This window comes from Brassica rapa, chromosome A09, assembly GCF_000309985.2.
Source record: "Brassica rapa cultivar Chiifu-401-42 chromosome A09, CAAS_Brap_v3.01, whole genome shotgun sequence".
NCBI classification, from domain to species: domain Eukaryota; kingdom Viridiplantae; phylum Streptophyta; class Magnoliopsida; order Brassicales; family Brassicaceae; genus Brassica; species Brassica rapa.
In genome coordinates, this window is record NC_024803.2 from 34,281,126 (window position 1) to 34,403,429 (window position 122,304).

Here is a 122,304-nt window from a genome sequence, read left to right on the forward strand (position 1 = left end):
GTTTACCACTTTCATGGTACCAATTTTCATTTTTACCACCACTAATGAGACATTTTCAAAAATATCTTCTTCATTAAGTGGCAAGAGACTCTTATGCCCTTGTTATTTATATATATAATAAATCATTATTTAAATAAAAATAAAAATAAAATAATTTTTTTGTTTTAATGTTTTCGAATTATACTTTTTCAAATTCGAACTTTTTTATAAATTTTTTTTTCGAATTTGTTTTTTTTTCAAATTTCTTTTTGAAAAACGAAAATTAAATTTGAAAAACAAAAATTATGTTTGAAACTATTTTTTAAAATTTTTTATATATTTTTTAAGTATTTATATATTTATTAGAATCATAAATTTCACATTCCAAAAACCCTACCCCACCCCTCAACTCTAAAACCTAAGTCTAGATTAGTTAACCCTAAGGGTATAATTGTATTTTACCCTTCATTAAAAGTGAAGGTAAAAGTGGTTAGTGTAAACATGAAAAGTGGTACTATGAATGTGGTATTTTTGGTAATTTCCCCTTGTAATATTGTTGTTGTATGAATCTGGTTTATTTTTTCTTTAAATCTTATTTTAATGTTTATTTAATTTTATGTGCAAAATTTAAATTTATGAAAACAAATTTGAAATATTTATATGATCTAAAATTTTAAGGATTAAAATGATAAACATTAAAAATAATATGTAACTGCAAGTATCAAGATACATATACAAATATAAAATTTCAAATTTGAAGTTCTGAAGTTGCTTCAAATTTGAAATTTTACAGTTTTTTTTCGGAGAGTAAAAAACTTTCATATTTGAAGTTATAGAATGTGTTTTGGATATGTTCCGAAGGGCTGCACGAATCTTTGTTGAGCAATTAAGAGTATTATTAGAATTACTAGTATTCTACTATATATCTACTACAATTAATGTATTAAAAACAAAACTCTATATGCATGAAACACTAATCTCATTTCTTTTTGGATCATATCAATCTGGTATTAGCAGCATACATACATTCCTTTACTTTTCTCAACGTTAACTTATCCCCAAAACCAGTGTTTTAGAACATTACTAGTGTTTAGTCCCGTACTGCGTACGGGTAATTTTATATGAAATTAACATTAAATTTTAACATGTATTGCAACTACATTTTGAGTTAAACCCATATAGATTGTTACCTTCTATCCTTGAGTGTCGAGAGATGCTGAGAGTGTTCATTTATGTATGCATAAAGTCATAAATTGTGAATAATATATCAAGAAAATCATAACAATTTACAAATTAAGCTAAATACCCCTATTTACAATATTACCTTAATTTTGTCGACACAGCACCACTGATATGCCATCACATACTCGATAGCAAAGATGAGCAGTCTCTCTTTTGTGCTGTATCCATTATAAACCAAAAAATTATCAAAAAATACTCAATAACATTGAAACTTTCCACGGTTAAATGAAAGAATATTTACATTAGTATTTCATTATCAGATTTTTAAATCTATCTGTGCAGCGTCGTTGTCCCTTTTTCTTCCTATGAATGTTCCATCAATACAAAATCTGAAAAAAAAGAATAAGAGACACTATTACTTGAAGAAGAAAAACGAATATGAATAGAAGGTAGCCATAAGCTATATGATTTTTGTCGCTACAATCAAAACCCACAAAATTATGAAGAAATAAACGACTGAGAATAAGGGAGAGGGAGAAGAAATAAGTTACAGATGAAACGGTTTGATGAAATAAGCTATTAGAGAAAATTTAGGGATTTAATATCTTACGGTTTAAGGAAATTAGAGATCGTGGATTATTTTCGATCGGAGATAGTTTTTTTACGATTATTTAATTTAGCTATAGACTCAGATTTTTAATTTTATGTTAATAATTAATCTATCTTATTAAAACTCAAGTACAAAATTGGAGTGTTTGGAGACTTGAATAGTACTTTTAAAAATTTGGAGTGTTTGGAAACATGGATTGCAGTCTTTTAAAAAAAAAATTTTTTGTTTGAAAACAAGGATATTAGTATTAAGAAAAAAAGTAATGGGCTTATGTTTTTTTTAAAAATTGAAAGTTATCTCGGCCACTTTTAAAATATACCAAAATGGGTCAATCTAATTCCCTAAAAATTTTTTTTCTAAACTAACCATAAAACAAAATTTAAACTTTATATACATATTTCAAATCAAAATAATAATTCAAATTTGATTTATATCAAAAATTGATTCAAAAATATACATATATTCAAAAATGGATTTTTACTAAACTATTTTTCAATAACCATTATAAAAAAATATTGTCAGTATTTATATGATGGTATGTATAAAATACTATTAATTATATGATTACTTATATGATGGTACATATAAAATACGATTAATTATATGATGATAAAATACGATATATAATAATGACTAGGGATGGGCTTTTGGATACCCATACGGGTTTAGTTCTGATCGGTTTGTATTTTGGGTTTTCGGGGTCAAAGATTTCAGCCTTATTAGAATGTTTCTAAATTTTGGTTTGAGTTCGATTTGGATCTTTGCGGGTTTGGTTTGGGTTTGGATAACTAATTTAAATTATTTTTAAAGTCTTAAATCATTATATATTTTAAATTTCTCAAAATGTATAAATAAAATAATATATTACGTATAAATTTGAATAACATATGTCATAATACTTAAGCTTAACATATCAATTGGCTTGATTTAAAATTTTGGATACGAAATCAATAATTATTTTAAGTATTTTTGGTGATTTGAGTATACTTTAACTATTTCAGATATTTACTTTTGACTATCTATATATATTTTCAAGTATTTAAACCAATTTAAAAGTATCATTTTTGATGTTTTATATACGTTAAATCTAAAAATAATTAATATATATAAGTATATAAATCTATTTTTAGATAAATTCGGATACCCAAATACTTCGGTTCGGATCAGATTCGGTTCTCTAAATAACAAAATTTTGAATAATTAGAATATTTAATCAATTTATGTTTGGGTTTGGTACTATATCTTTGGATCGGTATCGGTTATGTTCCTCGGATTCATTTTTCCAAATCCTAATAATTACATGAAAAAAAAATATCAACATATTTTTCAAAATATACACCCGCGCGCCTGCGCGGATCAAAATCTAGTTAGCTTTTATTTGTAAAACATTGTACATGTGTCATAATTTTATTGGACAAGGGACTTGTGCTTTAGTATATAAAGGATGTGATTTTCTAGCTTATGTAATTCGGTTAAAGTTCAATTGAAAATTTGACTCCTACTTTAATCAAAGATATATTATTTTAGTATTAACGTTTATACTTACTAACTCTAACCAAAGTCATATCTATCTAATCTAGAAGTCTTCCTCTAACAGATTAGGTTAGGCAGAGTTGAAATATATTCAACTATATGGTCCTTTATCTTCTTAAGTGTATGCTCACAAAAAAAATTTAATGCGTAATTAACGATGACAAGTACTCCATTCGTTTTATTAAGATATACTTTTTAGAAAAAAGTTTGTTTAACAAATAATTATTTTTTGTGTTTTTTATGAAAAAAATTGTAATTCAAAAAAATCAATTGACTTTATTAAATTATTATTGATTAAAAGTTATTAAAGTTGAAAATTACAGAAAATGATACATTTACTATGATAATTTAATGTGTTTTCTTAATATGTGTGAAAATATTAAAAATCTATCTTTATGAAACGGAAAGAGTAATACTTTTCTAAATACTAGTAAGGGATTAGTTCTTGAGCTCACCAAATATGACTAGCTATAAAACGACAGAAATGCTTACATCCTTGATCCTTCGCTTTCAAAGGTAATTAATCCGACACATTTCTCAAAATAGTTTTAATGACAAAAAGAAAATTCTCCTGAAACAAACTGCTAAGCGTTAACTTATTTTGTATTGTTTAAAAATGATACATGTTTTAGCTTTTTCACATAGATTAATAAAACATACCCCTTCAGTTTTTTTATTGTAAGTAATTTTAGATGAATGCACAAATATTAAGAAAATTATTAATTTTTCTAAAAGTAGCATTTGATATATAAATTACGTGTAGTTAAACCAATCATAAATAAATATATATTATTTGATTGGTAACACTATACCCAATAAAAGTAAAAGTTATTTAAAATTATGAAAGCTACTTATATTTTAAAACAATCAAATTTTGCTTAACTATTTGCAATAAAAAGCAGAGAAAATATTAAATTCAATATTAAACGCATAATTTTCTGTGATTATCTAATTCCTATAATTTTAAACCAATAAAAACCCAGTACAAAAAAAGAACCACAGCCCAATAGTGGATAAGGGTAATCTAGAATATATTTCTTTTCGAAACGGAGAGATTATTAAATGCACGATTAGATTATGGATTAAACTATTGTATTGGTGTTTCATCTTATGATTTAACTGAATTTTTTTTTGTTAACTATTCATTCCATATTCAAATTAGTTGTCGTTATTAAAATACTAGTTATATGTTCAAATTTATCATTGTTTGATTATTATAATTGCATAAAATTTATTTTTATATTAATTTAATTAAGAAAAAGATAAATTAATAGAAAAGGTTGCATTTCGTAAAAATTACACTTATTTTGTACCAATTTTTTACGTAACGTTCTATGATTTTCACATGAATTAGGACACTTAATGCAATATCTTTTCTACCCTTCTCCATCAATTAATTGTCATATTTCGTAAGACACATTCCACTTTGAAAGAATAATAGTTTCATTTCTTTTTGGAAACGCCAACTATATTGTAGCAAAATAAATATTCTAAAACATCGCTTAAGAGAAAATAGAGGGAGTATAATACAATGACACTTAATTTAAAACGAAATGGGAAATATTCACTATGCATGCATTAATTTACTATCCTTTGATTCCCTGCTTCCGGAGCTTACTGTGGCCATCTAAGACTTGGGGAGTTTTGCTCTGAGAGTGATGGCGTGTGGTCGTCGGTAAGGCTTCAACTCTGTCAGATCTACGGGCCATGTGGCTATGGTGCCGTCCACGGATCTAGCTCTTGTTGGAAGTCTTGGGGTTGGGCTCTGCTTTTTGCAGGAAGTGGTCAAGCCTTTCTCAACATGAGCGATGTTGGGTCTGCTGTTGATGCGGCGGCGCGTTGGGTTCAGTAGGCGCATGTCTGAACTCGGTGGCGGCGCGTGTAGCTCTGCTTCTTTATGACTTTTCCTGTCTAACCTTGTCGGTTTACCTGGAATTTGCTCAGAAGGGTTGCAGACTCGACCCTCTCGTTCATGGTTCGGTGATGTGGCAAGCTCTGTTGTCTCTCTCTTTTCCAAATAAAAGCGGTTTTACAGCTTGAGGAGCTCTGTTGTCTGGTCTCTTCGGTAAGCAGTAGCCTTTATTTCGTGCCTATGTGGGCAGCGTCTCTCTCAATCGTGGGTGTCTCCGGTGAATGAATGGACTCCTCGTGCGGTAGTGCGGAGTAGCTATCCGTGCGGCAAAGGTCGTGGCTAGATCGGAGCAGTTGAGGCATACGGCTGCGCCTTTATCCAAGATCTCCGGTTTATACCGGGACGAGTTATCCATTCCGAATGCATTCACTGGTGCCTTATCGGGAGTTAGTGGTCGTTTGTGCTATTTTGCAGGTTAGCAAACTCAGAACATTAAGGAAGCTGTAGGAGCAGAGTGGGTTTTGAGGATGGGCCAAATCTCTGTAGCTCGTGGCAACTTTGATTGACTCGACAATGCGACTCTTGTGTGATGGTTCATCGCAATCTGAAGCCGAAGATAGACTTGCTCCGATCGAATGGATTCTAGCGGTGTAGTTTCTGATTGTTGCTATCGTGTTTTTTTTTTTTTTTCGGTGTTGTGGTAGTCGCATTTCATTTTCTGCTACTTGTTTCTGTGTAATTTCTGTCTCAAACAAAAATGGTATAAAATTTAACATTTTACCAAAAAAAAAAAAAAAATTTACTATCCTTTCTGTTTTTTTTTTAAAATAGTTTTTTTTACAAAGAGTTCCAATTTATTTTCTAATGCAAGTTTTTTTTACAAAAAAAAAACGGTTTTAACCGTATTCTTTTTATGTTTAATTAGAAAATAAATTTATTTAGTGTGTAAATAAAGAATAAAATATTATTTTTAAATGATTTTCCAGTATGTGTGAAAATTATCAAATGACATTTTTTTGTTAAATATGAGAGTATTAAAAAACAGGCATTGTCAATATCTTGTGTTGAGAAAATATAAACTTGTATGCACTTATATATGGAAATATTATTAAAATTCAGACGGAAAAGAACAAAGTTAAAAGCAAATGTATCTTTAACCTTTTCTTTTTGTCATTCAGACCTGGATGTCTGGCTACGTATTGATGTTCAGATCGGGTATTTCAGATTTTGGTTCTATTTTGTATCACATCGTAGGTCCCATTTTAGTAAATTTGTAAGTACAAATTAGGTTCGGATATAAAATATTGGTTTTGGTTCTAGTTTGATCACATCTTAAAATTCATAAAGTAATCATATATCGTTTGGATTTGGGTTATATCAGTTTCTTTTGGATATACCTGAAGTAAAATCTAAAATTTCAAAGCAAAACATAAAGAATAAATATTTTGTTTTATATAATTGAGCATTTAAAGTACTTATTTAAATTTTAAATACTTAAATTTAGATATATATATATATATATATATATATCAAAATAAATATGGAATTGAATATTTGAAGTACACAATTATGTTTCAAATATTTATATTGCATATTAATTTGGACATTTAGATCGGTTTCTTTGGATATTTGTTTGGATTTTTCGAGTTATCCGTTCGAATTCAATTAATAAAATTTTGAGTTTAGATTTCTTTTGTAATTTTTACATTTCTGACCAGATACATACCGAGTTTTACGGTTCGGATTCGCTTTGGATTTTGGATTATAGATTTTATGTCCATGCCTAATTTCTCTTACGGGGTTTGCTACCCACAAAATCACTTATTGGTTATTTTTCTACAATGGATGAAAAGATTAAAATTTACGTTTTTCGGAATTTGACAATTAGTAAAAACATTCATTTTCTTGAAAATTGTAGGACAAACTTTTTGCTGTTCTATAACGTGACACAGAACAGCATTAAATTTGGAATGTTTCCAAAGCTACAAGAAAAAAGGATGCCATCTCTAAGTTATTTGGTATTCCCTCCGTTTTTTAATATAAGTCGTTTTAGAATTGTATACTTAGATTAAAAAATCAGTAACTTTTTTATATTTTCTAAACAAATATATCATTAATTATTTACCTAACCACAAATCAGCCAATAATAAAATAGAAGGTATATTATCATTGATCATATAACATTAAGTGTTAATAAATTTTACATAGAAAACTAAAAACACATATAATTTGGAACATAAATGTTTTTCTAAAACGACTTATATTAAAAAACGGAAAGAATATTATTATTTTTCTAACGAAAACAAAAGGTATTCTTCATGAAAAATACCATCTCTAAGTTATATAAGGTCGCAAAAATATTTGTAAGAATATGAAGTTTAGGATCCAATATAATATTAATCTACTTCGATAAGCAGCTTGCATTTTATTGAATATAATGAATGGACTGTTAGAAAAACGTCAACAATTTTTTTTAAAGAATAACTTCAAAACTGCGGTTTGAGTGGTGCCGGACAAGCGGTTTAACTGCAGTGTTCTGACAGTTATAAAAACGTATAGATATAAAGTATATATAGAGATTTTTGTTACTGTTAACTGCGGGGCGGAGCGGTTCGTAACATTCGAAGCCTAATGTTTTAGAGTATAAGTAGTACAGCTCAGCTGCATGGAGAAGCTAAGTGTCCGAATAGAGGAGCGGGACAAGTGCAGTTCTCCTACACATGCAGTTCTCTCGCACTGCATTCAACATTTTATGTTTGCAAAAGCAGTTCAAGCGGGAGATCTGCATGCATTTCAATATTTTTTGTCTTTTTGTACAAAAAACAAGAGATCTGCATGCAGATCTCACCCGCCAACATTTGGTGGTGTTGATCTGCTTTTTTTTTTATTTGGTCAATAAATAACTTTGTTACAACACATCGTTTTAAAAATATATTTATCTAAACTTATGAATACAATATTTTTATTTTATTTTATTTTATTTTATTTACAACTTTAACAATACAAAATTGTCATACTTAATTTTTTTTTATTTTTTATAAATAAGAAAATAAAAGAAGTATAAGTATCTTATAAAATATTTACAGGCATTTCGGCCGATCTTATAACATCTAAGATATTTATTTAGATATCTAAGTGTCATTTTTATTGTTTTAATATATGATCTATAGTTTTGAACTGATTTTGTCATTCGTAAGTTATAATAAATTTTTTGATCTGGTTCTCTTCTGCATGATCCGCTTGATCTCCACTTGTCCTATTTGATCTAGATGATCTGCTTGATCGGTTCCGCTTGAACTGATTTTACCATAAGATTCTTGTTCGTAACTAGTACTCACAAGTCAACAAAGTATCAATAAATAATCATTTTAAACATGTCAGTTGTAATATTTAATTATGATTTATGAAAAAAAATCAGGCGTAGAAAATACAGAAGACAAACAAACAAGAAAGTAAAACGGATTCCTTGACTTATGTGCTATATATAGAAGTAAAACAGATTCCCTGACCTATGTGCTATATAGTCATCTTATAACATCTTAGAACGGCCATGAGTTCAATCATGATTAATACTTCCTATGTTTCACAATGTGAGTAGTTTAGTCTAAAACCACCAATATTAAAAAAAAATGCTACATTTCTAAAAGTAATATTGAATCAACAAATTCAACCAATTATAAAAAAATCTAACATCCAATAAGTAAAAATTGCACTGAAAATTGAAAACTAACTTATATTTTGACAAAAAATTGTCTAAAACTACATATAATATGAAAGAGAGGGGATATGATCTTGTAACTAAACTATACTAACTGAAAAACAAATAATACAAAGAAATAAAAGAATTAATTATCTAAAAAAATGAAAACAAAATAAAATGAGATTATTAAGGAAGTTGCGTTTTGTTGAGAATCAGATAAAATTTCTAGTATTTTCCAGTCACGTTTACTGTATATATAGTATTTTTACTTCTGTCTTGTCCATGCATGTTCACAAATTTGTCTTTGCTTATTAATGTCAAACGTCATTCTCCATGATAAAAACAAAATCTGTTCTTTTCAAAGAAAGTCTTGTTAGATATTGTTGTGTGTAATATTTTGCAATAATCTTCACACATATCAAGTTCCAGGCATGGGACTACACTAGCAAAATATGTGAAACTGTGATATATTTATTCACTATAGAAAATAATGCTAATTATCCACTTTAAAACTGTGATTCCTAATCGCTTTATTCGTAAACCCTAACGGCAATTTGGGTTTTTGCTGATGGATTTCTCCAACGGTTCTAGCGATGGAATACTAGAAGATTAATGCGTCTACAATTATTATATGGGATGCATGTATACTGTTGGATCAAGTTCTCGGATAATTCATTATGCTAGATTGTCTACGGCTAAGTCGTATTTTTGTATTATGTTATACTCCATCCGTTCCACATAGATAGATTTTTTAGTATTTTCACACTTATTAATAAAATACATTAAATTATCATAATAAATATATATAATTTTCAATTTTCAATAACTTTTAATCAATAGATTCAATAAAGTCAATTTTTTTTTTAAGTTTACAATTTTTCAAAATAAGAAAAAAACACATATTTCTGAAATATTTTTTTCTTATAAAAAAGCTATCTTAATGAAACGGAGGGAGTATAATATAATTTTGAGTGATGATGTGTGATAACTGACAGAAAAAGTCAGCATGGTTTATTATTGATGTTGTTATGATAATAATTTAAGGATTCAGATGAATTGAATCTCCATAATTAACACAAAAAAAGTATAAACATGTGTCGGTTTACTAAACCTCAAGCTATTAAATTAGTTTTGAGAGTGGAAGTGAACCAAACATTTGTGAAAAGGTGAAGAAAGAGAGGACAAGAAGAAGAAGACAATGTGAGGACTAATTACTTTTTCTGCTTGAACACCCCACACAGTCTTCCTAGAATATTCAGTTTTTTCAGTATTTAATCAAAATACTATATTGTTAGCAAAACATATTTTTTTGTTAAAAAGCATCTTCGATTGTCCATTACTCCATTATATAATCTTCACCAAGTCTCAATATTTTCTCCTTACTCTTAGGATATACTCCATATGTTCCCAAAAGTGTTCACGCTATTAAAAATTCAATAAATGTTTATAATTTAATTTTTATTTTACTTTATTATACATTTTCCAATAACTGTTCACCAATAAAATTTAATCAATTCAAATATTTTTATTTAATGTTTCTTAAAAGTATAAAAAAATACCTTAAACATATATAAAATTTATTTTTGTAGAACAAGTAAAAAGTCTAAAACATCTTACTTTTAGAAAAGGAGGGAGTATAAGAGTTTTTTATATAGCAACCAGAATAAATATTTTCATTTAAGGCGTCTACAATTGCTAACTCGAAAGGCAATCGTGACATCGACCCATAAAAAGATCCTCTACCATTCCAGCTCAACATCCAACCACTTGGACTTGGTGTAGAAGAGGAATCAGATTCTACACGACACAAGGAAGAGTTTAGGTCAAATTAATACACATTTATCACCTATGTTCAGATATTACGCATTTTGTTTGCCTTCTAGGTGACAACGACTATATTGACCCAAACTTTCGAGAAAAAATAGTTAAGACTCTAGACGTATAAAGTTTAAATAGTACCAAATGTGACATACTTATCTATCTATATAACCCATGATCAGCTGCCTGCTTTATTCATAAAAGTACAAAGACATTTTAAGTATGAGACATTAACTACGTATGAATAATTTATTTGATAGATAATTAAATACAGTACATTAATATGTGCGTTAAAGTAGAATTGTAGAAAGTAAATAATTAATTATCTGTATCTTTTAGTATATATTAGGTACATCATTCAACAAGAATTTGAGCATGAAAGGAATTTTTCTATATCCTAATTAACTGGATAAACTTCAAAATAAATAAATAGTGCTACAAACCCTGAATCTTATTTTTCATATATCTTCTCGGTTTTCCACAAGGTAGTACAATAATGCGAATATCAAGTGTTAGGTGTGTTAATTGATAAAGTTGGAGTACAATGATAGAGATTGATCCTATTTGTATCAGACGGACACGTAAGCTGTGTTTTCAAGAAACTGAGAATCAGAACCAAAGTATGTGTTAGATTACATACATGTAAGGATATTGCAATCCGTTCTAAGGGCCTGACTGGTTTAACCGCAGCGGTTGCGGTTGCGGTTGCGGGAGTTTGCGGATGCGGGTGGTTGCGGTTTCTAGCGGTTTTAAGAGATTTGTACGACTGGTTATGCGGTTAGAAATTTGTGCGTTTGCGGGATACTTATGACTGGTTAACTACCAAATGCAGCAGCAGTTAAATAATAAATTAACAATATTTACATTTTATACAATTATAAAAATATCAAAAATAATAATATTATAATAAATATAAAATTTATATTTAGAAAGTTATAGTTTAAATTTTTTAAAAATATAGAAAATATTTTTATTTTAAAGTTTTATAATATTAATTAAAATTTAATTGATATATTTTAGCATTTTTATAATTTCAGTTTAATTTTTTTATTGAATTTTTTATTTTTGTATTTATATTGTTTTGGAAAAAAAATAATTTTTTTTATCCTCCCGCAAACGCCCGCAACCGCAAACGCTAGCTGGAACCAGCTTTTGAATTTATGAGGTTCAGAGCGATTTGGAGCGATTTGGAGCGGTTTAGAGTGGTTTGAGCGATTGTTGCAAAACGCCAGCAACCGCTACCAACCGCAAAAGCTGCGTTTGCGGGTGGTAGCGGGAAAACCAGTCATACCCTAAATCTACTGCGGTTGGGATACATGTTTTTTTTTTTGAATTAACACTCATACATGTTTTAAAAACGAAATAATATATATTACGTACTGCAATTGTAAAATGAAACAATATTATATTCTACTTCTTTTTATGTAGACTAACACATCATAAGAACAATAAAATAAGATTCGAAGAAGTTATTGAACATGGGTGATTGAACATAGCATTTATAACTTCAACTACAAGAGAAGAAGTAGATCATTGTTTGTGATTTGTCAAAATTAAAGTGTGGTCCAGTTTTGACAACTTATATAGATGATGAGATCTTTATCATACATATTACTAATAACAACCTGGATATATATCCTGATTATCCACCATTAATATATGCAAAACCATTGTTCTTTGTGCATTTAGTTTACTTGGATAAGCATGGATTCTAGTTTCAGTTTGTTATTGTAAGAGTATTGATTCTAGAACATTGTAGATTATGCTTTTATCGATAATGTGCAAGAAGCCATAAAATTGACATTAATCGTGTACGATGTGACTGGAAAAACACTTCTGGATCAAGAAGGCTATGATCAAACAGATACATGCATGAAACCTGAAATAAGCAAAGGAAAAATTGTCAAGAATAAAAATATATAAGAGTGCATTAACAGAGTAATGACTTGATCAAGAGAATTTATAATCCAACTCACTCTAATATCGCAACTTGACCTTTACAAGAAATATTGGAACTATAATATATACCTTTGTTGCCGGATAATGTGGGGCATGCACACTAGCTAGACTCGTTCTCATAGACGTTATTCCAAATAAAGACTGTATCTTTCTTTTTAGTAATACTTCTTGGTTGATTGTATCCATGGATCTTCCCCATTTGCATATACTGTCAGTGGTAAATAACCAAAAATAATAAGGCAAGAAGAATCTTATCTCACGCATTACTCAAATTTGGAGATCAAAACCTTGTTGAGGCTGATTAATACCGTACTATTTCTAAGAACATTTCAAGCAAAAACTTATCATCAGCAAAGTATTCAACTTACCTTGAGATAAAAGAATCAGTTTCGTCAAGGTTTACAAAAGAACCAGTTTCGACAACACTGCCTACAATGATCTGAAACCTAGAATGGCTCTACAAGATTGCATATCAAAGGAGTAACATGAAACCCTAGTGGTCACTGACAGTCCATAACCGCTGAGACTTTCTAGTACGAATGACCAAATGAGCCTAACACGATGGACCTAGCCATAAGTGAAGTTATAGAGGAGAGAGACACCTCTTGGTGATAGATATATAACCCTATTTGTTTTTGGTCTCTGAGATCACCTTTTCTTATTATTAGTGTCACTAAGAAGATATTTCCACGGTTCCACATAAATAAAAAATTTGAGCTTCGTTTTACAATAATGCAAGTTTTATGTTTGTAATGTAATTTTTGTAACCTGTTTACTTTTTTTATTCATGTTGATTAAGACAATTACTATTAAAGTAAATTAAAAAATTCGAAACTGAATTAGGATTAAAGAGTGTTATTTTTAGTATTGTAAATTTATTCTAAAAATGTGTGTAAAGTTCAAAAAATTTATATTTGTGGAACAGAGAGAGAGAGAGTAAACAGAAAGTATAAAATTAAATAACTAAAAGCAAATACTTTTAATATAATTATTCATTAATTAAGAAAATAAAACATTAAATTAATTAAAATCAAATACTTTTAATATAATTATTCATTAATTAAAATCGAACACACGTGCGTGTGTGTATATTTAAATCAAAACCCTCAAGCCAAGGATACCCTAAAGCGTTGTTAGTGTAGAAATTTGAGTGGAAAAATATGTTCGAACCGCTTTCATTATTTGTCGGCTCAATTCATGTTGGAGAAGTGATTTTGATACTGCTAGAACAAGGGATTCCGGAACAAGTATCCCGAAGGTTCCCAAAGAAAATAACCAAAAGAATTGAAGTACTAGAAGACAAGATCAGTGCTCTGCCTGACGATTTGCTCGTGCAAATTAGCTATAGAACTCGGTCCAAGATGCCCTGTTGATGTAAATGTTGACGTTGGAAAGTGGATTGAAAAAGCAGTTAATGATAGCATTTGAGAACTAGATAGAGTTGTGTTTTATTGAAACATAAACTAAGATAGCTCAATGAGCTTTATTGAAATATAAAGAACATAAAGGAAAGACTTTGGGTTGTCTGCAAGAGATTCAAGAGTTGTATTGATGATTCATAAAGATGAGAAGAGAGGCTGCTAGAAAGCGCAGCCAAAGTTAACATACAAAACTATTTATATCAAATCTACTTGTTAGAAACCCTACACTCATTCTTGGGCTTATGACTTGTTCTTATGGGCTTGTTGAGCTGGGCTTTAATACTCCCCCGCAAACTTGGCATCGGTGGAAGAAAGGTGACAAGTTTGAAGATGCAAAAGAAGGTGACTTGTAGGCGTGAAGATATAGGCAGCTTTCTCATTTGTCTTGAAGATGAAACATTCGACTTAAGAACCAAATAAGACCTTTGATCTTATACTTGGAGATCTATCATTGCTCCCTCAGAGGTATCTTTGTACTTGGAGAGCTTTAATGTAGTCCCTCAGAGATATATTTTGACCATTACATCTCACTAAATTCCTGATTCTCATGTACCATCAGGTAGCAAACAAGCATCTGCCTAATGATGATTTCTACAACTCTCTACTGTCCATCCATTGACTACCCTATCATTCAGCTCTCAGATTCCAAGCATATATATCTGAACCATCACTAACAGATTCGTGGTTCTTCCCAACACAACAATTAAAGCCCAGACCAAGTACTATCTTCTCGGCTCCAATCATGTAAATGAAACAACTAACCAACCAAACAATTCTTCACACTCTAACCCATCAATCTCCTTTTCTTCAGTTGAGAAACGTTTACCTGTGAACTGCGAAGCTTGGATATTTCAGAAACATTAAGCGTTTGTTGACGTGGGATGGATTCTTCTGTTGTAGCCTCTTAACATCTTGTTCAGAGTTACTGGGCTTGTACTGGGCCTTTCTCATGTGATTTTGCTGGCCCAATAAAAGTATCCATGACTTGAGCCCACTGTCACTTCTTAAAGTGCTTCTAGCTTGCTCTGTCGTCGTTGTCAAACGTATCAACTCGGCGGTTCAGAAACTTGATGGAAAGCACAAAGCTTGGTGGGTTTGTGGCCTAGACTGAGACAAAATCAACCCTTGTAGAAAGAGACGAGTGATGGGGGAGAGAGAGAGATAGAGCTTCTGAGAAGTTAAGAACTAAAATAAAAATAGAGAGTCCCAGATCTAATCCATGGTGCTCTGATACCATGATAGCATTTGAGAACTAGGTAGAGTTGTGTTTTATTGAAACATAAACTAAGATAGCTCAATGAGCTTTATTGAAATATAAAGAACATAAAGGGAAAGACTTTGGGTTGTCTGCAAGAGATTCAAGAGTTGTATTGATGATTCATAAAGATGAGAAGAGAGGCTGCTAGAAAGCGCAGCCAAAGTTACATCAACCGTTAACATACAAAACTATTTATATCAAATCTACTTGTTAGAAACCCTACACTCATTCTTGGGCTTATGACTTGTTCTTATGGGCTTGTTGAGCTGGGCTTTAATAGTTAACAGAAAGGTGCGTGAGATAGAGTTCATACTCAGGTGGTCTGTCGAGCATACTAGGGGGCATCATCTCCTATACCCACCCTCCTTATCGGTCAATCTTTGAAGGACATGAAACAAAAAGGAAAAAATATAAAATGGCAAATTGCTGGAATTTACAGTTAACCCTAAGGAAGGTAAACTATTTACGGGTTTTACCAAGTTTAACCGGAGGGAAAACCGAATCGAATTGAAATACGAACCAAAGATCATAAATTAGACTTAACCGTCCCCAATCCAACTTAAACCCTCCGATCCAATCTCGATTTTAACCATCTCGAACCCGAATCCAAATAACCACTCAATTTCGATTTAAACCAAGTCGAGTCTCTCCAATTTCCCCTTTATTTCCATTTCCCCTCTCTCTCAACGGTTTCCCCCAAATTCGAAAACGTAACCCTAGAACATCCCACTCCCCTTCGATTTCCCTTCGATTATTCACCGAAAACGTGTGAATCATGGTTGAAACTAGGCTGGGTAAGAGAAAGGATAGGCCTCCTCCAACGGATCCTCCTCCGCAAAAGAGCGGGACCTCGAAGAAGAACAAACCGAAGAAGAGTTCCAAGAAGAGAAAAACGACGGATGAGGAATCACCGGTGGTTGATTTTGTTGGAACCGTGGGAGTTGCGGAGGAGAATGAAGTAGAAGAACCGGCTAAGGATGTAGAAGATCGGGAGAAAGTGAAGAAGAAAATGGAGACGAAGATGAAGAGGAAGAAGGAAATAGCGATGAATCTCAAGAAGAGAAAGACGAAAATGGAGACAAAGATGAAGAGGAAGAAGGAAATAGCGATGAAGAAGTAGAGAACAAAGATGAAGAAAAAATACAAGAGGAGGAAGACACCGGAGAAGAAGAGAACGGGACTCCCGAAGAGAACAGAGGTCAAAATGAAAATGAAAATCAAGAACAAGGAGAACCCCCATTGGAAGCGGAATTAGGAAATGTTGATGGTGATGGTGAAGGGATTCTCGGGCAAGGAGAAGAGGTAATAAGTGTGGAACTTGAATAGGGTTTAACTAGATATACTAGGAAAGGCTCTGATAACTTAGGAGAACTATGTTTTAGTACTTGCATAACTGATGTAGAACACAATGTTACTTGCAGGAATTAGAGGCAACCGAGGCAATCAAACCGTTGAGGATGTACTTCTATGAGTCGGAGTACAAGAAACAAATAAAGCTAGCGACCAAATGTTTCGTCAAAGACGTTATGGTTACATTTGACAATCTGGAACCGCCGATGAGTGATACTGAGAGGAAGTGGTTTGAGGAGCATCCACAATTCTGTCACGTGTTCCACCTGGAGAAGGACTCAAACCACATGGTCCAAGGAATGTGGATGTTGCTATTGCGGACAGTGGATAGCTCGAAGAGGAAGGAAGTGTGGTTCATTGTGAATGGTGTTCCCATCCGCTATGGCCTGAGAGAACACGCTTTGATCTCAGGTCTTAGTTGCCGCAACTATCCACTTGGGTATAAGGAGTTTGGTGATAGAAAGTTCGTGAAGCGCCATTTCAAGAAGGGAGAATCAATAAGGCTTGAGGATGTCAAAGCGAAGCTGTTGGCTATGGGAGAACACAGAGACCGGCTGAAGATGATGGTTTTGTTCTTTTTAGGAAGTGTTATCTGTGCGCAAACGAAAGTAGGAAAAGGCGCCAGAGATGTTTTGGAATTCTTCCAATCTGTGGACGATCTCGAGTTCTGCGAAAACTCTCCATGGGGGAGGTACTCGTTTGATTACATGGTTAAGGAGATATCGCACACCATAGATCATTTTGGAGGTCGGGTTAGAGAGAAGACTTTATGGCCACTTTCAGGTTTCTGTCTGCCACTGGAGGTAAGCAATTGAAGATAATCACCTTATCATTTGTTAATATTATTGTGTTAAGTGTTTGTACATGATTGGTATGTAGTTGCTTGCTTTTGAGGCAATTCCCAAGTTGGGATTGAAGTTCAGACAAGAGGTTGAAGACGTCGATGTAGACTGTCCTAGGATGTGCAGATCAGTCTTTAAATCAGCAGGGATGAAAGGGTTTTCACTTTCAAAATTGAATCGGGAACTGGACAAACTGGACAAAATAACGGTATGTTTCTTCCCCTACAAACTTTGAAAATGTTGTAGCATTATACTAACATGTGATTATTTTTTGGTTTTAATTTTTTGGTATCAGTCACGGGATATCCACAGCATCCTTCCTACCAAGACAGAAGAAGAAGTAGCTCTTTTGGAAGAGCTGACTGAAGAGGAGGACGACGTTGATGTCGATGATATTTCTGTTGACAGTTGGGTAAAGCGTCTTGCAGAAGGACATTCAGTCTTTTTTGAAGAGATGTATGATGTAGACGTTGCTGCGCGTGATCCAAATGCACAAGAGGCTGTCGACGAAGATCAGGATGACGAAGAAGGTGGAGAGGAAGGAGGCGCAAGCCAGAAGAAGATGATGGAGGAGTTGATCAAACAAGTGAAAATGTTTGGCACTCAGCTAAAGAGAGTTAAGAAGACAATGGACAAGTTTGAGGAAAGGATGGTGGTTCCGTTTGAGGCGTTTATGAAGAAAGCTATGGATGAAGGGCAAGGAAGCAGGGAGTGAAGAACTCGGTTATGTATTTTGTAAGCTCGGTTATGTATTTTGTGGGAAGTTGGACCCATTATTTTGTTGTTGTGTGGATGTTGGAAACCTCTTGACTTATTAGGTATGTTGGATGGAACTTGTTCTTGTTATCATGGATGTTGCAATCTTGTTATCATGGAAGTTCTTATGATTATATTTTGAATGTGCCTCTTAAGGAAAACTAGGAAAAGTAGGATAACTTAATGAAAACTAGGACAACTAGGAGAACTAGGAGAACTTAATGAAAACTAGGACAACTAGGAGAACTTAATGAAAACTAGGAAAACTAGGAAAACTAGAAATACTAGGAAAACTAGTAAAACTAGAAATACTAGGAAAACTAATTCTTCAACACCACACTTAAATTAAGCATATAATTCTTCAAACTTCCTAACAATGTCATCTTCTTCATTTTCGTCATTCCCGCCCCCGCCCTTCCCTGTCTTCTTCTTCTCCAAGTGACTTTTCATTTCAGAAATGGTCTTCTGTAATTGCTCAATCACTTTATCCTTCTCCTGGATTTCATCACGGGCTTGAAGCAATGCTCTCCTTTGCCATTCTGTACCACCCTCTTCATCGAACCAAGAGAAGTAATTGCATTCATTTCCAAGCTGCAATAAGGTCAAAATTCAAACCCAATTCAAATTCAGATTCCATTATATCCAGATTCCATCATATATTCATACCTTAAAACGCGGACAGCCATAAAAGTGTCGACCAGGATTTTTCTCAGTCTAAGCTTGCCTTATTTTCGCCGGCAAGCCACAGTGACACAACCTCAGACAAGAAAATCGGCGGCGGCTCCTTTGCGATAAAGACGAACCCGAACCCGAACCCACTTCCATCTTCACTTTTTCCATCTCACTTGCTCGGCGAGGGGGGAAGAGAATTCGATTCTCAAAATAGAGAAGAGAGACGAGAGACACGAGAGAGGGGAGGGAGAGGAAATGGGAGAAATAGAGAGAGAGAGAGGGAGGGAGAGATGAAAAAGGGATAAAAAGTCAAACTGAAAGTACTTGAAAGGCTTTGGGAGGGGAGTAAATTTGTGTGGTTGAGATAATTTAGACGATTTTAATATTAAAATGAGATAATTGCGCAAAAAAAATTTGTTCATAGTTATACCCAAGATACTAGTATTCCCAACTTTGGTCTTAGTTATATTTTTGTCGGTTTCTAATTTATTTAGTGTTACTAATCTATTTAAATTGGTTATCTAGTTTTACCTTCAATATTACTAGTTTAAATTGTTATATATATAGTTCCGTGCAATTATATTTAGCGAATAGATATAACTCGAAAGTTTCGTTTGTAAGATGTCTTTGGCCAACAAAGTGTTATTGGAATTGCAAGGTCTCGTAAGGGATACATGAGAGTTTTTTTCCTAAATTTCAGAAATTGATAACCGAGTTTTATTATAAATATATGTTAGAGTTGCGAAAACAAATATAAAACTATGATATTCGGGTTTTGATAGAGAAAAAACTATGAGATTCGAGTTTTGATATAGATAATACTAATGTCATTACAAAACAAAGTAGATTTCAAGTTTTACGCAGTTTTCCAAGTCATACAACACGATACAACACGAAATGAAACAAAGTTCCAGAGCTTACAACACAAAATCAAGTACCCAAATGCATTATTCGAAATATGCATTACTCCAAATTCATCCAAATTTAAACTCTTTTCCTTCCTTGCCGCGTGATGCGATATGGAGGTATGATCTTCACCTCCTTGATCTGATCTGGTGCATTCCAAGAAGCCATGTCGGGCACAACATTAAGTGTTCTGGAATACGCCAAATGCCACATTTCCGTCCAGTAGTATTTTGAGCACAACTCATGGATATCAAGGCGCCTGCCATCAACATTCCTAGCGAAATAGATATAAGCTGCCAGTCCATACAGACAAGGGAACTTTTCATAGTCCCACACCTTGCAAGTACAAGTTTTTCCAACCAAGGTCGCCCAAAACACCTTTCCTGCAGTGTCAGTGATCTCGTACTTAAGCTCGTAACTATCAAGTTCCCGCACAGGTAACTTATGTGCAACAGCCCATAGATCGTGCAAGTAGTTCTCAACCCGAGGCACCAGTCTTGTATTCATTGATCTAGAAACAACATCCTTCCGTTGAGTGAACCAATCAGAGAATTTCCTAATGATACAATCCAGCATTGGTATTAATGCCCACCTTGTTGCCTCTTTAAACACGTTCTTCATTGATCCCAGAGTGTTGCTTGTATCCAAGTTGTACCTATCACGTGGGAAAAAAACCCTTGCCCATTTGTCCTTTTCAATACCACATTCCTCCACATACTTGTACGCAGCTGGACATCTTATCTTAAATGAGTCGTAAGCAGAATTGAAGTCATCAACCGTGTAATATCTGCCTAACTCCATAAGTTTTTGCCCGACTATATTCTTGTTGACGTTACAAGCATGCAATTTCACCTTTTCCTTCAAATGCCATAAACAATGACCATGGTGAGCCTGTGGAAACACGTTTCCTATGGCGAAGATCAAGCTCTGATGAAGAGTACTAATGAAAACCAGTTCAGAAGAGTCTGGTATAACACTTTTAAGCATTTCGAAAAACCAAGTCCAACTAGCAAGATTCTCACCATCTACTACTGGAAACGCAAGTGGATAACTCTGACCATTAGGATCCTGAGCTTTCGCGAAAACTAAAACACCACCGTTCTTCAGACGTATCCCCTCCACAGCTATCACCTTCCTCATAACTGCAAACCCTTCAATGCAAGCTCCCAAAGCTATGAAAAGGTACTCAAATTTACTTCTATCATCCAATTTCAAACAGGTTTTTGTCTCCGGATTCACTTGCTCTAACATGTACAAATAGCTATACAACATCTTGTAGCTCTCTTTCGGACTACCAGGTATATCTCCGACGTGATTGCTCATTGTGTCCTGCCAAAAGGAACAAACAAAAGAAATTCACTACAATTTCCCCTACTATTATCCTGCTACAGTTTTACCAGTTATTCGAATTTTTCCTGTTTTCCTAATTCTACCAGTTGTACCCAGTTATTCAGTTTTACTACAATTTATCAAGAACAATTGAATAATCTAGGGTTTATCCCTATCCCTCAACTCCAATTCACCAACCGAAATTCATTATACCGAAATTCACCCCGAAACTAAACAAAACTTGTCACAATTACAAATCTATTAAAACCCCCAAAACCTACTTCCGAAATAATGCTCGAACAGAGCATAACTTACCGGCTGCAACTTTATCGGCCCCGACGGCAACAGACGGCAGCGTTCGAGAAGCTGAGAGAGAGAGAGGAGTGGAGGAGGAGCTGCAGGAGGAGCTGCTGCGGGAGGAGCTGTAGGTTTGGTCTGGGGGGGAGCTCGGGATGGGGGATTCACTTTTTTCTTTTTTTTTAGACCAAACCAACAAACATAAGAACCACTTTTAATTTTTTTTACAGACCAATCCAATTCAGATCCGACCAAACCCGAGTTATGTTGGATGCCGATTTTGGTTTGGGACATTCTTGGTTCCAATTAAAATATGTCCTTTTGGTCTTTTCACATATTCATTAATGCTTGATGGGTATAGTATATTTTATGGTGCATAGGAGATTGATTGAGGAGGAGATTGGGCATTGGAGGTGATGTCCCGCATACTAGCTTGCTTGCCTAAGAGACTTTACACATGCGATACACTCGTGTTTTTAAGTCTTTCCGAGAAGATTCTCGTGGATGTTCCTTCTCTGGCTTGCCTCCCATCCCTGAAAGATCTTGAACTTCACTCTGTGGTTTACAAAGATGAAGATTCTCTTGCTCGGCTTTTATCAAGTTGTCCTAATCTCAATTATTTGAGTGTAGAACGACGTGATCTCCAAGACAACGTGAAACTTTTCAATATAAAAGCTCCATTATTAGAAAGCTTATCCTATGTGTATCTGGAGTTAACATCACACAACGAAGGTGGGCGGACTTTGGTTATAGATTGTCCCGCTTTAAAGGAAATCTCCATCGCTGATTACTCGGGGGACTCTTGCTTCTTTGAGAACAAACCTCACCTTGACAAGGCATTTATCAGCGGTTTTTGTAACCCTGATGACAAGTTTGTGGCATGTCTTTCCTCAGTCATAGATCTCGAGTTAGTTTTGAACTTTGCAACGGTACGCATGCAATGCTCTTTTTTTCATTTTCATCAGCATGATTACATTTCTTGTGTTTATTTTACTTATGTGTTGTTGTGTTGTTCATTGCAGTTTGCGTGGTTTAACACTATTAGCTTCTCACAGCTTCTGGAATGTAAGATAACACTTGTAGACAATCTAGACTGGTTAGAACCACAAATGTTTTTGCTTCAAAACTCTCCTAATCTAAAACTTCTTTCCATCGACAAGGTTTGTACTTTCCCTTCATGCAGTTTTGATAGATTCACTATATTATCCCTTTGGTTGTTTTACAGAAATTCGTTCGATTTCCGGAGGAGTTGCCACTTTCATGGAATCAACCGAGTTCTGTTCCCAAATGTCTGTCCACCCATCTAGAGATCTTTGAATGGAATGAATATGGAGGAAGAAACAAAGAGAAAGAATTGGTAAGATACATCTTTGCCAACTCCAACTGTTTAAAGAGAGCTGGATTCTCGTTGAAATCAACCGGCAAAAAGAAGAGGATGATGGAAGAGTTAGCATCTATGTCTAGGATTTCATCATCATCCCAGCTTATCTTCTCCACCCAATTAGAATATCCATGCGTTTTATATGAAAAGAAGTAACTAGTCTCATGTGTGTACAACTAATGAACAAGATGTACTTTGAGAGTAGATTATGATTCAAAATCAAATCATACAGACAATCCCACCAATTCAACTCTTTGAACCTGATCGTCTCTCCATTGCAGAGAAAAGCTCTCCTGCAAACAGATTACTTACCAAGAAATCCTCTATGTAATTATAATTCTCGGGCACAAGTTTCTTAAACTTGAGATACTGCTCCTCCGCCTTGTCTTCCTTGTTCAGCAAAGTGTAGATAGCTCCTTGACAAAAATAAGGCCAGAAATCTCCTGGCTCTTCTTCCGCAAGCTCTTCGTAAAGCTTCAGCGCTTCACCATGTTTCCCTCTAACCACACGAATCTGAGCCATAAGAAGCTTAAACCCACGATACTCCTTGTGCCTATTCTCCTTTCTGCAACTCAGCATTGCTTCCTCGATTATACTCTCTACTTTTTTCCAATCAAGACCTTCATCGGAAGAAGCCATACACAAGCCGTGATGAGCTTCAGGGCGAAGAGGGTCTTTCGCTAGAATCTCTTGGTATACGCTTTTAGCTGATTCTTTATCTCCGCTGTATAAAAAGCATTTGGCTTTCTGAACCGGCCACTTGGGTTCGTCCGGTTCAAGTTTTATCAGACGGTCGGTTAGTTTTATAGCGTCTGTGAACTCTCCAGATCTGAATTTTGCCTCCATTAAAGAACGGAGAGTGTCGACGTCATGAGGGTGAGCTGCTAATTGCTCTTCGAGGGCTTTTTCTTTTTCTTCCATGGTGGTCGGAGGCCTGACGGGGGCTGCGATGGCCGGGGGTTTGAGGGAGAGGAGAGCAGCGGCGGTTGTTAGAGTGATGCATGTGGACTTGAGGAAGCGGAAAGGAGCGGACTTTTGGAGAGGGATGAGGATGAAGTTTTGAGGTTTGGAAGAAGAAGAAGCTTGGAGAGAAGGGTATTTGAAAGAGGGGTTTGGTCGGATTGAGAGTGAGGATTGTTTCGGGAAGGATGAAGAGGTGTGAGTGAAGGGAAGGTGGGCTGGCTGGTGATGAAGCTGTAATCTTCCCAGGGAGTACATGATTGTGATTGTGGTGAGTGATGAACCTTCAAACCCTTTGTTCAGTAAAGAGAGATCCTGTTTGTAATGATTTTCATTTTAGACTTGTGGGCTTTAAAAAATATAGCTGTTACTTTAAAAAATTTAAAAGCTCAACAAAAACAATTTAGAAGTTTTTGACTGTTATAAATCGGTATCATTAAAACTGAATTTCTAATAGGATTTTTTATGAAATCTCATCTATCAAAATAGAATTCATAATTTATTTTATATGTGATTTTTTATTTGAACCATCATTAATTTTTTTTTAATATAGTTTATTAAAACTAATAATATATCGAATATATGAACTATTTTAATCATAATATCTTTTGATATTTTTCATTTTAAATATAAATATTTTTATTAAAAAAATTCATACAGATCTATTTTAAAAGATTTTCACAAGATCTTCATTTTCAAAAATTTTATTAAATATTTTTGATAGGATATAATTATTATTGTATTTGAAAATAGTAGTATAGACATTAAAGTATATTATTAACGTTAAAAATATATACCACTAATAATGTAAAAAATATCTATGCATATAAAAATGAAAACAAATACCCGCGGTGTTGCCCAAGTCAAGATCTAGTATTACATTACAATACCAGTTACCACTGACATTTAATTTTAATATAAATATTATTTATTTAAATTATACAACATAATATTCCTAATATTTTTGGCAACTAATAGTATCCTTATTTTGTAAATAATATTAATTCTAATTAATACAAATTATACTTTCTATTTAAATTGAATATCATTTTTCGAATGTTAAATAATAATATACACGGAAAATGATATTCACTTCAAATAGAAAATATTATTTGCATAAAAATTATAATTATAAAAATATTATTTATTCTGTCATTTTGTACATAATATTGATATGCTAATTTCGAATGTTCATATTTTTTTAAAAAATTATCATAAAATTAAATTTTAGCACTAAAACAAATAGAAATACAAATTTATCATAAGTTACTAATAATTTAAAAAAACTAATATTGCTATATCAATAAATTTTGTTTTCTTATTACCAATATTTTTTTCAAATGACATAATAAAACTTTTCATCAAAAGTCTAAGAAATTATAAGTTTCTTTCGATTTTTTATAATATAAAACTGTCAGTTATTATTATATTTAGGTTTTTTGCCGATCATCTGATATCAAATCGTGGGCTAATAGTAGGGTTTTAGATTTTTTTGCAGGTTTTTATTAGATAAATTAAATTATTTTATTAAAGTCGAATCGGTCGATGAATCTATCGGTTCAACCACTCTCTCGATTGGATATGAAAACATTTTTTGAAAATTAAACACTCTGATATAACAAAACAAATTGAAACACTAATAGAACAACTTTTAAATATTTGTTTTCTAATAAAAATTATAAGTTCAATCAAGTTTTATCAAAATGGTAAAAATATATCTTCGTGATATCGCTCAAATTACCCTAGAGCAATCTTTTCTCTCAAATAAGAGATCAAATTGTAGTATTCAGAGACTAAATTCACATGGAGCATGGACACACAATAAATTCTAGAAATCAAAGATTAAGCTAAGTAATAATTATTAAAGCTGAAAATAAAATAGTAAACAACTGAATTATTGTTATAAGATATATGAGATGAAAGCTAAACTTAGGTTTTCAGTCAATCAGAAATATCAGTTATATATGTTGAGGGTTTGTGATAAACTATCCTAAAACTTGAATGCAATTGTATGATAAATATTCAGCTCTCGCTGCGAGTCTAATCAAATAATAAGTCCTATGTTCTATTTCCCGCGCATTTCCTTAGACAAACGTTAACGTCCTAATCAATATGTTCACTAAATGATTAGACCAGCTCTTGCATGCGCCTAAAAACCTAGTTCATCACAATTATTATTATGTAAAGAACCTACTTTCATATTTGTTTATAATCCTAAATTCAGGATTCTAGTTAACTACTTAGAACACAAGCAATAAGATCAATTCTGTTGAATGATCCTAATTAAATCACCCTACCAATTCTATGTTATCAATAATTCACCAAAACCCTAAGTCTAACGAAATGAGTACTTAGACATAGTTAAGTAAAGTATAATCAATGACTAAATAAATTGCATAAATAAATAAGGTAAAAGTGTTGGAGTTCCAATACAAAATAGTTATCTCCAAAAGCTACTAAATAAAAATCCTAAGTAATATGGCGTTAAATAAATGTGCAAGATGGTGTTTTGCCTAAATAATGGCAAACACTATAAATACTAAGTATAAAGTCAATCAGTGGCATTTTGGTAATATGTAGATTTTCTGGGTTTGAATCGGCTTGAATCAAGTCGAGCCCGTCTAATCGCTCGGGTGTCGAGCTACACCAAAGAAGAATGTCGATCGACACTTCTTCTGAATCTCAGCTCTAACTTCTGATTTCTTGATAAGCTACGAATTTTCTGTCCATAAACTCTAAAATGCTACATAATCTTTGCATTGTTTTAAAACATGTCTGGATCTGAAAATTTTTTTAATAAGCTCCGAACATAATATAATAACTCTAAAAATGACTTATACTACGGCTATAAACTGGGAAATTTCATAGTATATCACATAGCTTTAAGAAAACGGGTTAAAAACCAGTATAGATTTATGATTCAAGATCCCACCAACGCCCTCTTGCTATGTAATAGAGGCTCTATTATAGAGCTGCCTCAAGATTCAAGATTGATCTGTTCGAGAAAGCTATAGAAGATAGCACACTGGCTCTCAATCTTCAGCCCGGAATCGAGCTAGAACTGATTATTAAGAACCGGTATAAACCGGCCGAGCTAGAACTGATTTTTAAAAATTGGTGTGCTTGTAAATTTGTAATCAATTGTTTATTTGGTTTCAAAATTGGTGTGGTCAGAAATCAGACGCGCTCTCCGAATATTCTCTATCTGTTTGCTTCATACAAATACGATAGCGTTTCTGTCTTTGATGGGCTTCAAGTCTCACGCTCCAGCAACTCGATTAAGATAAAATATCATGAAGCACACTTTGCAAGATGACACACATTTGTAACATTGACTTTGAGTGTAAATAACTGTAATAACACTTTCAAACCGCTACGGAACAACCTTGGTGGTGGGAGACCGAACCCAAGAAAACAAAAATAACAGACACACGAAATTAAGGTACACAGGCCTTTCCCTCTTTTCTTTTCATTTCTATACATGAAATTATGTATAACATGACTACAACAAACCCCAAGAAAAGTGAAGAAACCAGAAGCTGCAGATTTTTTTATCCAAACATCCATCTGCTGTTTCTTCTTTTACTAGTTCTTGTGGTTATATAAAAATGGACCAGGGTTTGGGTTAAAGGGAATACTCTGTTCTCGGCTTCGTGTGAAGAAGGGATGGTTCAGTGCTTCTCTTGCCTTGAGCCTTGCCGCTGGATCATATCTAAGCAGCCCTTGTAACAGATCTATCAGATCACCCGCCGAGTGATCCACATGCTGCATGATCAAGTTCTGCACAAGTTTAAATTAAAAACATGGAGTCCAGCACAGATGAGTTTATGTCAATTCCAAAGTTATTTAATTTTGATACTTAAAAGAGATTAATTACCGGTAACCGGGGAAGTTTCCACACTGCTTTCAAGCTGTCTCTCGACGTCGCACCTTCAGGCCAATGTAACTTTGCACCTCGCCTGAAGTATCTCTCCGAGCGCCGGCTGCAGGAGAACCGTTTTGATTTTTGATATAAGAAATTAAAAAAATTCACTTTCATATCCTCTGCTGTTAATAGGATAGGACTTATAGTTCTTACTCGGCTCTGAGCACCATATGAGGTGGCAATGGTCCTAGGACCCTTTCCATCATGGCCAAATGTTCCAAGTTTTCATGCGTTTGGAAAAGCGCCTCTCCCTGCAAAATTTATTCAGAAAACATATATTTATATTATCTACACAGATGTAACATAAAAAAACATGAAAAGAGAAAGTTACTCACCGAACAAAGTTCAACAAGTATGCAACCAATACTCCACAGGTCACATGGATAGTTCCATCCAACCCCTGCAACAACGTTCCATACTATTAAATACTACAAATAAATATTATGTACACAGAGGTGTCAAAAAGTCATAAGAGTTAAGTTTACCTAGGATAACTTCTGGTGCGCGGTAATGCCTTGTGGATACGATATAGTTATGGTCTTGATGTTCAAAGGTTGTACTTCCAAAATCAATGAGCTTTATGGCACTTGACTTTGGCAGATTCTTGAAGTATGATCCATCTTTCGTGGGCCGTGATAGAAACTAGATTTTCATCACCACAAAGGAAAAAAAAACTTGAGTTATACTAGTTCCTTCATTGATACATATCACACAAGCCATAAACCTAAATGTGTCCAGCTTAAAGATGATTTGATTACTCACCTTATAATCAGGTATTTTGATATATTCAGACGACACCAGAAGAATGTTCTCCGGCTTCAAATCTGTGTGAATCAGCCGTAAATCGTGCATATCTGTCAGAATAGAATGAGAAAAGTCTCAGTACACTTAGTAAACAAAAGTCTCCAGAAATACTGTCGAAGCAATTTGGATTCCATGGAAACTGCAGTATCAAAAGAGAAACATTAAGAAATAATCACTAATGCCTAAGTCTTGTATCAGAAATTAAAATGACTTGATTGCACTAATGGACAACTAACTATAAAGAAGAATGGGTCAAGGAGAATAGTCCACACACATGCTACAGACTCCAAAAGTTGTCTGCCAAGCTCCCGAACAAGGTCAATAGGAAATGAACGGTAGCTGTTTTTGCGGAGAAAATCATATAAGCTTGGCCCAAGCTTCTCAAACACCTGTTGAAAACCATTTAAAACCCATCCGCAACTTCTTTTTAACTCACACAGTACTCAGGGCGTGATTTCCCCTCAAACTTATCAAGGATAAACAGAACTTACAATACAAATATGATTACGATAGTCAAACCAATTCCGTATTTGCACACAACTGCAAGGAATGGAAGAGCTTATCCCAAAATGCAAAAAAAAAAAACTGAACACTAACCAAAGAATTAGTAAAAGAGAAAAGAAAGATTCTCACCGAGAACCACCAACGTCATGCCTTGTAAGCCTCTGCAGCACGTCAATTTCAATCATAGCAGCTTCACGATACTTGTTTACAGACCGTATAACTTTGATGGCCACAGCTTCTTTGTTTTTGTTATCAAAACATTCCAATACTTGTCCAAATGTACCTGTAACAATACAATCCATTGGATGATGAAATTACAAATCTTCTCCATAAGCAAAGAAGTATACTAACCTTCACCCATTTTGCTGAGAATTTGATCTGCACACACAACAGAACAGGGCATGTCAGTGTAACGTAGTTAACCCCCATGATAAAGTCAGTGAAACAGAGTACATAAGACTCACATCGTGGGGTCAACGTATCTCCAACGACAAAGACAAAGTGACCATCTTTATCATCAGGTCTCCAGGGAGGAGAGCCCTGACGAGGAAAGCCATTATAAAACATGTTCGGGTACACAAAACTGGGAGCTACTCCACTCGCAAACTCTTGACCATAGTACAACGGCGGATGAAATACCTGAAGCAATACAACAATCACACACCCAGTTGTAAAAATACTTTAAAAATCAAAACTTTAAAACAATTCTAAGAATTGTCCAAGACAAGAAACGAAGACAATTGAATCGAATTGCAAAAAAAAAGAATCAAGGGATAGCTTTTTTGGTAAGTATGCAGACGATTCGTTACCGTTGGTGGAGGAGGAGGGGGTGCAGCATCCCAAGCCAAACGGGGCCGTTTCCTCGGACGCTTATCGACGATCCGTTGAGTTTCCAAGATCATTGCGATCGAGCTAGGTTTCTCACGATGCACACTGCTTTGCATTAAAGGGTTATTATAAACGCAAATCCTGAGCTGAAATCAAAAGCCCATGTACGATGAACATTGAGGATTGATTCGAATCGAATTAAGGAGATAAGATTCTGAAATTCGAAAACCCTTAAAAAAATCTTCAATTGTGAGATCTATCTATCTCAATAGGTAACTAAAAAAGGTGGGAAAAGTAACAGAAAAAATATATATATATATATAAAAAAAAAAGAATAAAGTTAATGTAGCTTAGAAACTAACCGTCGCTCTCGCAGATTGAATTTAAATGAGAATCAGATCGGAAAATACGAAATGCTATCTTCACTAAATTGTAATTCGAGCAACAGGAAAAAAAAATCTCAGGGGAAAGATTTGACAGCGAAAGAGACTGAAAAGAAATAATAAGAGAGAGAAAACAGAAGGAAGAAAGCGAGCGAACCAGGGAAGGAGACGGCTAAGGAGAGAGAGGCTTTACGAAGATTTTAATGGGCTTTTATTAAAGCCCATTTCATTAAATATCTGTCAGCTAAAGAACGACATGAAGTTTAATCATGCCTAGATACAAACAACGCGGAGTTTAGTTATCAGAACACCGAATCAACACGATTGTGGATAGCGAGCGAACCAGAGGCTTTCCGTAGTCTTTAATGGGCTTTCTATTAAAGGCCTCTGTTGACTAAGAACGACATGAAGTTTATCATGCCGGGGAAAAACAACCAGGAATGTAGTTATTAAACAGCACGATGTTTATATCAGAGTCTCCTGATACGTAGGCGAGAGTTTGAACGAAAGAAAAAAAAAATCTGAAGTAGCCATGGAGATAGCCGCCGCTAGCACTGTCTCCGTGGCGCCGCAACCGCCTCGACTGACGAATGCCTTTTCCAGGAAGCTTAGTTCCGTCTCTTCGCTTTCTTTCGGTTCCGTCGAGAGAAAATACTGCCTTGGAAACGCTAAGCTTCGCGTGTCTGCGTCCTCCTCCGTTGACGTCGTCACCGCCGAGAAAATATCTCCGGCGAGTTTTCTCGACAAGAGAGAAACCGGAGGAGTTCTTCATTTCGTGAAGTATCATGGCCTCGGCAACGACTTCATCTTGGTAAATGCATCTGATTCCAATACAAGTTTTTTAAAAATCAAACCTTTTGTTTTGGGCATTTAAAAAATCAAAACTTTTGCTTTGGGCATTTCAAAAAAATCAAGACTTTGTTTTTGGGTTCTTCTCGTTAGGTTGATAACAGAGACTCATCGGAACCTAAGATAACTCAAGAGCAGGCGGCGAAGCTGTGCGATAGAAACTTCGGTGTTGGTGCCGATGGAGTGATTTTCGCAATGCCGGGAGTCAATGGTACTGATTACACCATGAGGATATTCAACTCAGATGGAAGCGAACCAGAGGTGGGGCCTTTTCAGTTATGATATGTTTTGTGTGAGTTCTTGTTGCTCTTGAAGTTCAACAGGTCTTCTTCTTTTTTTTTTGTCTTGTAGATGTGTGGTAATGGAGTTCGATGCTTTGCAAGGTTCATTGCTGAGATTGAGAACTTGCAAGGGAAAAACAGGTACTCTTTGTCTGTATTGAGAGATGTTTAGTCATGATTGCTATATTTAAACCACTGTTCTAAAAATCGGTTTAGGCGTGCAAATCGAACCTAAACGAAACAATTTTTCTTTCAAGATTTAAAAGAAAATTGGTCTAGGAGTTTAGAAAATCAGTCTAGGCACCCGTCGAATCAGTAATTCTCTGTAAAGCGCTTAATTACCGCCTAACATTGATATAAACTCTAATTGTCTTTCTATTTTGTTTTGGGTAGTTTTACAATACATACTGGAGCTGGCCTGATTGTTCCTGAAATTCAAGATGATGGACAGGTAAACCATCTCATATTAGGTTTAGTCAATGTATGAGTGAGGCAAAGCTTGGGTACTGATTGATATGGGTACTACAGGTTAAGGTTGATATGGGCATACCTGTTCTTAAAGCACAAGATGTGCCCACGAAGTTACCTGGAAACAAAGGTGAAGCTGTTATTCAAGCAGAACTAGTTGTTGATGGAGTAAGCTGGAATGTGACGTGTGTTAGTATGGGCAATCCTCACTGTGTCACTTTTGGTACTAAGGGTGGACCGGTTGGTAATTTTTTGCACTTGCTAGACTTATCATTCTGTATTTATTTTTTATCAATACACGGAGTTTTTTTTCTCATTGTTTTGTAATTTTCCTTGTGTCAGAACCAGAAACTGAAAGTTGACGATTTGAACTTGCCAGAGATTGGTCCAAAGTTCGAGCATCATGAAATGTTTCCAGCTAGAACCAACACAGGTTAGTGGAGATTCATTTAGAAGATCTATCCAAATATCTCTGTCATATCATGGATTGAGTTTTATCTGCAGAATTTGTGGAAGTCTTATCACGTTCTCATTTAAAAATGCGTGTCTGGGAGCGTGGAGCAGGTCAGCTAATCGTTCAAATCATAATTTCTCAGTAGATTATCACCTCTCTCTATGTTTCCTTACAAGCTTAAGCATAATTAAAAAAAAAAAAATTGACAGGAGCGACTTTGGCATGTGGAACTGGAGCTTGCGCTCTGGTTGTTGCAGCAGTCCTTGAAGGTCGAGCCAACAGGGTAAGCTTGGAATTTGAGAATTAAAGAACTGGATACCAGTTTTGCCAAGTTGTATCATTATTAGTTTATATATTCAATAGGGTGGAGCTAGCTCCTAGTCTTACTTCCATATATATTATTTACATGAATCATGCATATGATAGTTTAGGGAAATATATGTTGTACTCTAGATAAACTCAAAGTTTGGATTAGCGTCTTAATTTTCATTTCTTTTGTATACTAATCTGATGGTCATGGTGGAACAGAAATGCACGGTGGATCTACCGGGCGGACCATTGGAGATAGAGTGGAAGCAAGAAGACAACCATATCTACATGACGGGTCCTGCAGAAGCTGTCTTCTACGGATCAGCTCTGGTCTAAGGGGTCCTTCACGGTCAATGACTTGTCGTCCCTCATCGTTGTTGTTCTTTTGGGATCTATGTGTTGTAGTCTAAAGCGCTCTAAGCTCTTACATTCCCCACCTAGATTGTTCTTCACGGAACTGATTCATGAATATTGTTTTATGTAACTTTTACCATGTCAAGACAAATATGAACTTTTATTGCAACCCTCCTTAGTCATGGTTCTTGAAATAATATAAGTTAGCTTAGTTACTCGACAACCAACGTGAATGTAACATAAGCATATCACAAAGTCCTTTTTGAAAAAAAATAACTCATACCTCTGATGAAGACATCAAAGGAGTTACTGTAAAGAGGATTATCAGCACAAGGCATGGTGTAGAAAGGCCTAACCGCTGTCGGAAACCGATGCAGTATATAAAACACAGTCTTGTACCTATCACGAAAAAAAAAACAACTTTTGTAACATTGAGATACAACAAAACTAAAGTCATTTTCAAAGCATACAAGTGATGGATTTTACTTTTCCAATACAAGTTGGCCAAGTTTTCTCTCAGATTCAGTGTTTAGATCGCCAAGAGGATCAACCTCCACACCAGCTTCCTGTCAACACATCAACATAACAATTATTATTATTTGATAGACCAGTTGAAAAAACTCAGGTAAAAATGAAAAAAAAAATATACCTTGAGCATCTGAATCCCTTCTTCAAAGGTTAACCTCAATGTTTTTTCAAGAAACTGCATTTTTAGCTTAAATCGTAAGAATCCAATAAGATACAAAAAAAAACTCAGTTTTTTATACTAGCATATGAGTTATTACCTTCAAAGGTTCAAATGGGTATTGTTTTCCAACAGCTTCAAGTTCCTTTTTGCACTTCTCATTCAACTCAGTGAATATAAACACAAACAACTCGTCCACTAGGTCCATTATCTGGCATTACATTACATTGGTAGTTGAAAGGGATCTTAAGCAATATATAAGATAGATGAGCTAATCCATTTATCACCGATTGGTTTTAGGGTGGAAGCCCATCTAGCTTAACAGAAGAAACCTTCTGGGTAGTTGCCTTGACAGGGTACTTAGGGACAAGACAAAGGATTCGTAACTCAGCTGCTTTAGGTATTTGATCATGTTGACGCCAACGTTCGATTGCTTGGCTACGCACTGAACAGTGCATCCACTTTGCCTCAAGATCACAAACACTTTGCTAGATTGCATGTGGCCGAGACGTGTAAACTCTGCCTCTAGCTTCCACCAAATCGCTCACTTCCGTCCACTTCTTTCCTTCAACAGCCTCTCTCCACTTTCCGGCTTTCGGATCGGCGGTTTGTTGCAACTCGTTAAGTGTTACGTCGCCGTAGTTACTGGAAAACTCGTCATGTTCTTCTTCTTCACGAGACATTGAAGCTCTCTTGGCGGCTTTCTTGCTCAGCTCCGGCGATATGATGACTCTCACTCAAGCTTGTTCGATAATTAAACGAAACCCTACGCTTACCCCCTTTTATGTAGGCTTAGATAGCGTGTTCGTGAAGTTAAAGATGTATATCTTCAGGTTTAGATTCAAACTAAAAATTAGTTTATACAATTCTTGTGACTTGTGAGCTAAAAGTAATTAGAGAATTATGTCTCTGAAAACCAGAGTTTGAGTTAAAAACCAGTTTGAGTGCGAAGTTGTCAAAAGCGTCTCTAGTCCAACGGTTAGGATAATTGCCTTCCAAGCAATAGACCCGGGTTTGACTCCCGGCAGACGCATCAATTTACCTTTTGTCAAAGGCTTCATATTTTTGTTGGCTACAACAGACTCGACTCTAAACTCCATATTTAACACAACTCTCATTATTAGTCATGGGTTCTTGCACTACCATCAGTTAGCCTATCTCACAAGTCACAACAAAGGTATGTCAACGCGGTTTGACAGATTCGAAAAAGCCACTGTCCAAGTTACTTCCAGAAAAAGATGAAGGCACAGGAGACGATGATGACGACGACAATGTTTTGGTGTAGAGTAACGTCGTTGTTTCTGAGAACATATCGGTCTCCTTCACAGATTGGCAAATGCTTTCGAGATCCTTCACCACTTTCGACATCGATGGTCTCATCTCTGGTCTATCCTCACAACACCGTAACGCCAATTCCGCCAGCTTCATCACTTTATCTGGCGCACTTTGTCCCATCCGATTATCCGCCATTGACTGAACTGTTCCACATTCATGTGCCATCCTCACCTGTATCACATTGTGAAGAAAAAAAAAGTCTTAAGGACCCAAGAGATCTTGGCTACCTCCTTTATCATGTTTGATAGGGATGATCAGTACCTCACGGATAATATGTGTACCCTCAAAGAATGGGTGCATTCCAGTCAAGAGCTCAAGCAACACCACTCCGAAACTGTACACGTCGCTCTTTACCGTTAGTTGCCGAGTCATGAAGTACTCTGGATCCAGATACCCCTGTGCATATATACAACAGCATTTATTATTTTCTCAAAACCCACTTGTTTATGTAAGGATCAAATTAATACCAACTAGTGTGCCACTCACCGGTGTTCCTCTCACTACGGTTGATACATGGGCCGGCTCACAATCTCCCTCCCCAAAATTTGGAGCCAACCGTGACAATCCAAAATCAGCAACTTTAGCATGAAGCTGAGAGTCCAAGAGTATGTTGCTGGTTTTGATATCGCGGTGAATAACAGGTGGATTTGCTTCAGCGTGAAGGTAGAGGATCCCTTTAGCTGAACCTAAAGCCACTTGTGCCCTCATGTTAAAGCTCAATGTTTCCGTAGCATTGGCTGCATGGCAATGTGAAAAAAGAAAACTGAAACATTGATGCGGAAGCATATAGGCAAACGTTTGAGGACTTATAACAAACATGAAGCTAGTTTCAAGTCTTAAAATAATGTTCGAGAAATAGCTAGGCTCATTATAGGGAAATTGTTAATTAAATGTCGATTTTTTTGAAGGCGTAGACGAAAAATGGTTTAGTTTATGTCCAATTTGTCATCTAGGCGCCACCTAAACCGATTTTTTAGAACACTGCTTGAAAGTATGGACTTGGAGTAATATTTACTTACCTGAAAGCCAATCACGCACATTGCCATTAGGCATATACTCATATACCAGCATCTGTACATGAACCAAACCGCACAAGTATATGGATTAGTCCAAAAACATAGAAATAACGCTTAAGTAACTAAGTTCATATGAAAAAGGACGTGTACTTGTTCCCCAGTGTCACTACTGTAGCCAACCAGTGACACAAGATTCCGGTGATGTAACCTCGAAAGCAGATCAATCTCATTCAGAAACTCTTTCTCGCTCTGCAGAGAAGTTTCTTCTCCTCGTTTGATGGCAACTACGGTTTTATTTGGCAAAATGCCTTTGTAGACCTTTCCATAGCTACCTCTGCCGATCACTGCAGAGCTATCAAAACCATTAGTTGCATCCGACAGTTCCGTAAAACTGAACTTCTTCACCCCTTCGATTTCCCGAGATATTGATCTGGCTGAAAAGACATAAAGACACAGTCCTTAGTTTCATGGTTAAGAGATGAAATGCATACATAAAAGCCACTGCGGAGTTGCTTACAAACACGTTTTCTGGTGAGTCCATGCAGATTCCCATGACGTTTCTTAACATATAGAAGTGTTGCGCTCACTGAAATAACAGTTGCAGCAACGATAGAGGCTGCCACTATCAACCCCCATCCAACGTTGCTGATTCCACTCTCTCCAGCTACCAAATCAGCTGCATCCAAAGATTTAAATATAATATATCACTGAAACAGTTATGTCATTTTTTTTTTGGTTAAGATTAGGTGTGAACACTGTACCATATGGTCCTTCAAGAGGGAAGTCTAGTAGCTCATAAGGTCCGAAAAAGTCATTACGAGGAAAAGTCCATGAAGTAAACCTTCCCCTGATACGTATGACTTCGCTAACGTTAAATATTGTTTTGCCTTTGGGAATTAGCTTGATGTTCATCCGTAGACGCAACTTGTTCTCATCAACAACTCTATCAATCGCTAGTTGATGAGTATCTAACTGGAGGGAGGTGGTTATATACTCCATGAATTGGTGTTCAATATATGGAGTGAAGAAGAAGAAGCTACGGCTCTTTAGCCTATAATCGATCAAAAGAGGCGCTGCACAAAAGCAGATCCCTGGGGAAACTGGCACCTTCTCATAGGGACATGACGCATTGTTGCATGGTGTGAGTTCTGATTTCGTTGATGTTTGCTTTTTCTCGCCGCAGATATATTCGAAGAGTTGTTTAACGATGGGAATGCTTGTACTTTTGCATATTGGGTTGCCACGAAGACTTTTGACACAAGGAAAAACAAAAAAAAAGTAACTTTAGTAGATTAACTTGCTTCGACATAGGAACAAACAAAACTCACTATAGGGTAACATTGTCTGGTGTTCTCAGGTTTCCTGTGGTATCAGAGAGGTTATTGTTCCTGAGATCACTGCGCATGAATCCAAAAGAGGTTTCAGACTCTAAGAATGAAGTATGAAGACTAGAAAACTATTGAGCATTACATAAAAAGGAAAATCAAAGAGGTGAGATCATACACTTGCAGTTTGTTATTCTCGAAAGACTTGTTCTCCCATATTGCTGTTGGTACGGAACCAGATAAACTGTTGTTCTCAAGTGAACTGTTATAGATGACACAAAAAAAAATCTTACATAGTACTCATAAGATGATTGGAAAATGCAGAAAATATGTTTTGACTCAAAAAAACTATTTTAATGGTTAATGAATGTTTTACATACAGTAATTGAAGAGAATACAGTTCCGAGAAACTTTGTGGTATAGATCCAGTGAGGTTGTTATAAGATAGTTCACTGCAGCAAAACTCAACGGTTAAGTATTTGTATAGTGTTACTAGGAGTAGGATTTCGAAATGTGCCTACATTGTTGTCATATTATCAGAAAGCTTAGATTCTGGTATAGTGCCTGTGAGATTGTTCCAGCTCAGATCTCTGTAAAGAGGTGGACATTAAATAGAAGTGCATTAGTATTATTAAGTCTCAAGAGCTCAAAGAGAAGCATACAGTTTTTACTCAAATACCAAACATAGACACTTACAAATAGCTAAGATTTTTTATACTGCTTAGATCAGGAATTGATCCTTGTAGTCCACAGTTCCTTAAACTTCTGCCAAGTTGAAAACATGAGAACGCAAACAATAATTCAGCACACTGTTGAAATTAGTAAAGAAACCCGAACCCATTTGAAATTTATTGCAGAAAGTCTTACAATCTTACTAATCTAGAAAAACTTCCGTAAGCTTCTGGAATCACAGAACCGTGGAAGTTGTTGTTATCCATCTGACTGCATAAGCAGAATAATAACTTAGAAACTCTGCATGTAAAGGACAACGAGAAGACCCAGTCGGTACATACAGTATGGTCAAGGATGGCAGTCGAGCTAACTCTTGCGGCAAAGACCCAGTCAAGTTATTATTGTCCAGTATCCTACGAGATTTGTTCCATCAATATAAACACTTAACATACAGTATCCAAAAGTGAAATCAAGAAAACAAAAAAACAAAAAAAAAACTCTCACAGGTGAGCAAGGTTGTTCAGTTTGGATAGCTCCACTGGAATTTCTCCGGTTAACGTGTTGTTATTTAAGTGGCTGAAGATCCAATAGCCACTTGTGAGTAAAGGATGAACCACAAATGACTGCTAACTTTGCTATGAAGAAGATAATACTTTACAACAAACTTACAGATGTTTTATGCTTGTCATGTTTCCAAATGCAGGTGGAACTGAACCTGTTATGTTGTTCTCATCTACTTGAAGCCTGTTTAAATTTCGAAGGTTGCCAAGTTCAGGGGGTAAACTACCCGTGAGTTTGTTCCCATTCAGCAGTCTGTCCAAATAATATAGCAACAAACGAGTCAATTGAAGTGGACTTGTGGCTCCACCACATAAATAGAGAAACCAAAGCCTTCTTTAAAACTATCCCAGAAATGAAACTAAACAAAGACAAATGAGAACGGACATCGTGTGATCTTTTACTTACAGAAGTTTCAAAGAAGAAATTTTTCCTATCTCCGAAGGAATACGCCCAGTTATATTGTTCCACATCACATTACTTCAACAAGGTAATCCAAGAGAAAATTTGTCAGTATGCAATCAAGACAACCGGAAGACAATCACAAGAACTGAATGAAACAGTTCATTAGACTTCGCATCTTACAGGATTTCGAGATAAGATAACTGGCCAACTTCAGGAGCCAGCTCTCCAGATAAATTCAGCCTCATCAATTGGCTGCATCACAATATGCAAGGTGTAAGTATGGCAATGCATAATATTGGCAGTATAATCCTTGCAAGAATGACGCCAGGGCATTGCTTTAGTGATGCATAAACTAACTACCTTTGCAGAAGACGAAGACCTCCATTCAATTAATAAAGACAAGAAAAAAATATATTACAAAAGAAGAAGAAAATGTGACAAATGTTAATACAAAAGAGACATTACAGCTCCCTGACGTGAAAGTGACCATCCTCATGTGATCTCTCAAAGCATGTTATGCCAGTCCAGTTTGAATTACATGGGTCACCTTTTTCCCAGTTGCTTAAATTTCTCATAGGATCAATTAGACTCCTTTTGATCACCCTTAAAGCAGTTACTGCAAAATGGATAAAAAAAAGTATTAGCAAAGCTCTGGAAAGCAGTCTCCACGTTGTAGAATGACATATAAGATTTGGGAGCCCGAAGAATGACCAATCAAGATATGACTATCAAACATTGAGAGAAAGACCAGCGACCATATTTATGCAAATTGACATTATTGTTAATAGTTTATACGCCAAATTTGGTAAGTTTATGAAACTCATAGGTACCTTAATTTAAGAGAATTATATAACGTGAGGTTTTTGTGAAAAAAAAAACAATCACCTTCTGAAAGATCAGTTCTTGAATCAGCTGACTGAAGGAGAAGACAACAAAATGCCACCAGGAATACCGAACCGCATGTTTTTGAATTCATCAGGATACCTAGAAAAGGAAGACAGAGGTAAATTTATTCTGCTGTAGCACAATGATCAAGTCATATCTCACAAGAGAAAAAGTTTGGTCAAGGAAACTGTTACAAGTTATGATCAAGTCACCAGACGAATAAACAAAAAAACACGTTTGACAGAAGGAAGAAATCATAAAAGAATCCCCGGAAACTTGTTCAACACCAAGGAAAAGTAGAACCGTTTTGGTTCGTTCAGACATCGTTGTGTCCATAAAAAAATGCTGATGGGAGCAGAAACTTCATGAGGACAGTGATCTAACGAGTAAACAAAACATACCAGAAAGAGACTACACAAAGAAATTGTCAACAATGTTTTATAATTAGAAAATGAGTTTGAAACTTTCTTATTACTTTTGATCAAATAGTGCAGAGATTACACACACACATTAATAAATAATACATATATATATCTTCTTTTACAGATAGATTCAACAATCTTCCAAGTTGTCAATTTTTTAATCATTCAATTTCAGTTGAGACTGGTTGTCCACTTAGGCTGACCTGGTAATTTCAGCTGCAAGGTTATTACCCTCTCTTTTAAGTTTGATAGAAATCAAGAACAAACCAAATAACATAATCAAAACTAGCCCTGGAGATGAGCTCAAGAGCATCCCTACTCTTCCATGGCCAATCTAAACCTAAGACACTACCTTATACTCCATCAATACAATCCAACAACTCCAAAAAAAAAGAGGAGTGCAGTGTAGCTACCGTGAAGCTATTTTTTTAAAGCTGGAACTAATTTAAACACTTGTATGGAAAGCAGTTGGAAGAAGATCGAGGAGAGGTCACTAACATTCTGAAATCAACAGCGTCAGCGGTGGAGAATATAGGCGTATTGTTAACTTGAGACATGATAGGGATTAAAGAGCATATTAACTACACCAGAAAGAAGATGTGGTTTGTTCCGTTCAATCCTCGTTTGCTTCGTATCGACTCAGACTCGACGAGACTGATCCAATGCGAATCAAGGGAGAACTGAACATCATGTTTACATATTTTATTTTTGTAACTGACAGTGGTTTACATCTTTCTTAACATTCTTTTCATTCGTTCTGTCATGTATGTAAACAAACATTCGTTAAATGTATTTCAATGCCTGCAACAATGAGTAATCAAATATTTATAGCAGCTTTTTTAAGAGAGTAACATTGAAGATGTTTAAAAGAATACGTAGAAAACAACACCATCCCGTATGGAAAAGCATTGAAGATTTTTCACTCTTTTTAAGGCGAAAAAATATCATGTTTGTATCTTCGACCGGATTCTCTACGAACCGCAACATGCTGATTTCTGAGTAGCTTGCGACGTCCCTGCACCTTGGTCGGATTGGTTGATTCTGATTGTTTGTGGCTACAAAACAATGATAAGAAACCCAGACAGCGTTTTAAAGGTTTGATACTCTAATTGCAATGCATGGATGAGAATGAAAATAGTTCTCAAGTATAAACGAACCTCAGCCCTTGCATCGGTATCTGCGAGTCTTTGCTTAATGTCTTTACCTATTGAAAAGAAAACTTCCTCAACGTTTAAGTTCGTCTTGGCACTCTGCAAGACCAAACTCATCTAACGTTAGCCAATAATAAGAATGACATTTTCCTATACGCATAACAAAACCTAGAACTACAACGTACAGTCTCGAAGAACTTGATTCCGTATTCATCTGCAAGAGCTTGTCCCTTAGCTTTTGGCACAGCCTGGAAATACAAAACACACAACAAATCAGTGTGTTGGATAAACAAATCACGTAATAAATAAGCAGAAAGATATATGGGAACGGTAAGAGAGAGAGAGAGAGAGACTCTTTTGCTTTCATCCATATCTGCCTTGTTCCCCACGAGAATCTTGTTGACATTATCAGAAGCGTGCTGCTCAATGTTACGGATCCAGTTCCTGATGTCTGGAATTGAAGAAAACAAATGACAAGAAAAATAACATATAAGTTTATTAGAAAATACTAACAATGCTTACGGATGGAATAATATATACTTTCTTGCGAAGGATTGTTAGTTGCAATGAGGCCTAGAAGCTAGAATTTAAACAACGTTAAACTGTAGTAAGAAGTAAAGAGAAAACTTACTGTTGAAAGATGATTCATCGGTGACATCATACACAAGCAAAATGCCCATGGCTCCACGGTAGTACGCTGCAATAAGAAGAAACCACTTAGTTGAGTAGTATTCCACGTTCCCACTATAGTGAAGAAGGAAAGGATGCGTATGAATAACAGTAAGAGAAAAAGAAAAGCAAAAATCGAAGAGATACCAGTTGTGATAGTCCGGAACCGCTCCTGTCCTGCAGTATCCCAGATTTGCAGCTTAATTCTCTTCCCATCCAGCTCAATAGTCCGTATCTTGAAATCAATTCTGTCACAACAAAATTTTATATTGAGTGAGAAGGGAACAAGACAATGATATGCCCTGGAGGGAAAGCCGACTGATGACAATAGAATTCAAATCAAGTGAAGACTCTGTTGTGTTCGGAGTGTTTCTATTGTCTCTATAGTATAAATACTTCACAAATGTAATAGGGAGAGTTATCAATTGGTTTGATCAACTTGGGAGGATAGCTATTAGCTCGTGAGAGATTGTTGGTGGTGATTTACAGTAATACGTGGATCTTAACAGACAAGTACACAAAGCACTTGAGAGAAAAGCATCATGTAATAAAGAGATCATGCTTACCCAATTGTTGTAATGAAACTGGTGGTAAAGGAGCCATCTGAAAAACGCAAGAGGAGGCAACTCTTACCCACACCTGGTGTACATGAAAGAAGATAGAGGAAGAAGTTAGATCAAGCAAAAGACCTTTGAATGTGGTTACACACGTACAAAGTTTAATACTATCATAAACCATTTGTCACCCAAAACATCCACCCCGAAAGTTCATTTACATCACTATTGTCATTCGTCTTGACATTCTCCAGCATATAATACGAAACTAAGAAGAGGCCGTATGATGAACATCAAATGCTCCTCACAACTCTAAAATCAACCAACATACTACGCTGATGAAATTCAAATCTGAGTAACTGAGACAGGACCTCGTGTGCTTAATGGAATATCGAAAAACTCAAATAACTAATGCATCCACCCTTCATACAAAGCTTATATGAAACTAAGAGGAGTCGTATGATGAACATCAAATGGCTCCTCACAGGAGGTTCTCTAAAGTCAACACACTACGCTGATGAAACTCAGATATAAAATCACAGCATGCCTAATTGAAGATCGAAAACCTCAAATGACTAATGCGTCCATCGATCCTTCACACAAATTCACGAGACTCGCGGAACGAACGCAGTATTACGACGATCTGGAATTGAGGAAACCTACCGCTGTCTCCGATCAAGAGTAGTTTAATGAGGTAATCGTAATCAGCGCGAGCTCTAGCAGGAGGAGCAGCCATTGCGTGGATCACAATATCAAGTAATAGCGTCTAGAAACGAATCACTGGTAATGCAAAAACAATCGATGTTACAAACAAACTAAAATACTGAGAGGAAGAGAGTGAGAGATTCAGGAGAAGTACCGGATCTGCTCCGGGGAGATGAATCTTCAGGACGGAGGTAGAGAGAGTAACCGGCCGGCCGTTGAGTTGTTTTTTTCCTCCCGATCGGATTTTCGAAGATTCAGAATGTTATTTTTGTGCTCTTTTGAGAGAAGAGTCAGAAGGAGAGGGAATGGATCTGGACCGTTGGATCTTGATCGTGATGGAAGATCTGAGTTGGGCGGGCGCGTGGTTTTCGGTTTTTGGTTAAATTGTGATGATACCCCCCCCCCCCCCCCCCAAATTATTAATACGCCGCCGTTTGGTAGCTTTCGAATAGCAGGCCTTGGGCCGGTCATTTAACTTCACGGATCCAACCCAACATAATTGACGGAAATGTTTTTTATATGTAACTAACTTATGTGTTACGAATCAACTTGTGTGTTGCGAGCTTGATATCTACTGACGTAACTTTTGTATCAAAGCATAAAAAAACTAGAGATAATTTTAACTTAGCATTTTGATCAGTTTGTCAAATGTTCATAGTTTATACCGTTCAGCAACACTTGCGTTTCAACTTTTAAACTTAGCCCCATATCTATGATCACTGCATGACCCGTTTGGTGCCAAATTTTCATCGCCTGTCACTTTGATGATCAGGATCTACTTAGTAATTAACAAGCCAAATAATGACACTTTAATACCACCAAACACAAGTATATAAATCAAACATAAAAGCATGTGGACATAATATATATATTGTTATTGATCTCACAAAATCACATGAATATCACACCACACCAGTATCATTACATCATCTGTATTGGAATAATGAAATAATATAAACTAATCCTGGGAGACAAGACAGGGTATCGGTTTGTGGCTCTTGTGACCAGTGCCGTGCGAAGGTTTTTGGAGACCCGAGGCGAGTTAAATTTTTTTTTACATGATATCTTTTTTGAAAATAGTTCTATTTAAATTTGAATTATATAATTTTTTTTTTTTGAAAAAAACATATAAACATAACACTAAAAAAATTTGATTTATTACCTAAACATTTTCTAAATTTTCTGCACCAGACTTTTATAAACTAAAAAATAAAATAATGATCAAAAGTAGGAATTTGTAATATAAAAACAAAAATACAAATTTGGAATTGAAATGTTGATCGCTGTTAAAAAGCTAAATCTTAGCGTTTAAATTAAATACAATAAACTGTATATTCAAAATATTATAATTTGTGAATCAAATTCTATAAATATTTTAAATAAATCTAACTCATAACATATACAAAGATAAAATATGTACAGTTAATTATAAGTAGAATCTTTATAGTTTTACATAAAAGTAAAATTGATCATAAATTAGTTTTTTTTTAAAACAGAAGTCGAATTTAAAATCAAATAGAAATAAAAATCTAACTAAAAGAATACATTAACTACCATGTAATTTTTTTTTTTGTAATTAAGGGCTCTTAAAATTTTACAAAATTTGGGGGCCATAGGCAAATGTCTTTTTCATTAAACTGTAAGCACGGCTCTGCTTGTGACTTTTGGTTACTTCTACTTCTGCGCACGTAGAAGGTGGCGATTAAGATCTTCAAAGTTCGATTCGATCCCTTCACTAGTATATTGGAATAAAAAGTAAATTGAAAAAGGAGAATCCTCCAAGCAACTCCAAGTTGACGCAAAGGTGAAAAGTGTGGCGACTGACAAACTGGTAAGATATCATATATTGGACTTTATTTTGTCTTCGGTGTTAAGGAAATAATAATAATCAACCAAGGAATAAAAGCGTAGACAAGAATATTCCTACAATGATCCAACGTAGCATCTGCATGGAGCATTCGTCACTCAACCCCATCCACCAATCATCCCCTGTGGACAGGTCCACAACTACACTTTCTCACATCCACTAAGAGTTTTGTCTTCTCGAAATACATGATCAACTTTCCTTTTTTAAATGGATACGAAGAGTGTCTCAATTGACATTAAAGGAAAGTTAATAATCAACATCTCTTTTTAGTTTTTAGAGTTAACAAAAAGAAAGTTTAATCAATCATATAATCCCAGATTTGTTTTGAATGTAGATTGCATTGCAATTATTACGCGTTATGTTATGTGACTGTTTCATTAAACTATACCTTACCCGCTCTGTAGCAAAAAATAATAATAGGATTATCCAGCTTTTTACTAAAAAAAAAGGCAAATCCATATTACATCCCACACGACAGACACCGACAAGCATTAGTAAATAAAAATGGAATTTATTTGGACCGCATATGTATATTAGTGGGAGTACTTTGATTTTAAAAAGTGATCACAAATCATAGTACCATTTCAGTGTTGATCCAGTAATCCTAAATGTTTATATGGTTATGAATATTAGATGACAAAGAGACAAATGTATATATAATAATATCTCAAATTTGTCTATACAGAGTCTAATTGATGAGGGTGAGTGATTTTCTTATCCTAATAAGTTACAAAACTACATGCGATCAATAGCAACATCTTTTTGGATAATGTTTTATCAAGAAAAGGAAAACGAATATTCACTTGAAAGATTATATATCCTTTTTTCATTTAATTACCGTACGTAATCCACCGACAAATGAATTGCCCTGTCATAAACACAAACTCGAAGTTTCGGTGCACTCGCTAACACCGGATCTCGCTCCCTCTCCTCCAGCATATTCTCCAATCAACTGTAGGTAACGGAGACTTAACGTGGACTCTTCGCAATACGAATTTGGGATCACGTTAAACGTGTAGCAGACCTTACCCTGACCCCACGGCCGTTAGGAACTCCGTCTATATCTCTCTCTCAGTTAATCCAATAATATGTTAACACGTATACACTTTCGGGTTATAGAGATATTCGTCTCGATTTAATTTCCAAAATTAAAGAGATCTTTTTAAATATAATAAAGCTTTTTTAATTAATTTTACTCGTTTCTTTAAGGAGTCTTCAAATAGCAGCGGGAACGCGTATAGTTACAGCTACATTCTCCTTTAGCTTTCCTTCTCTCCATCGGTGCTTCTTGAGTTTGTTCTTCTCGAGATCTGTGCCTCCGTGTTTCTTCTTCGTCCGAAACTTTTGTTCCGGAGGTTTTATCGATTCGCTCAGGTACGGATTCACCGAGCGACTAACGTTTGTCAATTACTGTATATTTATTCAACCTTGTAGATCTGAGTTGAGTTTCGAACTTTCGATTGATTCACTTTGATATACTGAAACTCTATAATGGTAAAACGTTGGCTCGTTTCTCACTAAGTCCATTGCCGAGTTTGTGAACATGATTCAAGAGAGAGAGAGAGAGTGCCCTGTTTTTTACTTTTTAATATAAAAATCGAGAACGGTTTCGTCGGTAGATACATTTAAGGAACCATGAACCACTCCAAAACAAAGTATAAGCGTTTCTTTGGACGTTTCTGTAACTTTTTCTTTATAATATCTTGGTATCTAGGTGTGTCTCTGTGTCAAGGCATTGCGTTTTGTATTCAGTTGTAGATATCTATATTATTAAAACTGAAGTACACTTTAGTAATGTTTGGAAACATGAATAGTACTATAACTGAAAATTGTTTGGAAACGAAGATAGCAGTACTACATTAATTGTATTTCCATATTTCACTCATATTAATTATATTGTCTTAACAATATTTCACATCATTAATTATATTACCATAATAATAATAGTGTAGATTTTATTTAGTAGTTAATCAATATTAGTTTTGTGTCAATTATAAAATCAAAAAAGTAAAATAACTGAGTTTTGTATAAGGTTAAGCGTTTGTTTTAATTTGTTTTACTATAACATTTTTTTTTTCAATCAGTGAAAAATTACGTAGCCAAAAACATAATTCAAAAACATGTTTAGTGAATAAAATCATAACTTAAATCAAAATAATAAAAATGAATTACATTCATTGTCACTTAATTTTTCACTCAATATAATTGCTTACTAAATAAAAAAAACTCTTTCAGTTTCACTTAATTTAGCAAAACACATAAAAAATATCATTTATATTAGTTTATAAAATCAGTTAGGCATGAACACTAAATATCCACTTAGGTACGAGTCGTTCCTTTCGGGTATCGTTTTATTTTGTTTTAAAATTACTCACTCCTTGAATATTATAAATTTATGTGTAGGTTTTGAGTTGAATCCTTTTGAGTCTGGATGAGTTTGGTTCTGATGTATATGACCCTAAAATATCTAAATAACCAATGTATTTGAAACGGGTTTGGATATTTGTACCAAAAATAACCATATTATCTGATTCGATCCGGATCTTTTGAATACAATTAGTTATATTACGACATATCTAAAATATAAAACACTAATTATGAAAAACAAATATTAATGTATAAAAATATAAGTATAGTTTTATTTTAGTAATTTCATTAATTATATTACTTTAACAATATATCACATCATTAATTATATTTACCGTAAAAGTAATAATGTAGATTTTTATTTATTAGTTAATCAATATTAACTTTGTGCAATTATAAAAAAAAAATAAAAATGTAAGATAACCGAGTTTTGCATATGGTTAATAGTTTGGTTTAATATGTTTTACTAAAACTTTCTTTTGTCTTAGTTCCAATTGGTGAAAAATTACATAGCAAAACACATAATTCAAAGGCATAGTTTATATGAACAAGATAATAATTTAAATCAAAATAATTAAAAAGTATTACATTTATTATCACTTAATGTTTCACTTCATATAACTATTTTATTAAATAAAAAATTCTTTCTATTTTTCTTATTTTTGCCAAATATATAGAAAGAGTTTCCTTTTTAATCTATTTGCAAAATCAGTTAAGTATGGACATTCGGATACTCATTGAGGTACAAGTTGTTTCTTTCGGGATTAATTTTTTTGGATTTTTAAATTAGGCGCCACTTGGATATTATAAATTTATGTATGATGCTTGAGTTGGATCCTCTCGGGTCTGAATGATTTTGATTTTGATGTGTAGAAATATAAAAATATTTAATTAACCAATGTATCTGAAAAGAGTGTATATTTGTACCAAAAATAATCTTATTACCCGATTCAATCCAAATATTTTGAATACAATTAGTTATACGACGACACATCTTAAATATATAACACTAATGATAAAATAACAAATAATTTATAAAAGTGTCTATATTATTAAAACTGAAGTACACTTTAGTAATGTTTGGAAACATGAATAGTACTATAACTGAAAATTGTTTGGAAACGAAGATAGCAGTACTACATTAATTGTATTTCCATATTTCACTCATATTAATTATATTGTCTTAACAATATTTCACATCATTAATTATATTACCATAATAATAATAGTGTAGATTTTATTTAGTAGTTAATCAATATTAGTTTTGTGTCAATTATAAAATCAAAAAAGTAAAATAACTGAGTTTTGTATAAGGTTAAGCGTTTGTTTTAATTTGTTTTACTATAACATTTTTTTTTTCAATCAGTGAAAAATTACGTAGCCAAAAACATAATTCAAAAACATGTTTAGTGAATAAAATCATAACTTAAATCAAAATAATAAAAATGAATTACATTCATTGTCACTTAATTTTTCACTCAATATAATTGCTTACTAAATAAAAAAAACTCTTTCAGTTTCACTTAATTTAGCAAAACACATAAAAAATATCATTTATATTAGTTTATAAAATCAGTTAGGCATGAACACTAAATATCCACTTAGGTACGAGTCGTTCCTTTCGGGTATCGTTTTATTTTGTTTTAAAATTACTCACTCCTTGAATATTATAAATTTATGTGTAGGTTTTGAGTTGAATCCTTTTGAGTCTGGATGAGTTTGGTTCTGATGTATATGACCCTAAAATATCTAAATAACCAATGTATTTGAAACGGGTTTGGATATTTGTACCAAAAATAACCATATTATCTGATTCGATCCGGATCTTTTGAATACAATTAGTTATATTACGACATATCTAAAATATAAAACACTAATTATGAAAAACAAATATTAATGTATAAAAATATAAGTATAGTTTTATTTTAGTAATTTCATTAATTATATTACTTTAACAATATATCACATCATTAATTATATTTACCGTAAAAGTAATAATGTAGATTTTTATTTATTAGTTAATCAATATTAACTTTGTGCAATTATAAAAAAAAAATAAAAATGTAAGATAACCGAGTTTTGCATATGGTTAATAGTTTGGTTTAATATGTTTTACTAAAACTTTCTTTTGTCTTAGTTCCAATTGGTGAAAAATTACATAGCAAAACACATAATTCAAAGGCATAGTTTATATGAACAAGATAATAATTTAAATCAAAATAATTAAAAAGTATTACATTTATTATCACTTAATGTTTCACTTCATATAACTATTTTATTAAATAAAAAATTCTTTCTATTTTTCTTATTTTTGCCAAATATATAGAAAGAGTTTCCTTTTTAATCTATTTGCAAAATCAGTTAAGTATGGACATTCGGATACTCATTGAGGTACAAGTTGTTTCTTTCGGGATTAATTTTTTTGGATTTTTAAATTAGGCGCCACTTGGATATTATAAATTTATGTATGATGCTTGAGTTGGATCCTCTCGGGTCTGAATGATTTTGATTTTGATGTGTAGAAATATAAAAATATTTAATTAACCAATGTATCTGAAAAGAGTGTATATTTGTACCAAAAATAATCTTATTACCCGATTCAATCCAAATATTTTGAATACAATTAGTTATACGACGACACATCTTAAATATATAACACTAATGATAAAATAACAAATAATTTATAAAAGTGTAAAAATTAACACCCGCACGGACGTGCGGGTCAATCTCTAGTCTATCTTATTAAAACTGAAGTACAAAATGAGATTGTTTGGAAACATGTATATGAGTTTAAAAAATAAGAGTGTTTAGTAATATGGATTGTAGTCTTTTAAAAAAATATTACTTTTGTTTGGAAATAAAAATAGTAGTATTTAGCAAAAAAGTAATGGGCTTATGTTATTAAGAAAAATTGAAAGTCCTTCATATTATAAGAAATTATCTATTTGGGTCAGTTTTAAAATGAGTCAAATCATTTAAACTTTTTTTCAAAACTAACCATAAAACAAAATTTAAACTTTATATACATATTTCAAATCAAAATAATAATTCAAAATTGATTTACATCATAAATTAATTGAAAAATATACATATATTCAAAAATGAATTTTTACTAAACTCTTTTTCAATGACCATTACTTTTGTTTGAAAACAAGGATAGTATTATTAAGCAAAAATGTAATGGGCTTATGTTATTAAGAAAAATTGAAAGTCCATCATATTATAAGAAACTATCTATTTGAGCCAGTTTTAAAATGAGTCAATCTAATTGCCTAAAACTTTTTTTTCTAAACTAACCATAAAACAAAATTTAAACTTTATATACATATTTCAAATCAAAATAATAATTCAAAATTGATTTATATCATAAATTGATTGAAAAATATACATATATTCAAAAATGAATTTTTACTAAACTATTTTTCAATAACCATTATAAAAAATGTTGTCAACATATATATAAGAAAAATACAATACGAAGCCCAATTTGAAATACCAATTCAAATTATGGTTTTTATATTTCATATTAAGTTTTAAAAATATAATATATGTAATTATTTATATGATGGTACATATAAAATACGATTAATTATATGATGACAATATACGATACATAATAATGACTAGGGATGGACTTTCGGTTACCCATACGAGTTTGGTTCTGATCGATTTGCATTTCAGATTTCCGGGGTCAAAGATTTCAGCCCTATTAGGATGTTTCTAAATTTTGGTTTGAGTGTGATTCAGACCTTTGCGGGTTTGGTTCGAGTTTGGATCCATTTAAATTATTTTTAAAATTTTAAATCATTATATATTTTAAATTTCTCAAAATCTATAAATAAAATAATATATTTCCTATAAATTTAAATAACATATGTCAGAATACCTAAGCTTAACATATCAATTGGCATTTAAAATTTTTGGATACAAAATCAATAAATATTTTAAGTATTTTTGGTGATTTGAGTATACCTTAACTATTTCAGATATTTACTTTTGACTATCTATATATATTTTCAAGTATTTAAACCAATTTAAAAGTATAATTCTTGATGTTTTATATACGTTAAATCTAAATATAATTAAATATATAAGTATCCGAATACTTCGGTTCGGATCAGATTTGGATCTCTAAATAATAAAACTTTGAATAATTTGAATATTTAATCAATTTATGTTCGGGTTTGGTACTATATTTTCGGATCGGTATCGAGTCTGTTCTTCGGATTCATTTTGCCAAACCCTAATAATTACATGAAAAACAAATATCAACATATTTTCAAAATATACATCCGTGCAGGCGCGCAGATTAAATATTAACATATTTTTTAAAATATTTTGCTATCAATTTTGGTTCGGGTTTGGTATTACACTTTCAGATCAAGATCGGTTTCGTTCTTCAGATTTTGATTTTTTTCAAGCACTAATATTAACATAAAAAATAAGTAGCAAAATATTTTTGAAAAATACACCCGCGCGGGTGCGCGGGTTAAAATCTAGTTTGGTATTATAGTTCATGAACATATATGCTATTGTGTCGCGTGACCAGATGCATATATTGATGGTTTTTCTGTTTTGGTATGTGTATTGTTTGCAGATATGGCGCCACCCATTGAGATTGCTGCTACCAAGAGCTATGCTGAGAAACAGGTTTCACTTCCTCTGCTTAATGAGAGGATTCTTTCGTCCATGACCCATAGATCGGTTGCTGCACACCCGTGGCATGATCTTGAGATAGGTATGCAGCTATTTAACGTAACGGTTCATTCTTTTGTACAGGTTCTTTGCTTCTAATACTAACAACTGTTTACTTTTTATTTTGCTTTGTTTTATAGGACCTGAAGCGCCAATAATCTTCAACTGTGTAAGTATATTTTGGCAACGTTCTTGATATTTTAGGTTGCAAAAAGCATAAGGATTGATAAGTTTTTTATTATCACAAAAAATAACTGGCATTTTGGGTATATGGGAGACGTTGCGCTTGTTCACTGATTCTATAGGAATGATCCTGAGATCAGGGTTTAGGCTGTTGAATGATATTAACTGATATCTATTGCCTGATTAGGAAACCTGTTTATGAGTTTAATCGTTGAGATGTTTCTTTGAGAATCATTAACAAAGCATGGTGAGGTATTATTTATTGCAGGTGGTTGAGATAGGAAAAGGGAGCAAGGTGAAGTATGAACTCGACAAAACTACGGGTCTCATCAAGGTATTAGCTTCATTGCAACAACTTTTGTTCACTGTCCTTTTCACTACTAGAGCCTGGCCATGGTTTAAAACATTACATATTGTTTTCAGGTTGACCGTATTCTTTACTCGTCTGTCGTGTACCCACACAACTATGGGTTCATTCCGCGTACCCTTTGTGAGGACAATGACCCTATTGATGTTCTTGTCATTATGCAGGTAATCTCTTCTTTTTTATCCCATGAAACGTTGAGAACTTGTATAATTTATCAAATAATGTTTTTATTGTTTCATATGTGCCTCTGTTAAGCTTCGAGGAGGCTCAGTAGCTCAGCGTTTAGCTATAGGCTCTCCTGTATGTAGCCTAGGACTTAATGTAATGTAGCAGAGTAGAGATGATGTTGCATCGGTTATAAACCATTTAGTGAGAGCTAGGCTTACATAGGTGTCTACTAATCAGTTTGGTCTGGTCAAACTGAGCTAGAAAAGCTGTTTGACAGCTTATATATGTAACAGTACACAGCTTCTTTTAGTCTGTCTTTTTTGACCATTAGAAAATACGTGAATCATGTTGTATTTGGTCTACAGGAACCAGTGATCCCTGGATGCTTTCTCCGGGCCAAAGCTATTGGTCTTATGCCAATGATTGATCAGGTTAAAAAAATAAACATCCTTCAATGTATGTGTGTCATCTTTTGTAAAACCATAATCTATTGAACGTAGATGCTGTTTTATGCTTTAAAAAGGGTGAGAAAGACGACAAGATCATTGCTGTGTGCGCTGACGATCCAGAGTATCGCCATTACAATGACATCAAAGAGCTTCCTCCTCATCGTCTGGCTGAGATCCGCCGTTTCTTTGAAGACTGTGAGTGTTCTTTCTTCATCTTCTTTCAACCTTTGGTTCTCTAGGGGATGGTATAAGATTAGGGGTGAATCAAAACTAAACCTGCCCATGACACATCCGTATATGAGACTCATACATACTCTTGGATTCCTGTCACAGATAAGAAAAACGAGAACAAAGAAGTAGCAGTTAACGACTTCCTTCCAGCAACCGCAGCCTACGAAGCAGTTCAGCATTCCATGTAAGCATTTTTATAAAGCTCACTGTTATATAGATCTCATATACAACGCAAAACATTGTTTCATAGAATAGCTAAATAATAACTCCTTTTGTGACATGTAGGGATCTCTATGCGGATTACGTCATGGAAACCTTGAGACGGTGATCTCTTTCACCACCACCCAAGCAAGCAATAAAGAAAGAACGTTTGCAAGTGCATTTTCACATTGTGTTTTGCTTGGCAAATGTGAAGTGTATACAAGAGTATAAATACTTACATATAATATGTTAGGATTCTCATTGGATATGTCCTTTTGTTGAATCCAGTAGATGATGCCGAAAAAACAAATTCAAAGAAACTAAGAACGTTGGTATTCTTTTACGGTTTTACCCATTTTGTTTGTTCTTTTTCACTTGTGTATCTTTTTACCCACGGTAAAATGTTTTCTTATTCTTCGTCGTTATTACCATTATACCCTTATCCTGTACGAAATTACCTATTTACCCCTTGTTTACATCTAAAACCCTTATCGACCCCTAAAACCACTCGACGAACAAGGAGGGAGGAGGAGGAAGAAGATCGATTCGCGATTCCGCAACCATGAGCTCCTTCAATGGAAGCAGCAATATGGACAACCTTCTACTCCAAACCCTACTTGGACGCCTCCAGATTCGTCCTCCTCTTCTCTCTCAATCCCTAGAGGACCTCCTCTTCAAACCCGACGACAGCGACGTCGACGACGACGGAGATGATCGGAGCAGTCTCGATCGGGAAGAAGCTAGGCTGGAGAAGGAGCTAATCCGCGTCATCGTCTCGGGTCGAGTCGATTCTCTGAAGCCGAACTCAGGGCAGGCGGTGACGGTTAACGAGCACCACATCTGCGTTGGGTTTCATGAGGATGAGGAATCGGATTATCGTGTGTGGGAGTGGCACGGGCATATCATGCTTTTTGATGAAGAGAATGGGTATACGCCGGAGTATATCTATGGGAATTACTTCGAGAGGTTGCCGGTGAAGCTGCCGAAGAAGAAGGAAGCGAAAGAGGAGGAGGATGAGGTTGAGAATTTGGGTCTGAGAGAGCTGATTGATGGTGGAGATGCTGCTGCTCGTGGTAGGGTTGTTCACAGGAACATCAACATCGGTTCCTCAAGGTTGGTTTCTCATGATTTTTACTGTTAGCTTGGTAATAAGACGGATACAAGTGTGGTTAGCTACCTACCTTTAATGTTATTTAAAAGTCTGATTCACTCTAGCTTCTTCAATAATTTTTTTTTGAAATTTTAAGACAGTAATTTCTGATAGAAGGACAAAAAAAATGGAAACTGGTAGTGTTTAGTCAGTTCCTAGAGCACATGTTTTGGTTACAGGAAAGTTCAATGTTTGGTTGTGGCCGTTGCATTTGGAATATGGTCATTTCACATATGATCAGTTAGTTCTTCTCATTTCATATAGAATGTTTGCAACTTTTCTTCACATTGCCTAGTTTATATCTGTGTATGGTTGCTTCCCAACTACGATCAAAACCCATGTTTCATATTCAAAGTCTGGCTTTGTTATTATTGCCTCCATGTCATTGCAAAGGTTGCGTTTTATTAATTGCTCTACTGCTGCTCCGCTTTGCTGACACACAATTTAGTGTTCACGGTATGAATAGTAAGACTTGGTATCCAAATCTTTTGCGTTCGCATACAGTTCACTATAGTTTCCAATGGTTTTTTCTTTTGCCAAGAAAACTCATTGACGATCTTGAGTACCATGTGGAAAATTATTAATTTCAATACTATATGATGTCCGTAGACGCCCAGATAGATATGCTTTGCCAAATTAAGTTCTAAGGCAATACACATTAGATTTTTGGTGTGATAATCTACTCTTAGAGTATTTGTAATGCTATGTTTATGTTATATGCACTTCATAATCACTTTCTTCCAAGTATCTGTTAGATTAAATTTTTGTCTTGTTTCACTTTAAATTCCAACTACACCTTGGTTAATTTTGAGTTTGGATATCAGAAAAAGATTGAATCAATAACTGCATTTTACATGATTCATGTGAATTGGCAGGGCCTAAGTGTTACTTTGATCGGCTTGGCTGTAGAGGTTACATTGCTCATGAAGATTTCAGATGTGTGGAGTGTGGACAACTGGGAACAACAAAACATAACGCTGTGGTGGGTTTACGGCCTCTGTTCTGTTCTATTTAAACCAGTTAACCCATGGGTGAATCAGTTCCTTTAAAAACAACCACCTGAAGGTGTTTCTGATCCAAATTTACAATACATGTTGATGAACAGAGCCAACAAAAATTACATGATAATGGTCATTAAACTTTTCCCTTGTTTTGTTTATTGTATGTTCTTGGCCTGATCAATCACTCATTTCCCAGTATTGATGCATCTGTTTTTTAACTTCAGCTCCGTTACAACTATGAAAATATGAATATGAATGTAGTGTGAAAAAAATGTATACTACTTCGTTTACCAAATCTAATAACGACAACAAATAAGGGCCCGGCCAGGTAATGGGTCCTAATAAAAAAAGTCCATCAGAATAGTTAAAAAGATAGAGCCCATAAGCTTAAGAAAAAGAAAGTTCAGAACTAAAAATTTGCCAGCCGTTGATTTAAACACTTCCGATTTTCGCCACGTCATCGATCCGCGTCAAGCAGAGAAAACCAATAAGAGTCAGCACAGGCTTCTATATAACAAATCTTCCCCTCCTTTACTTTTCAATCACAGACTCGCAGAACATTCGATCCTCTTTCAATCTCTACAAATTCTCATCTCTAAAAAAAAGTCATCGATAATGGCTCCCAAGGCGGCAGAGAAGAAACCGGCGGAGAAGAAGCCAGCAGAGAAGGCCCCGGCGGAGAAGCGACCAAAGGCGGAGAAGAAGATCTCGAAGGAAGGCGGAAGCGACAAGAAGAAGAAGAAGGCGAAGAAGAGCGTGGAGACGTACAAGATCTACATCTTCAAGGTCCTGAAGCAGGTTCATCCCGACATCGGAATCTCAGGGAAAGCGATGGGGATCATGAACAGTTTCATCAACGACATATTCGAGAAACTCGCCCAGGAATCGTCGAAGCTCGCGAGGTACAACAAGAAGCCGACGATTACGTCACGGGAGATCCAGACGGCGGTTAGGCTTGTGTTGCCAGGAGAGCTCGCGAAGCACGCCGTTTCTGAAGGGACGAAGGCGGTTACCAAATTCACAAGCACTTAGGGTTTCTTTTTTTTTTATCTTGAATCTGATTCGCATGTTTAGATATAAATGGGATTCTCTGTCTTGATCTTTGGTTCTGGATTGTATTCAATTAGTGATATGGTTGAATGAACAGTTTCTCGTGTTAATGAATTTGATGCGGTTTCTCTTTTGCTTGAAGTTATTGGATTTAATAAGCCTCAATTATTCAAAAATTCTTAGAATCATGGGTTAATTCTTCCAGTACGATCAGTTTCTTCTTCTTCATTTGTTTGCTTCCCTGGATCATGGAAGGGAATGCTAAACCTACTTTGATTAATTGCAAAATGTGTAACAAATTGATTTCGATATTGAGTACTAATACTGGATATGCGACAGTTAAGAATAATCATATCCCAAATTCCTTGCAAGTTGCAACAAAACAGAAACAGCCCTAGTCTTATGCGGAACGTATACATCACATAAAATGCATAGTAGAGCAATTGTGAAAGGACATCACATGTGTTAGTGTAGAATTCACCAGGCAATTCAGATCCGTGAAATCTCATATATTTTTTTTTAATGAAAACTAGTCTCAATGGCTGGAAGACTGGAAGTTGGTACGAATCAATGTAATGTTCTGCCTCTGATGTAAACAGTAGTGAAATGCTTGTATCTCTGCTTTTATACAGATGCAGTGTGGTTAACTAGTCTGTTTTCAGCCATTGTAAGCCGTCCGAGAGAAACATGGCAAATCTGTCGAGAAGCTGAGCGCGTCATCCTTCACCCTCGATTAGGAAAGTGAAAGAGATGCAAGAGCACACACAACTTGAAGAAGATAAAAAGAGTTGGCAAGAGGGAATCAGCACTTTTGGATTTGTATCATCTTTTGAATTGGTTGAATTGAAACGTTTCTATCAAACGAATATCAGGCAAGACCCCGTGATTTTCAGTCACGTATGTTTAAAGGTTATCGGATAAAGATGTGTAAACAAACAAACACAAAATCATGTCATACTACTGGGCTTTTAAGGCCCACGCATTAGTGTACACGTGTACATTTCTGATTCGTTTTCAATAAAATGGCCACGTCTTTCGCCTTAGATGTTGTTGTTTGACTTTTCTTCCGCTATAAAATGATGTTCGATCCACCGTTCTTCTTCTCAAATTAGCTTCTTTTTTTCTAATCTGTCGTCCTGGGTTTTTGGGAATCTCATTTTGGATACGGTCAAGATCCGATCGTGGTTTCGATGATCCGACTTTAATGTTTTCATGCTATAGGAAAAGAAGATACTAAGAGAGCCACGTCATCTCAGCCACGTCAGCAAGAGGAAGCAATTATATAGCTTGAGAAAACAGAAGTTAGGATCATCGAAAAAATATCAAGAAAGTTTGTTATCTTCTTCGCATCTTCTCTGGTTTGTTTCTCTGTGATTTTCCTAGAAAATCACCATGGATTCCTCATCCTTGCTTTTGAGTTGTTTCTACATGTAAACTCTTGGCAGGAGAGAGAGCGATTCTTTGTGTAATACATTGGATCGAATCATACGAGTTACTGTTCTTCTTCTACTTTCCCTGTTACGTTTTACTGTATCAAAGGTATCAGAGCCAGTCGAACCTCGGAATCAATGGCAGGCGTTGAGTTCCAAGTCTTCGAAGGTGTTTCCTGCGATTTGCGTCCTTGGATTTCAAAGTTGGAAGATCAATTTGCTTGTGATGACTACTCGGATATGAACAAATTAGCGTTAGCTGTGTATCTTCTTGGAGGTAAAGCAGAATCTTTTGTTCATCAACGAGAAGAAATCAAGTATTTTGAAACTTGGGACGAACTAAAGAGTAGCTTGATACGTATGTTTGGTGAACGAGATGATCCGGAACGGATCAGATTGCAGACGGAGAGGGACGTATCAACGCATAATTGGTTAGTGGCACTTAAGGTCAGGAAGGCCGATGTGATTCAAGAGATGACGATGCCTAATCCTGCTGTTTCAGAGTCGCAAGTTCAGTCCTTATCAGTTTCAGCGATTCACATACGAGATGAAAGTGATTTAACTACCAAGATGGAGTCGACTGGTTTGACTCTTGATGTAGATGTGAATTCAGAGGATCCAGAGCAGATTGAATCGCTAGTAAACGAGGTACCAATTTCTCTTTTGGAACCATGCCATAGGATAGGAAGATTGGAATATGTGTTTCTTGAGAACAAAAGCTTGCAATTACATGGAGATTTTGACAAACTGAGAGTTGATGAGTGGAAATCTCCAAGGGTAGAACACACATACGTTTTGGATGTTGACATGGGGGAAGAATTGATTCAAAAATCAGCAGATGCTGAGGCTGAGCTAGTTGCACACCACTTGTTTGATCTTTTGCTTCAAAGGGTTGGTTGTAAAAGGAAGCAACCGAGGTGTCACAAGAACTGGAAATTTAAGTATAAAATGGAGGACCTAGGGAGATTCCTGCCACAAAATGATCATTATACATCTATGAGAGTAAAGCACCAAACCTCCAACAGTCTATGTGCTAGTGATCATGTGGGATCATTGGAGAAAATGAGCACTTGTGGTCGTTGGAGAAGTCAACAACAGTCATGGTTCTTCAGTTCTGAAGCTCACGTTGAGAAAAAGATAGTACCCTTCTCAGACTTGGGGAAGAATCTCGTTCAGTACCAGTCTGATCCTACATGTCCCTATCCACCTATCCTCATTGATACGGTGATGGTTAAAGTGGCAGAGAGTTTAGCTCACTGGAGTAAACAGAAGTGCTCATGGTTGTTGTTCAAACTGAGATTGATGTTTCCTTTACAATGTGAAAAACTCAAGGCTGCTTGGGAAGAGGAATCAGGTACTAAGCAGAGCTACAGGGGAAATGAGAGTGAGCTTCTTCTCTTCGGAAACTCAATAATACCGGTGAGATGGTTTTGTCAAAAAGGAGATTATCGGATGGTTGGAGACCATATCTACAATGAAGAAGTTGTTGTTAGTGTTGTGACTGTAATGACAGAAACTTCAGTTCCAATGATCGTGATCATGGCAAGGGATGACAACACGTTTGATGCAGAACAGCCAATACTCAACAAGACAGTGGTGTTACGAACTGACCACACACACTTATATCTGGAGCAAATAATTCTGGATTGTCGAAGCAAGTGCCTCAGGTTACATGATGGTAACTGGGAGAGACGGTTCTGCAAGAACTGGATGTTTAAGTTCAAAGTTATTGCAACATTACGAAACAACAACACGAGACCTGTTACGCAACCTGTTTGCACACGAGGCTGATACACTGGAGATACAGGAGAAGAACTTTCATGTTGCTGGCCTTACTATCACTGGCCAGTAGAGCACTTAAAGAACTAGACAACAGACGTACCAATGGCCAGAGTAGTGTCAAATCTTCATTTCTGCTGCAATTGTGGACACGAGTTGTTGGTTCTTCAAAACCTTGTGGTCAAGGTTTTCTCAAAGAGGGAGGATTTGCTATAGGAAAAGAAGATACTAAGAGAGCCACGTCATCTCAGCCACGTCAGCAAGAGGAAGCAATTATATAGCTTGAGAAAACAGAAGTTAGGATCATCGAAAAAATATCAAGAAAGTTTGTTATCTTCTTCGCATCTTCTCTGGTTTGTTTCTCTGTGATTTTCCTAGAAAATCACCATGGATTCCTCATCCTTGCTTTTGAGTTGTTTCTACATGTAAACTCTTGGCAGGAGAGAGAGCGATTCTTTGTGTAATACATTGGATCGAATCATACGAGTTACTGTTCTTCTTCTACTTTCCCTGTTACGTTTTACTGTATCATTTCAACCTCATTAATTTGATTGATTTTCCCAAGCGTCTGATTACTAGAGATCTCTGTTGGATTGGATCTGGTAGCTCTTCGATTATAGATAGGGTTTGGAAGGAAGAGCATAGAGATATATAATGCGGCTGAGCTCCGAGCTACTCATCTCTTTGGTTCCTTCGTTGACTTTTTCTTATTCTGGTTTATCTTCTAATCGTTTGAAACCTCTTCAAAAAAGTGATTGGCGTGGTAATCTTAGTTGAAGTTTCGTTCCTCTCTTAGATCTTTTTGTCTTTTGCTCCATCGCTCACGGTTTTTCTTAGCTCGTTTTAAAAACAAAACTAATCAAAGAAGAAGAAGAAGAAGCTTGTTTCACCAGTGATCTCTCACGGTATTTGAATCTTTCTTGGATAAAAATCTAGATTAGATTAATCAGTGTGCCTTTTTTGTTTCTGGTGTATGTTCTCAAGATTTTGATTTTGTTTGTGGCAGTTACGGTTTGCTACAATTGGATATGAGCTCTGTTTGTGGTGGGTTGGATTACAAAGATGCAGAGTCCCACATCTCTGCTTCGAGCCCCAATAAATGTTCTAATAATGGCTCCAATCATGTCTCTGTTACCGGATCTGAAGATGCTCAAGAGTCTGATGGGGATGATAGTGGTAATATACACCAATATCTGAATGAAGAATCCAAAGACATCACCACAGAGCCTTTATTACCTCTCAAGTCTTCCGATGATGAAGTAGAAGACAAGAACCTTGCCAAGGACATGTTGTCTGAGAGTGTAAGTTGCCACCCTACTATAACCAAACTCTTTTTATTCTTTAGTAGTAGATGCACAAGAACGCGGATGTGTTATTAGACTATAAAATAGCATGGACATAACCATATGATTGCAGAATTTACAACAAATAATCCCATTTTTTTCAGATATAGTACCATTCTCGTATTGGTTACTGCTCTGTGATTTATCTCTAGGCTTTGTGATTAGCACTTTCTCCATATGTTGGTAGATTTTTATAGATTTTAGAAACAAAACAAACTAGTCTTAGTCGTAGATGCATGAAACATGGGTGAATATGATTGAAGAATTCGTTCAATCCGACACTTAACTGTCTGAATAACATTATTACATTAGACATGAGAAAGTGTGTCATTCACTCATTCATTGGACTTTTTTGGCTGTATGATGCATCTCAGTGGTTGTTGGAACTTATCGATAGAATGTTAGTTTAAAAGTATTATGATATATTGTAATGCTTTGTCTGGGTTTCCCTGTTTATGTTATATCTGCTTCTACTGACTGGTGTTTTTCTTCTGGTAATCTGGCCACAGGTGAGTGCGGCTATTGTCATCCCAGCCATTAAAGGCAGCCGAGAGAAGCATGGCAAGTCCGTCGAGAAGCTGAGCGTGTCATGGGCTGAAGATGTGTATGATCCTCCACCGTCCATCGTCTCTCACACGAGGAGCAAGAAACAGCAGCAACATCAGAAATCAAAGAGCAGTTTGAAAAAGAGTGGAAAGAAAGGACACAAGGGAAGCAGTAGTTCATCATCATCCCGTGGCAGCAAAGACAAGAAGTCCTCTTCTTCTTCTTCTTCTCGCAGCAAACACAGTCGTGATAAGTTTGGATGGGCAACACAAATGCCTATTGCAGCCGCATCTTCTTGAATCGTCTATGGCATATGACCATCTCTACTTTGCTATGTCTCCTCTCTCTCTCTCACTCGCTTTCTCTCTTGTTTATTTTTATATATATAAATAAAAGCTATTGTATGAAAACTTTTCTCGAGTTTCAGAACGATTTTTGTTTTTTATTGTACGGAATCGAGTTTGTTGTTATAAGGAATTACCACTTGTTTTGTGTTAGATTGTGTATGGGGGTTAAAGACGCTTTGTTTACTTGATATTATGAATAAATAGGTGTGGTATATATATAGTGTTCGAAACAAACGAACGATGATATCCTCATCTTTCCGCTGGTGTTTGTCTTAGTTGCCCACCTGAGTATATTATCCCATCAAGCTTTTCTCTAATAACCATTAAAACCATTATAAGAACACAAAATATAGCAAAAAAAAAGAGAAATATTCCAAACCCATATCACACAAAAGGAAACAAGCTTACCAGAGGTGAGTTCGAAATGTACTTCACTTTATTTGTATTAGACTTTTTTTTGTCTAACTTCGTTTGATATCTCACATTCTCCTCTTCAAACTAAAGATCACATTAATCTCGTATATTTTCTTCTTTTGAGAATGTGTCTTCCATAACATCATATAAGGTCTTAGGTCTTAAACGCACGCAATAGCTCAACAAAGAGTACTTCTTTTATTGATGTTTAAAAAACTTCTCAAAAACTAAACACAAGCTATTATTCTTCCTTTATATGTCTTATGATCTATCACACACGATGATCACAATATATATGAGTTAAATTTCATTTTCTATCCTATTACACTTTGAATTTGAATTTTCCTTTTCCTAATTTCCTAATTTCCTAATCCTAATAACTTTTAATTAGTTATCCTAATTCACTCAAGGATAACTTTCTTTTCTGGTTATCATAATTACTTTAAGGACAACTTCTTTTTCTTAATGACTTTCTTTTTATTGATGTTGAAATTTATTTCCAACCGTTTATTTTATCACATGTTGTTTTTGGAAGAAGAAAGCAGCTCATATGATACACCGGTTTAGCCTGTATAACTGATTTTATAAGTATTTCCTTCGCTGCTTGCGATAAAAACTGATTATACCAAGGCTTGATTTGAGCTTTTATCTTATCAATGTCTCCCTCAAATTCAGTAACTTTGCTTCGACCAATCGGTTATGGAAGACCCAAATATTTCCCTCCACCACCAACTTTATGAATTTGTAAAATATTCTAGATATTACCATGGACCACATGATCAATTTTCATACCAAAGACAACATAATTTTTTTTCAGATTAGCTTTTGATCCGAGGTCTGCTCATATCTTTTCAATATCTGAACCATACACTGAGCGTCATTAATAGTTGCTTTGCAGAAAAATAAGGAGTCATCAGCAAAAAAAGGAGATGGCTTACTACCGGATAATTTCTTGCTAATTTCATATCTTGATACAAGTTTGCTTGCTGAGCCGTAACCAACATTTGACTCAAAACTTTTGCACAAAGTAGGAACAAATATGGTGATAGTGCATCACCCTGTCTAATACCCCTGGTTGGTGTGAAATAGTCATATAGAACTCCATTGATCAAAACAGAATAAGATATAGACTTTACACAGACCATGATTAACTGAATCCATCTTCTTTTAAACCCTAACACTTCTATAGCCGATTCCAAAAAGTTCCACTCAACTATGTTATAATCTTACTAATATCAGTCTTGATATTAGTTTTCAAAGCATGCATTAGTTCATGAGCAACTAAAATATTATTTAAAATCTGGCGATCGGGAACAAATGCAGCTTGTGAATCAGAAATAATGACATCCATGCATCTTTGTAGCCTTAAGCATAGGATTTTGGATATCAGTTTATATGCCACTAAACATAAATCGATAGGACGATAATCACTCATAAACTTCGGTATCAAACATATATTGGTATGATTGATGTTAGGCTCCATCTCACCAGTCATAAAGAAACTGTGAACCATATTGCAGACATCAGTACCAATAGCATTCCAAAACTGCTGATAAAAGGAAGCCGTAAAACCATCAGGGCCCGATGCATGATCAGAACCAATGAGGGATAAGACATCTTTAATCTCTATATCAGAAACATGACGAGTCAGATCTCTATTCATCTTTAAAATTATTATCCAATAAACTACCTTTTAAACCAATTTATCTGATGTAATAAATTTTATAAAAGATTTTCACAAATAACTGATGTTGGCTGAAGTTTTTCTCACGTTATCAATGGAGGAGACACTGGTAAAGCTAGTGAATATGGTGATGCACTGATGCATAAAGTGAAATTCTCAGAGGCTTTGGCTACTCTTGGTGGTGTGACAGTTGCCAGCAGAGGAGAACCTTCCCGTCAAGATGCTGAATCGCTGATACCTTCGACAAGAATTCTCACTTTCCAGTTGAAAATAAATTAAAATTGTGATTGCAGTTGAAAATGAATTAAAATTGTGAAAGACTATCTGAGAATCTTTAGCATAAATAGTCTGTTATGTATCTTATACAAACATGCAACTCCTTACAAAAAAGAAGAACTATCAAGAAACTGCTAACTTATGAAGAAAAACAAAGACATGTGTGGTAATGGATAAAAATTGTTTAAAGATGATGACCAATCTTCAACTTATATTCGGACTTAATTAATTATACACTTCTTTTCACAGGCATTCACTTATCACCTGCAGAATGATATCATAAATATTAGCATTATTGCGATATGACAAAACCTCCACACGACACTAGATAAGCTAAAAGCTTGCTTGCTTACCTGTACTGAAAACCTCCACCAGTCCAAGCGGTGTCTGATTTCCCGTTGTGACCAGCTGATTTCTTGTCGCCGGCACTTTGGTAATAAACATCATCTTTGGGATCATCCCAACCGGTCCAGCCATCATCATCATTAGAAGCTGATGACCCCTTTGAAGCTACTGCCTCCTTCTTCTTACTCTCATTCTCTCCCCAATCGTCCCAAGAATTTGACTTATGAGAATTGTTGTAATAACCACTTGATGATGACTGTGACCCTTTTCCTTCAACAGATGGATTCGCTGCTTTGTTCCCATTTCCAAAGTTTTGGTAGTAACCATTGCTCTCACTTTCGTTACGCTGGTTCCAGCTTGTTGTTGTTGTTCCTTCTTTAGTGTACTCCCCGACCTTCTGTGACGCAATCGCCATTACTCCTTTCATGATCCCCCATGTTCTCTGTCCTATCTCCGTTGTCTTACTCGCTACTACATTTACAGTTTCACTCACCTTGTGATCATACCCACCTTCCTTCACCTGCAAGACGAAAAATGGTTTATCTATCTGATTTGACATTACTTCAGCAAAACTCTATTGTGGTCAACAAGAAAAGTAAAGAGATCCTCCAAGAATTGTGCTCTATACAGAGTTACAAAGAATCTTCAATAGACGTGACACTAAATCTATTACATGACAGTGTAGAAAATGGGATAACTGGCACCCAGATGAGAGATTAAGCTAAGAAAATCAACATAGATACTCGATAACAAGGCTAGAGATAGATCCAAGAACTGTATAGAGAGCATCCAAGAATTGTGCTCTATACAGAGTTATAATCTACACTAGACAGGACACCAAATCTCTTATATAAAGATGTTGGAAATGGGATAACCTACGCCCAGATGAGAGATTAAGCTTAATCAGCAACTTATGTAAACTAACATAGATACTAGTACAGATAGAAACCACAAACTTCATGTTGACCCAAATCAAATATAGCCTTTCAGTGGTTATGAATTATCATAGGAAATTAAGCACAATAAAAGTGTTACAAGTACCTTGGAAGTGAACTCCTTGGTTCCTGTCTGAACAACACTTGCTGCAGATGCAGCAACCATAGACAATCTTCCAAACCCCTAAACCCATCACATCTACATTATCATCATGACATCATCCCATTCAAGAAACGAACTAAAACAAAAAGACGCATCCAAATCACCTGAGACACAACTGAGTAAACATCATCCTGCTGATTACTTCTCGGCACCGGACCCGAGCCTGATCCAAACCCTACATACTTGCCTCCCTGCGAAGGAGGAAGTCCCTCAGGCTTAGACTCATTCTCCGCCATCCTCCTAGCAAAGAAACTCTCCTTCCCCGCAGCAGAAGCCTCAAGCTGCGACCTCGTATAAATATCCTCCGACGACCTCGACTTCACCGGCGCACCTCCTCCTCCTCCTCCCAACCCCCTAAAATCATTCTCCGATTGATTCCGTCTCATATCCGTTCTTGATCGGTACGAATCATCGTTCCCCCAACTATCCCATCCTCCGTTACCTCCGTTACCTAACGGCGGCTTCTTCTTATGCATCCCCCCAACCGCTTCCTTAACAACTGGCGGATCACTCCATGGCTTACCTGATACAATGAATTACAATAAAAGCCACGTCATCAACAAATATCGCTGATTCATTTCACTCATCGAAAAATATCTGAAAGTTTGTTAGATCATCTTTCTTCAATCTTTAGAATACGCGTAGCCTCTATCGTTACCTTCTGCTAACGCCTGGATCCGGTTTCGATACACGGCGGCGGCGTTTGAATTGTACTTGGAGACGATATCCGTCTCCTTGGCGATTCCGTACTGCGCGAGGAAGCTGTTGAGCCGCTCGTTGCCTCCTGCTTCCATCTTCTTGATCTGGATCTCTGACCACGAGTCCATGGTGACGGATCTGACGAAGGAGATGTGTACGCCTAGTCCTCGGTGCTTACCTGAGCACTCTAGGCACATGAAGATTCCGTAGGAGACTGACGCCCATTGCGGATTCTTCTGAGCGCAGTCGACGCATACTTTGTTGTCCGGTTGAGATTGGAGTGTACGTAGCTTTCTCGCCGCCGCCGCCATAGTTCCCGGAGCTCCGAACACTGATCAATCTGATGATTCGGGTCGCAGACTTGTGGAGCTGATAAATGTGTAGTTGGGGGTACGTGTGCTTGGCACGTGCGAGGTTCCTGGCACAGCTTCTCAAAGAGGCATAACGAGACTGACGTTATATAATTAAGAGAATCATATAATCATAACTATTTGAAGAAATAGTGTGAATCGAGATTCCAAAACTGCAGAACCAATCAAAATCCATATTGAGTTAAAATATGTTTTGTGAGACCTATTTTTAGTTTAAAATTAAAGTGTGTGTGGCTTACTTTAGTTTCAAGTTGTAAAGTTTATGGATGAAGAAGGATACTTTGAGAAAAAATTGAACCTGCTGAGCTGTGTCCTAGTCGTTTGTCACTTGCATTATGTTGTTTTCCTTGTCACTTGCGTGTAAAGCCAAAGCATACACATTATTTGATTTTGAGGACCTATTTAATTACATGTAAACCAAACTCAACACACCTATAAAGTGTCATCAATCTGAGTGGAACCTACCATTTATCTAACTGTTTTTTGGTTGGTCCCAAGTATAAGATCGCTGTTGTTTTTTTGAACAATATGATCACTGTTATATTACTAGAAGACCTAAATAGTACTTGGCACTTGGGACCTGCCAGTAAAGGGTTTTAAAAAAATCTCTCTCCACAAGGAACCGAGTAATTTAGAAAAATGATTTTGCATCAGTGGAGTAAATTGACTATTCAATTATCTACAGTTTACTAATGGTTTACATTAACAAGATGCATAATCACGCTTATTTATATGCAGAACGCTCTTTCTACAATTCTTACCACTTTAACCATTAAGGTAACGTTCAACTGGCTACATCAATCTTTATTTTATTCATACATTTGCATCTCCATTAATAGTTAGGGACGACTCCTTAACAATTTTTGAAACCGCAATCTCTTCTACTTGAGGTTTGTTGTGTTGTTGAACCACAAGGATTGATGGGATGATGTGGTTGATCGAAGAGGCAAGCACGTCTCCGATACGACCTAACTCGGGATGTTCGGCCTGACGCTCAGCTAATGTCGCCACCTTGGCCGACGGTACCCTCCCTCTTCCAACCACTATAAGGTCAAAGTCTTGACTTTGCCCTATTGACAATATTTCTTGAATTATGTTGTTTGGTTCCTTTTCTTTGTATTCCACCGTTTCTTTCCATTTGCTCTTGAAATCTTTTAATACTCCTTCGTCTAGTTCCTAATTTTATATTTGCCAAACCAAGAAAAAAATGATTAAACACATCAACTTTGTTGACCTAAAAACCGGTTTGGTTACACAGATAAATCAAAACCAAAACCGAACCAAAAATCTAATTATACTAAAATGCCACATTATATAACTAGCAAGAATACAGCAATACCTTTTCTTTTTTTGGATCCACGTTGGTTGTAAAGCAGGTATAATACTTCTCCTTGCCTTTAGACGATGCCGGTCGTAACGTGACGGCGTTACTCCTCAGCGTTTCTCTCACCAAAAACCTAACAACGGTAACTTTAACAGCTTGATGCTCCGTCATCCTCCCTCCCAGCTCTAAAGCCTCACGGTCATCGGGCCCACCAAAGAAAATCACACAAACCCTTTCAACCACGTTCGACCCATCAAGACTCGAAATTTGGGGATCGAGAGACCCAAGCCCACGATCAACAAGAACGGCCACGGAACACGGTGCATTCTGAAAGAGTGAAGAACAGAGATGAAAATATAACTTTTATTATTTCTCAATTCTTGCCGTTCTACATTGTTCATCAACATGCTTAAATAGACACATAAACTTAAGTGAAAACCCTAGCTTCTGTAACACTTGTCATCATCCTTCTTCTCCAAGTGATCCAAGGGCTGAGAATGAGTTATATAGCTCAGGACCACACGGTTCCGTACATGATGTCACAATCTCCTTTCCTCTTCTCTTCTCTTCTCTTCTTATGCTAATGTCTTTGTCGTTGCTCAATATAACCGTTGGAGAGGATTGATGACTTGGCACAGTCATAATCGGAATGGGCTTGGGCTTGAAGATTGCTTCATTCAGAGTCTTGGGCCTGTCCGTACTGAGGTTGCTAATACCCCCTCTCAAACGAGGCGTGGGAGGCACGTCAACGCCAAGTTTGAATCGTAGTCGACAGAATGAAGCAGTGGGGAGTGATTTGGTGAAGATATCAGCAAGTTGTAGCTGAGCCGGAATATGTTTGACGACCAAAGATCCGAGAGCCACTCTCTCTCGAACATAATGATAATCAGTTTCAAAATGTTTAGTCCTTTTGTGAAAGGCGGGATTTGCCGTGAGATAGATCGATGAAAGGTTATCTCCAAACAATTGGGGTGTAACCGGAAGTGAAATACCCAACTCCCTGAGTAGAATGCTCAGCCAAGCCACTTCCGATGCTGTTTCAGACAAAGATCTATACTCTGCCTCCGTAGAGCTTTTGGACACTGTGGGTTGCTTCTTGGAAGACCAGGAAATGAGGTTTTGGCCCAGAAACGTGCAAAACCCTCCAGTGGATCGTCTTGTTGCTCGACAGCCAGCCCAATCACTGTCGCTGTAGGCTCTAAGAGTGCAGTCAGAGTCTTGGACAAACGAAATCCCCATCGAGATCGTACCTTTAACATAGCGCAAAATTCTCTTTAGATTGTTGAAGTCAGCAACAGACGGAGCCTGCATCTTTTGACACACATAGTTAACCGCAAATTGTATATCAGGCCTAGTGAGTGTTAGATACTGAAGTTTTCCTGCCAGCTTCCTGAAGAATTGTGGGTTGTAGAAGATCTTGTCCTGATCTGGAGCATTGTTGAGTTGAAGCGGCAGAGGAGTGTTGCTTGGAGAGCAGTTTTCCATTCCAGCAACTCCTAACAGATCTACTGCATACTGCTCTTGAGACAGAAACAATCCCTTATCATGGAATGTTGCTTGAATTCCGAGAAAGTAGTGTAGCTTCCCCAGATCCTTCATTCGGAATTTTGAGTTTAATTCCTCAAGGAGCTTGGTTAAAGTTGCAGAGCTGTTACCGGTAATCGCCATATCATCTACATAGAGTAATAACATGATGATGTTACCATCTTTGTTGTATATGAAGAGAGATGGATCCTTGATGCTGCAGATAAACCCAAATTCAATCAAGAAGTCACTAAACTTGTTGAACCAGGCTCTGGGAGATTGTTTCAAACCGTAGAGAGATTTGTGAAGATGGCAAACGTAATCAGGCTTCGTCTTATCAACAAAACCCGCAGGCTGTTTCATATACACTGTTTCCAGAAGATCACCGTGCAGGAAGGCGTTCTTAACATCCATTTGCTTCACTTCCCAATTCATGATTGTCGCGAGATGAAGAACTGTTCTGACTGTGGCTGTCCTGACTACTGGACTGTATGTCTCGAGATAGTCTATTCCCTCTTCTTGTTTGTTACCGTGAGCTACCAGTCGAGCTCTGTGACTTTTGACTGTTCCGTCTGCGTTGAGCTTGTATCTGTATATCCATTGGTTTCCCAAAACATGCATCCCTGGAGTTTTAGGAACTAGAGACCATGTCTTTGTGATGGTGCAATTCTCAATCTCTTCTCCCATTGCGTTGTTCCAGTTCGGGTCTTGAAGAGCAGCTGTCACAGTTGTAGGAAGTGGATCAGTTGATCTATAAGCTAGCAAAGCGTATTTAGGATTGGGCTTCCTTATTCCATCTTTGGACCGTGTCACCATTGAATGTTGTGAAGTCGAGATTGGAGCAGTGTGTCTTTGATTGTTACTGTTCTCCGATGATCTTGTCACAGCCTGACTAGTTGAAGTCTCATTTGTTCCTGTGATCTGCGACGACACCACGTTTCTTGATAGAGGTGGAAAGTCATCTTGAGAAAACAGAGGCGGTTGTGATGACACCTGAGACTTAGCTATCTGAACCGTTGAAGTCAGCACTGGTGACGAAACGCTTGACCGTTTCTCAACTTGAGCTGAACTATCCTTTATAAAACTTCTTTGCCAAGCTGCCAGAGAAGGTGTAGTTGCTTGAGAGTGAAGATTTTGATACACTGATCCAAAGGGGAAGCTCTCTTCATCAAACAGGACGTGTCTTGAGATGTATACCCGTCCTGTTGGTGGATAAAGACATCGATAGCCTTTGTACTTATCATTATATCCGAGAAATACACAGTGAAGAGATCGTGGATCAAACTTCGTAGCAGCGTATTCTCGCAACATAGGATAACAGGAGCATCCAAAAGTCCTCAATGCAGAGTAGTCTGGAGCTTTTCCGTGTAGCAACTCAAACGGACTTCTCTTGTCTTGCAGAGCTGATGATGGCAACAGATTGCTTAAGAAGTTAGCCGTGTAGAATGCTTCGACCCAGTATCTTTGAGGCGCTCTGCTCTGAAAGATCATTGCCAATCCCAGTTCTGTTATGTGGCGGTGCTTTCGTTCAGCCATACCGTTCTGCTGCGGAGTATGCGGACATGAGATGAACTGTTGAATTCCATTCTCCTTCAAGTGAGCCAGAAATTTGTTGCTGATGAACTCTCCGCCTCCATCACACTGAAACACTCCTATTTTGGTTGACAACTGATTCTCAACAAGCTTCTGAAAGGAGACAAATACGTTGAAGAAATCTGACTTGGTCTTTAGAGGAAACAGCCAGCAGTAACGAGAGTAGTTGTCAATAAAGATAACATAAAATCTGAATCCTTGATTAGATGTTACAGGAGATGGACCCCAGAGATCACAATGGACTCTCTCTAAAGGTCTGGACGCAACAAAAGAAGACGCAACAAACGGTAACCTACAACTCTTCCCTAGCTGACATGGTTCACACATCCTCAAGGTACTTTTATTGACCAAAATAGATTTGTTATGACTCAGGAACTTGAGAGTTTGCTCTTGTGGATGTCCCAACCTCCTATGCCACACTTCATCGCTCGCAGCAACTTGTCTGGTAGAGTAGAAGACTTGAGGCTTCGGAGACTTGAGACTGTATAGACCCTCACGGGTGCTTCCTTGTTTCAACAGATTTTGCGTTTGCTTGTCCTTAACATACACGCGGTTAGAATCAAATTCAAACGAGCATGGATAGTCATTGGTAAGCTTAGAGACAGATAACAAAGACTTGGTGATCCCTGGACAGACCAGTACATCTCTAAGAGGTAGGGAAGTACCTGAGGTTGACGCTATGTCTGCTGATCCAACATGGGTAATAGGCAAGAAGTTTCCATCTCCAATGAGAACCGCATCGTTGCCTCTGTATGGTTGAGTGTAGGCAAGGTGATTCGGTGAGTTTGTTATGTGAGAAGTAGCTCCAGAGTCAGCAAACCACTCAGCCCCACCATGATCAGATACGTCTGTAATGCGCATTGCAGCTAGAGCCGTAGGCTTGTCTTCTTCCTGATAGGTGTTGTTGAACCTGTGCCAGCATCTCAATGCACTGTGACCATATCTTCCACAGATCTGACATGATGGTCTCTCATCAGACGATACAGAGGACACGGAAGAGCCTGATTGAGAGCCGGAAGATGACAGTTGTTGATGAAATCCTCTTCCTCTTGTTGAGAAAGATCCTCTACCTCTGTTTGCTCCAAAACGCCTGTTTGACTGTCCTCTTCCTCTGGAGTTGTAGTAACCAGTCTGATAGTTGGATCTCTCAACGTTAAAGGCAAGGTGAGGAGATGCTTCTGTTGGTGCGTTGTATCGTTGAATGCGAGAGTCATAGCTGTGAAGCCTTGGAATCAGGTCTTCTAGTGTAGGGTTTGACATCATATCAACAGATCCTTCCACACTTGTTATCAAAGGCTCATAATCTTTTCCTAAGCCTTGGAGAGCAGCAAAGATTTTCATCTTTTCGGGTACCGGACTCCCAATCGAAGTGAGCTGGTCACATATGAGCTTAAGGTCAGTAAGATAGTCGGTCATAGACCGATCCTGCTTTGTTACTGTCTGCAGCTTGCGTTGAAGTTCAAACAAACGAGAAGATGTTGGACGGTTGTAGTGTCTTCCCAGCGTAAGCCAGATCTCCTGAGAAGTGTTGCAAGACACGACTAGACTTTGTATATCTTCCGAGAAAGAACCCAACAGCCATGACTTTATAACCTGATCTGTCTGAAACCACGTGTGGTAATCAGGGTTTGTGACTGGAGTAGTTGTGCCGTTGATGCCTGGAACAGGGAGGGTCGCCGCTGGTCTTGGTGTTTCGCCGGTGACAAACCCTAGGAGTCTCTGACCGTTGAGAAAGGCTTCAAACTGATTCTTCCATAACAAGTAGTTTCTTTCAGTGAGTTTTACAGTAACTGAGTTCACTATTTTCAGTGATGGAGGAGAGTAAAGTTCAAGAGCTTCCATGGCTCTGATACCATGAAAGAGTGAAGAACAGAGATGAAAATATAACTTTTATTATTTCTCAATTCTTGCCGTTCTACATTGTTCATCAACATGCTTAAATAGACACATAAACTTAAGTGAAAACCCTAGCTTCTGTAACACTTGTCATCATCCTTCTTCTCCAAGTGATCCAAGGGCTGAGAATGAGTTATATAGCTCAGGACCACACGGTTCCGTACATGATGTCACAATCTCCTTTCCTCTTCTCTTCTCTTCTCTTCTTATGCTAATGTCTTTGTCGTTGCTCAATATAACCGTTGGAGAGGATTGATGACTTGGCACAGTCATAATCGGAATGGGCTTGGGCTTGAAGATTGCTTCATTCAGAGTCTTGGGCCTGTCCGTACTGAGGTTGCTAATACATTCTTCAAAACCCTCTGGTTAACTAATCTCCAACCATGGCCAACGTTTTCCGGTACGTTTACATCTCCTCTGTCTTGGTGGTGGTGGCCACGACCATGATCAACGTTCCATCGTTTGTGGAAAGGTAAAATGATCATTGTGACCCTTTTGGTCTCTGCCATGTGGCAAATATCTTCGTGCATTGTGTGTAAAGAAGAGACTGCGGTAATTGGGCGGACAGCGACTCGGCCTAATTGACGATAGGCTTGGAAACCTCCTACGACGCTGCTGTGACACTCGCCGTGACGGTAACGGTGGACGAAAGGTAATCCGTCTTTACGGGCTCTTTGCACCATTATGATTGACGAGGTTCGTTCCGTTAGTTCCATGAGGTGCATGACGAACAGTTTTAGCCGCAGTATCTGCCAAAATAAATATGGTATTAACCAAGATTAGTACCCAATCAGTTGAAATGATTTTTAATAAAATGCCGTGGACGTAGAAATGATATATATGCATGCATATATAGAGCCTCCGGTTTTATATATGTACAACATCAAAGTTAATTTTGAATTAAAATTTGTAGACCCTTCAGATACTTTAAAACAGTAATGTGATGAAGGAACTCAGAGGATCTGAAACAAACATATATTTGGGTAGGACATGGATACGCCTCAGAAGATTCATCTATTTTAACACATAAACAGAGCGGGTCTCCAGTACATACACAAGAAACATCTTCTTCTTTTTTTAACAAACACAAGAAACATCTAAGTGGGCCATTTTTGTGGATTCATCATTTTATTTTTAAAAAGTAAAATAAATACTATATATCATAGATATTTAACCAAGAATATAATGAAAAATAAATACTATATATCATAGATATTTAACCAAAAATATAATGACAAACATATCAAACTAATATATTTTATATAATAAATTAATTAAACAAATATAATAGAGAAATTACCTAAGATAGTCATTTTAAGTTTTTGTTGACTAAAAAAAGTTTTATTAAAGGGTAAAAATGTTTACCCTAGAGTTAACTAATCTAGACTTATGGTTTAAAATTAAGGGGTGGAATTTTAGGGATAAGATTTCAAATTTTAAAAAATAAAAATTAAAAATTAAAATAATTAAAATAAAAGGGGCTATTTTGATCATTTTCTTTTTTTGGAGTACTATTTTTATGACAAAAACTTAAAAATGGTTACTTAAAAGAATTGCCCAATATAATATCTAAAAATATTCATCGTGTTTAATTGATTACCTTTAAAAATTGGTTATAGGCTAGCAAATACAATTTTGGGTACAATTTTTGATTCGGTTCCGATTCGATTCTTTCGGTTTTTGGTTTTTCGGTTATAGAGATATAGGAACCGTTCGGTTATCTATGAAATTCGGTTCGGGTCCAGTTCGGTTTGTTTCAGTTTTGGGTCGGTTTATATAAGAATTATAAGAACTGACTAATATCCGATAAATTTGTGGTTCCAATTAGTTACGGTTTGGTTCCGGTTTTTTCGGTTAATTTTAGATAATTCGGGGTAAAAATAATTTATTGGGGATTTTTGGATATAAATCGGGTAACTCGGATAAATTTTAATATTTTGAATAAAAACTATTCAGGTAATTCGGTTCTTTAGGATAATTTGGATAATTTTAAATACTCTCGATAAAAAAAAATTCGAGTATTTCGATTCTTTTGGATTGGTCAGTATATAAGTAGTAAGTTTTGAATATTTAATACTAAATATAATTAATATTTTAGGTATATAAATTTTATTTCAGATATTTGGGTACCTATTCGGTTCTCGGTTCGGTTTCGGTTTTTCGGTTATAGAAATATAGGAACTGTTCGGTTATTTTTGAATTTTGGTTCGGTTTCGGATTTGGTTTTTCGGTTCGATTCCGGTTCAGTTTTTATGTCCATGCCTAAAAAGTATATCAAATAAAATTGATAAAATTATTTTTACTATTTATTATTTGTGTAATATTGATATATATTTTTTGTTTTATATTGGGTCTCGGAAATGTGGTGCCCTGCACACGAAGAGACGAAGGAAATTAACCTTGGTGGTTCGGATGGACTCGATAAGAGAGATGAGGGATGAAACATTGGCTCGACCATGGAGACAGACGAGGATGCGAAGCTCTTCCTTGGTGGAGTCTTCGCTAGACGACAAGTCCCTTAGTTTGTGGTTGGTGCCACGAGCCGGTTTGTAAATGGCCATTACAGTCGGAGTCGTAATGAACGTTGTGAAGAGTGCCATTAGCACCAGTATCGCAAATGTCTCGTCGTTTAGCACCTAGAATTAAACCAAACCAAACCCACCGCACATACGGTTGATTAGTAACGACATACCACAGTTTTGTTTTATATGCAGACATGCGGTCTTTATAAAAAAAACATGATCGTATAACTTTAATGAAAGCATGAGTCGAGGATCCAAATGTCCAAATGATGTTGCAGTTTAGTGGTACAATGAGCTCTAACCTTTTTCTCCTTGCCTATATTGAGTACAATGAGCTCCACCAAACCTTTCGTGTTCATCAAGCAACCAAGTGCCAAAGCCTCTCTCGCCGGAACTTTAACCATCACCGCCGCAGCAAAAGTTCCGACAATCTTGCCGGCACAAGCCGTAACCACGACAAGTCCCAACATCCCCCACGACTCAGCTCCTCTGATCTTTGCCACATCAGTTTTCAATCCACTCGTCGCGAAATAAAGCGGTAAGAGTAAACCGGAGACAAAATCCTCAATCCGTTCAATCAATCGGTGACCGAACTCTCCGTCTTTCGGTATAGTTAAACCGAAAACAAACGCGCCGAAAATCGAGTGAATACCGATTAGATCGGTCGCGAAACCGGAAACCATAACTCCAGCTAAAGTCAAACACACGTAAGACTCACGTACGACGTCGTTTTCAGGAGATCCGCGTTTCGCGACCCATTTCATTCCGGGTCGGATCACGACCAACATAAAAACAACAAACCCGACACCCGATAACAGAACCCACAACGACACCAACGGACTCGTCTTCTCCCCACCGCCGTTACCCGCTAACGCAACCGCTAAAGCTAGCAAAATCCACGCGGTTACATCGTTGAAAGCGGCTGCAGCCATCGCGGTTTCTCCGACCCGCGTCGTCAAAAGCTTGAGCTCAGCTAAGATACGCGCGAGCACAGGGAAAGCTGTGATCGAGAGAGCCACTCCAATGAAAACGAGAAACTCGGCGTATCCGGTTCTATCGGCGGCGGTGTAGAGAGTGTTGCGGATCACAAAGGCGACTCCGACGCCGGCGAGAAACGGGAGTGTGATCCCGGCGGCTGCTATTCCGAAAGCGCGTTTTCCGGTGCGGCGGATGGATGATAAATCTAGCTCGAGACCGACGAGGAAGAGGAAGAAGAGGAGTCCTATGCTCGCGACGGACTCGAGTATCGGCATGCTCCATGTCGGGAATATACGGTGCATATACGCCGTGTTTCTACCTAAAGCTGACGGTCCTAACAAAATCCCTCCCTTCAGAAAAATAAAGGATGATGACAAATTCGTAAATAAGAACGATGGCATAATTGTAAATTAGTGTGTGTTTAAGTGTAATTTTTACTTACGACTATCTCGGCGATGACTTTCGGTTGGCGGAGAGGTTTGAAGAGGAGGCCGAGGGAGCGACTGACGGCGACGATTAACGCCGTTTGGACGATGAGTAACGGAAAGGCGAAGTTCAAGGGATTGTCGCCTTGCCATGCTCCGTCAGAGGAGGTTTTCACGGCGGTTATGTTAAAGGCCATTTTGGAAATCGTTCTCTTTTCAGAAAGGCTATATTTAGTTCAATAAATTTATTGGCAAACATTAAACCAACAAAACTAAAGATTCAAAAAGGTAATGATGTTTGTTGCTTACTTGCTTGTAATCTCCGTATCACCTATGACTTTGAATAATCCAGGTTTACGTATGAAACAGTAATTTGTTGACACATCACACATATACTGTGATGGTATAATCGTAAATTATTGCATGCAAGTTACACACAGCTTTTATGGTGTTTTGAACGTACAGCATATTGTTTTATCTGATAACACAGCATATGTTGCCAAAACATCAATTTTGTATAACAAATTAATTCTTCACAGCATGGGACAAAACTCACCTCACAAAGAGGAAACTGCAAAATAATAGACTGACATATCAGCGAAGTGGGAATCATCATATGAGTCGCACGTGGAACGCGAGGCACCGTCTTTGACATATGCTACGTCGGCGTGATTGGGTTTTAGCAAGTGCATCCAGGTGACACGTATCATAATTCTATCCCTTTTTAAAATATAGTTTTTCATTAAATAGATCTGTTGATTTTTCAAGAATTGGCACTCTGTTATGCTGTGTATTTACGACTTTCATAACTTCTAGTTGTGTTCACGAGTCTAAAAGACTGAAACTATGGTGGCATTGGCAACGCCAGTTTTGAAGTGGTAGAATATTAATGATGTGAAAGTAGTGACTAAATTTCGTCACATTATTATGATTTTCTTGTAGCGAACTCTCACAAGATTCGATATATGACTAATCAAACTTTAGTTTTTTTTTGGCATCTCATTTTATTAAAAAGCCCATGAAGAGCTATAAGTAACACATATATACAAAGAGGCATAAAGAAAAGCCCAAACTTTAAAAACCCAAGTTCAACTCATTGCATTTGCCATCGTTCACTTGCTTATGTTTGTCATGACGTAGACCCTTCTTCCTCAACTCCTACACCACACACAATTCGGATAATATACGGTTAGATCTGCTATGCCTATAAAGAAAATAGAGTGTTCATAAACATAAGTCACTACATAAAAAATATTTATAATGCGATCTGGTCGAGTACGAAAATTCAGATTCTTAATAAATAGTGTGTTCATATAATCATCATGTAACGTTTTTATTTCGGGTCTTTCATAATTCTTTTTTTGTTGGGCCATAACATCTTTAGTCCAACATGTATAGTAACCAAAAAAGGATTATAGTAAACATTTCCCGCGTTTTGGCACATTTTTGTTGGTCCACACAACTTTTAGTCCAAAAACCTTATCGTGCGCATTGATTAGTTTTCACAACCAAAAGGAAAGAGCCATAGGTAAAAATGTCATTGTAGGTGTTCGAACTCGAGTCCTTTCAGTTTACTATAATTAAATGCGGAAACAAGACCAAGATTGTTCGGAAAAAGATGCATATTTTCCCATTGATTCTGAAAAAGATTTTACAAGATCTGAAACTGAAACAATCGAATCAACCGCCGAATCCATACAGAGTCCGACCCTGCCTCTTGAGGGCGTAGACAACGTCCATGGCCGTGACTGTTTTTCGGCGAGCGTGCTCCGTGTACGTAACGGCGTCGCGAATCACGTTCTCTAGAAAGATCTTGAGAACGCCGCGAGTCTCTTCGTAGATCAAACCGCTGATACGCTTCACACCTCCTCTTCTCGCTAGACGACGGATCGCTGGTTTGGTGATTCCTTGGATGTTGTCTCGGAGAACTTTCCGATGCCTCTTGGCTCCTCCCTTTCCCAATCCTTTTCCTCCCTTTCCTCGCCCTGACATTTTTTTCTCGGGAAATGTTAATATTCAAAAGCTTCGATGAGAGAGAATAATATATTGATGGTTGAGTGAATAGGGGGAGGTAATGAGGTTTTTATATAAAAGGGGGTGAGACGAGAATGATTTGTGTGAGTGTTTTTAATAAATTTGAGAGATTCTGCATCGTCAGATCGTTTACAATCGACGGTTGTTGTCATCGATCCGCGTGGTTGTAAGCTTCTGACTTTTAAACCGTTAGATATGTTGCTATCCGCGTCATATGCGTGAGTGAGATTTTGAACCGTAAGATCTTGTGATTGGCGATTCGCAAGACGAGGGTAACGAGCGGGAGTGTGAATGCTTAAGCGCGGACATGACAATATTTTAACGAAATTATTTGTATTTGTATTTTTCGTTACTTTTGTGCGTTGCACTCATCGGACGTGCCCGACTCCCTTGGAACCGGAACCGGAATCGAAACCTTCTGGAACTTTATGGAATCTCGCTTTCACAACATTTCTAAAATATTTTCTATAAAAATATGTTGGAAGTTTATGATTCAGTTTTAGAATCACGCTTCTATTCTTTTAAAATAAAATACAATGTCATGTATCAATAAAAAAAACTATAATCCCGGTCATTGGGGAATTAACATTTCGGCATCACCAGGGACAGATGACCGACACGTGGCAACACGTGACTAGTCTGGATCACTTCTGTGAGGCCAGGATACCTCTATATAATTCAAAAAAAAAATATATATAATCATAGTTTTTAATTTATGTAAAATCCAAATTTTAATAGTAAATGAATAGAGAGAATATAAATATATAAATATTAAAATTAATACTAGAAATTATATTTATGTATAGATGTTTTTATTAAACATATATAATATATACAAATATATTGTGTCAATTATTTATGAAGTATTAAAAATAATTAATATAATAATTTCTTTTAAAAAATCTCGATTTTGTGCCTAGCTTCAGTTTCCATGTAACATAATTTGTGATTAATGATAGTTTTCTAGGGTTTAGAGGGGCATAAGTAATAATGGAGAAAAGGTTCCTAAAAGAGAAGCAAAGTAGCTCAGAGGAAAGAAGAAGAAGCAACTCAGAGATAAACGATTTACCAGATTCATTTCTTTGTCACATACTCTTTTTTCTCTCGACAAAATATTCAGTTCGAAGCAGCCTTTTGTCCAAACGTTGGAGGAGTCTCTGGTTACAGGTTCCTGCTTTCGACTTGGACTCACTCCAATTCAACGATGATGTTTTCAGTTTTACGGACTTCGTCCATAGATTTCTTAAATCTGACGAAAATCTAACCTTGAATAGATTCAAGTTGATCTGTTCTCCTGACGATATTGATGATGATGATAATAATGATAGTGTTTTGGAGTTGTGGATAGATGCTTTAGTTAGGCGTAGGGTTCATCATCTGGATTTTCAAGTTAACTCAGACGATGACAAAATAGTTTGTATGCCTCTTTCGCTATATTCATGTAATACCTTGGCCAACTTAAGTCTCTACCACGTAGCTTTGAGTGACATGGAACTAGAGTTTGTTGCTTCCCTACCTTGTCTGAAGGTTATGTGTTTAGATACTGTAAGGTATGAGTATGACGATTCGCTGATCCATGACGAATCCAATTACCTTGAGACACTTCTAACCAGCTGCCCGGTTCTTGAAAAGTTAACCATAATCAGGGATATATTTGATTATCTTAAAATTATTTGTGTGCGCTCCAAGTCTTTAAAAAGTTTAACTCTATGGGTTGACTCATGCCAAGTTGGTCTCTTGGAAGATCATGTTGTGGAAATAGATGCTTCGAAGCTTGAGCATATGAGTCTCCGTGATCACTTATCTAGAAGCATCGTTATACACAGTATTGCTCCCTATGCATCGGTGAACATCGATGTTCACTTTGATGGGAATGATGGTTATACATCACTGGACCAAGATGATGATGATTCTAATTCCAAGAGGACTATGATCCGTAATTTCCTCACCAAGATATCCACAGTCTCCCGCATGGAGATCTCTTACAATACTCTAGAGGTCATCCATGATTACTCAAAATTGGAACAGTTACCTCACTTCTCTAACTTGTCTTGGTTATATGCTTCTTTCCTTGACTCGTTTTGGGAATTGCTGCCAACCTTTCTTTGTTGCTGTCCGAATCGACACACACTCTTCTTGGTGAGTCTCTTATTATTCTCTTGTATGTAAAAGTTTGCATATTCATCCCATAAAACTTAACCATCTCTTTGTTTGGGGCATATTAATTATCAGGAATTTGTGTTTGATATAGAGGAAAGCCCAATGAAACTCTCATCTGTGCCGCCGTGTTTCGTATCGTCTCTCAAGTATGTTAAGCTTGCGACGCAAGGCACAACAAAAACATCAAGCCAGATGAAATTAGCTAGATATTTCCTGAGTCATTGTGCTGTCCTGAAGAAACTGAGCTTAAGCAAGAGTTTTGGTGATGGCATCATCAAGAAAATAAAAAAGATTCAAAGAAAGTCTAGAGAGTGCATCATTGTCACTGGTTGTCTGGTTAAGCCACACAACTTATACCATAGACAAGATGAATAATGAATCCAACTCTTATAGTAGTAGTAATCCAGTGTAAGACTATTTTAGCTTTTTTCTTTTTTTTGTTGTGTGTGTGAGCATGGCTTCATGTTTCCTAGGTTCGATCTAGATGTTATCAAGCTAGTTTTCCTTCTTTAAAGAGTTTATACTGTCGATCAGACTCTATTAATCTTATATCTTATGAAGTTGGGTGTTATGTGAAAAAAAGAAAGGAGATAGTTTTCTTCATCAGTGAAATAAGGTTCTTGGTGTGTGTTTTAGGCGCTTTTTGTTAGGAAATTGTAATTTTGCGGTTTAGAAACTTGTATGGAGATTTGAGAATCAAGATAACAAGTCTTTAATGAAGTTTGAGATATACTTTACAGAGAATCCTGTCAGTCATAAACACATTTTCCGAAATTTACTTCCATTGTACTTTCTGGAGCATTTTACTTTGATTTTTCAAAGGTACTTTCTTGATTTTTCAGTATTTAAATGAAATCAGAGGTAATAAGAGATAAAATGATAAGTTTCAACAAATAATCACCGGACAAAATTCTCTTCAAATCCCAAATACTAAAACAAACGTTAAAAAAAGAGTAGCTTGTCATCCTGAGAGAAACGATGCTCATTTCTTCTTCTCAGTAGCACCACCACCACCAGACCTACATTCATTACAACAACAAAATCAATTTCTTTTGCTGTCTATGCTTTAGCTGAAATGAGTATTCGGAATGGAAATTTCAATTAGAAGATAGTTTTGCTCCTAGTTAACTATGCTATACAATAAGTTAGGCTTTGATTCCACAGGTAAGAGACATCAAGAAGAGCAATAGTGAAATGGAGCTTAGGGTTTCTTTACCTCATCTTGCGGAGAACGCTAGACATCTCCTCTCTCTTCCTCTTGGCTCTCTTGTGGGTTCCCAACTTACGCTTAGCCACCTTGAGAGCACGCTTGTCTTTACCAACCTTTAAAAGCTCAGTGATTCTCTTCTCGTAGGGGGCAAAACCGGCAACTTCCCTTATCAAGGATCTGATAAAGAGCGTCCTCTTGCTCGTTTGCTGAGCACACACAAACCACATTCAATTTACAGCAAATCAAGAACACAGCACCACGAATTTAGTACAAGACAAGCTCAAATTAAGGAAAAAAAGAAGTACAAAAACTGCATCGACATTGCTAGACAAAATAGTGATTTCAAACAAAGCCGTGAAGTTAGAACACTCACAAGATAACGATGATAGCACTTAGGATCATGAATCCAGAAACAGTATTAGAACTATGTGAACAGAACTAACTAGGAACTATTAAAACTAAGGCCAAAGAATAAAAAAAGTGAGAGAACATACTCCTTTGCGAGCACGGGGACGAGGAGCCAACTCGCGTCTGGTGACAACATGTCCCTTGTTCAACCCGACGAACAAACCGGTCTTCACCTGAGGAGCTGTCATCTTCTTCTGCAAAATTTTCAAAAACCAACAACATCAGATCAATAAGAGATTTCTATACAGTTACAACATCGATGAAACCGATTCACAAGACCATCACGAGAAGAGATAGCATAGAACTGGATCAGAAGTCATATACCTTGTTTTTTGTATCGAGCTAAGAAGAAACACGAGTGAAACACCTCTGAATGTGTATATACGGAGGAGGCTAAAGAGAAACCCTAACCCTTTTCCAAATAGATTGGGCCACTATTGGGCCTTAAACGCGGGCTTAGGTTTGGACTTTACAGTTTAACCCATTTTAAAAGAGAGGGTAAAAACGTCTTTTAGTTAATTGAACCGGAAAAAGAGGAGCGAAGCCTTTTGACCCGTTTAATATTTTTACTGCTTCGCCATTCATTTTGGTTTTGTGTTCGTTTTGTTTTGTTTCTTAGACAGATTGTTTCCCGAGAATCTTCCTGTCGCGAGAAAGGTTTTCATTCTCTTCTCTTTCTCCTCCTGTTTCCTGTCGTTTTTTTTGTTTTTACAGATCCTGATTTCTTTATTCCTCCACCTCGTTCTCGATTAACAATTTGTGTCTCTTTGATTCTTTGAATTTGATTTCTGGATCTGTAAGTGGCAAAGATTGGTGTATTATTCAATGCAGGCGAGGCGAGCACAAGTGTTGATAGTGTTATTTGTTCAACTGTGTGTTCTCTGGTTGATATTGTTTAATAATATTAAATCCAATTGGTAACGTGATTCTACTGGATCTAGAATCTTTCTCTCATTCCTTTTAGATTTTGATTCTTGTCTTTTCTCTCTCTGTCTGGATATAATTTGTATTGACTCGTTGAAAATGAATTGTTATTTTTCTTTGTTTATCATCATATAATAATAATGCTATGGAAAGGATCATTGACTGCTTTGCCTTTTAATATATTCTTGTTTTATATACCAAAATTGGTCTTATGTTTATTTCTTTGCAGAAAAGTAGAAAATGGCTGACGGTGAGGACATTCAACCCCTTGTATGCGACAATGGTACTGGAATGGTCAAGGTAATTGCTCAAAATGGAATCTTTAATCTGATATCTATTGAAATCTCTCCTTTATATCCTCCAACATATCTCTAAGTGGATTTAGGAGAACTCATTAGATGGATCTGTGCATTGTTTAACCATGGAAGTTGTAATTTTTGTTGATCTGATGAATAATGTAGCTAAGTCCATCTCTAAGATGGTTTTATGTTCTGTGTTTGACTTAGGCTGGTTTTGCTGGAGATGATGCACCAAGGGCTGTGTTTCCAAGTATCGTAGGCCGTCCACGTCACACTGGAGTCATGGTTGGGATGGGACAGAAGGATGCATACGTTGGTGATGAAGCTCAATCCAAGCGTGGTATTCTAACTCTCAAGTACCCTATTGAGCACGGCATTGTCAACAACTGGGATGACATGGAGAAAATTTGGCATCATACTTTCTACAATGAGCTCCGTGTTGCTCCTGAGGAGCATCCTATTCTACTCACTGAAGCACCTCTCAACCCTAAAGCTAACCGTGAGAAGATGACTCAGATCATGTTCGAAACTTTCAATGCTCCGGCTATGTATGTTGCTATTCAAGCTGTCCTCTCACTTTACGCTAGTGGTCGTACTACCGGTAAATCCAAAATCATATAGCCTTTTTTTTACTCTGCAGATTCAACAACTGTGTATCTTCAACATTTGTTGATCTATGCTTGTAGGTATTGTGCTTGACTCTGGAGATGGTGTGAGCCATACGGTCCCTATCTATGAGGGTTACGCTCTTCCCCATGCCATCCTACGTCTTGATCTCGCCGGTCGTGACCTCACAGATGCGCTGATGAAGATCCTCACTGAGCGTGGTTACTCTTTCACCACAACAGCTGAGCGTGAAATTGTCAGAGACATTAAGGAGAAGCTCTGCTACATTGCTCTGGACTATGAGCAGGAGCTCGAGACGGCTAATACCAGCTCTTCTGTGGAGAAGAACTACGAGTTACCTGATGGGCAAGTGATCACCATTGGATCTGAGCGGTTCCGTTGCCCTGAGGTTCTTTACCAGCCGTCTATGATTGGTATGGAGAATCCCGGTATCCATGAAACCACTTACAACTCCATAATGAAATGTGATGTGGACATCAGAAAGGACTTGTATGGTAACATTGTGCTCAGTGGTGGAACCACTATGTTCCCTGGAATTGCTGATAGAATGAGCAAGGAGATTACTGCTTTAGCACCGAGCAGCATGAAGATCAAGGTTGTTGCACCGCCTGAGAGGAAATACTCTGTCTGGATTGGAGGATCCATCTTGGCTTCTCTCAGTACCTTCCAGCAGGTAACTAGTACAACCAGTTTTATTTCACTCAAACCAAATAATTTCTAGTCATTTCTGACTGATATATGTCTTTCATGATTTTTGCAGATGTGGATTGCAAAGGCGGAATATGATGAGTCAGGCCCGTCCATTGTTCACCGGAAATGCTTTTGAGTTTGAGTCTAAGCCATGGGGGGTTTTCCAATTCATCCTTACTGGGTTTCATCTTCGTTCTTTGTTGCTCTTTGTTCTTCTTCAATATTTTCAGATTCTGGCCTAAGACATTTTGAAGCACTTGCATTATCTTTTTGTAGTATGGATACTTTTTGCGTCTGTCAGTTAATAAGAACACCTATTTTCCAGAAATTTTCAAGGTTTTGGATAGCAGTAAAAGTACAATCTATTGTTATACAATAGTTGCATGTGTTGTTCATAGCATCAGCTTACTAAGATGGACGTAGACTATACTATAGCTTCATGTTGTACTTTGCTAATATTCGCATAAGATAAAACGTGTTAAAATAGAAAAATATAGAACTCGCATCATCATCAAGCATTCAAATAATCAAACGAACCAGACCTAATAGTCGTCTCTAACTTAATTTACATAGTATAACATCTCAAAATCACGAAGGAAACACACAACTTGCAGTTTATGTTCTTGAGTTTATAAGGAAATGCGTGAGAGCACAAACCACGTCCACATATCATACATATTTCCTTTAATGGCGTCATGTGATCATGATTTGAAGATCAGAACAATATTTCACCAGGTGTCATAGCTGCTGCAAAGCCTCAAGTCCATTTGTGAAAAAGCTGCATTAGATTCTCTGACAAGAACTGTCGTACGTTTACAATGGAAGAGCTGGGCGTTGCCGAACAACGTTCAACAAGCCCCTTGTAGTTGCCTGTTGCAGTGAAACAGAGTAGGTAAAGAAGCTCGACTTCTATGAACCACAAAATCTTACTGTATAGAAATCACTACCTCGTAGAAAGAATTGAAATTTAGGCGTAAAAGAAACCGTCTCAAGAACGGGGCTCGCTGGCTCCCGGCCAGCTTGCTGCTTCTCAGTATGGTGTACAAAGAATTCGACTTCTGGTTGAATTCCTTCAAAACCGCAAGAAAGACAAACTAATGAAACAGAGCACTTAGTTTGAATTGAATGTGCGAAAAGATAACGCACCTCGGATATGTTTTCAAGTTCCGAAGTGTTTGGATTGCTTTCATGATTCTCAATGTTCCAGCAGAACTGGAGACAGAGTTTCATGATGCTGTCGAGTATCCTCGAGACTGCACCAATGTCGAGGAAAGATTGAGAGATAAGAGCCGAGAGATACCTGCATTTACATAGTATAGTGGGTAAGTAGTAGTCGTAGCAAAGAAACTAAACCCAAATTTATTTATAACAGTAACAATAGCTCACTCTTGATGGAAGCCAACGAGTTCAGTGAAGTCTTGAGAGTCTTCGATGTGAGTTTGCAACACCTTCCACTGAGATTCTATCACGTCAACCTTAAGACAAAGAGAAATCAAACCTTAGATGTTTTTGCTTTTTATCAATCTGCCTTGAGACCAACTTTGGGTTTCTTTACTTGAATGTAAAACTGAAGATTCCTTATAAGAAACGCCATGTGCTCTCTGACTCGCCACATGGGTCGTATGCCTTGTCGTCTTTGCTGAGATATTGATTCCTTTGTACCATCTTTTCGATGTTGAGCAAAATCCATGTGATCTTGATGCATTACAGAAGCCCATGATTTCTCCAATTCCATCTGAGTTCTTTTTAGCCGTATCAAGTACTGGAACACTTTGAGATACCTAAAACACACAAAACTATAGCTCTTAGACAAAGCATCAAGCATTTCAAGTTCCAGTAAACAGCCAACGAAATTGATACAAGACCTCTGAAGTGAGAAAAATTCGAAGAAAAAGAGGATTCAAGCAATGCCCAATGATTCTTACTTAGATAGTACTTCTTGAGTGAAAAACAGTTGCATGGGCCAATCAACAGAATACTCAAGAGCAATAGCGTCCCAGCCATCCACAGAGGTGTCTGATGTAAGATTCGCCTTCCCCGTAAGAGCGAGTTTAGATCTCGCCAGGTCAGCTTGAGAAGATCTTACTGTAACTCCAAATGAAGGCAACCTGTTGAGCAGCAGTTAAAACAGCAAAATTATGGACCAGTTGGTTGAAGTAATTATTAATGTGTGCTTCCCATTTTAGATCAAAGGCTGGCAAATACTCATATACTAGAACGTGATGTTACTGACCTTAGGGATACCCTAGAGAAATACTTATCTTCCTCGCCAATTGTTTTTGTTGCAGCCTGTGCGTTTCAAAAAAAGAGCGTTATATACACAATTTGACCTCATCAGAACCTTTTATCATGAAAACTCTTATATGACATGTATACACTTACCAACTGAAATGGTACCATTAGATCAGCTTCTCCAGTTGACTGGCGAGGTGGAAAACGCATCAACTGGCGACTCTCCTCCAGAAAGCACTGAAATCAGAAAGTCTATAAGATATGAGATTACATGTCTACATGTCGTTTACTGAGGCTAATGCAAGAAACGAGGACATAAACACACGATATGGATATAAATTAACCTTATTTTCAACTCGAGTGACAACAGAAATTATATTCAGTTTACCTGAAAGAAATCTCCTTTTTCTAGCAGAAAATAGTCTTTTAGAGCTTTAAGATGACCATTGAGATCAGCACGCACAACGACGAGCTGTAGAAAGGAAGGTATGTAATAAAAATTGATCCAAAATTCCAAATGATTAAGAATTAGAAGTTGACAGGTGAGAACCTCACCTGCCAAAGATGACTGGCTGCTATTGCTCGAACAGAATCAACAGTGCACTCAAATGATCTCTTGTGAAACTCAGATGATTCCTGCACGTAGAGGTTTAAAATTTAAGTATAATGTGATTGTAAGAGAGACAAATACTAGTTCTATCATGAACATGATAATAAAGGTGTCCCATGAATGAAACCGAAATAAACCATGAGACAGTCTCCCAACCAGTACCTTCAGATCTTTTAACATAGCTTCGATCTTGTCTGCCTCAGATTGAGGGAGTAACTCTTCCCCAGTAAGATCCGCATCCAACTCAGTTTCCTTCTCAGAGAAATCACTATGCATAAATCCACGAATTCTCTGGGAGCCACGCATTGTCTGCTGAAAACTCTTGTCCTTCTGGAACTGGAAAGCAGGACTGGGATTTCGCAAAACCCTTATGGCCTTCCCCGCAAAAAGAACTGATTCACCAAGACGCATAGGAATATGATCAGGTAACATATCCTGCAATATAAGCACACAAACATCATTACAGGTAACATTAACTGCACCTAATTAAAAACTAAAAAATGGCATGGAAAATACCAAAGAGATGTGAAATCCAGAATGCCAATCAGTTAAAGATGTCTCGTGAACTGAGGTACGAGCCAACTTTTCAGATATCTCTTCCTGAGATGAGCGATGATCTAAATCGCCATCTTCCTGCCTGCAAAGTATATCAGAACTGAACTGTATATTCTTTAGAGAAAAACATACAGAAACCAAAGTGTACAGATATAGGCAACGGCATCAGCTCAAGACTACAGAAGCCAATATATTACGAGGACCACTAATGGCGACACTGAGCAAAACAAGATGACACTCAGAGAGTTAAAAAAAAAAAAAAAACAACATAGAATTTACAGTTACCTCTTAATGAAAAACTCTTCATGGGGATCCTGGAGAATCCCATAGACCATCCAAGCCGCGAGTTGATTATACATGACCTGATGTCCATGCCAAAGAAGCCTACACATGGATATGCAAATAAGCAACAATACAATGTATTTTTTTAATTTATTGTACATGGAAAGACTAAGAAACAAAGCAAGCAACGTGAATATACCTTTGGAGACAAGCCCTGAGTTCAGGAACACCACAATGACACCTTTTGTTCAACACATTCAAAAGCTGCCCTCCACGAATATCATCACGCTCAATCTCGAGAACAACCTCGTAAAGTGGCGGGAAGAGAAGGAAAAACTAGACAGATAACAAAGGTATTGGCTTTACTCATACTGTAATCCTAAGCTCAATGTAGTATTCACGTGTTGTTGAGAAATGTATACCTTATTGAGTCCCTGAGTCACCGTAGCAAGAATAGGCCTAGTCTCAGCCAAAAGCTGCTGCTCAATGTGAAGAACCGCAGACCTGTAAACCGAAAGAATCTCCACAATTCCATTAGCAATAGCTCTGCGGTAGACACTAGGCTTCTTCTCGCCACTACTACTAGTCTGCTTTGACAGCTCATCGGCTCGTTCCAAGGGATGCACAGTGGTTACTGACCTAATCCAGCTCAAGTTCCGGGACTTGTTCGCGAACCGGTCAAGCTCTCTGTAGTAAAACCCTAGCTTGATCAACCTCTCGATCAGGTCCCTACGAGAGAAATCGAAATCAGATCGATTAAGGAGAAGAGATCGAAAAGAGAGAGAGAGAGAGAGTACCTTTCGCTGGGTTGGATGAAGGAGATGTCGGGGGCGAGTTTGAAGGTGGATTCGTCGGAGAGAGGGGAATCGAGGCCTAGGGTTTTCAATTGCTCCCGCTCGTCGACGATGAGGTCTCCGGTGAAACCGAGGAGAGCTAGGAGAAGCTCGTGCAACATTGCGAAACTTTCTCGGGAGGGAAAGAGAAAAAATCAAAATGACCGGTCACAGTCGCCGGAACGGTTGGTTCACTGGTGTGGTTCAGTGGCAAATGATGTAAAATTCTACAGAAAGCAAAGATGTTTTGGTAACTTCCATAGTCTCTTTAAGTGTTCTTTACTCAAAAGAGTAAAAGATCCACTCAGAGACCCTCTAATCGACTCAGAAGTTAACGAGACTGTTATTTGTATAGGTGCTGGATAGTACGTTATAAATACTAAAAAATCATCGAAGCCGTCTTAGCTCAGTGGTAGAGCGCGTGACTTTTAATCCCGTGGCCGTGGGTTCGATCCCCACAGACGGCGACTGTTTGTTATACTTTTTTTTTTTAATTTTAAGAGATATATAGAACACACATGGCCGACAAGAGATCAGCCTATGGCAAAAAATAACATAGGATTCAAAATTTCAAAGACAATAAAAACCGAGTTTGGCTGCCTGGGGTAGTCCACTTGTGTGTTTCAACATGTAAATAACGTTTCTTCTGAAGTTCTAAACGTTACCCATGCAAATTTACTAAATAGGATCGAGCTCGACCATTGAAATTTACCAGAGTTTCACAGCTCAATAAAAAAAACATAATTCAGAACAACATACTGTAGTATCATTTATAAGATATATATATACAAAGCAAGCAAGAAAGAAAGAGTGTGTGACGAAGAAGATACAACGGAATCTGAATGTGTATTCTCTATAACCAGTTAAATAGATCAACGGCAAAGCTGAACGCATAAGCTATTAATCCGTGAATCCGATGGATTAGCCAAAATGTACGATCCAGACTTGCCGTTCCTCAAACAAGTCATGCTCAATTGGTTGCCTAATTGAGTCGTCTGCATGAAATAAAAAGAAAAACACATAGTAATGTTAAAAGGAGATGCTATCCAATGCTGGAGAAACCATGTAATGAAAAATGGCTAACCGTGCAAGAGGCTGGTTCTCGGTTACAGCTCCATCTAGAAGTTGGAACACATGAAAGGTAATGACACCATGAGCAATGCTTGTTTCCATCCACATTGTTGAAAAGAGAGATCAAACCAGTAATGAACCTGCCAAGGAAACAAACCGGTTTTGATATTGTCTTTATTATAGAATAAATAAACAGACTGGTTTATAGTTGATATAATGTGACACTTACCAACCAAGCAAGAGGAGAAGAGACACGGTCCATAATATGACCTGATACATCTTGTACTTGTGCGGTTTACCTAGAGGAGCATTCCTTTGGTTAATCCATCCGTAATGAGGACGGATCAAGAGCACGAATCCAAGAAGAAAACCAGTAGCAAAACCACCAATATGAGCAAAGTTATCTACTCCCGGAAGCACACCGAGTCCCAAGTTTACCGCCACAATCAATACAAGAGTTATAATCGTCACAACCTATACAAAAACATAAACAAACAACATTAAAGTCTCAACCTCTAGATCATATATATATGAAAATATAAGTTTTTAAAGGTATCAGTACCTTGTTAGAATAGATAGTCCAATTGATAAAGATCTCAGAGAGCATTCCTCCAAGTAAACCAAAGACGGCACCAGAAGCTCCCACGGAGATGTTTGAGCGGAGGAAAAGAGCTGACAATATACTTCCTCCGAAGCCAGATATCAAATAAAGCAAACCAATCCTTACTGAGAATAACAATATAAAAACCATAGGTTATACACACATTTAATCAAAGGTGAGTGAGTAACACATAGAGCTAGAGAGAGTACTTACTAAAACCGAATTCACGTTCCATACGCATACCAATGAACAAAAGAGTCAACATGTTCACCAGCAAGTGAACAACTCCTCCATGTAACCAGTTGCAAGAAAGCAAACGCCATCCTTCATCTCCTTTAACCACTTTCTTTACTTCTAACCCACCCATTGTTCTTAACCTGTTAAACCAAAATCAATCTCAAAAAAAGCCGGTTTGACCGAAGTCAAAACCACTTCTTTGAGGATAATACACTTACGTGAGAGAGGAAGGACCAAGAAGAGGATTCTCCCTAGTGCTCTGAAACGAGAACCGACCCAAGAAACCGGCGAAACAATCTCCAGATTTCTTCGGACAGTTGTTGACGTACATGGTGATCACGAACACGACGACGTTGGCGATCACGAAACAGGGGATCAGCCAAGGGAACCAGCTACGAAACTCCTTGACTCCTCTTCCTCGCTCGGCATAAGAACCTCCTCGGCTTCGATTCAGCGATCGATGTTGCCCGGATGGAGTGGATGATTCTATATTCACTGGGTGGATGTTGCTGATCTCTCTCTGTTGGGGTTTTCCCCAAATCGGAGCCGTCTCTGAATCCTTCTCGCCCATTCGAATCAGTTAAAGATTCGAGGTTTGAACAAAAATTCGAGAGATTGGAGATTGAATTTGAGAAAAAAGTAGATTTTTTTTGGGTTTATATCGGTTTTGGGAGTTTTGAGCTTAAAAGCGTGTTCTTCTTCAGACAAGAAGGAAACTATCTTCTGCAGATTGTGTCTTTAACTCTTAACATAAGAAAAAGGAAAGAGTTAGTCAACCGTCTTTACCAAATGTGCGACACACGGTTTCTAATTATACCAGTAAACCAATTTTTCATTAGATAACCAAAACTTGGTTTCTTCCTGTAGGTTTCCGGTTTAGATGAAAAGTTTCAGTTTATCATAAATTGTAATGGATTTTCGGTTTAAAGCCTTTCATTAGTTTTGTTAACGCGGTTTTAGTATGTCTACTCTCGGGAAAACGGCTTATTCATGCCCGAACTAGGGGTTGCTGAGAGAATACATACCTCAACTTTTACTGCAAGTCGAAACATACCTACACTAATCAAAAATTTAAAATTCATGCCTGAACTATGGGTTGATAAAAAAATACATACCCCAACTCTTATTGCATGCCAAAACATACCTTAACTAATCAAAAATTTGAAATTTATGCCTAGTCTTTAGAAGTCAACGCTAATTTCAATCTATACTATTATTTTTGAAATAATTTTATAGCAACGGAGCTCTCACGTTAAAAAACAGAGTGGCTAAAGTTTATGTTATCCTTAATGAATTTTTATATATATTCTATTATATAATAAAAAAAAAATTATATTAAAAATCTTATATATTTTTAAAAAATTATGATGATTCTTATATATTGTGTTGTTATCTTAAAATAATAGTTTACTATTGTAAAAGTAAAAAAAATTAAGAGACATGATTTTTGCAATATTATATTTTCTTAAAAATATAGGATAATTCTTATATATTGTGTTGTTATCTTGAAATAATATTTTACTATTTTGAAAGTTAAAATTTAAGATAAAAATAATATCTAAGTAAATATTAATGGAGCAATATATTTGTATAAGGATATTTTCTAAGAAGTGATTTTAAGATATATTTGTATATATAAGAATTATCTTTTTTTTTAAATATAATATTGTAAAAAATCACTTCTTTTAATTTTTTTACTTTTATAATAGTAAAATATTATTTTAAGATAACAACATAATATATAAGAATCATCATAATTATTTTAAAAAATATATAATATTTTTAAAATAAAATCCATTTTATTTAAAAATTCATTAAGGGTAACATAGAATTTAGCCAATCTAATTTTTAACGTGAGAGCTCTGTTGCGAAAAATTACTTCGCAAATAAAATTCATTTTATTATATAATAGAATATATATAAAAATTTATTAGGGGTAACATAGATTTTAGCTACTCTAATTTTTAACGTGAGAGCTCCGTTGCGAAAATTTACTTCGCAAATAATAGTATAGATTGAAATTAGCGTTGACTTCTAAAGACTAGGCATAAATTTCAAATTTTTGATTAGTTAAGGTATGTTTTGGCATGCAATAAGAGTTGGGGTATGTATTTTTTTATCGATCCATAATTCAGGCATGAATTTTAAATTTTTGATTAGTGTAGGTATGTTTTGACTTGCAGTAAAAGTTGAGGTATGTATTTTCTCAGCAATCCCTAGTTCGGGCATGAATAAGCCGTTTTCCCGTCTACTCTCTCTGCTACCTCTCCGTCCTAAGAAATCTACGTCTGAAGATACGTTTTATACGCTGAAAATCTTATATATTTTCTTTCTGATACTTTACATAAGTTAATCTTCTCTGAGATTATTTTCTGCCATAAATTCATTAATGCATTTCCTTAGTTATGTATTTTATTCTTGGTCTTATGTCTTTGTTGAACAAACATTTGAATACTGATATTAAATTTGGAAAAGTATTTGTCTAATAGAGAATCAACACGCGACATAAAAATTTGAAAATGTTTTTCAACTTCTTTATTTTAATCAAAGCAATATACATGAAACAGTTTTTAAAGAAAAAGTCGTCTTTATTCTTTTTATTTCTTTTAAATATAAGTTTATTTGCTCTCATAGTGCTGAACTTTTCTCTATGTTAGCAATATCTTAACCGATATCTCTTATATTTGTTTGTTTCCTTTTTCTCTGACCTCAAGTTTGTGTCTTTGATTAATTCTTAGATTCTGTTTATTTCGTTGACTTGTGTATTACTTCCAAAATATAAAGAACATTTTTTTGCCGAAAAATTACTCTATTTAAGCATATTCTAGGGTTTAAACATTAGAGGAGCTGCAAGGATATAGACCTATAGATGGATGAATTGTAAATGAATGAAGTTAAATAATATTTTAGAGGAATAGTTCTGTTAATATATATAGTAGAGGAACAACTCCAGTCCTCTGCAAGCTAAGTTTTACTTACATTTTCAGATATTTTCTGGTGCAACATGGAATTTGCCAAGCTCTATCAAAATAATATTATTTTCCTTAATAAAACGTTGTCATATTTGGATCAAAACTATACATTTCTCAAGTTTTTGTTTTGAAGTTTAAAAAAAAATAAATATTTGTGTTGACTAGTCGTTTGTAGTTCCCTAAATAAAACTTCGATGAGATCAAATCAACTCCATTGATATTGATAACAAGTCCCTTGATTTTAGGGAAAGCAAATCATGTACTAATCTAAAACAGGATAAATGGAAAACGTTGGTTCACATGGCAAAGATATCAGCAGGGCAGAGGAGAGGCAAACCCTTTACATCAAGAGCTTCTTGATAGAGTTTTAGCCGCTCACGCTTCCTGGTCTGACCATGCCGGCGAATAAAGAAACTCAATAAACTTGGTACGAATAGTTTTGAACTTTTGATATACGATCCGGTTTTAGATTCGATTTAGAACTACTTAAGTGACTTTGAATGGTATTACATACGATTGCCATTTTCTTTACTTGGACGATACTAGTGGTAGATAGATGATAGGATAATATTATAATGACTCCACCAAAAGTGACTTGGGAACATTTTATTGATTACTGAGAGTCTGAGATGGTGTAGGTTGATGTTTAACGCATGTACGATAGTGTGATTCAGACATGCATATCGCTAAAACTTATATTTTATGTTGAATGGTTTTGAGTTTTCCCTTCCGGTCTATTGATTTATTTCAAATAACGAATTTGTTGATAGTATTTTTTTTTAAAAAATGTTGATAGTATAAATAGAGACTTAACAAACAGAGAAACATGTTGATATGGCTTTAAAGTTATTGAGATGTCTGTTTGAGATCGAACGAAGGAGTGGATGTTCATGAATCAATTCTTTTCTGAGAATCTTTTTTTTTTTGCTTATTAAATTATTTTGATAAACCAATAAAAACTATGGTCTATGGGTTATTAAGTTTTGAATAATGGGTTTGGAGAGAAATAAGTTTACAACTTATGATTCAGGGAGAAATAAGTTTAGAAAATTTAAATTCATGGAAAATTAGAACGAGATCATAGTTTGGTGGATATCTGATGCTATATGATAGTTCTCGTGGGAAAATAGATCGTTCACCCCACACTCTTTAAATAAAGCTACTATTAGAAATCGTATCTGGAAGACTTAAAACATCATTACGGTAATTCACAAATCATCTATGAGACACTAATAAATTGTAGCAACAAGGACAAGGAGTAAAGAGGTCTGGTGAATTGCTATATCAACCTATATATATGTTCAGGATATCTTAGGGAGATCTGCTTCTTTAATGATTTTTTTTTTTGAACAACTGCTTCTTTAATGATTTAAACATCAGATAATGTTCGTAGGGGATGCTATATAGTATAGCTAATCAGGTAAGTTTGTTCTTTGGCTTATTAACTTGGCAACCTATATATGTTGTGTACTTGTGCATTGTGGCATGCAGCAATCATAGCGTATGTGTGTGCATAAGTCTATGTAGGAACTCTACTAACCTCTGATTCTCTATGATAATGTGATAAGTTGAAAACAACAGTTATAAAAAGGGAAGTTAACACTTCGGTCCAATTCATAACAGGTGAATTTAGTATTGGGTTGTTATACCATCTTTAAGGGTGTCCTTATACGCAACTGTGTATAAAAACCATAAGATAAATTATGTTTTAAGATTAAACCTTGATTAACCACTAATTAATCTCTTAAACACACTATACAACCTTTTGCAAACCTGATTTAACGTCTTTTTATGTATTTTTATAGTCTCACGTAGTGATGTCAAAAGAGGGTTTGGACCGCGGGCCGGGTCTGTGAAGGCCTGCTGCGGGGCGGGTTTGGGCCGCGGTTTAGTAGGCCCATTTTTTTTGCGGGACGAGCGGGCCGGGAGCTGTGCGGTACGGGCTGAAAGAGGGACGGGCCAAGGATGACCTGCGGGTTTCGCGTAGTCCCGCAACCCTAATGCTTCCATTTCCTTTTCTGCCTCCACCTGAAGAAACGAGAGAGAGAGAGAGAGAGTGCGACAAGAAGGCGATGGGTGTGAGGAGCTCCGGTGACCGTGTTTCAAGGTCGCTGATGCTTCCGGTCTACCGTTCGCCTTTTATCTCCTCCGGTAAAGATTCTTGTTGTTTGTTGTCGATCTATTTTGTCGGCACTAACCAATTATCTCATCTTCTTTTGCAGGCTGGTCTCTTCTGGAGCTCATCTGCTTCGATCCACGACCGGAGCTTCTTATAGCTCCACCGCCGGAGCTTGTATTCTTCTAAGATCCAACACCGGAGCTTCTCCTCTGCATGCATGTTCGTTTCCTTCTCCATTTCGCCTCTTTATTTAATTGTTTTGTCTCTGATATAGCTGTATTGCATGTGATGTTTGTTGTGTAGCTTAGGTTGATGTCTTTCGAGTGTGTTATGTCTCTGTCTCGGTTGGGTTGTTTTTTTTTTTTAAATTGTGAATCTGTCCGTTCAACAGTTCATGTGAATGTTATGTCTCGGTCTCTGTCTCTAGTTGACCTCGTTGGAATATTTAGACCAGATTAAATTCATTTGATTGTTTGTTGTCTCTGATTGTCTTACCGAAGTTTAAATTGTGAATGTGTCCATAAAACTCGTTAGAATATCCAAGAAGCGTTTTATTTGATATGGTTACAGAATATCAACTAAGCAACTTGTGGTCAGTTCTGATATGTTTTCTTGTCGTGTTGTCTTTGTTTTGTCTTATGTTTTGAGGCGATGAAGTGATGAAGAACAAGGAGGCGACTGGTTCATCCTCTTCTCCTCTTATAAGATAAGACATTACTTGTTTGCATTGTAAATTTGTAATGCCGATATGTTCCAAGTGATTTATCTGAATTTTTGTTTGTTTTTGTCATGTGTATGAAGAAGAAGGCGTCAGCACGTCAGCTTCCAGCTTTTCATTCCCTAATAGCTTCAGTACCTCAGGTTATTCACTCTCTTACGCAAAACTAGTAATCATTGATAGGAGAGCTCAATGTCTTATTGTCTTCAACTATAATCTCTGATATGTATTTTCTTTCTGTCTGTGTCACGCTTTTGGATGTGTTGCCTCGAGCTCTTGGAGTGGTCGTGACCAAGGAGGCGTCAGCACGTCAGCCTACCATTGCTATGAGCAGCTTTAGGACCTCAGGTTAGTCGCACTCTTCCGTAGAACTAATAAGCATTGATATGAGAACTCACTGGTTAGATAGGACTCCCTGTTTAGATAGTTGAACTCACTGGTTAGATAGGACTCCCTGTTTAGATAGTTGAACTCACTGGTTAGATAGGACTCCCTGTTTAGATAAGTTAACTCACTGTCTTGCTTAAGAATAATTGTATTGATATGAGAGCTCATTGTCTTGCTTAGAACTAGCTTTATTGATATGAGAACTTTCTGTTTTGCATTGATCTGTTTAGTGATGCTTGTATATGCTGCTTGTCCTCAAGCTAATAAATATTTGTGAATGTTTATGTGAATGTTTATGTGAATGTTTACGTAGCTTACTAGCTTGTCCTCAAGCTAGTATAAAATTTATATTATCAATTTTTAACTTAATTAAAATTTTAAAATATTTTAAAAACCCTAAAACCACTAACACACGTAGTTTAGGTTAAGGGAGCCGTAACTTAGCTTAGAATAGAATTTTCTAAACTTCTAAGTTCTAACAAACCAACGGAGACCTGAGAGACGATGGGATCAAGAAGCGACTCAGAAGAGCAGTTCACTTTGGATACTAACTACGTGCCACCAGATACAACGGACTTTGAGACTCAACAAGTCATGGCAAGACTTGCGGCTATTGATGAGAACAATGATCAGCGTGATGGTGGTGATGATGGAAACAAGCAAGGTCGCAAAAGAAAGCTGATCAGTCTGGTCGATTCAGAAGAGGATGATGACGTTGAAATAACTCCAACAACCCAACCGAGGAAGCCTCCTAGAAAGACCAGTTTTGGAACAGCCTCGCAGAAACCCATGTACCAGTCCACTCTGGATGGAGGTAGTGGCTCTTCCGCACAGGCGTGTAGTCAGAAGAAGACTGTTCCTCTGAAATCTGTGATTCGTGGAGGGAGGAGAAAGGCAGAGCCTCGGGGCTCGTCTACTCTGTCGCGGAAAAACAAAGGACCGAGTACTCAGTCCCGGAAAAACAAAGGACCGAGTACTCAGTCGCTGAAGAAGAAGAGCAAGATCCAAGAGGAGATACCAGATTTTGATGATGAACTACTAGAAGATGAGTTGGACGAGGATGAAGCCGGTGTAGATGAAGCCGGTTTGGATGTAGCTGGTTTGGATGATATGGAGAGTAGGCAACGATCAGATGTGTGGAAGGATTACACGGTGGTTGAAAAACGCAATGGCACTATGAAAGCTGTGTGCAATCATTGCAGGAATGAGTATGCATGGTATTCTCACTCGCATGGAACAAGTGGGCTGAGAAGGCATCGGTGGAGATGTAAAATGTATCCAAGGAATACTGGAAGGCAGCAACAACTCAATACTGAAGGGAAAGTAGTATCTCGCAAGTATGATCATACTGTGTTCAGACAGATGGTAGCAAAGACAATAGTCCAGCATGATCTACCTTACGCGTACGTTGAGTATCAGAAAGTTAGAGACACATGGGCGTATTTAAATGCTGATGTCCAAACCATTTGTCGAAACACAGCGAGAGCAGATGTGTATCGATTATATGAAAGTGAGAGAGACACACTCAAGAGGGAATTAGGGAGTCTTCCTGGACGAGTGTCCTTCACATCTGACTTGTGGACATCAGTGAAACGAGAAGGATACATGTGTGTGACAGCACATTACATTGATCGGAATTGGAAGTTGAACAGCAAGATCCTGACATTTTGTGCTCTACCACCACCACATACTGGTATGAATGTTGCTGTTCAGCTCCTTGAATCACTGAAAGAGTGGGGAATTGAAAAGAAGGTGTTCTCGGTCACACTAGATAATGCTACGAGTAATGACTCGATGCAGGATATTGTGAAATCGCAGCTGAATTTGAATGATGATTTGTTATGTGGAGGAGAGTTTTTTCATGTGAGATGTGCAGCTCACATACTTAACCTCATTGTGCAAGATGGGTTGAAGGTTATTGGAGACTCTTTGCAGAAAGTAAGAGACAGTGTTAAGTATGTTTTAGGATCGGAAACGCGTGAACAGCTGTTCCACAAATGTGTGGATGCTGCCGGTGTAGTAGAAGGTGGATGGCTTATACTGGACGTGCCGACAAGATGGAACTCAACTTACTATATGCTTGAAAGAGCCATCAAGTACCGTAAAGCATTTGTTAAGTTAGAGGCATTTGATAAGAAGGGTTATAAAACGGCGCCCACAGCTGAGGAATGGACTAGAGCAGCCAATATTTGCGATTTTTTGGGTTCTTTTGCTGTGATCACAAGCTTGATGTCTGGTTCGAATTACCCGACAGCAAACTTGTTTTTCTATCAGGTTTGGTTGATCCATGATTGGCTTCGGAGAAATGAGGAAAGCCAAGACGAGATTGTCAGAAACATGGTGCCACCGATGAAAGAGAAGTTCGACAAATATTGGGACGAAGTCAGTGGTGTTTTTGCAATGGCAGCAGTCTTTGATCCACGGTTTAAGCTTTCTATTGTCGAATGTTGTTTAGGGAAGCTTGACATGAGGACTCGTGATGCAAAGGTGAAGAATCTGCGTGACAAGCTGAGTATTCTGTTTGAGTCATACGACAAAAAATCCAAGAATAACTCGCCTTCCACTGAGCCTCGTGAGACTGCTTCGCAAAAAGCATCTGACTCAGGGTCAATGGGGCTGTTTATGAACTACAATGTGAGTGTTTTTCATTTTTTAATCTTCTGATTTTTTTATTCCTCTATAATATTTTTTTTTCCTATCTAATATTTTTTTTCAACTTTCTTAGGATTTCTTTGCATTTCGCCAAACCAGTGGCATTGTGAGTGGAAAGACACCTCTACAAGCTTATCTTGAAGAACCACCTTTGGACTTTACTAATTTCCAAAGCTTGGACATCCTCGATTGGTGGAAAGATAATGCGCATCGGTATGGTGACTTGGCTGCAATGGCATGTGATCTGCTAAGTATTCCAATCACAACAGTGGCTTCGGAGTCTTCTTTCAGTATTGGATCGCGAGTTCTGAATAAATATAGAAGCCGTCTACTCCCAAAAAATGTGCAAGCTCTCATATGCACTAGGAATTGGATCAAGGGATACGAATCTTATGCACATGGTAAATAACACTCATTTTAATTTTATTAAAAGTTCCATAGTACTAGAGTCCCATTATCCTTTATCTAAGTAAATGAAATTTCAAATATTTTCAGATGAAGAAGTCGATGGTGATGGTGAAGAAGAGAATTTACCATCATTTGAGTCCATTGTTGATGGAGAAGGTGAAGATGAGTAGATCGCGAGTTTGAAATGTTATTTTGATTTGGTGTTTTGCTTCAATTACAATTTAAGATTTTTTATTTAAAGTGCTTGGTTTTGTTTTGAGTACTGATTTGGATCATTTGGTGTTTCTATGAAATTTACCTTGGTTGAAACTTGGCTTTTCATCTTTAACATGCTGTTGAACTTCATGAACTTCAAAAACCAAAAAAAAATCAAGAACAATAACAATATATGTAAAATTTTGTTTTCAGTTCCAATAATAGATTCATGTCTTCACGTATGATGTATCTTCACATAGGGGAGCAGCAAGCAGTGTCGAGACACATCCTTATGCACTCCTTTTACGTTCAGCCCGCGGGACGGCTTGTAAGGGACTGTGAACATGGGCGGTACGGGATTAGGACGGCCTTTTGGAGACCGCAGCCCGCGCGGGATGGGCCCGCCTGAACCCGCGAGATGACGATCCCGCCGCGGTACGGGACGGGATGGGACGGGACGACCTGTTTGACATCACGCCTCCTCACCTCATTGGGCCATACATTATAGGACGGTTTGTACCCGCGATCCAATAAATTCACACGTCGTCGTTTTAGTTTTACACATGGTGGGTCCCCTCTCACTCAATCTCCTTAACCGATAAAGTGATTGGTTCATCTTTGCAACTTGACCACGTGTTTTGTCTATACAAACGAAAATATCTCCTTGTTCGTGTAATAAATTAGTAACATTCTCTTTCAATCTTCATCTTCCACAATTTTCCGTTTCTGTTTTTTTTTGTTCTTTCTTTTGAAGAAGCGTAAATGGCGAACAATGGACCCAGCTGGGACGGATTGCTCAAATGGAGCCTCTCCCATTCCGATGGTGCTTCCCCTTCTCGCCCTTTGAGGTACCTGAGCTTTTTCTTATATTTTCTGTAATTATATCATTTAAATTGAAAGATCTCTGTTTTTTTTATTGATCGGATCTTTCCCTCTTCGTTTTGTGTAAAGCTTGTTATCTCTGATCAAAGCTTCTAACAATTGGTTCATATATAATTGAAATGCTCTGTTTTCTGATAATGGATAGCATTTAGATGCTTAATCTTTGAATTCGATGTGGACTTGTTTGTATGTGTTCTTGTTAGTGAGGAGGATCGACAATGGTTCATGGAAGCAATGCAAGGACATACGATCGATTCAATATCACGTATGAAACAAATATCTCAAATCATGAAAATGCCTGAACAACTCTTGGAGTCTCAAGGAGTCACAATAGACGATCTTGAAGGTTCTTTACTTCGTTCCAATGTCTAATTATCTAACGGTCTGATCGATTTATTCAAAAACTTGTTTACTTTTATTTGGACAGGAATGTTGGATGAGCTGCAAGAACACGTCGAGTCCATCGATTTAGCCAATGGTTTGATCTCTTACATAAACCATTATTTTATTTCTGTTATATCTTTTTAACATATTTGGATCATGATCGTTCAGATCTTCATTCCATTGGAGGTTTGGTCCCTCTCCTTAGCTATCTCAAGAACTCCAACGCGAAGATCCGAGCAAAAGCAGCAGATGTTTTGACCACGGTTGTCCAAAATAATCCTCGTAGCCAGCAGCTTGTTATGGAAGCAAATGGCTTTGAGCCCTTGTTAACAAACTTTATTACTGATCCGGACATTAGAGTCCGGACCAAAGCCCTTGGTGCTATATCTTGTAAGAGTTACTTATCTCAAAGCTTATTTCTTTAGGACATGAAGTTTGACAGTGTTTTTATTGTTGCAGCTCTTATCCGTCACAACCAACAAGGGATTACAGCTTTCCGTCTAGCAAATGGTTACGCTGGCTTAAGAGACGCACTGGTCTCTGATACCGTCAGATTTCAAAGGTAATATTATTATTTTATATTAAATTGTTTATAGTCATGAGATTTTCAAGACTATAAACAATTTAATATAAAATAATAATTTTGGATGCTTAAGTTTATATAAATTATCTATTATATAGACCAATATTTCACTTACGTATGTCCATGACCGGTTCTGCTTAAAACATCTCAAGAATATGCATTAGATAGGAATGTTCTTAAATCCATGATGTTTATAAATCCTTTCCATTTCAGGAAAGCGTTGAATTTGATTCACTATCTTCTCCAAGAAAGCAACTCAGACTGTAGAATCGTTAGGGATCTTGGATTCCCTCGCGTAATGATCCACCTAGCATCAAACCAAGACCTTGAAGTCCGTGAATTCGCTCTTCGCGGTCTCCTTGAGCTTACCCGTGAAGAATCTGACCGAAACCTCGACAGAGCTGATGTGAATCTGAGACAGCTTCTTGAGGAGAGAACAAGAAGAATCATTGCAATGTCGGAGGAAGATCTTTGTGCAGCTAGAGAAGAAAGAGAGCTAGTGGATATTCTTTGGACCGTGTGTTATGATGAACCGTCCCTTCTAAGAGAGAGAGGTCTTGTTTACCTCCCGTGTGATGACGAGATGGCTCCTGATGTGGTTAGAGACCGCTTTGAACCTCCGTTAAGGGCTTGGGCTGCAAGACGAGATGATGAAATCAACGAACCACCGGTTCCACTTCTCCTTGGTCCTGCACAGTGATCTCGTTGCTTAGGCTTTTGATCTGATCACAAATAAAAACTTTGTGGAACACTTATTTCAAATGTTCTGCCAAAACTATAGGGTTTCTTTATTGTCATAGTATGAACTATTGCAATCGACCATGTCAATATTATAGAAACATAAAGATTAAAAAGAATCTGGAAAAATCATATTTAGGAAATTAAAAGTTATCTATTTATATATTTTTCCAAATTAGAGCAGTTCCATTGAGAGGTTGAAGAGGGGATCTAGACGGAATTTTTTTAAAAAAAAATTAAGGAAATAAAAAGAAAAAATTCTGATTTTGGTACTCTTAAAAACTTATAAATGTATCTTTTCCACATGTCACCTAATTAATCTAGTGATTTAATTTAAATCAAAATTTAAATATTTAATTTAAATACTATTATTTTGTTTATAAGAACCTTTTTTTTTACAAACTCACCAATAATTAGGTTTAACTTTTTAGTCTATGCATATTGTAATCTGAGTCGATAACATTTCTTCCAATTCCTAAACTCTCATCAATTTATCACAATCATAATCATATTTAATAAATTTTTTGTAAGAAAATCTTACATCTCCATACAAAGGCAAAACTGTATATACATAATCATACGTTACTAATGTTGTAACATCATCAATCACCTCCCACCAGAGAGTAGAGAATCAGCGATGGAAGACACACCGGTAAACCCATTAAACACTGAGGAAGAATACGACATGGCAATACCGCTAAACCCCTCTCTCCCTCCCAAGTTCATCCCATTCCCTGCCGACAAATCCAACGGCGTTAGTTCCGGCAATGACATATCTCCTCTCAGATACTGTAACACCAGCCTCATACTCGGTCTAGCCCGAGGATCCGAGTGCGAACACAATAACCCAAGCTTCAAAACCATTTCAACCTCTTCAAGATCGTAACCATCGCACCCAAGATTCGGATCTTTCGCTTCCATTATGTTCCCTCTTAGCCACAAACCGAAAACCCACTCCACAAGCAAGAACGTATCATCGCTTTCGCTATGTAGCTCAATAGGTCTTCTACCAGAAACAACTTCTAGAAGAAACGCACCAAACGCATATACATCGGTCGCGGTAGTAGCACGTCCTGTTCTAGAATGTTCAGGTGCTAAGTAACCCAACGTACCAACAACATGAGTTGTCTGAGGATCCGACCCGTGATCATACAACCGGGCTAACCCGAAATCCCCGAGCCTACCGTTGAAGTCAGCGTCCAACAAAACATTACTAGCCTTCACGTCACGGTGAATCACAACCTGCTCCCACTCCTCGTGGAGATAAAACAAACCAGACGCAACTCCTTTGACGATCTTAGACCTCTGCTTCCAATCTAAAGTCCTCTCGGGATTATTGTATAGATACTTATCTAAACTTCCGTTAGGCATGTAGTCATAAACAAGAAGAAGCTCTCCTCTCCTACGACAGTACCCCAACAGAGGCACCAAGTTCCGATGACTCATCCGACCGATACTCACAATCTCCGCCACGAACTCTTTCATACCTATAGAAGGATATAGAATATTTATTAATAAAGTATATTTATTATGTAAGGTATTATATTACTAATAATGTATTTTTACAATATTTACTAATAATGTATATTTATTATGTAAGATATAATATTACTAATAATGTATATTTATTATATTTACTAATAATGTATATTGTTTATTACATAAGATATTACATATATATGTATATCTCATCATTATCTGTAATACCTTGTTTATTGTCCAAAAAAAAAAAAATAATAATAAGTTATAAAAAGTTAATAATAATAATAATAATACCTTGTTTAGAATCGTGTGAGACTCTCTTCACAGCGACTTCGATCTTCGTCGTCGGTAGTATCCCTCTGTAAACCCTCCCGAACCCTCCCGAGCCGAGGAGGTCCTTCTCCTTGAACCCTTTGGTCGCGTGGTAAAGCTCCTTGAACCGGAACCGGTTCTTGCCGAACTCTGTTTCCCAGTCGTCGAGCTCTTCCTCGAACTTCTTCCTCCTCCTCGCGACGTAGAAGGCGAGGGAGATCACGGAGAAGATCAGGAAGAGGGAGATCAGCGGCATGCCGATCTTGTAGAAGTCAGAGATTCGCCTCGGCTCGAAGCGAGGAAGCTTCGGGAGGTTCGATGACGTCAGCGACGGTGCTTCTCCGTTTAACCGGAAACTCCAACCGGCTACGTAATGCTCCGAGATGACGGAGCCGGTTGCGGAGGCGAAGCCTACGTACATGTCTTGGAGAAGAACGGAAGAAAGATCTGTTACGTAAGTAATGAGCGGTTTGCTAGGCTTGTCGGAACCGTACGGAGACATCGTGACATCGATTTTATTACTGAGTTTGTCGTAATTAATCCAAACTTGCATCAGTTTGCGACTAATCAAGTTCAGATTCTGAAACTTGTTATTCTCGTTCCAGTATCCAGCGGTTGAGTACTTAACCGATCGCAAACCGTTGATGTCGATGCCGACGTGGTTATCGTTCGGATCTCCGAACTCGTTGCTCTGGATCGTGTCGAACTCCACTGCGAAGACGTGGTTCGTGTCGTTGCCGTTGTTCGAGTTGTTGAAGAGACCGATGTATTGACTAGGAAGCGCAGAAGGGAGAGCAGGGGATGGAGAGATGACGAAGGCGATCCCGTGGCCGCTTAGAGTCGGGATCTGGGAGTATATGGCGAAGACGAAGGTTGTGGAGAAGGAAGAGACGGTGGCGTTTGGTGAGTCTTTGAACCGGATCGGTTTTGTGTAGAAGGCGTGGCCGGTTTTTTGAACTGTGGTGTTGGTTAGCTTCAGGAGACCGTTGGGTGTGACTGTTGCGAGGCCTTGGAGGGAGATGTCTGTCGGAGGGTTGAAACCATTGTAGCTGAGGATCTGAGAAGAAGATCTTAGTGTTTGAGAGAGAAGGAAGAACAAGATGAGCTTGATGAACATGGTGGCTTCCGGTTATTTCCGGTTTAGTCTTGCTCAATTTTGAGATGTGAAGAGACAAATAAAAGTTCGTGGTAATAAGGGTTTTTTTAGGCCACGCCCGTGATTGAATACAAAGATGTCAGAGGTAGGTTGTGGAGTATTGATCAAGATAATAAAGCTTTGAGTTAAATGATATTTAATTGTCATACTATGGATTATTTATTAATATTCGTTTTCGTGAGGACTATCTAACACATCACTTTGATTTTGACTATTACATGAAATCCAGTTTGTCTGCACATGGCTGCCATTATTTGTAGGGTTCTTTCATTCTTTTGTAATAGTAATAGTCAAAATGGTCGACCGGTGGGATGTTGATACTTGATAACTTTAGTTTTTTCTTCATGATAATGAGATTAAATTTTAAGTCCAGTCTTTGGGTCATATGTTTTTTGACCACAAAGACAACAAATTCGAATTTGTGATTTTCAGACCTTATCTATAGGCTTTCTTTTTGTTAGTTCATTAGGCACTTGTTGATTTATAATATAGTTGTATGAAAATAGTATAAAGTTATAAACTAGTATAAGAAAATATACTTGAGTGTATATGTGAAGTTTTCTTATATTAATTATTTTGAATATATATATTGGTTCATAATACAGTACTATCTTTTTAGAACATCATATTATCGAGTAGTATAAATGGTAAATAAATTTGAGGATGAAATTAACGGAAACGTTATTTTCAGAAAATTGAGTTCTTTCAGTTTTAATTGGTTTTGGTCTCCATAATTTCTAAACTCTCTCTCGTTGACCAGAAACAGAAATAATACAGTATACAATAAATTTAAATATTACCAAGATTCTCTAATGACGATGACTGGATATCGACATAAGTACGTACTATCTTTCGACATTTCCAAAAAAATATTATAGTGTGAACACTGAAAAGATATCAGAACACACTGTTAGCTCGAAAGGCGGAGATTACAGACAAAAAAAATGAAAGGCTGAGATTTGCTGTGGATTATCGTTTGTTCCTCGGAGATGGAAAACTGGTCGACATTATATATTGTTCCGCTGCTTATATCGTTATATTTCTTCTCTAATACCCTTGGCTGACAAAAAAAAAAAGAAAAACCTTGATTGTAATATTTTACTTCTGCTGATTTGTCACATTCTCCATAATTTTAGCTAAATTAAATATTTCAAACTTTCTAATTAATTCATTAATTTTAATATTATAAATATTTCAAAATTTCTAATTGGAATATGATTATAATTATTTTAACTTTCACGAATTTTTTTTTAGTTTTTAGCATAAATCATTAATTTATTAATTTAACTAATATAAAACTATTTCAAATTTTCAAACTGGAATTACAATTATAATTATTTTACACAAGTTAGGACCAATTCTTATTTTCATATGATGTAAGATGTTTTAAAATTCTATAATTTTATTTTTCTCATTCATTCTAAATTGTCTCGATTATAGTTTTGACATATATATTTATGTACTTTTGATATTTGTTTTTAGTTGGAGTTCTATTTTTTTTTCTTTTTTGAAAGACTAGGAGCAAGTCGGTTTTGTTACATGGAGTTTGGAATTATGAATTAAGTATTCTGAATTAGTTATGTAGTTATTTTCTGTGTATGTTTAATTATTGTTTAATCTATAAGAAAAATATGCTTTGATATTAAGTTTAGAGAATTGCATATGTAATCATGTTATGAAATGGCTAAACTAGATATATTTTTAATTTATAATTAGATTTATCATTATATAATAAACCACAATTTAACTTTAATAATAAAACTATCATTATCTATTTTTTCTTTTATTAAAAGTAAACTTATGAAATATTAAGATAAATCAATGTGTATATTGATCAAGTAAACCAATGAAATATTGTCATTTTCTCAATTCGTTTTTTTTTAAAAAAAATTCTTCTAAATTATCATCGAACATTAATTTTTATTTACTTTTTATTTATTTGTTCTTGCTTGAATTTTGTGTGTTTTAGTGTTTTTTTTTTGGTAATTTAATACATGTTTCTGATTCAAAAAATACAAAGTAGATTAAGAGAGACCAAAAATTTACTTTCTTAATTTACTTGATTGTGTAAAATATTTGATATCTAATTATGCTCTTATAGTCTCATACTTTTATAGTTTTTTGTGTTAGGAGGACGTAGACTGAAATAAAAATTGAAAAAAACTAAAATAATTAAGAATAAGTTATCATGATGTTTAAATCATAATACATATATTAATAACCATTAATAAAATGATTATGCCCGCATATGCGGATAAAACACCTAGTAAATAATATTTGGGTTCACGTAAATTCTCAAATTCACTTCACTTTTTATTACCAATTAAAACACCATATAGAATTAATAAAAATTATATTAAAACCTTTAAAATAAAACAAAATAAATAGAAGAAAAAGAAATACACCGACCGACGTTAACATTGTCTACAGAATCCTAAATCTTAAACTCTAAATTTAAATTTTGAAATTAGCGTTAACGCCGACATCGTTACTATTTATAGAGTTTTTGAATTTAAAATTTTGGGGTTTTTTTTTTTTTGCTAAAAAAAATTTTGGGGTTTAGTGTTCAGAATTTAGAGTTTAGAATTTAGAGTTTAGCTGATGCATTAATATTGTTAACGTCAACGTCGGTTTTTCCAGCTATTTTGAATTTTTTTTAAATATGTATTTTTACTAATCTTACATGATATTTTGATTGGTAATAAGATATAAGATGAATACGAGCGTTTACCACACATAGATGAACGCAAGTATTGTTCTTTTAATATATTGGGAATTTGAGGTATATACTTTGAAATGATTAATGGGCAATAACAAATTGAAACTAGTATGCAATTATATTACTTGTTTTTTTTTTGACCAAAAATTATAGTACTTCTTTAAGTAAAAGAGATACCAAAAAGATACTTCCGTGATGCAATAACAAACTATTCGTTTGACATTTCTCCTTGGGATGTGTAAGATTCATGCGACTTTTATGAAAACGTGAGCTTATCTTTACAAAGTTGATTGTTTGACAGACGTAGTAGTTTTTTGTGTTGGTCTAATGGTATTAATCACATATTGTGACCGACATTAAAATAATACTCAGGACATACGAATACAGTGACACAAAAATGTAACCGACATTTTTGGTGTGGACATATATGATGATCACTCGACGTTCGTTTCGAAATTGATCATCTAATAGGCAGTGATGTAGTATACATATTGTTTTTTTTTGAATAATTACATACTGTATTTACACTCAAAATATGACACTTATACGATTAAAGTGAGCTTATATTTTTGAAAATCTGTAGCTTATAACATTTTCTTATATATATAAAATTGTCCAAAATATTATTAGTAGAAAAAAAGAAAACGATTCATAACTACTTTAGTGATGTAAAAACTCGTTTGTGTGTAGGAAAACGTGACTTGTGAGAAAAGGAAATGGGATGGAAGGAGAGAGAGAGAGAAGAACAATGACTTTAAGAAGTGATGATGAAAGCAAGTGTTATAATCTTAAGTAAGTTTCCCGAGCAATTTTTCATACTCCCTTCATTTTTTTAATATAAGTCATTTTAAATTTTTTTTTATATTCCAAATTATATGATGTTTTCGGTTTTATATGTAAAATTTATTAACAGTTAATGTTATATGACCAATGATAAAGTACCTTATATTTTATTATTGATTAATTTGTGGTTAGTTAAATAACTAATGATGCTTTTGTTTAGAAAATATAAGAAATTAATGATTTTCTTAATTTGTGTGCACAATTCTAAAACGACTTATATTAAAAAATGGAGAGAATATTAAATAAGTTCAAACTAATATGTACATTATTCCTTTTTACACTATCACTTAAAATATTTTTGAATTAAAAGAAAACTTTTCCACTTTGATTATATGTTTATTTTTCCTTTACACTTTAATTATATGTTTTTTTGTAACATACTTTAATTATATGTTTGTTTTCAAATAATATATATATATATATATTCTCTGTCTCCATATACTTCAAAAGAATTCTTTTTCCTTTACACTTTAATTATATGTTTGTTATAATTATACGTTTGGGTTATATACTCTAAGTTTCCTTACTTAAAATTATAACACTTAATTGCTCAGGATATTCTGGGAAAGTTTTGTCGGAGTACAGCTCTGTTTCTTGTAGTGTTAACTTAGAGTATATAACCCAAATATAAATGATAATTATTTAAATTATTATTATTTCATAATATTAAGATACTCATCTTAAAATATTATATTTAAAATATTTTAAAATAGTTGTTTTAAATTTTTTCATAAATTTAATTGTTATTTACCCTTTTAATTTTCTTTTTGAATTAACAGGAGATTCACGCCGAAGTCTTAATCCTCACTTGCTTGAAACCACATGTAACATCTTCTCTATTAAAAGAGAATTATCGTTTTTATTTACCATAAAAAAGTCATATTAACCTTATTAGGTCCATTTCATTAATTACATTTATTTAATTATTTACATTAATCTATTAAATATATAAATATATTAATAATAAATCAATTTTAACTGTAAATTTAAATTTTATTTTTAGTTATAACAAAATGTTGAGAAAAAATCTAACAAAATCTTTCTAAAATTTTAAAATACTTTATTTAAATTAATACCATTGATTAATTTTGTAATTAATAATATTACTATTATACATTAATTTAAATAAGATTTTACTATAAAACAAAATAAAAAAAAGTGTATAATATTTTTCAAATTTTATAATTATATTCTATATGTTCTTTACTAAAAGAAATACCATAAAAAATCATACTAAGTCTATTTCATCAATTACATTTATTTGATTAATTAAGGTAATCTATTTAATACTATATAACATTTCTGAAAAATCTTATAAATTATATAGATATTAATAAATAAATTTTAACTGTAAATTTAAATTTTATTTTTACTTAGAACAAAATATGTTGGAAAAAATCTAACAAAATCTTAATATAATTTTAAAATATTTTTAAATTAATACAGCGATTGATTTCATAATTAATAATATAATATTATTATAATCTATTTACTTATAAAATCCAACAATATACTAAAATAAATGACATAGAAAATTTAATTTATGCTAAAAAAATATCAGTTCTATAGTATAACTAAATAAAATTTTAAAATGTATTGTATTCAGTTTGTAAAAATTAGAAAAAATGAAGGAGATTCTCAATTTGTTTATTTCATACTATGAATTTATTTTATCCAACTCGAAAATATATTATATACAATAACAATTAACATTAAAGTTAAATGTATAAAATAAATCATTATACATTAATAATATCAAATAAAAAACATAACCAATAACATTATAGATTTACAAAATATATAACACGAAAATGTAAATTATATCTTTAAAAGTTTTACGATGATATCTGTTATATATTTATAAAATAAAAATCCCCGCACATCCGTGCGGGTGAAAAATCTAGTTAGTTTATCCTTCTAGTTGAACTAGCGAACACTTAGTTTCTCGAAAGATATTCCATGACTTGTTTATCTTTATTTTATAATTTATGGACTAGGCCAAAGTCTTATTATATACATTTATATATTTTTGTCAAAATGTCACGGTCTTTGCTAATTAAGTATAAGTGGGTTACTAAATATAAATAAATGTAAATATAAATACAAATACATTTTTCTCGAAAATTCAAATTTTATAGAAACTTCTGCAACCCACACAATCTGTTTTACCATATCTTTTTCAAAAACAATCTCGCAAACCGAATCTTGCTGGTGTTCGTCTGCAACAGAAGTTAAAGAAACTTCTTCCACCGTTGTGCTATGCTTCTCTCTACTTCTGTCTCATGAACACCTTCACTGAGAGAACTGGATTCATCCTTCACATCTACTGCAGAACAATTCATAGCAGGATCAAATCGAGGTAACAATTGTTGTTTAAAGTCAGCCCAACCCTTAGATTTTTTTTTCTGCGAAGCATTCCAGCAAGCCAACTACGCACAGCGCTCCACTTAAAATTCAGAGATATCATGCCCAATTCGTTCTGATGACTATAATACCTATCATCTTGCACAATCCAACTTTCTGGATTTACTCCATCAAACACATGCAGGCAACTCAACATGATGACCATTGTAGACTCTACCAGTTTCAGCGTTCAGTGTATCATTTTCTCCGGATCAACCTCAGCAACAACATTTCTTTCATCTCTTTCCAACTTCTAATAGGAATCCATACGAGTAATGTATGTACCTCTCAGCTTCCCCTACAATGAATCCATAGGCCGGCCATGTGTAACTTCTCGAAATCAGTGAGTCCTTTCCGAGCAAAGTAATGCTCCATCCATCCACGAAATCCACTGCCTCAAGTCACGACATCCGGAAACACTGGAACCACAACGATTCCCCTGTCTCCACAGAATAGAATCGCTTCCGCTCCGTCGTCGTCTTATCATTTCGAGACTTCTTATCGCAATCAATCCTCAGATACTCCAAATCGTCTAGTAATTTTGTCGCAGAGACGGCTCTCTCTCTGCATCTCTGAGCTTGGTGTCACCTCGAAATCACCTCTGATCATCTTGTCTTCTGTTTCGTCAGCTCCACCCGAAGATTCCGATCAAGTTTGTTTCGCTGCACCAATGATAGAGTGTAGAAATCCCTAACTCCTTTATTGATTATCAACCACAGATTACAAGAATGAAGCTTTGAAGTACGATTCAAGTTATATACTCTCTCATGGCTGGCTGAGTATAACAGGAACCATCGGTCTCATGGCAACTGAGAGAGACGACTCATCACGTCGGTCTACAACAACAATCAAAGCATAATCCTCCTCTATATACTCTCCAACTTCACGAAGCTGCTTCAGTCTCACTAACGGCAAAGCTTCTAAACCAGTTAGAAGGTCTCTTTCACTCCAATTCCTTCCTTATCCAAGTCAGCTTTGCACATGCCAAGTCCGTGTAAAGATAATTGATATCTATCAAATTCTTACAACTTTAGGGATCCTTGAGAGCAGAGCAGGGTTCAACACACAGGGCCGGCTCAACACTGATAGGGGCCCTAGGGCAAAAAAAATTTTTTTACTCTCTAAAATTTATATAGAGATAATGTTTAAAATATTTTTAAAATTTAATCAATAATATTTTGTATATTTTGTAATGAAAATAAAACTATATACATATCAAATAATTTTGGGCCCTTTTCAATTTTATTTATTGTATTTATAATTTTTTTATATATAAAAATATAGATTTATAAAAAATTGGGCCCCTTATTTATCATTACATGGGGGGACACGGACTCGGACCCGGGGCGGTCGCACTGCTTGTCCCCCCTTGTAAGCCGGCCCTGTCAACACAATCCCAGCCTGAAAGAAAAACCAGATCACATTATTTTAAAAAGGCCCGTGTTGCGTGTAAAGCAAGAAATTGGATTTTTCTTACAAGAATCTGTGCAACGGGACCAGCTTGACCACATGGTTTGAGAAGGAGAGAGAACAGCTGAGAGAAGACGATGCATCTCCTTGTGGCAAACAGAACAACAGCACGTAGCGTTGTTGTTGTTGTTGTACGTTTCACAAAAAATATGGATTTTCGGAGTACGTATTTGGAAGACTAGGAGTGTAAGTAGTAAAATCAATTTTGTAATAAAAAAGGACTCGACAAAGGTTAATGTTATCATTTTGGAATTCGGATACACACCCAGTTAAAATTTCTAGATATGAGGAGCAGGATTTAGGATAGACAAACACAAGCATAAACACAAGATAGACCATGAAAACATAGACAATGAAAACAAGGGTTTAACACACAAGCATAAACACAAGAGTCTTAGAAACAAGTCTAGAGACAAAAGATAAAAAAACAGATTAGATAGACGGACTGCGATAACAACCAACATAAAACAAAAGCAAAGAGTTTCCAGCTCCTTCCAAATCTCAAACTTGGACCTGGCAGGCAGATTAACATCTGCAATTTAACCTGCAAAATTGTGAAAATCAAAACATTCTGTTTCTGTAAGAAGAGGTGTGTACTATAGTTGTATGTATAATGGCAATTCTCAAACTGAATTCCAAACAGAAATCGTAATAATAAACTTACACTTACCCACTTTTGTGTAGAGGGGGTTGGTTGACTTGGACTAAGCTTGGATGGTAAGAGGAAGAGCAAACAAGTGGAGGAACAACAACTTGAATGTGCTCTCCGGAATAGGGGCAAAGGTGTTGGATTTTGGTAACTTGTCCGAGATTAACAGATTGGATGTAGCCGGCTTGTCCAAACACAAAAGCCGTGTGTTGATATTTTTAAAAGCAATTTGAAATTGTTAAGAACATTTCCAAAATCAATTTCAAAACTTCAAATATGATATTTTAAATGCTCTAAAAACAACTTCAAATTTTGAAAATTTGAAGTTTTGTGCATTAGAACTTCAATCTGAAGTTTCACTGTTCGAAACTTTGTATTGTTTAGTTTGGAAAAGCTAGAAATGAGAAGGTTGTAAAATCTAAATAAGCTTTTATAGTTGGTGTAAGTTAGTGGTTCCATCTGAATTGCAGCAGTTCTTCAGTTAGTGTATGATATCTGACCAACCTAGACCAGAGCAAAACATAATCCATAACAGTATCTGCCATACTATGGGCAACATATCCGGTGCGTAATCAGTAACAATTTTTGTTTGTTGTACCGTTAATACTCATGTATAAAATGAAGACTGAGTGATTCATTGATAATTGGCCAAATAGGAAATCAAAATATGATTGTCCTTACAGTTGTAAAAAACAGTAATGAGAAGGTGTTGTAAAAAAAAAAAATAACAAATAGGGTTGATCATTATTTTAGTATACCATGTTGACAAATATTACGGATAACATACAAGTTGCAATATTCATGAATGAGATTTGCTTGTAGCACCGTTAAATCCCAAAGGTGGATGAGTTCATTGATATATGGGAAAATATGAGGAAATCCATATACAACAGTCTTTATAGTTTAAAGGTAACTGCCAACAGCAGATGAAGTTTAACAAAAAAAAACAAAAAATCTTTGCTTAAAAATTATTCTAGCAGCTGCTCCTGTGAGTATGTGACTAAGTAACTTCAACCTCCTCCAACTATGCACTGTGTGCCTTCTTATGTGCCTTGGAAGACGTAGGGAACAGAGAGTTTGTGGCTGATAGACCACCTTAGGTTGTTTCAATAGCTGGCTCTTGCTCATTGTCATCACCATGACATTGATCATGGCTGGAAGGCTGCTAACTCCAGGCATATCATTTCCAGGGCCGCCACTTACATCTTGTGATCACATGAACAAATATTCTCATTTTAATGCATGGCAAAAAAAAGTTATAAAAGAGAAAGTCAATTTTGTGAAATTATAAAAGAGGAAGCAACTCCTAAAATCTTTGTTTTTGTTTTCTCGTTGCAACAACAACTTTAAGGTCAACATGTAAGTGTACCGATTGTTTATGAAAGGCAGCAGCTCAAGGAAATAGATACATCACTGTGGATTTCAGACAAAGTACGTGATGTTAACATGTTTTGGTAGTTCTAGTTGATTTATGCTATCGTAGAGGTCTTTATAAGCAAAGTTAAGAAAAACGTACTGATTCTTTGCCTTGTGAGGAGTCATCAACAGTACCCCGAATAGCGATTAACTCACCAATAATGTATGCGGAAAGAAGATGAACCCTTTGAAATATTAAACAGGGTTAGATTGTAAGTGAGAGTAGCAGAGTTTGAGAGAGTGACCTGGAAGATGTGTTGGTGTTTGCCAAGCCTAGCATCTATTCGGAATCGCGAACTGGAACAGCTCTTGAGGTATCGGGTTCACCGGTTCTGTTATTTCGGCGAAGGCGGTTAAGTCACTGAAACATAATGACAGAGGAGAGTTGGACAGTTTGAAGTTGAGGTTGCTCCACGTCAACCGCTCACCGCCTACATCGAACCAGTCTCGAAAGATCACTACAAGAAAACGTAATTTTAACGAGGAAGTTTAACGAGGAAAAATAATCCTCGTAAAAAAACGTTGATTTTGCGAGGAAAGTACGTTGAGAAAGAAAAGCATCGTTATTTCGTCGTAAGCTAACGACAAAAAATATTCGTCGTAAAGACGATGTAAATTAACGTGGCTTTTACGAGGAAATAGTTTTTCCTCGTAAAAGCCACGTAAATTTCGCGAGTGCTTTACGACGAAATATTTTACGTGTACTTAACGAGGAAATTTTGAATCCACCAACTTGGTAGGTGGCTCACGTTTTTTTTTGGCCATACAATTAATTTTCGTCGTAATTTCATAGTAAAATTACAACTACCAGATTCGAAATTTTCTATAAATATGGATGTTGGAACATCATTTTAAACACACCAACAACAAAAAACGTGAAAGAAAAAAAAATGGCTGGCTCTGGGACTATTTACGAGTTGCGGAATTGGATGTATATGCATAGAGATGCTAACGGGAGAGTGACGAAAGAATACCTTGCGGGGCTGGAGACATTTATGCACCAAGCAGATTCAACACCGCTCGCCCAAGAAAGTGGTAAGATGTTCTGTCCTTGTCGGAAATGCAACAATTCGAAATTGGCAAACCGTGAAAATGTTTGGAAGCATTTAATAAATAGAGGTTTCACGCCAAATTACTATATCTGGTTTCAACATGGGGAAGGTTATAATTATGATCAGAATGAAGCTAGTAGTAGTAATAGCAATTTTCAGGAAGAACCGGTTAATCATCATTTGCATAATGAACATAGTTACCATCAGGAGGAGATGGTAGATTATGATAGGGTTCATGATATGGTAGCTGATGCATTCGTAGCTCATGATGAAGATGAAGAACCTAATATAGATGCAAAAAAGTTTTACGGAATGTTAAACGCGGCGAATCAACCACTTTACAGTGGTTGTAGAGAAGGTCTCTCTAAATTGTCGTTGGCTGCTAGAATGATGAATATTAAAACTGATCACAATCTACCTGAAAGTTGCATGAACGAATGGGCGGACTTGTTTAAAGAGTATTTGCCGGAAGACAATGTGTCTGCTGATTCTTATTATGAGATTCAGAAATTAGTTTATAGTCTTGGGTTGCCTTCGGAGATGATAGATGTCTGCATCGACAACTGCATGATCTATTGGGGAGATGATGAGAAGCTAGAAGTATGTCGATTCTGCAAGAAGCCACGATTCAAGCCGCAAGGACGGGGACGTAATAGGGTACCGTACCAAAGGATGTGGTACCTACCAATTACAGACAGATTGAAAAGATTGTATCAATCAGAGCAGACTGCTGCAAAGATGAGATGGCATGCCGAGCATACTCAGACGGATGGTGAGATGACTCATCCATCAGATGCAAGAGCCTGGAAACATTTCAACAAAGTACATCCGGATTTTGCTAGCAATAGCCGGAATGTGTATCTCGGATTATGCACAGATGGATTTAGTCCGTTCGGAATGTCAGGGAGACAATATTCATTGTGGCCAGTCTTTCTTACGCCATACAACCTGCCACCGGAGATGTGCATGCAACGGGAGTTGCTATTCTTGACGATATTGATACCTGGTCCGAACCATCCAAAAAGGTCCCTGGATGTTTTCCTACAACCACTGATAAAAGAGTTGAAGGATTTGTGGTCAACAGGGGTGAGGACGTATGATTGTTCAACGAAGACGAATTTTACGATGCGAGCTATGCTTTTGTGGACCATAAGTGACTTTCCTGCATATGGGATGTTGTCTGGATGGACTACACATGGGAGATTAGCTTGTCCATATTGTAATGGAACGACAGATGCGTTTCAACTGAAGAATGGTAGGAAGACAAGTTGGTTTGATTGTCATCGTCGATTTCTTCCCATTGGCCATCCTTACCGAAGAAACAAGAATTTGTTTAGGCACAAAAGGGTTGTGAGAGACACTTCTCCACCATATCTAACTGGAGAACAAATTGAAGCACAAATCGACTACTACGGAGCTAACGAAACAGTTCGTTGGGGTGGTAATTGGCATGTCCCTCGTAATATGCCTGATTCTTACGGTGTTCATCACAACTGGCACAAGAAGAGTATATTTTGGGAGTTGCCATATTGGAAGGATCTTCTTCTGCGCCACAACCTCGATGTGATGCATATAGAGAAGAATTTCTTTGAGAACATCATGAATACAATATTGAATGTCCCAGGGAAGACAAAAGACAACATAAAATCGAGGTTGGACTTGCCGGATATTTGCTCAAGAAGCGAGTTACATATTAAAAGCAATGGACAAGTTCCCGTTCCGATATTCAGACTGTCTTCAGAAAAAAAGTCGGTGTTGTTCAACTGGGTGGCATCAGAAGTGAAGTTCCCCGATGGGTATGTTTCAAATCTCTCTAGATGTGTTGAAAAGGGTCAAAAGTTCTCTGGGATGAAGAGTCATGATTGTCATGTCTTTATGCAACGACTACTGCCCTTTGCATTTGCGGAGCTACTTCCAACAAACGTACATGAAGCACTTGCAGGTTCGTAGTGTTTTATATCACAATAATTTTATAACGGTCTAGTTTGCAAAATAATATACGACTAACAATGTGTTTATTGTTTTTGGAATATAAAAGGCATTGGAGCATTTTTCAGGGATCTGAGCACACGCACTCTTAAAGAAGAAGTTGTAGAACAGCTTCAGGAGAACATTCCCATCTTATTGTGCAACTTGGAGAAGATATTTCCTCCTGGATTTTTTGACGTCATGGAGCATCTAGCTGTCCACCTCCCATATGAAGCATTGCTTCGTGGACCTGTACATTACGGATGGATGTATCAGTATGAGCGAGCCATGAAATATTTGAAGGGAAAAGCAAAGAACCTCGCCAAAGTTGAAGGTTCTATAATTGCTGGAAGTTTGACGGAAGAAGTTTCTCACTTCACATCGTACTACTTTGCGTCAAAAGTACGTACCCGTAGAAGAGCTCCAAGAAGATATGATGATGGTGGAGTTGCGCCAACATATGCAGTTGCTGGTGTTCCAGACATCTTTAGCCAGATTGGACGACTCGGTGGGAAGTCTAAAGAGGTTTGGTGGTCGAGTGAACAAGACGCTCATAGTGCACACACCTATATTCTACTCAATTGCGAGGATCCATTGATGCGTTATTTTGAAAGGTAACATATATGGACACTTCAAAACACATATAATTAATTATATAATTGCAAGAGATTCATTCCTATGAAATGTGATTAATTTTACAGCCTATTTGTTTCTCAAGTCGAAGAAACATTTCCTGGTATATCCACAAGTGACGTAGACAAAAGGAAAGATCAGCACTTCATTAAGTGGTTGCGGAATCAGGTATTATAACTCAAACTATTTTTTCATACATGATTTGTATTTTAATGTTCTCTTTATTTTTGCAGGTTGATTATGACGACGATGCAGATTATCCTAAGTGGTTACACGAAGTAATTCAATCTCCACTTGTAAAGGTCACCACATCACAGATGTATTTCACACGAGGCTACACTTTTCACACATATGAGTATGGTAGACAGCGGGCGACCAGTAACTATGGAATATGTGTGAAAGGGGAAACAGATTTCTACGGGATCTTGACGGAGATTATTGAAGTCGAATTTCCAGGGATACTGAAGCTGAAATGCGTCATCTTCAAATGTGAATGGTTCGACCCCGTCGTCAACAGAGGTGTTCGGTCTAACAAATTTGGTGTAGTTGATGTCAACGGTGGACGTCGGTACAACAAATTCGAGCCTTTCATCTTAGCTTCACAAGCAGACCAAGTTAGCTTCCTTCCATACCCTCGGATGAGAGATTCGGGTATAAATTGGTTAGCAGTGATCAAAGTTACACCTCGAGGACGAATCATCAGTGGAGAAGAACCACCATTGCAAGAAGAACAGATAAATGAAGTCGAGGAACCTGAACAAGAAGTTGATGACATCCTTCTCATTGATCCGCATAATCACGAATACGAAGATCTTACCGATGATGCCACAGACGAAGCTGTAGAAGACGAGTTTAATGAAAATGATGATATTTCTAGTGATGACGAGAATGTCGATGTATCCGATTGATGTATTTGATTTTGTGTAGTTTGTTTTATGAATAAGGTAATGTGAGAGTTTGTTTTATGAATAAGGTAATGTGGGAGTTTGTTTTATGAATAAGAAATTGTGGGAGTTTGTTTTATAAATAAGTAAATGTGGGAATTGTGGTTTGGAATGGAAATAAACATGGGGTTTGGAATATATGAAGTAGAAGATAAGGAATATGGGGTTTTGGGGTTTGGGGTTTCGGATTTTAGGGATTTAAACGTACTGCTCGTTAATTCCTCGTAATTTGACGTCGAATGTACGACGAAATCGTCGTTTATTCCACGTAGGACAGAATCGTCGTAAAGACCTCGTAAGGTAAATTGACGTAAATACCACGTAAAGTAAATGACGAAGGAGGCACTCTTTAATTCCACGTAGGATAATTTCGTCGTAAACACCTCGTAAGGCCACGAGGATTTTACGACGAAATTAAAAAAGCGGGGCACGCTAATTCCACGTAAGCCAGAATCGTCGTAAAAGAGTCGTAAACTAACGACGATATTACGACGAAAATATTAAAAATACTAAAAAAAAGAAGAGAAGAAAGATGCTTGAATCACATTTGGCGAGACTTACGTAAGTCTCGACCACATGAGTTCCAAATATCTTCTTCTCTTCTTTTTTTTCCAAATTTTCTAAATTGGTGAAAGCGGGACTTGCTACTTCCTCATAGTATAAAAACTAGAAAAAAAAGAAAAAAAGAAAGATACTAGAATTATATGTGGCGAGACTTAAGTCTCACCCACATAAATTTTAATATCTTCTTTTCTTCTTTTTTTTTTTCAAATATTT

At 36.2% G+C, this 122,304-nt stretch overlaps 25 protein-coding genes, 1 long non-coding RNA gene, 2 other non-coding genes and 1 pseudogene across 37 annotated transcripts; 15 read left to right on the forward strand and 14 right to left on the reverse strand.

The window, feature by feature from the left end:
* Positions 1–4,402: 4,402 nt before the first annotated feature.
* On the reverse strand, positions 4,403–21,191 carry LOC103841280. Its single transcript, XM_033281142.1, has 4 exons — positions 14,881–21,191; positions 12,703–12,841; positions 11,966–12,553; positions 4,403–11,337 (listed from the first exon to the last, which is right to left on the reverse strand). Exon 1 carries the CDS (start codon positions 21,159–21,161, stop codon positions 19,917–19,919), a length of 1,245 nt encoding a protein of 414 aa, XP_033137033.1. The 5' UTR covers positions 21,162–21,191; the 3' UTR covers positions 4,403–11,337; positions 11,966–12,553; positions 12,703–12,841; positions 14,881–19,916.
* LOC117127826 (uncharacterized protein At3g43530-like) lies at positions 16,571–17,477 on the forward strand. Its single transcript, XM_033278506.1, has 2 exons — positions 16,571–16,614; positions 16,715–17,477. The coding sequence occupies exons 1-2, from the start codon at positions 16,571–16,573 to the stop codon at positions 17,475–17,477; spliced, it is 807 nt and encodes a 268-aa protein (XP_033134397.1).
* LOC103842290 (uncharacterized protein At3g43530-like) lies at positions 17,594–18,388 on the forward strand. Its single transcript, XM_033281206.1, has 2 exons — positions 17,594–17,712; positions 17,800–18,388. Exons 1-2 carry the CDS (start codon positions 17,623–17,625, stop codon positions 18,217–18,219), a joined length of 510 nt encoding a protein of 169 aa, XP_033137097.1. The 5' UTR covers positions 17,594–17,622; the 3' UTR covers positions 18,220–18,388.
* A 647-nt stretch (positions 21,192–21,838) lies between the features above and the next one.
* On the forward strand, positions 21,839–23,051 carry LOC103842293 (putative F-box/FBD/LRR-repeat protein At1g22000). Its single transcript, XM_033281229.1, is given in 3 exon segments — positions 21,839–22,393; positions 22,487–22,744; positions 22,747–23,051. Coding segments are annotated over 3 exon segments (1,026 nt in total). The 5' UTR covers positions 21,839–21,880; the 3' UTR covers positions 23,002–23,051.
* On the reverse strand, positions 22,957–24,129 carry LOC103841282 (protein SLOW GREEN 1, chloroplastic-like). Its single transcript, XM_009117803.3, has one exon. The coding sequence runs from the start codon at positions 24,061–24,063 to the stop codon at positions 23,092–23,094; it is 972 nt and encodes a 323-aa protein (XP_009116051.1). The 5' UTR covers positions 24,064–24,129; the 3' UTR covers positions 22,957–23,091.
* Positions 24,130–27,125: 2,996 nt separating this feature from the next.
* Positions 27,126–30,427, reverse strand: LOC103841283 (serine/threonine-protein kinase AFC1). 2 transcript variants are annotated; one of them, XM_009117804.2, is made up of 13 exons: positions 30,229–30,427; positions 29,848–30,012; positions 29,503–29,677; positions 29,390–29,416; positions 29,168–29,321; positions 29,026–29,074; positions 28,809–28,923; positions 28,493–28,584; positions 28,216–28,372; positions 28,066–28,130; positions 27,884–27,981; positions 27,683–27,788; positions 27,126–27,585 (listed from the first exon to the last, which is right to left on the reverse strand). In XM_009117804.2, exons 2-13 carry the CDS (start codon positions 29,980–29,982, stop codon positions 27,391–27,393), a joined length of 1,368 nt encoding a protein of 455 aa, XP_009116052.1. In that variant the 5' UTR covers positions 29,983–30,012; positions 30,229–30,427; the 3' UTR covers positions 27,126–27,390. The 2 variants fall into 2 exon arrangements, with proteins under 2 accessions (XP_009116052.1, XP_009116053.1); XM_009117805.3 differs by having other exon boundaries at positions 27,128–27,585; positions 29,848–29,971; positions 30,229–30,412.
* A 277-nt stretch (positions 30,428–30,704) lies between these two features.
* LOC103841284 (diaminopimelate epimerase, chloroplastic) lies at positions 30,705–33,146 on the forward strand. Of its 2 annotated transcripts, none has more exons than XM_009117806.3 (9): positions 30,705–31,060; positions 31,192–31,359; positions 31,450–31,520; positions 31,773–31,830; positions 31,908–32,087; positions 32,190–32,280; positions 32,352–32,411; positions 32,511–32,584; positions 32,830–33,146. In XM_009117806.3, exons 1-9 carry the CDS (start codon positions 30,782–30,784, stop codon positions 32,944–32,946), a joined length of 1,098 nt encoding a protein of 365 aa, XP_009116054.1. In that variant the 5' UTR covers positions 30,705–30,781; the 3' UTR covers positions 32,947–33,146. The 2 variants fall into 2 exon arrangements, with proteins under 2 accessions (XP_009116054.1, XP_009116055.1); XM_009117807.3 differs by having other exon boundaries at positions 30,711–31,060; positions 32,196–32,280.
* On the reverse strand, positions 33,106–34,749 carry LOC103842294 (annotated as a pseudogene).
* On the reverse strand, positions 33,106–40,800 carry LOC103841285 (putative leucine-rich repeat receptor-like serine/threonine-protein kinase At3g53590). Its single transcript, XM_018654247.2, has 20 exons — positions 39,846–40,800; positions 39,426–39,576; positions 39,141–39,212; positions 38,964–39,035; positions 38,667–38,810; positions 38,502–38,573; positions 38,339–38,410; positions 38,193–38,267; positions 38,022–38,090; positions 37,847–37,915; positions 37,706–37,777; positions 37,504–37,587; positions 37,329–37,397; positions 36,762–37,249; positions 36,518–36,676; positions 36,151–36,434; positions 36,004–36,055; positions 35,471–35,721; positions 35,246–35,380; positions 33,106–35,155 (listed from the first exon to the last, which is right to left on the reverse strand). Exons 1-20 carry the CDS (start codon positions 39,934–39,936, stop codon positions 34,832–34,834), a joined length of 2,805 nt encoding a protein of 934 aa, XP_018509763.1. The 5' UTR covers positions 39,937–40,800; the 3' UTR covers positions 33,106–34,831.
* On the forward strand, positions 34,611–34,682 carry TRNAG-UCC. The gene has a single exon. It is a non-coding gene; the product is annotated as a tRNA-Gly (tRNA).
* Positions 40,801–41,032: 232 nt separating the features above from the next.
* On the reverse strand, positions 41,033–43,749 carry LOC103841286 (ras-related protein RABE1a). The gene is made up of 9 exons (XM_009117809.3): positions 43,501–43,749; positions 43,305–43,421; positions 42,654–42,726; positions 42,235–42,335; positions 42,050–42,115; positions 41,772–41,869; positions 41,604–41,666; positions 41,425–41,517; positions 41,033–41,322 (listed from the first exon to the last, which is right to left on the reverse strand). The coding sequence occupies exons 2-9, from the start codon at positions 43,375–43,377 to the stop codon at positions 41,239–41,241; spliced, it is 651 nt and encodes a 216-aa protein (XP_009116057.1). The 5' UTR covers positions 43,378–43,421; positions 43,501–43,749; the 3' UTR covers positions 41,033–41,238.
* On the forward strand, positions 42,199–42,848 carry LOC117128555. The gene is made up of 2 exons (XR_004451918.1): positions 42,199–42,430; positions 42,500–42,848. It is a non-coding gene; the product is annotated as an uncharacterized LOC117128555 (long non-coding RNA).
* Positions 43,750–46,349: 2,600 nt separating the features above from the next.
* LOC103841287 (soluble inorganic pyrophosphatase 4) lies at positions 46,350–54,248 on the forward strand. The gene is made up of 9 exons (XM_009117811.3): positions 46,350–46,587; positions 52,178–52,318; positions 52,416–52,444; positions 52,727–52,792; positions 52,882–52,989; positions 53,359–53,424; positions 53,517–53,637; positions 53,776–53,857; positions 53,959–54,248. Exons 2-9 carry the CDS (start codon positions 52,180–52,182, stop codon positions 53,999–54,001), a joined length of 654 nt encoding a protein of 217 aa, XP_009116059.2. The 5' UTR covers positions 46,350–46,587; positions 52,178–52,179; the 3' UTR covers positions 54,002–54,248.
* Positions 54,249–54,383: 135 nt separating this feature from the next.
* On the forward strand, positions 54,384–56,206 carry LOC103841288. Its single transcript, XM_009117812.3, has 2 exons — positions 54,384–54,987; positions 55,900–56,206. The coding sequence occupies exons 1-2, from the start codon at positions 54,437–54,439 to the stop codon at positions 55,904–55,906; spliced, it is 558 nt and encodes a 185-aa protein (XP_009116060.1). The 5' UTR covers positions 54,384–54,436; the 3' UTR covers positions 55,907–56,206.
* Positions 56,207–56,554: 348 nt separating this feature from the next.
* LOC103841289 (histone H2B.8) lies at positions 56,555–57,215 on the forward strand. The gene has a single exon (XM_009117813.3). It carries the CDS (start codon positions 56,641–56,643, stop codon positions 57,055–57,057), a length of 417 nt encoding a protein of 138 aa, XP_009116061.1. The 5' UTR covers positions 56,555–56,640; the 3' UTR covers positions 57,058–57,215.
* A 3,601-nt stretch (positions 57,216–60,816) lies between these two features.
* LOC103841290 (uncharacterized protein DDB_G0271670) lies at positions 60,817–62,734 on the forward strand. 2 transcript variants are annotated; one of them, XM_009117814.3, is made up of 3 exons: positions 60,817–61,189; positions 61,291–61,585; positions 62,131–62,734. In XM_009117814.3, exons 2-3 carry the CDS (start codon positions 61,313–61,315, stop codon positions 62,470–62,472), a joined length of 615 nt encoding a protein of 204 aa, XP_009116062.1. In that variant the 5' UTR covers positions 60,817–61,189; positions 61,291–61,312; the 3' UTR covers positions 62,473–62,734. The 2 variants fall into 2 exon arrangements, with proteins under 2 accessions (XP_009116062.1, XP_009116063.1); XM_009117815.3 differs by having other exon boundaries at positions 62,137–62,734.
* A 2,186-nt stretch (positions 62,735–64,920) lies between these two features.
* Positions 64,921–67,485, reverse strand: LOC103841292 (probable ADP-ribosylation factor GTPase-activating protein AGD6). Its single transcript, XM_009117817.3, has 5 exons — positions 66,996–67,485; positions 66,442–66,860; positions 66,281–66,358; positions 65,248–65,759; positions 64,921–65,158 (listed from the first exon to the last, which is right to left on the reverse strand). Exons 1-5 carry the CDS (start codon positions 67,345–67,347, stop codon positions 65,155–65,157), a joined length of 1,365 nt encoding a protein of 454 aa, XP_009116065.1. The 5' UTR covers positions 67,348–67,485; the 3' UTR covers positions 64,921–65,154.
* A 394-nt stretch (positions 67,486–67,879) lies between these two features.
* LOC103841293 (cation/H(+) antiporter 20) lies at positions 67,880–68,944 on the reverse strand. The gene is made up of 2 exons (XM_009117818.3): positions 68,747–68,944; positions 67,880–68,583 (listed from the first exon to the last, which is right to left on the reverse strand). Exons 1-2 carry the CDS (start codon positions 68,900–68,902, stop codon positions 68,221–68,223), a joined length of 519 nt encoding a protein of 172 aa, XP_009116066.1. The 5' UTR covers positions 68,903–68,944; the 3' UTR covers positions 67,880–68,220.
* Positions 68,945–73,722: 4,778 nt separating this feature from the next.
* On the reverse strand, positions 73,723–78,971 carry LOC103842296 (cation/H(+) antiporter 20). 2 transcript variants are annotated; one of them, XM_033281092.1, is made up of 5 exons: positions 77,979–78,971; positions 77,687–77,881; positions 76,569–77,594; positions 76,144–76,380; positions 73,723–74,493 (listed from the first exon to the last, which is right to left on the reverse strand). In XM_033281092.1, exons 2-5 carry the CDS (start codon positions 77,864–77,866, stop codon positions 74,053–74,055), a joined length of 1,884 nt encoding a protein of 627 aa, XP_033136983.1. In that variant the 5' UTR covers positions 77,867–77,881; positions 77,979–78,971; the 3' UTR covers positions 73,723–74,052. The 2 variants fall into 2 exon arrangements, with proteins under 2 accessions (XP_033136983.1, XP_009117167.2); XM_009118919.3 differs by having other exon boundaries at positions 77,687–77,894.
* Positions 78,972–79,216: 245 nt separating this feature from the next.
* LOC103841295 (histone H4) lies at positions 79,217–79,744 on the reverse strand. Its single transcript, XM_009117820.3, has one exon. It carries the CDS (start codon positions 79,659–79,661, stop codon positions 79,350–79,352), a length of 312 nt encoding a protein of 103 aa, XP_009116068.1. The 5' UTR covers positions 79,662–79,744; the 3' UTR covers positions 79,217–79,349.
* A 251-nt stretch (positions 79,745–79,995) lies between these two features.
* LOC103841296 (F-box/FBD/LRR-repeat protein At1g16930) lies at positions 79,996–82,806 on the forward strand. The gene is made up of 2 exons (XM_009117821.3): positions 79,996–81,842; positions 81,936–82,806. Exons 1-2 carry the CDS (start codon positions 80,694–80,696, stop codon positions 82,236–82,238), a joined length of 1,452 nt encoding a protein of 483 aa, XP_009116069.1. The 5' UTR covers positions 79,996–80,693; the 3' UTR covers positions 82,239–82,806.
* On the reverse strand, positions 82,708–83,877 carry LOC103841297 (60S ribosomal protein L36-2). Of its 3 annotated transcripts, none has more exons than XM_009117822.3 (4): positions 83,806–83,877; positions 83,568–83,675; positions 83,080–83,279; positions 82,708–82,882 (listed from the first exon to the last, which is right to left on the reverse strand). In XM_009117822.3, the coding sequence occupies exons 2-4, from the start codon at positions 83,667–83,669 to the stop codon at positions 82,846–82,848; spliced, it is 339 nt and encodes a 112-aa protein (XP_009116070.1). In that variant the 5' UTR covers positions 83,670–83,675; positions 83,806–83,877; the 3' UTR covers positions 82,708–82,845. The 3 variants fall into 3 exon arrangements, with proteins under 3 accessions (XP_009116070.1, XP_033137112.1, XP_033137111.1); XM_033281221.1 differs by having other exon boundaries at positions 83,568–83,682; positions 83,806–83,823; XM_033281220.1 differs by having other exon boundaries at positions 83,761–83,810.
* A 133-nt stretch (positions 83,878–84,010) lies between these two features.
* On the forward strand, positions 84,011–86,370 carry LOC103841298 (actin-1). Of its 3 annotated transcripts, none has more exons than XM_009117823.2 (5): positions 84,011–84,138; positions 84,635–84,705; positions 84,912–85,305; positions 85,391–86,004; positions 86,092–86,349. In XM_009117823.2, exons 2-5 carry the CDS (start codon positions 84,646–84,648, stop codon positions 86,155–86,157), a joined length of 1,134 nt encoding a protein of 377 aa, XP_009116071.1. In that variant the 5' UTR covers positions 84,011–84,138; positions 84,635–84,645; the 3' UTR covers positions 86,158–86,349. The 3 variants fall into 3 exon arrangements, with proteins under 3 accessions (XP_009116071.1, XP_009116072.1, XP_009116073.1); XM_009117824.3 differs by having other exon boundaries at positions 84,041–84,126; XM_009117825.3 differs by lacking the exon at positions 84,011–84,138 and adding an exon at positions 84,222–84,277 and having other exon boundaries at positions 86,092–86,370.
* A 131-nt stretch (positions 86,371–86,501) lies between these two features.
* On the reverse strand, positions 86,502–90,747 carry LOC103841300 (gamma-tubulin complex component 4). 2 transcript variants are annotated; one of them, XM_033281090.1, is made up of 16 exons: positions 90,498–90,747; positions 90,123–90,429; positions 89,900–90,036; positions 89,704–89,802; positions 89,380–89,518; positions 89,026–89,298; positions 88,809–88,889; positions 88,642–88,725; positions 88,404–88,490; positions 88,255–88,310; positions 87,947–88,129; positions 87,577–87,802; positions 87,408–87,496; positions 87,168–87,321; positions 86,969–87,091; positions 86,502–86,891 (listed from the first exon to the last, which is right to left on the reverse strand). In XM_033281090.1, the coding sequence occupies exons 1-16, from the start codon at positions 90,653–90,655 to the stop codon at positions 86,835–86,837; spliced, it is 2,253 nt and encodes a 750-aa protein (XP_033136981.1). In that variant the 5' UTR covers positions 90,656–90,747; the 3' UTR covers positions 86,502–86,834. The 2 variants fall into 2 exon arrangements, with proteins under 2 accessions (XP_033136981.1, XP_009116074.1); XM_009117826.3 differs by having other exon boundaries at positions 89,380–89,500; positions 90,498–90,746.
* Positions 90,748–90,928: 181 nt separating this feature from the next.
* Positions 90,929–91,000, forward strand: TRNAK-UUU. Its single transcript has one exon. It is a non-coding gene; the product is annotated as a tRNA-Lys (tRNA).
* Positions 91,001–91,207: 207 nt separating this feature from the next.
* On the reverse strand, positions 91,208–93,215 carry LOC103841301 (RHOMBOID-like protein 4). The gene is made up of 6 exons (XM_009117827.3): positions 92,661–93,215; positions 92,419–92,582; positions 92,167–92,330; positions 91,834–92,078; positions 91,618–91,744; positions 91,208–91,528 (listed from the first exon to the last, which is right to left on the reverse strand). Exons 1-6 carry the CDS (start codon positions 93,011–93,013, stop codon positions 91,406–91,408), a joined length of 1,176 nt encoding a protein of 391 aa, XP_009116075.1. The 5' UTR covers positions 93,014–93,215; the 3' UTR covers positions 91,208–91,405.
* Positions 93,216–99,142: 5,927 nt separating this feature from the next.
* On the forward strand, positions 99,143–102,300 carry LOC117127827 (zinc finger BED domain-containing protein RICESLEEPER 2-like). The gene is made up of 3 exons (XM_033278507.1): positions 99,143–101,272; positions 101,364–101,691; positions 101,786–102,300. Exons 1-3 carry the CDS (start codon positions 99,143–99,145, stop codon positions 101,866–101,868), a joined length of 2,541 nt encoding a protein of 846 aa, XP_033134398.1. The 3' UTR covers positions 101,869–102,300.
* A 204-nt stretch (positions 102,301–102,504) lies between these two features.
* LOC103841303 (hsp70-binding protein 1) lies at positions 102,505–104,637 on the forward strand. The gene is made up of 6 exons (XM_009117829.3): positions 102,505–102,741; positions 102,979–103,121; positions 103,203–103,253; positions 103,328–103,549; positions 103,619–103,721; positions 103,956–104,637. Exons 1-6 carry the CDS (start codon positions 102,656–102,658, stop codon positions 104,440–104,442), a joined length of 1,092 nt encoding a protein of 363 aa, XP_009116077.1. The 5' UTR covers positions 102,505–102,655; the 3' UTR covers positions 104,443–104,637.
* Positions 104,638–104,931: 294 nt separating this feature from the next.
* On the reverse strand, positions 104,932–112,468 carry LOC103841304 (L-type lectin-domain containing receptor kinase IV.2). Its single transcript, XM_009117830.3, has 2 exons — positions 106,257–112,468; positions 104,932–105,967 (listed from the first exon to the last, which is right to left on the reverse strand). Exons 1-2 carry the CDS (start codon positions 107,389–107,391, stop codon positions 105,087–105,089), a joined length of 2,016 nt encoding a protein of 671 aa, XP_009116078.1. The 5' UTR covers positions 107,392–112,468; the 3' UTR covers positions 104,932–105,086.
* Positions 112,469–122,304: the final 9,836 nt, after the last annotated feature.

What these genes read in the sequence shown, in the direction of transcription:
- LOC103841286 (XM_009117809.3), bottom strand. Translation starts at nt 43,377, where the DNA reads ATGGCTGCTCCTCCTGCTAGAGCTCGCGCTGATTACGATTACCTCATT. An exon ending in ATATGGATGAAAGCAAAAGA is followed by an intron (nt 41,667 to 41,771) that starts GTCTCTCTCTCT and finishes TTGTATTTCCAG; the next exon opens with GCTGTGCCAAAAGCTAAGGG. An exon ending in GAATCAAGTTCTTCGAGACT is followed by an intron (nt 41,518 to 41,603) that starts GTACGTTGTAGT and finishes TTGGTCTTGCAG; the next exon opens with AGTGCCAAGACGAACTTAAA.
- LOC103842290 (XM_033281206.1), top strand. Translation starts at nt 17,623, where the DNA reads ATGTGCAGATCAGTCTTTAAATCAGCAGGGATGAAAGGGTTTTCACTT. An exon ending in ACAAACTGGACAAAATAACG is followed by an intron (nt 17,713 to 17,799) that starts GTATGTTTCTTC and finishes TTTTGGTATCAG; the next exon opens with TCACGGGATATCCACAGCAT.
- LOC103841284 (XM_009117806.3), top strand. Translation starts at nt 30,782, where the DNA reads ATGGAGATAGCCGCCGCTAGCACTGTCTCCGTGGCGCCGCAACCGCCT. An exon ending in TCGGCAACGACTTCATCTTG is followed by an intron (nt 31,061 to 31,191) that starts GTAAATGCATCT and finishes TCTTCTCGTTAG; the next exon opens with GTTGATAACAGAGACTCATC. An exon ending in TGTCTGGGAGCGTGGAGCAG is followed by an intron (nt 32,412 to 32,510) that starts GTCAGCTAATCG and finishes AAAAATTGACAG; the next exon opens with GAGCGACTTTGGCATGTGGA.
- LOC117127826 (XM_033278506.1), top strand. Translation starts at nt 16,571, where the DNA reads ATGTTGATGGTGATGGTGAAGGGATTCTCGGGCAAGGAGAAGAG. An exon ending in TTCTCGGGCAAGGAGAAGAG is followed by an intron (nt 16,615 to 16,714) that starts GTAATAAGTGTG and finishes TAACTGATGTAG; the next exon opens with AACACAATGTTACTTGCAGG.
- LOC117127827 (XM_033278507.1), top strand. Translation starts at nt 99,143, where the DNA reads ATGGGATCAAGAAGCGACTCAGAAGAGCAGTTCACTTTGGATACTAAC. An exon ending in GGCTGTTTATGAACTACAAT is followed by an intron (nt 101,273 to 101,363) that starts GTGAGTGTTTTT and finishes CAACTTTCTTAG; the next exon opens with GATTTCTTTGCATTTCGCCA. An exon ending in ATACGAATCTTATGCACATG is followed by an intron (nt 101,692 to 101,785) that starts GTAAATAACACT and finishes AAATATTTTCAG; the next exon opens with ATGAAGAAGTCGATGGTGAT.
- LOC103841293 (XM_009117818.3), bottom strand. Translation starts at nt 68,902, where the DNA reads ATGACGGAGCATCAAGCTGTTAAAGTTACCGTTGTTAGGTTTTTGGTG. An exon ending in TGGATCCAAAAAAAGAAAAG is followed by an intron (nt 68,584 to 68,746) that starts GTATTGCTGTAT and finishes ATATAAAATTAG; the next exon opens with GAACTAGACGAAGGAGTATT.
- LOC103841296 (XM_009117821.3), top strand. Translation starts at nt 80,694, where the DNA reads ATGGAGAAAAGGTTCCTAAAAGAGAAGCAAAGTAGCTCAGAGGAAAGA. An exon ending in ATCGACACACACTCTTCTTG is followed by an intron (nt 81,843 to 81,935) that starts GTGAGTCTCTTA and finishes ATTAATTATCAG; the next exon opens with GAATTTGTGTTTGATATAGA.
- LOC103841288 (XM_009117812.3), top strand. Translation starts at nt 54,437, where the DNA reads ATGAGCTCCTTCAATGGAAGCAGCAATATGGACAACCTTCTACTCCAA.
- LOC103841289 (XM_009117813.3), top strand. Translation starts at nt 56,641, where the DNA reads ATGGCTCCCAAGGCGGCAGAGAAGAAACCGGCGGAGAAGAAGCCAGCA.
- LOC103841280 (XM_033281142.1), bottom strand. Translation starts at nt 21,161, where the DNA reads ATGAGCAATCACGTCGGAGATATACCTGGTAGTCCGAAAGAGAGCTAC.
- LOC103841303 (XM_009117829.3), top strand. Translation starts at nt 102,656, where the DNA reads ATGGCGAACAATGGACCCAGCTGGGACGGATTGCTCAAATGGAGCCTC. An exon ending in CACAATAGACGATCTTGAAG is followed by an intron (nt 103,122 to 103,202) that starts GTTCTTTACTTC and finishes TTATTTGGACAG; the next exon opens with GAATGTTGGATGAGCTGCAA. An exon ending in AGCCCTTGGTGCTATATCTT is followed by an intron (nt 103,550 to 103,618) that starts GTAAGAGTTACT and finishes TTATTGTTGCAG; the next exon opens with CTCTTATCCGTCACAACCAA.
- LOC103841292 (XM_009117817.3), bottom strand. Translation starts at nt 67,347, where the DNA reads ATGGCGGCGGCGGCGAGAAAGCTACGTACACTCCAATCTCAACCGGAC. An exon ending in GATCCAGGCGTTAGCAGAAG is followed by an intron (nt 66,861 to 66,995) that starts GTAACGATAGAG and finishes TCATTGTATCAG; the next exon opens with GTAAGCCATGGAGTGATCCG. An exon ending in TTTACTCAGTTGTGTCTCAG is followed by an intron (nt 66,359 to 66,441) that starts GTGATTTGGATG and finishes TGATGGGTTTAG; the next exon opens with GGGTTTGGAAGATTGTCTAT.
- LOC103841304 (XM_009117830.3), bottom strand. Translation starts at nt 107,391, where the DNA reads ATGTTCATCAAGCTCATCTTGTTCTTCCTTCTCTCTCAAACACTAAGA. An exon ending in CTCACACGATTCTAAACAAG is followed by an intron (nt 105,968 to 106,256) that starts GTATTATTATTA and finishes ATCCTTCTATAG; the next exon opens with GTATGAAAGAGTTCGTGGCG.
- LOC103841300 (XM_033281090.1), bottom strand. Translation starts at nt 90,655, where the DNA reads ATGTTGCACGAGCTTCTCCTAGCTCTCCTCGGTTTCACCGGAGACCTC. An exon ending in ATCTTCAGTTTTACATTCAA is followed by an intron (nt 87,497 to 87,576) that starts GTAAAGAAACCC and finishes CTTTGTCTTAAG; the next exon opens with GTTGACGTGATAGAATCTCA. An exon ending in AACTTGAAAACATATCCGAG is followed by an intron (nt 87,092 to 87,167) that starts GTGCGTTATCTT and finishes GCGGTTTTGAAG; the next exon opens with GAATTCAACCAGAAGTCGAA.
- LOC103841298 (XM_009117823.2), top strand. Translation starts at nt 84,646, where the DNA reads ATGGCTGACGGTGAGGACATTCAACCCCTTGTATGCGACAATGGTACT. An exon ending in CGCTAGTGGTCGTACTACCG is followed by an intron (nt 85,306 to 85,390) that starts GTAAATCCAAAA and finishes CTATGCTTGTAG; the next exon opens with GTATTGTGCTTGACTCTGGA. An exon ending in CTCTCAGTACCTTCCAGCAG is followed by an intron (nt 86,005 to 86,091) that starts GTAACTAGTACA and finishes TGATTTTTGCAG; the next exon opens with ATGTGGATTGCAAAGGCGGA.
- LOC103841301 (XM_009117827.3), bottom strand. Translation starts at nt 93,013, where the DNA reads ATGGGCGAGAAGGATTCAGAGACGGCTCCGATTTGGGGAAAACCCCAA. An exon ending in GGACTATCTATTCTAACAAG is followed by an intron (nt 92,079 to 92,166) that starts GTACTGATACCT and finishes GTTTTTGTATAG; the next exon opens with GTTGTGACGATTATAACTCT. An exon ending in CTTCTCCTCTTGCTTGGTTG is followed by an intron (nt 91,745 to 91,833) that starts GTAAGTGTCACA and finishes TTTCCTTGGCAG; the next exon opens with GTTCATTACTGGTTTGATCT.
- LOC103841283 (XM_009117804.2), bottom strand. Translation starts at nt 29,982, where the DNA reads ATGCAAAGCAGTGTGCATCGTGAGAAACCTAGCTCGATCGCAATGATC. An exon ending in TCTCAGCAAAATGGGTGAAG is followed by an intron (nt 29,322 to 29,389) that starts GTTAGTATACTT and finishes GTATTGTTACAG; the next exon opens with GTACATTTGGACAAGTATTG. An exon ending in TCAAAATACCTGATTATAAG is followed by an intron (nt 28,373 to 28,492) that starts GTGAGTAATCAA and finishes ATGAAAATCTAG; the next exon opens with TTTCTATCACGGCCCACGAA.
- LOC103841285 (XM_018654247.2), bottom strand. Translation starts at nt 39,936, where the DNA reads ATGAATTCAAAAACATGCGGTTCGGTATTCCTGGTGGCATTTTGTTGT. An exon ending in CACTTTCACGTCAGGGAGCT is followed by an intron (nt 39,213 to 39,425) that starts GTAATGTCTCTT and finishes ATTGTGATGCAG; the next exon opens with CCAATTGATGAGGCTGAATT. An exon ending in CCCTCTTGAAGGACCATATG is followed by an intron (nt 36,677 to 36,761) that starts GTACAGTGTTCA and finishes CTTTGGATGCAG; the next exon opens with CTGATTTGGTAGCTGGAGAG.
- LOC103841282 (XM_009117803.3), bottom strand. Translation starts at nt 24,063, where the DNA reads ATGTACTCCCTGGGAAGATTACAGCTTCATCACCAGCCAGCCCACCTT.
- LOC103841290 (XM_009117814.3), top strand. Translation starts at nt 61,313, where the DNA reads ATGAGCTCTGTTTGTGGTGGGTTGGATTACAAAGATGCAGAGTCCCAC. An exon ending in AGGACATGTTGTCTGAGAGT is followed by an intron (nt 61,586 to 62,130) that starts GTAAGTTGCCAC and finishes CTGGTAATCTGG; the next exon opens with CCACAGGTGAGTGCGGCTAT.
- LOC103841287 (XM_009117811.3), top strand. Translation starts at nt 52,180, where the DNA reads ATGGCGCCACCCATTGAGATTGCTGCTACCAAGAGCTATGCTGAGAAA. An exon ending in CGCCAATAATCTTCAACTGT is followed by an intron (nt 52,445 to 52,726) that starts GTAAGTATATTT and finishes TATTTATTGCAG; the next exon opens with GTGGTTGAGATAGGAAAAGG. An exon ending in GAAGCAGTTCAGCATTCCAT is followed by an intron (nt 53,858 to 53,958) that starts GTAAGCATTTTT and finishes TGTGACATGTAG; the next exon opens with GGATCTCTATGCGGATTACG.
- LOC103842296 (XM_009118919.3), bottom strand. Translation starts at nt 78,061, where the DNA reads ATGTGTGATGTGTCAACAAATTACTGTTTCATACGTAAACCTGGATTA. An exon ending in GATACGGAGATTACAAGCAA is followed by an intron (nt 77,895 to 77,978) that starts GTAAGCAACAAA and finishes AACTAAATATAG; the next exon opens with CCTTTCTGAAAAGAGAACGA. An exon ending in ATATAGGCAAGGAGAAAAAG is followed by an intron (nt 76,381 to 76,568) that starts GTTAGAGCTCAT and finishes GTTTAATTCTAG; the next exon opens with GTGCTAAACGACGAGACATT.
- LOC103841297 (XM_033281220.1), bottom strand. Translation starts at nt 83,781, where the DNA reads ATGCTATCTCTTCTCGTGATG. An exon ending in TGCTATCTCTTCTCGTGATG is followed by an intron (nt 83,676 to 83,760) that starts GTCTTGTGAATC and finishes AAAATTTTGCAG; the next exon opens with AAGAAGATGACAGCTCCTCA. An exon ending in AGCGTTCTCCGCAAGATGAG is followed by an intron (nt 82,883 to 83,079) that starts GTAAAGAAACCC and finishes TAATGAATGTAG; the next exon opens with GTCTGGTGGTGGTGGTGCTA.
- LOC103841295 (XM_009117820.3), bottom strand. Translation starts at nt 79,661, where the DNA reads ATGTCAGGGCGAGGAAAGGGAGGAAAAGGATTGGGAAAGGGAGGAGCC.